We start from the raw sequence: 128,308 nt of genomic DNA, 5'->3' as shown, positions 1-128,308 counted from the left end.
AGACGGAAATGGCAACCCACTCCAGTGTTCTTGCCTTGAGAATCCCAGGGACAGGGAAGCCTGGTGGGCTGCCGTCTATGGGGTCGCACAGAGTCAGACACTACTGAAGTGACTTAGCAGCAGCAGCAGCATGGGATTCCCTGGTGATTCAGTTGGTAAAGAATCTGCCTGCAATACAGGAGACCTGGATTCAATCAATGGGTCAAGAAGATCCCCTGGAGTAGAAAATGGTAACCCATTCTGGTATTCTTGCCTGGAAAATTCCATGGACAGAGGAGTCTGGTGGACTAAAGTCCATGGGGTTACAAAGAGTTGGACATGACTGAGTGCACATGCACACTCAATAATATACTAGTGGGTGTCTGAATAAATGTAAAAATCATTGTCAACAGGTATAATCAAGTAAGTGCAGATTAATGGCTTAAACTGCATCGTTGTTTACCTGATACCAAATTAAAAGCACAATTGATGGAATGGAGAAAAGTCCAGAATATTTAATTGGCCAGTATGGGTCAACATACTTTGATTTACTGTATCTGTATCTTGCTGTTTTTCTTACCAAAGATTAGGGGCAGATCATACATGGTAAAGTAGTGCAATTTGATAGCCATTTATTTTAAAATAATGAGGTTGCAGCCACTTAAAAGTAAAGCAAGAAGAGATGAATTTATGAATTTCCAATGTACATGGTCTAATTATTTCAAAAATAGCTTGTAACATTCAACAGCTTGAGGCTCTTAGGATGCTCAGATGCTTCTGAGAATAATGCAATAGATCTCATACAAAGTGGATAACAAAGGTTAGGATCTATTTGAGCAAATACATAAACTACTGCACAAGTGAATGTGGGCTGTGAGAAAGTATGTGTGTGTTATTGTATAGAAGGGAGGATAGATGATTTACAGAAATGGTTAAAAAAAAAACTGAAAAAACTGACATTCCATTTAAGCTTACTAAAGAAACTCAAACTATTAGAGTAAATGGGTCATTAAAGAAAATATATGAAAAGAATGTATTATGTCATGGCAGTTAATATGTTGGTTGGAAAAGAATTTCCAGACACAGAGTATCACAGAAAGGAGTGGGTTTATTAAGAATAAAGGGCAGAGAGAATGTGGTCGCTGCAAGCACAGAGGGCTGACCTCCTGACAGGCTAGCAAGAGTTGATTCTTTTAGTGGGTTAGTAGCCAATTTTTATAGCCTCAAGATAAAGAAAATTCCTGCGGAAGGTTGGGTGATTGATTAGGGTGTTATAAGGTGAGTACCAGAGTGAGCATTTTTGCCTAATATGGGTCAGGAAGCTTCCTGGTGATGTTCAGCAGAGCTTTGGCAATGGTCCAAAGGGGCTCAGTCAGTTCTGGAAATGACTTTGGATATGGCTCCGCCTTTGTGGCCTCGGTGAAGGCCTTGTGGCTTTGGGGAAAGATTCCACAAGATGTGGGGATGGGAGTATGACATTCCATAGAAGTTTTTGTTCCAGAAAGACACAATTGAGATTTGGTAGCAGAGTTTTTCTTATTTAACACTGGCGTTCAGATTTTGCTGCATAGGATTGGGTTGTGGAAGTTGTGTTAGAGTCACTGTCATCTAGCCAGTATGATAGCACCTCTCCTAGCATTTTGAACAACCAGTTCTAGGTAAGCTCTTTCAGCCAAGACACACTTATGGGCAACTAACTGCAAAAGATATACTAGAATGGCTGCTATGCTTTTAGAAATAAAAACAGGAAGTATGGGGAGGATATATTTAGCTGTCCTTATCAGATGAACACACAAAGCTGAACAGTTTCTTCATGATTTTCTTGAATTTAAACAACAAAATATTTCTATTATTGAGACATTCTTAGCATATCTTGTGGTAAAGATAGCATTAATAATGATTGCAACTTTACATGATTTATACTTAAACATTTGTACCACACTGCCCAAACCACAAATCATTTACATTTTTTATTCCTTCTTAATAAAATGTGTCAGAGTTATATATGTCCCCAATAAATCTATTTCAGTATTATCTACATTGTTTACATCATTAATAAAATATGAAAAATATAATAATTTAATGAATATTAAACTTGCTGATTATTCCCAATAAGATAAAGTTATTAAAAACGTTTGGAATCAATTTGTTATTGCTTTATATAAAGTGTGAAAATGAAAGAGAAGAATGATTCTCCAACCTTATGGAATATAAAACAACTTGAAGAACTTTAAAAACTGCAGATTACCAGCTCCCAGCACTAAGAAATTCTAATTCGGGAAATCTAAGATATGACTCCACAATCTTCACTGTTAAAGGACACCTCAGGTAATTTTAATGTAGGTTTCCCAGTGGATAGGCTAATTTGTTTTATGTGGTTAATTTGACAGCTTTTCCCACTAACTGAAACTTTCTAGGCCCCAGAATAGATTATCTGGCCTGATTATACTTACACACACACACACACGCACACACACACACATACACTTCTTTAAAGAGCAGTTTTAGGGTCAAGGAAGTTGAGTGGAGAGTACAGAAAGTCCCTATATGTCCCCTGCCCTCAAACAGGCACAGCCTCTTACATCATCAACATCCTGGTCCAGAGCAGTGCATCTATTATAATCAATGAACCAACCCTGATACATCAACCAAATTCCATAGTTTACATTAGGGTTTCTTGGTGTTGTAACTCTTCGTGTCTGACAAATGTATAGTGAAGTATTAGTCAGTTCAGTTGCTCAGTCGTGTCTGACTTTTTGTGACTCCATGGACTGCAGCACCCCAGGCCTCCCTGTCCATCACCAACTCCCAGAGTTTATCCAAACTCATGTCCATTGAGTCAGTGATGCCATACAACCTTCTTATCCTCTGTCATCCACTTCTCCTGCCTTCAATCTTTCCAGGCATCAGGGTCTTTTCAAATAAGTTAGTTCTTTGCATCAGGTGGCCAAAACATTGGCATCAGCATCAGTCCTTCTAGTGAATATTCAGGACTGATTTCCTTTAGGATGGACTGGTTGGATCTCCTTGCAGTCCAAGGGACTCTCAAGAGTGTCCTCCAACACCACAGTTCAAAAGCATCAATTCTTTAGCGCTTAGCTTTCTTTTTGGTCCAATTCTCACATCCATACATGACTAGTGGAAAAGCTATAGCTTTCACTAGATGGACCTTTGTTGTCAAAGTAATGTCTCTGCTTTTTAATATGCTGTCTAGGTTGGCCATAACTTTTGTTCCAAGGAGCAAGAGTCTTTTAATTTCATGGCTGCAGTCACCATCTGCAGTGATTTTGGAGCCCCCCAAAATAAAATCTGTCACTGTTTCCATTGTTTTCCCATCTCTTTACCATGAAATAATGGGACCAGAGGCCATGATCTTAATTTTCTGAATGTTGAGTTTTAAGCCAACTTTTTCACTCTCCTCTTTCACTTTCATCAAGAGCCTCTTTAGTTCTTCGCTTTCTGCCATAAGGGTGGTGTCATCTGCATATCTGAGGTTATTGATATTCTCCCAGCAAGCTTGATTCCAGTTTGTGCTTCATCCAGCCCAGCGTTTCTGATGATGTACTCTGCATAAAGTTAAATAAGCAAGGTGACAATATACAGCCTTGATGTACTCCTTTCCTGATTTAGAACCGTCTGTTGTTTCAAGTTTAGTTCTAACTGTTGCTTCCTGACCTACATACAGATTTCTCAAACAGCAGGTAAGGTGACCAGGTATTCCCATCTCCTTAAGAGTTTTCCACAGTTTGTTGTGATGCACACAGTCCAAGGCTTTGGCATAGTCAATAAAGCAGAAGTAGATGTTTTACTGGAACTCTCTTGCTTTTTCAATGATCCAGCAGATGTTGGCAATTTGATCTCTGGTTCCTCTGCCTTTTCTAAATTCTGCTTGAACATCTGGAAGTTCACAGTTCATGTACTGTTGAAGCCTGGCTTGGAGAATTTTGAGCATTACTTTGCTAGAGTGTGAGATGAGTGCAATTGTGTGGTAGTTTGAGCCTTCTTTGGCATTGCCTTTCTTTGGGACCGGAATGAAAACGGACCTTTTCCAGTCCTGTGGCCACTGCTGAATTTATATATCTATATCTATATAGATAGATAAACATATATATATATATAGTGATGTATATCGTTTATTATAACAATCCACAGAATAGTTTCACTGCCCTAAAAATCTCTTGTGTTCTACTGCTTCATCCTTCCCTCTCCCCAAACTCCTGGCAACCATTGGCACTTCCCATAGTTTTGCCTTTTCCAAATTGTTGCTTAGTTGGAACCATATAGTGTGTAGCCATTTCAGGCTGGCTTCTTTCACTTAATAATATGCATTTAATGTTCTCCCAGGTTTTGTTTTGTGTGTGTGTGTGTGTGGCTTAATAGCTCAGTTCTTTTTAGCACTAAATGAGAGTCCCTTGGACTGCAAGGAGATCCAACCAGCCCATTCTGAAGGATATCAGCTCTGGGATTTCTTTGGAAGGTATGATGCTAAAGCTGAAACTCCAGTACTTTGGCCACCTCATGCGAAGAGTTGACTCATTGGGAAAGACCCTGATGCTGGGAGGGATTGGGGGCAGGAGGATAAGGGGATGACAGAGGATGAGATGGCTGGATGGCATCACTGACTCGATGGATGTGAGTCTGAGTGAACTCCGGGAGTTGGTGATGGACAGGGAGGCCTGGCGTGCTGTGATTCATGGGGTCGCAAAGAGTCAGACATGACTGAGTTACTGAACTGAACTGAACTGAATATTTCATTATCTGGAAGTACCAAAGTTTATTTATTTAATGACCTACTGTAGGACATCTTGGTTGTTCCCAAATGTTGGCAATTTTGAATAAGGTTGTTGTAAGCATCTGTATACAGGTTTTTGTGTAGAAATCAGTTTTCAATTCATTTAAGCCAATACTAAGGAAGTTGATTGCTACATCATGCAGTTTGTTTCAAGCTTCCCAGGTGGTGCTAGGGTAAAGAACCTGCATGTCAATACAGGAGATGTAAGAGATGCAAGTTTGATCCCTGGGTTGGGAGGATCCCCTGGAGGAGGGCATGGCAACCCAATCTTCTTGCCTGGAGAATCCCATGGACAGAGGAGCTTGGCTGGCTACAGTCTATTGGGTCACAGAGAGTCAGATACTACTGAAGCGACTTAGCACATGCATAGTATGTTTAGTTTTGTAAAAAACTTTCTTCTGCCTTCCAAAGTGGCTATGTCATTGTGCACACCCATCAGCAATGAATGAGAGTTCCTGTTGCTCCACATCCTCACCAGCATTTGGTGTTTTCAGTGTCTTGGATTTTGTCCATTTTAATAGATATGCAGTCACATCTTATTGTCTTAGGTTGCTTGGTTGCATCTGATGATGTGACGTTAATCACCTTTTCATATGCTTATTTGTCATCTGTGTATCTTCTAGGTAAGGTATCTGCTAAGGGCTATGGCCCATTTTCTTAACTGGGTTGTTTCTTTTCTTATTGTTGTATTTTAAGAGTTCTTCGTATAGTTTGGATAACAATTCTTTATCAAATATGGCATTTGCAAATATTTTCTCCTGGTCTGGTCTATGGCTTGTCTTCTCACTCTGTTAATGATCTTATCATTTATAGAACTTATATGTTACTATGCTTGCTGCCACATTGGGCTATAGGTTTCTTATGAGTGAGGATTATGCACATTCCACTTTCAATTCTTGGCTCAGTGTTTGACACATAGTGGAATGTTTAAGGAATAAATGGTTGTGTTTGTGTAGTGTCATCTATACTCTTGCTACTCAAAGTCTGACCAAGTCAATCAGTTGGATAGGTATCCTACCACACAAAGCTGTGAATCAAGAGAACCTTGAGCATCTTCACAGTTCATCATTTGTCTGGTTTGAGTGAATTATTTGGTGAAAGAGAAACATTTATTTCCTAAGTAATTTATTTTCTTTATATTATATCTTTTTTAAAACCTCCAAACCATTAAACCAACACAATCCACTCAAATTACACTCTTAGGATAATGAAAAAATTGAAATTATATACCAAAGAATTTTTTGACCACTTCTCTTGATTAATGGTGGGTGGTAACCTGTGATATGAGCTTTTTCCTGTGAATCACTTATTTGCAATGTCAGATGCATTGATGACTACTCATTCCTTGCTAATTTTTATCGCTGTGACTTTAACCTCAGAATTCTTAAAACACAATACCTCAAAGAGCTATGAGTCAGCTGTTGAGACGGCAAAGGGCAGAAATTTTTACTTTTCAGCTATTCAGGAGAAGATTTGATTGACATGTGAAATGCACTCAAGTAACTAAAAATTAAATGGTGACTTAATGAATAAATGCACAAGGCTCAGAATAAGAGAAATTACACTATGAAATATGAGAGAAAAAAAGAAGCACAATACTTGATAGATTTACAAAGGATTAGAACAATATGATAATTAATTTCATTTATCAATTTGTCTAGGCCATGATATTCAGATATTTTGTCAAACATTATTTTAGAAATTTCTGTGAAGGTCTTTCCTAGATGAAATAATGTTTAAGTCTGTAGACTTTGTGTTAAGCAAACTGCCCTGATAATTTGAGGATAGGTCTCATCCAGTTAGTTGAAGGCATTAATCAAAAAGACTGACCTCCCTAGAAGAAGGATTTCAATGGCCTTTGGACAAAATTGCAATGTCAATTCTGGGTCTGCAGGCTGCCAACTCACGCTGCAGATTTTGGACTTGTCAGCCTCCACAGTCATGTCAGCCTATTTCATCTCTCTCTCTCTCCATATATATATATGTGTGTGTGTTTATATATAGTACTGGACTGGGGTGTCATTGCCTTCTCCATATAGATATACATATATATGGATTTGTAAATATATATAGATATATGTATGGCTTCCCAGGTGGCTCAGTGGTAAAGAACACACCTGCCAATGCAGGAGATTCAAGTTTGATCCCCTGGGTCAGGAAAATCCCCTGGAGGAGGAAATGGCAATGCACTCCAGTATTCTTGCCTGGAAAATCCCATGGCCAGAGGAGCCTAGTAGGCTACAGTCCACAGAGTTGCAAAGTATCAGACACTACTGAGCGACTGAGCATGCACATGTAGATATATGTATATCTTCTATTGGTCTGTTTCTCTGGTGAACACTGAATAATACAGGCAAATTTCCAAGAAAAAATTACTTTTGATATTTTGATATTTGGCAAAACTAATACAATTATGTAAAGTTTAAAAATAAAATAAAATTTAAAAAATAATAATAATAATAATAAATTACGTTTGCATTTTAATAGAGCTTCTGCTTCACTGAAGGAAAAACTTATTAATATTTTATTGTTAAAAAGAACACTCAGTATTGTTACTTAATTTCTGTTGCTCAACAATTAAAATCCTTAATTTTTTAGGTCTACTCAACTATAATACAGTGCCAATAACCCTAAAAGCTTTTCCATCATAATTATATAAATTATAATTTTTCATTCTTTTTTATTTAAAGAAGAAGTAAATTACTGTTAATATTTCCAAAGTATTTATTTTTGCCTGGACTGAGTCTCATTGACTTATTTCTAGCTTTACCCTTTTCCCTTTGCATTTGAGAATCAAACCATCCTAAGAACTCAACTTTGCCCTAATAATTTTTTAAAATTATTTATTTGGCTGCACTGGGTTTTAGTTGCAACACTCGAGATCTTCAATTTTCATTGTGACATTTGGACTCTCAGTTGTGACACGTGGAATTTTAGTTTTCTGACCTGCTAAGTTCTCTTACTTAGTTCCCTGAGCAAACCTGGGCCCCTTGCATTGAGAGTTTTAGCCACTGGACTACCAGAGAAGTCCTGCCCTAATAATCTTGAGGAAGTGAAAATAGGATAAATCACAAAAACTGAAACTGCCTCCATGAAAAATGCTGCTGCTGCTGCTGCTGCTAAGTCACTTCAGTCGTGTCCGACTCTGTGTGACCCATAGATGGCAGCCCACCAGGCTCCCCCGTCCCTGGGATTCTCCAGGCAAGAATACTGGAGTGGGTTGCCATTTCCTTCTCCAATGCATGAAAGTGAAAGTGAAGTCGCTCAGTCGTGTCTGACTCTTAGAGACCCCATGGACTGCAGCCTACCAGGCTCCTCCGCCCATGGGATTTTCCAGGCAAGAGTCTGAGAAGCAATCACTCCCTGAGAAATTGTACCCTATTGATCCTGATTGTACCCTGGGATCCTACACACATCCCCATAGTAACGATGACTCTTTGCCGGTGGAACTAAGGATCCTTAGAACATTTCCTCAGTATTTTATTCATCTCTTCATTTATGCAACAAAAGTATACTGACTTTCACCTGGCAACTGGGAATAAAGTAGGAAGATGTGTAAGACATACCATCTACCTTTAAGGTGATTAAAGACCTAGAGAGAGGAGAGATATGCAGACAAATTAGTACAGAGCCTTAGAGGTATAGTGATGGAAGTATTTGTAATATATAATAAATGTGTATATTGGAGATCAATGAAATGCTGGCCCCAGATTTTTTTCCTGTGCCTAATGCCTGTGCCTTTATACATGTGCCTATAGATTTAACTCTGTTTAGGCACAGGTAATGATTATTCAAAAGGAATTGCTGCTAAAAAATTCAAATAATATGTTTCCTGTGACTTTTTTTGCCACTAGAACTTTAAAAATTCTGCTCTAACTGGTGTGCACTCGTACTTACCCTTACTAAATCTGTGTGACTCACTCATCTGAAAAGACTCAGACTGTAGTCTATTTCATTTTACAAAGTACACCATCAACTTTCCTCGTGTTATATACCCATCACCTCAATGACATTTATAGACTATTTTCAATTTTGTTTTTAATACATTTTTAAGATTCTCAAGCCAATTATATGTGAGAAATTATCAGAATAGAAATGGTGTTGCCACCCCTCCCAAATTGCCTCTCTGCCAGCAGTTTCATCCCAGGCTGTTTTAAGCATGACCTGTTAATGGCTCACAGCTGCCTACCCGCCCACTTCCTTGGACAGCTGCCCTTGGACAGGATGAATGCCTGTCACCTGTTGGAGTGACTACCAACTTCTCTCCACCACTGCCTACAGCCAATGACGGACTGACTAGTCAACACTGGGTATGATAGAACTACCGCTTATGTCAGCAGAGAACAGCTCTGTGGTGCATTTATGTTCCGGTGCACCCCCACCCCGGCAACCCCCTCCAGTACTCTTGTCTGGCAAATCCCATGCACGGGGGATCCTTGTGGGCTGCCGTCTATGGGGTTGCACAGAGTTGGACATGACTGAAGCGACTTAGCAGCAGTAGTAGCAGCAGCACCCCCACCCTGAGAGATCCAACCGCCTGAGGTCCTGTTCACCTCTTTCCACTTCCCTCTCCTGCTTCACACTCCTCTTAGAGATTCATCCTGAAGAGCACTCCCTCAATAAAACTTGAGCATAAGAATCCCTTTCTTAGGCCCAGTATTAGGAAATCTAACCTAACCTGGTTAATCTCATAACTGATGGCTATGTTTTATCTTATACAGTAGCAGCCTGTGGGAGTGGAGGGGCGGGGAGCGGAGAGCAGCTCATGATTTCAGTTTAGAAAGGAAATGATTAAGCAGTAGAGCTATAATCCATATTCTCTTTTTACTGGTGGACCCCTAAGAAAGATGGTAGGCACAACAAATCCTCTGATAGTCATAGGAGACAGAGAAGGTGCACTAAAGGTCCTGAAGATAAAACTGGGAGGGTGTAAAAGTGCCACAGATGGAGGGAACCAGGGCAGGGGGGAAGTTGCACAGTGACTGGAGAGATAATTTGGTGGTTATCACCCCAATATGAGTGCCTCAATGCATGGTACCACTGGAATTAGCTGTCCTTCCTAGTAAATATTAAGTAACACAGAATTGCAGGAAGCAAGAGATAACTGATAAAAAAAAATAATTGAGGAGGCAGTTTTGATTTCTACTAACTCCCTTAAGAGTCCTGTCTAGCTTCAGAACATAAGGCAGATGGTTCTTGAAGGTTGATAGTAGACTACGGAGAATTAAAAAACTGGTTTGTCTGATAGCTTTAGCAATGTCTGATGTGGTAAAGGTAATGTATAAAGGCTAAAGGAGATTGTAGAGCCATTTTAGGCCTTGTTAATGATTTCTTTTCAGTCAATTTCTGAGTCCAGCCAAACACAGTGGCAATCTCATGGGATGAAATCCAGGATGCATTTACTATTTTTGACACAAAAATATTTGAATTTGCTTACATTATCTATTTCTGCTTTATTGACTATGCCAAAGCCTTTGACTGTGTGGATCACAATAAACTGTGGAAAATTCTGAAAGAGATGGGAATACCAGACCACCTGATCTGCCTCTTGAGAAATTTGTGTGCAGGTCAGGAAGCAACAGTTAGAACTGGACATGGAACAACAGACTGGTTCCAAATAGGAAAAGGAGTACATTAAGGCTGTATATTGTCACCCTGCTTATTTAACTTATATGCAGAGTACATCATGAGAAACGCTGGACTGGAAGAAACACAAGCTGGAATCAAGATGGCCAGGAGAATTATCAATAACCTCAGATATGCAGATGACACCACCCTTATGGCAGAAAGTGAAGAGGAACTCAGAAGCCTCTTGATGAAGGTGAAAGTGGAGAGTGAAAAAGTTGGCTTAAAGCTCAACATTCAGAAAACAAAGATCATAGCATCCGGTCCCATCACTTAATGGGAAATAGATGGGGAAACAGTGGAAACAGTGTCAGACTATTTTGGGGGACTCCAAAATCACTGCCGATGGTGACTGCAGCCATGAAATTAAAAGACGCTTACTCCTTGGAAGGAAAGTTATGACCAACCTAGATAGCATATTCAAAAGCAGAGACATTACTTTGCCAACAAAGGTTCGTCTAGTCAAGGCTATGGTTTTTCCTGTGGTCGTGTATGGATGTGAGAGTTGGACTGTGAAGAAGGCTGAGCGCCGAAGAATTGATTCTTTTGAACTGTGGTGTTGGAGAAGACTCTTGAGAGTCCCTTGGACTGCAAGGAGATCCGACCAGTCCATTCTGAAGGAGATCAGCCCTGGGATTTCTTTGGAAGGAATGATGCTAAAGCTGAAACTCCAGTACTTTGGCTACCTCATGCGAAGAGTTGACTCGTTGGAAAAGACTCTGATGCTGGGAGGGATTGGGGGCAAGAGGAGGAGGGGACGACAGAGGATAAGATGGCTGGATGACATCACTGACTGGATGGACGTGAGTCTGAGTGAACTCTGGGAGTTGGTGATGGACAGGGAGGCCTGGCATGCTGTGATTCATGGGGTCGCAAAGAATCGGACATGACTGAGTGATTGATCTGATCTGATCTGATCTACATATCATCAGTCTAATAAGATGAGATTAGATTTGGTAACCATTAAGAGCAAGTTTTGAGAAGGCAATGGCAACCCACTGCAGTACTCTTGCCTCGAAAATCCCATGGATGGAAGAGTCTGGTAGGCTGTAGTCCATGGGGTTGTGAAGACTCAACACGACTGAGCGTCTTCACTTTCGCTTTTCACTTTCATGCATTGGAGAAGGAAATGGCAACCCACTCCAGTGTTCTTGCCTGGAGAATCCCAGGGACGAGGGAGCCTGGTGGGTTGCTATCTATGGGGTAGCACAGAGTCGGACACGACTGAAGCAACTTAGCAGCAGCAGCAGCAGCAAGAGCAAGTTAGACCACCATGGGGCTTACCAGGTGGTTCAATGGATGAAGAATTCACCTGTAGTGGAGGAGACCCAGGTGATGCAGGTTCAATCCCTGGATCAGGAAGATCCCCTGGGGAAGGTCATTTCCACCTACTCCAATATTCTTGCTTGGAGACTCCCATGGACAGAGGAGCCTGGTGGACTACAGTCCATAGGGTGGTTGAGAGTTGGACATGACTGAGCGACTAAGCACAGCACAGGCAGTTGTTTGAATACTTACTGTGTGGCTGCAGTTAGTAGCATCACTATGTGGTCAAGGCAGATGAAACATAGATGAACATAAGGAAAACCCCTGTATGAGTAACTTAGTTTTGAATTACCTGTAGAAACTTGGATGAAAAATTAAAGTGACTCACTATGCCCAACAAAAAACCCCTTGCTCACAAGGGGATTGGAAGACTGAGGTGATTGTCTTAATCATTTCACTAGCTAGAAGTTATTAATACCTTGAAATGAATAGGTGTGAATGAACTCAGGTCATGCGTTAATGGGCTTAAGGATTCCCTTTGTACCTGCTGACTAATGTGGTAAGAAATTATATCTTTGTCTACAAAAAAGAAATTCCTAGAAATAGCTCAAGTAAGATTAAGGTCAAGGACCTCTATACAGCTGGTGTGTGGATTGCACTCTACCATTACTGGTAGTTCTGGGAAGCTACAAGTGGGTTTTAAATGGGATTGAGACTATACTAAAATATGTTTGCTTATCTTGTAACAGAAGCAACTTTGGAGAATAAAATTAAAGTTCTGTAAGAGCAAATTATCCATCAATTTGGCTCATTTGGATATATTTCACATGTTTTTCTTCTACCAGTGTACAGAAACGAAGAAAGAAAAATAATATTTTATGGCTATACCACAGTCCTTTTCATTCTTAGATCAGTGGTTTCATTGAAAAATTGGGTTCAGTTAGCTCAGTTCAGTCACTCAGTCTTGTCCAACTCTTTGCAACCCCATGAACTGCAGCATGCCAGGCCTCCTCATCCATCTGGGAGTTGGTGATGGACAGGGAAGCCTGGTGTGCTGCGGTTCATGGGGTCACAAAGAGTCGGACGTTACTGACTGACTGAATTGAACTGAACTGAACATGTCCATTGAGTTGGTGATGCCATCCAACCATCAGATCCTCTGTCATCCTCTTCTCATCTCACCTTCAATCTTTTCTAGGATCAGGGTATTTTCCAATGAGTCAGTTCTTTGTATCAGGTGGCCAAAACATTGGAGTCAGCATCAGTCCTTCCAGTGAATACTCAGGACTGATTTCCTTTAGGATGGACTGGTTGGGTCTCCTTGCAGTCCAAGGGACTCTCAAGAGTCTCCCCAACACCACAGTTCAAAAGCATCAATTCTTCGGCACTAAGCTTTCTTTATAGTCCAACTCTCACATCCATATATGACTACTGGAAAAACCATAGCTTTGACTAGACAGACTTTTGTTGACAAAGTAATGTCTCTACTTTTTAATATGCTATCTAGGTTGGTCATAACTTTTCTTCCAAGGAGCAAGTGTCTTTTAATTTCATGGCTGCAGTCACCATCTGCAGTGATTTTGGAGCCCCAAAAGTAAAGTCTGCCACTGTTTCCACTGTTTCCCCATCTCTTTGCCATGAAGTGATGGGACCAGATGCCATGATCTTAGTTTTCTGAATGTTGAGTTTTAAGCCAACTTTTTCACTCTCCTCTTTCATTTTCATCAAGAGGCTCATTAGTTCTTCTTCGCTTTCTGCCATAAGGGTGGTGTCATCTGCATATCTGAGGTTATTGATATTTCTCCTGGCAAACTTGATACCAGTTTGTGCTTCATCCAGCCCAGCATTTCTCATGATGTACTCTGCATATAAGTTAAATAAGCAGGGCGACAATATACAGCCTTGACATACTCCTTTCCTGATTTGGAACCATCTATTGTTTCAAGTTTAGTTCTAATTGTTGCTTCCTGACCTGCATACAGGTTTCTCAAACAGCAGGTCAGGTGACCAGGTATTCCCATCTCCTTAAGAGTTTTCCATAGTTTGTTGTGATGCACACAGTCCAAGGCTTTGGCGTAGTCAATAAAGCAGAAGTAGATGCATTTCTGGAACTCTCTTGCTTTTTCAATGATCCAGCAGATGTTGGCAATTTGATCTCTGGTTCCTCCGCCTTTTCTAAAACCAGCTTGAACATCTGGAAGTTCACGGTTCATGTACTGTTGAAGCCTGGCTTGGAGAATTTTGAGCATTACTTTGCTAGCATGTGAGATGAGTGCAATTATGCAGTAGTTTGAGCCTTCTTTGGCATTGCCTTTCTTTGGGATTGAAATGAAAACTGAGCTTTTCCAGTCCTGTAGCCACTGCTAAGTTTTCCAAATTTGCTGGCATATTGAGTGCAGCACTTTCACAGCATCATCTTTTAGGATTTGAAATAGCTCAACTGGAATTCCATCATCTCCACTAGCTTTGTTCATAGTGATGCTACCTAAGGCCCACTTGACTTTGCATTCCAGGATGTCTGGCTCTAGGTGAGTGATCATACCATTGTGATTATCTTGGTCGTGAAGATCTTTTTTGTACAGTTCTTCTGTGTATTCTTGTTACCTCTTCTTAATATCTTCTGCTTCTGTTAGGTCCAGACCATTTCTTTCCTTTATTGTGCCCATCTTTGCATGAAATGTTCCCTTGGTATCTCTAATTTTCTTGAAGAGATCTCTAGTCTTTCCCATTCTATTGTTTTCCTCTATTTCTTTGCATTGATCACTGAGGAAGGCTTTCTCTCCTTGCAAAGGAGAAAAGGAAAGATATATACCCATTTGAACGCAGAGTACCACAGAATAGCAAGGAGAGATAACAAAGCCTTCCTCAGTGATCATTGCAAAGAAATAGATGAAAAATTGTGATGTAATCTGAAGTCCTTGTTTCTCAAAAACTGCTGAAAAAATATTTAAGGAGTGGATTTTTTCTTTTTTTTGATGTGGACCATTTTATCAAATTTACAATATTGTTTCTGTTTTATGTTTTGTTTTTTTGGCCCTGAGGAATGTGGAATCTTAGCAGCCTGATCAGAGATTGAACCTATACCCGCCTGCAGTGGAAGAAGGCAAAGTCTTAACCAACGGATCACCAGGTAAGTCCCAAGGGTTAGATTATTCAAATGATTGAATATGAGGGAAACTAAAGTGAGGACTCCAGTGGAACTCTCTATAATTTGGAGATGGGAATACTGGGTTGGGGAGAATGCAATTATAGTACTTTATAAATTTCCCATCTTAAATTTTTCCATTTAGTTTATCTGGTGGTACCAGGCTTGGGTTTAAATATACATGTGCCCAAGAAAGGTGATATAAATGAACAAGATACAATATCTATGCTATTAATTTTGAAAGTGTATATTCCCAAAGGTACTTTTGGGGAGCATACTTTACCCCGTGTAACAAAATTGGGGCTAACTGTAAATACGATTCATTTCTAATCAGCAGGGCATATTACCTTACCTCTTAAATACTATAAAGTAGTATTTAAGGTATTCCTGACTTCAGTCCCCCCTCACAGGAAGACCAACTAGCAGCTATCCACAGACAAGATATCAAGAGAAAACTCCAGCACATGGAGGTGAGACTGAAGCATCTCCCTGAATCATAGGAACCTAGAAGGCCCACATTAGAAGGGGAAGGGGAGTGGCTACATCTCTCCTTCCGGTGGCTGGCACTGAATCTCTGGCCCTCTCTGAGTCTACAGTCTCTGCAGTCTCCCAAGTTTGCCTTGCTCCTCCAATGTTGTAGGACATGTCCTGGGAGTCCTACAACTCCCTAAAGTCTCATCTCAGACACCACTGAGGGAATCTAAGGAACTTGGCCACTGGGAATCAGATAGACACAGCGAGGAGGACAAGGCTTATAGTAACCAGTGCTCAGATCTTAGGGGACAACATTCTTACCTGTGGTGGTGCCCAAGCAGAGATACCAGCCAGTGGCTCTGCCCATCTGCAGAGCTGAGCCAGTGATCCTTGTCTAGCCAGGGAGCTTGGTAGGCAGCTCTATCTAATTTAGGTCCCCAGCTTCTGAACTGTGGTGTTGGAGAAGACTCTTGAGAGTCCCTTGGACTGCAAGGGGATCAAACCAGTCCATCCTAAAGGAAATCAACCCTGAATATTCATTGGAAGGACTGATGCTAAAGCTGAAACTCCAATATTTTGGCCACCTGATGCAAAGAACTGACTCACTGGGAAAGACCCTGATGCTGGGAAAGATTGAAGGCAGGAGGAGAAGAGGATGACAGAGGATGAGATGGTTGGATGGCATCACTGACTCAGTGGGCATAAGTTTGAGAAAGCTCTAGGAGATGGTGAAGGACATGGAAGCCAGGCATGCTGCAGTCCATGGGGTCACAGAGTTGGACACAACAGAGCAACAACAACCAGCCAAAAAGCCACAAGGGCAGTGGAGCCTTTTATACGGTCCTGCCCAAGCAGATAAGAAAATTTTTAGCCCTACCACCTGCTGAGTTTAGCCTCTAGTCCCACTTAACCAGGAAGCCTGACTAGAGAATCTGGGCAGCTGCAGAGTCCATCCTACAGCTGTGCTCAGGCAGGAAGCCAGGCCAACAGTACTGCCCAACTATTAAGTACAGCCACTGGCTCTGCATAATGAGGGAACCTGAGCAGTGATCTCTATACCTAAAATCGATAAGAAACTCATACAACTTAATAGAAAAACAACCAAATAATCAGATTTTTTTAGTGGGCAAAGGACCTGAATAGACATTTTTTTCCAAAGACATACAAAGAGCCAAGTACACAAAAATGTGCTCAGTATCATTTGTCATCAGTTCAGTTCAGTTCAGTCACTCAGTCGTGTCCGACTCTTTGCGACCCCATGAATCACAGCACGCCAGGCCTCCCTGTCCATCACCATCTCCCGGAGTTCACTCAGACTCACAGGCATCGAGTCAGTGATGCCATCCAGCCATCTCATCCTCTGTCGTCCCCTTCTCCTCCTGCCCCCAATCCCTCCCAGCATCAGAGTCTTTTCTAATGAGTCAACTCTTCACATCAGGTGGCCAAAGTACTGGAGTTTCAGCTTTAGCATCATTCCTTCCAAAGAAATCCCAGGGCTGATCTCCTTCAGAATAGACTGGTCGGATCTCCTTGCAGTCCAAGGGACTCTCAAGAGTCTTCTCCAACACCACAGTTCAAAAGAATCAATTCTTCGGCACTCAGCCTACTTCACAGTCCAACTCTCACATCCATACACGACCACAGGAAAAACCATAGCCTTGACTAGATGAACCTTTGTTGGCAAAGTAATGTCTCTGCTTTTGAATATGCTATCTAGGTTGGTCATAACTTTCCTTCCAAGGAGTAAGCGTCTTTTAATTTCATGGCTGCAGTTACCATCTGTGGTGATTTTGGAGCCGAAAAAAATAAAGTCTGACACTGTTTCCACTGTTTCCCCATCTATTTCCCATGAAGTGATGGGACCGGATGCCATGATCTTCATTTTCTGAATGTTGAGCTTTAAGCCAACTTTTTCACTCTCCGCTTTCACTTTCATCAAGAGGCTTTTGAGTTCCTCTTCACTTTCTGCCATAAGGGTGGTGTCATCTGCATATCTGAGGTTATTGATATTTCTCCTGGCAATCTTGATTCCAGCTGTGTTTCTTCCAGCCCAGCGTTTCTCATGATGTACTCTGCATATAAGTTAAATGAGCAGGGTGACAATATACAGCCTTGACGAACTCCTTTTCCTATTTGGAACCAGTCTGTTGTTCCATGTCCAGTTCTAACTGTTGCTTCCTGACCTGCATATAGATTTCTCAAGAGGCAGATCAGGTGGTCTGGTATTCCCATCTCTTTCAGAATTTTCCACAGTTTATTGTGATCCACACAGTCAAAGGCTTTGGCTTAGTGAATAAAGCAGAAATAGATGTTTTTCTGGAACTCTCTTGCTTTTTCCATGATTCAGTGGGTGTTTGATCTCTGGTTCCTCTGCCTTAAATGCAAATCAAAACCACAATCAGATACTCCTCACACTTGTCAGAAAAAGACAATAGTAACAAGTGCTGACATTAGTGCAGAGAAAAGGGAACCCTTGTGAACTGTTGGTGGGAATGAAAATTGGTGCTTTCACTATGAAAAACAGTATGGAGTTTACTCAGAAAGTTTTTTAAAAATATAAATAACATATGACCCAACAATTTCACTTCTGGATATGTAATGAAAGGCAACCAAATCAGTATCTGAGATGCTGAGATGTCTGCAACCCCATGTTCATTGGAACATTATTCACAGTAGCCAAGATACCTAAGGAAACAGCCTAATTTTTCACCAATGGATGGATGGATAAAGAAAATGTAGTTTACATATACAGTAGAATGTGCCACAGCCATAAAAGAAGGAAATCTTGCCATTTATGGTGATATGTTTGAAACTTGAGAGCAAATGTGAAGTGAAATGTCAGACAAAGAAAGATAACGCTGTATGATCTTACTTATGTGTGGAACCTAACAAAAACAAACTCATAGAAATCGAGGGCAGATTGATGGCTGCCATGGGCAAGAGGGCAGGGTTGGGGAAATGAGTGAAGATAGTCAAGGTGGCTTGGTAGTAAAGAATCTGCCTGCCAAGCAGGAGATGTGAATTCGATCCCTGAGTTGGGAAGATTTCCTGGAGAAGGAAATCGCAACCTGTTCCAGTACTCTTGCCTGGGAAATCTCATGGACAGAGGAACCTGGTGGGCTACAGTCCATGGGGTTGCAAAATATCAGACATGGGTTAGCAAGTAAAAAAAAAAAAAAAAAAACGACAAAAATCAAAGTATACAATTACCAGGGGAGAGTGCAATCATGCCGTTTCTATTATGGCCTTTCAGAGCAATAAAATAATATTCTATCTCTCCAGTGCTAGCTCTGGCTGGTGCTGGGAGGATAAATTCCTGCGTAGATCTATTTTATTAAAAAAGGAAAAAAAATTCTGGAAGCCACTCAACACAATTTCTCATAGCTGGTGCCACAAATAAGCAACAGAGTTGAAGGAATTCAACTCTCTCTTTAGAGTGTTAAGGAAAAAGGGAGTTGAAAATGGCTGTGGGTTTGCCTCATTAACAGTGTGTTCCACCAGGAGTGATAGGGTGGTGACCAGATTTATATTTTTGAAATGTCATTGTACCTATAGAGTAGAATCTGGGCAAAAAGGGCAGGGCTCTGGAGCTAGAAAAACTAGGATATTGAGAGAATAGAGGGGATGAAGGCTGACACTAAACTTGTGATTTAGGCCCTGAGAAGGAGGCACTATATGAGAGATAAAATGGTATACATGTCGGCACTCATCACTGGATGGGAGAGATTAGGAAGCAAGATAAATGACTCCCAGGATCTGATCAGGGTGAGGACTGATGCTAAGGCAAGAGGTGAATGTCAAGGATAGAGAGGATTCATTTAGTTATTTGTGTCTACCTAGTTCCACTTATATTGGAGAAGGAAATGGCAACCCACTCCAGTATTCTTGCCTGGAGAATCCCAGGGACGGAGGAGCCTGGTGGGCTGCCGTCCATGGGGTCGCACAGAGTCGGACACGACTGAAGCGACTTAGCAGCAGCAGCAGCAGTTCCACTTATTGTTCATCATCTATTTTTATGTGTCTTTTTATTTTTTGGACCATACTGTCCAAAAGTGAAATGGCTCTGGAATGTTATGACAATTGTGATATTTACTGAATCCCAAATCTTTTAATAGTTGTGTCATGGATTCTGTGTTTGGATTTTAGAATTACAAGGCTTATAGTTACTTATGGAATTCTTGTTTCAAGTCCTCAACTTGCTGCTTTCCAGAACTCTACAAGGGCCAAATGAGATAACTATGGAAAAAATCCTTTTTTGTAAACTATAAAATGTCATGAACATGCACACTGTTGTAAGAAATCATTTTAGATATGTTGATTATCAATGGGAAGATAATCTCTGGTTCTTATATTTGTGAAAATGGAAATGAATTTTGACTCCATTCAACAGGCAGCCTTATATAAAACACTTGTAATTCTCTACCTCTCCTATGCACCTGGGGAATTTGTGAGAAGAAATTGAACTAGGTTTGTTCTCACTTTGGATCTGCCTGGCTGCAGGTAGGCTCATTCGAATCTGCTCTTCTACTCCTTGTGGAGGGTCAGGTCTGGGCACTGTGAGAGAAGCTGACTATTTTTATGACTGCATCGGCTTCTTTTAATCTTCATTAAGGGTATTCAGTTCAGTTCAGTCGCTCAGTTGTGTCCGACTCTTTGCAACACCATGGACTGCAGCACCCCAGGCCTCCCTGTCCATCACCAACTCCCAGAGCCTAATCAAACTCATGTCCATTAAGTCAGTGATGCCATCCAACCATGTCATCCTCTGTTGTCCCCTTCTCCTCCCGCCTTCAATCTTTCCCAGCATCAGGGTCTTTTAAAATGAGTCAGTTCTTCGCATCAGGTGGCCAAAGTATTGGAGTTTCAGCGTTAGCATCAGTCCTTCCAATGAATATTCAGGACTGATTTCCTTTAGGTTGGATGTCCTTGCAGTCCAAGGGACTCTCAAGAGTCTTCTCCAACACCACAGTTTAAAAGCATCAATTCTTTGGTGCTCAGCTTTCTTTATAGTCCAACTCTCACATCCATACCTGACTACTGAAAAAACCATAGCTTTGACTAGACAGACTGTTGTTGGCAAAGTAATGTCTCTGCTTTTTAATATAATTATATTAAAAAAAAACCTCATTTAGCTTACTCAACTCTGTTTCTCCATTTTAGTTTCTTCCATTCATTGAGTTTACTCTCTCTCTGTCTTAGGTTTTGGCTTCCTCAAATAGCTTATTATTCTGGACTGTTTACACTTCTTTGTAGTGGAGTTTTATTTTTGATTATCTGGTTGTAGGTGTTCATGCAGCCTGCCAGAACATTGTTTCACTGCAAGTGTGGGGAAAACATGGCATGCTGACAGTATGGGACCTCAGTGCCTATTCTTTCTGAGTGTGGGTGTTCATCATTTCCTCCCAGGTCCGCAGTCACATGCACATTGTTTACCATCCTTTTTCTCCTACCAAACCATCTCATCCTACAATAAGCAACTCCCATCACGTGAGGAGTCACAGGGCAGGGCTGTTCACCTCGCCTGCTCCTACTAGCCACCATGTTTATTGCCTCTGACACCCATCACTCTCCAGGTGTGCAGTTTTTTGATACCAAGTTCCATATTTTCAGTAGTTTAATTATGCATAGGTTTGGGATGGTGGCTTTTAATCAGTCCACCCTGCATAATTTTTGTCTTTTAGAGATTCCTCCCAATTCCTTAGAGAGGGTGCCTTAGAGAGGGTGCAGTGATGGTTTTAGTCACACATTTATACTGTATGTGCATTTTTTGCGTGTGTATTGATATGTTTCCCATTGCTGCTATAGCAAATAACCACAAACTTGGTGGCTTAAAACAATAGAAATTTATTCTCTTACAGTCTGGAAATCAATTTTAGTGGATCAATATCAAGATATTGGAAAAGATGTGATTCCTCTGGAAGCTCCAGGGGCAATTTGGTTCTTGCTTCTTCTAGATTCTGTTGGCTCCCAGCAATTCTCAGCTTGTGGCTATATCACTTCAGTTTCTGCTCCCATGGTTTAACTTGTCTCTTCCTCTTCTGTAGGTGTCAAATCTCCTCTTGCCTCCATCCTACAAGGATATATGGGATTGCATTTAGGGTCCACCTGGATAATCCAGAATACAACCACATTTCAAGATCCTTAACTTAATCATCTGCACAAAGATTATTTTTTCAAATAAAGTAATAAAGATAATTTTTCCAAATATAATATTTGTAGGTTCTAGGGATGAATATTTGATAACTTCAGGAACCATTTTTAGACTATCACTATACACATGTACCCCACCCCAATTTATTGCCAGAAAGATAAAATATATATATGTGTGTGTGTGTGCACTATACAGATTATATCATTTACATAGATATATGCATATATTTACCTGAACATTTAAAAAAAGTTTTCCAGAGTTTATAGCTTTTATCCCAAAGGTATCAAACTCAATTCATATTCAACAATAGAGCTTTGAAAATGCTGAAATCAACTGATACTACCTGAAGGATGTAATATGATTGATAAATCCAGACCATGTTTCTTTTCAGTTACCTTAGAAATAGCACATGTTGTGAAAGTTCAGAATTCCAAGAATCCCTAGTAGCAGTTTATGCTAATTAATACACAAAAACCAAGCATGGAGTGGAAAGAGTATCACATTCTTTGGCAAAGGCAAGAGAAAGAAGGGGAAAAACAACTTATCATGAAAAGGGCAGGGACCCAAAGCACACATGAAAGCGTGGACCTTTGGCAAAGCCCTGAAATAGTTCTTTTAACAGATGGTCTGTTTTGCATTTAGAAACAAAATAGTGATCAACAAGTCTGAATGTAGTCTATGCATATATGTGTACATAGGTGCTTGCATATGTACATATTTTCATCTTTTTTTAAGAAGCTTTGAAAATAAAGTTTATTAAACTTCCAGTTATAAGATGAATAAGTTCTAACAACCTAATATACACCATGGTGATTATAGTTAACAAAACTATATTTTATACTTGAAAATTCCTAATGTTCTCACCACAAAAAAGGAATTATAATTATATGATATGACAGAGGTGTTAACTAACCTTGCTATGGTAATCATTTCACACGCAAGATAAACATATGCCAAATCATCACACTGTACACCTTAAACTTACTCAGTATTATGTCAGTTGTATCTCAAAAACACTGGAAAAAAATAAAATTAATTGTAAACCTAATAATACATAAAGAAAATAATCCTTACAAAAATAAAACTTAAAAGACTTAAAATAGGTCACCAAGGCATAAGCCTTTGGTCTTTAATGATGGTGGTGTTTTCCCCTTTTCTTTCTTCAAATAACGTCTTTTTCAAGTTCATAAATACTGTTTCCCCTCACTTTCCTTAGGTTCCATATCGGTGGATTCAACAAACTGAGATTGTGTAGTACTGTATTTACAATCCATGCAATGTAATGTTAATTGCAGCACTATTTAGGATAGCCAAGACATGGAAGCAGCCTAAGTGTCCATCAACAGATGAATGGATAAAGAAGATGCAGTATCTATGTATGTATATATATATTCCATTTTGTATATAAAATATCGAATATTAGACATAAAAAGAATGGAATAATGTCATTTGCAGCAACATGGATGGATCTAGCGATTATTATGCTTTGGGAAGCAACCCAGAAAAAGCAAATAAATGATATTGCTTATATGTGGAATCCAAAAAAAAAAAGATACAAATGAACTTATTTACAAAACAGAAAGAGATTCACAGACTCAGAAAACAAACTCGTAATTACCAAAGGGGAAAGAGGGTGTTGGGGGAGATAAATTAGGAGACTGATATGAACATATTGACACTGCTGCTGCTGCTGCTGCTGCTGCTAAGTCACTTCAGTCGTGTCCGACTCTGTGCGACCGCATAGACGGCAGCCCACCAGGCTCCGCCGTCCCTGGGATTCTCCAGGCAAAAACACTGGAGTGGGTTGCCATTTTCTTCTCCAAACATATTGACACTACTATGTGTAAACAGGTAACCCAAAAGGACCTACTGTATAGCACAGGAAACTATACTCAATGTTTTTTAAGTTAAAAAAAAATTTAGTATGTATTGGAGTACAGTTGATTAAAGAAATGTTGTTGGTAACTATACTTAATATTATATAATAATCTACAAGGGAAAAACACACACCTGAAACGTATATGCTATTATAAATCAATTATACTTCAGTTACAAAATTAAAAAGGACAATTAAAGTCGAAAGACTCTTGCTCTTCTAAGAAAGTTAAATGAATTATTTGCTTTCCCATTTATTCAACACACTTTCTCCTGTGCTAGTCTCTGTGTAGGGCTTCTCTGATGGCTCAAATGGTAAAGAATCTGCCTGTAATGTGGGAGGATCTGGGTTCGATCCCTGGTTTGTGAAGATCCCCTGGAGAAGGGAATGGCAACCCAATACAGTATTCTTGCCTGGAAGAATCCATGGACAGAGAAGCCTGGTAGGCTATATAGTTCATGACATCTCAAAAAGTCAGACATGACTGAGCAGCCTCAGTCTCTGTGTATGTGCCAGGCAGTGAGTACAATAAGCATGCCCTTTGCCCTAGAATTTAAAGTCTAGTTTGTCAAGAAAGCTTCCCTTGTGGCTCAGGTGGTAAAGAATCCGCCTGCAATGTGGGAGACCAGGGTTCAATCCTTGGGTTGGGAAGATCCCCTGGAGAAGGGAAAGGCTACCAATTCCAGTATTCTGGCCTGGAGAATTCAGTCCATGGGGTTGCAAAGAATAGGATACGAATGAACGCCTTTCACTTTGTCAAGAAAAAGCTTTTTTAGTTCTACCATATTGTACTTCTAGGAGAAAGCAAAAAGCAGGAGATATTGATATAGAAAAGTCTAGTCTGAACTTTAGGTATTCATCCATTTGCCGGCCCATTTTTATTAAAAAGCAGATTTTCTTCCAAGTATGTTACCCTAAGTTGTTATAGCTTCAGTCAGCTTCTACCCAGACCAGTGAGTCAAAGATGTGTTCATTTTTTCCCTCAAGAATGAGGTACAATTCACAAGCCATAATATTCACCATTTAAAAATGGGCAGTTCCGTGGTTTCCAGTATTTTCACAAAGTTGTACAATCATCACCACTGTTATCACTATTTCCATCACCCCAGGAAGAAACTCTGTATCAATTTGCAGTCACTTCCTATTTCCCACTCAGTGCCTGGCAGCCACTAATGAGCTCTCTAGGGATATGCTTATTTTAAATAGTTTATATCAGTAGAATAGTTACAATGTGTCTGGCTTCTTTTGAACCCATGGGTGAAATCCATTTCACCTCCTTTTGCTAATGGAGGTTTTAAGACTCTCATGTCCTCCAAAGACCTGGTAGCCTGAACAACACGATTTTGCCTGAGTTGTTTTCCCAGAACTTGGAGTCGGCTGCATCTAGTTCAAGCAGAACGAAGTCAGCTGTGTCTAGTTGAAGTTGAGGTCATTAGAAAGGACCATTGACTCGATCTGGGCATGTGCAGGTAAGCACATTCGTGACCTTTAGATGTGCAGAAGCCGGTAGCTTTGTTATGTGCTGTGCTCAGTTGTGTCCAACTCTTTGTGACCCCCTGGACTAGGCTCCTCTGTCCATGGAATTTCTCAGGGAAGGTTACTGGAGCGGGTTGCCATTTCTTCCTCCAGGGATCTTCCCCACCCGTGAATCAACCCACACCTCCTGCACTGGCAGGAGGCCCACCTGTGCCACTTGGGAGGCCCATCACTTAGATGCCTGCGTAGAAAAATGAGCATCTTGCCTTCTTGGAGCAGATGGGACCTGTTTTCCTCGCTTCACTGCTCACATCAGTGACTGATCATTTTGGCCTGCTGTAGGCACATTGGGCAAAACAAACCTGGTGAATAATACCTTCACTTAGCTTAAAGTTTTCCAGGTTGATATATGTTGTGCTTGTTGTGCTTAGTTGCTCAGTCATGTCTGATTCTTTGCGACCCTGTGGACTGTATTGTAGCTTGCCAGGTTCCTCTGTTCATAGGATTTTTCATAGTCTCTGGCATTAGCAGGCGCATTCTTTACTACTGAGCCGCCTGACATATGTTGTATCAAAAGTACTTCATTCCTTTTTGTGGCTCAATAATCCATTATACGGATATACTATACTACATTTATTTATCCTTTTTTTTTTGGCTATTATGAATAATGTTGCCATAAAAACTTACATACAAGTGGTTATGTGGAGCCATATTTTGTTTGTTTGAACTGGTACCAAATAAAGCCCATAGAATGTGGTTAGATGAGAAATCTTTTAAGTCTCTATGGCTTTTCCTCTACAACTTTTTCAAATTTGTTGAAGAAATTGAGTCATTTGTCCTGTACAGTTTTACAAAATCTGAATTTTGCTGATTGCATTCTTTTGACATAATTTAACCTGTTTTTCTAACATCTATAGTTTCATCAATTGATAGCTGAATGTAGAGATTTGATTGGATTCAAACTTGATGGGAGAAGGTGAGCTGACAGATTATATTATACTCTTGTTATTCTACAAGGGAAATGCCTGGTTGTCTGTATTAGCAGCCATTGACACTCTTTGCCTAGATCCATTATGGAATGAGAAGTAGAGATAGTTTGGTTTTGTCACTTCTTCTTTATTCATTAGCTAGAATATAGTATATAGGGGAAAAAATGCCCTCAAATATTTTGTTTTAAAAGAGATTCTTTTTAACTTTCTCTTTTTGATATTTCATTGTTAACACTAACAATGCAATAGATTTCTATATGATAATCTTGTTTCCTGCTACCTCACTAATCTGTTTAACAGTTCTAGTAATTTTATATTAAATATATATTTAATTTTTAATTGGAGGATAATTGCTTTACTTTGTTATGTCGGTTTCTGCCATACAACAATGTGAATCAGCCACAAATATACATATGTTCCAGAGAAGGCAATGGCACCCCATTCCAGTACTCTTGCCTGGAAAATCCCATGGACGGAGGAGCCTGGTGGGCTGCAGTCCATGGGGTCGCTGAGGGTCAGACACGACTGAGCGACTTCACTTTCACTTTTCACTTTCATGCATTGGAGAAGGAAATGGCAACCCACTCCAGTGTTCTTGCCTGGAGAATCCCAGGGATGGGGGAGCCTGGTGGGCTGCCATCTATGGGGTTGCACAGAGTCGGACATGACTGAAGTGACTTAGCAGCAGTATACATATGTTCCCCCTTTCTTGAAACTTCCTCCCACCCCACTAGGTAGTTATGGAGCACCAGGTTAAGTTCCCTGTGTCACACAGCAACTTCCCACTAGTTATCTATTTTACATGTAGTAATATACGTGTCAGTGCTACTCTCTCAGGTCATCCCACCCTCTGCTTCCCCTGCTGTGTACACAAATCTGTTCTCTATGTCTGTGTCTCTATTCCTGCCCTGAAAATAGATTCATTAGTGGCATTTTCCCTAGATTCTATATATGTGTTATTATATGATATTTGTTTTTCTCTTTATGACTTACTTCACTCTGTTTTTAACAGGCTCCAGGTTCATCCACATCACTAGAACTGACTCAAATTCATTCCTTCTATGGCTGAGTAACATTCCATTGTATATTTGTACCATAACTTCTTTATCCATTCATCTATCAGTGGACACCTAGGTTGGTTCCATGTTCTAGCTATTGTAAATAGTGTTACAGTAAGTTTGGGGGTACATATGTCTTTTGAATTATGGTTTTCTCAGGGTATATGCCCAGTAGTGGGATTGCTGGATCATATGGTAGTTTTATTCCTAGTGTTATTTTTTTTTTTTTAAAGAAATCCCCAATAAGTTGCAACAAGATCCTCTATGATTCATTTCCTGGAGTAATGGAAATAAAAACAAAGATGTATTCATTTTAATATCTTCCTTTTATTGGGGAAAATTAATCAGTCACCTAGATTATGTTGGAACTTAATAAGAAAGAAGGGCACTAGGGTGATTTCTCTAGTGGTAAGCAATCCACCTCAGCAATCTCTACCAGCCACTTTGTTACTGGAATAATGAGATCTTTTTAAGATCAATGTAGATAATGACAAATTGTTGTCTCTTAGGGCCATCAACTTTCCTATCTAATTCTTATTCCATCCACCATTTTTTTTTTCAGAGACATTTGGAATAACATTTGAAAATTTGGAAAGGAGAATTTTTATATTTGCCTCCAAAACATTTTGAATCAGAAATAAGTAGCCTTTCAAAAAATTTTATTTGACTATAACCAATTTACAATGTTGTGGTAGAGAAATAGTCTTTTAAAATCGGTCTGAAAGTCCAATTGAGAGCAACTGAAGAGCAAGTAACTGGTGAAGTTCAGACCATCAGTGTTTATTCTTTATACTAGAGGAGGCTTAAAAAAGTGTTTTGTTTTGGTGTACACCACAAGAATGTCAGGTGGTCTGGTATTCCCATCTCTTTCAGAATTTTCCACAGTTTATTGTGACCCACACAGTCAAAGGCTTTCGCATAGTCAATAAAGCAGAAACAGATATTTTTGGAGCTCTCTTGTTTTTTCGATGACCCAGCAGATATTGGCAATTTGATCTCTGGTTCCCCTGCCTTTCCCAAAACCAGCTTGAACACCTGGAAGTTCATGGTTCATGTATAACTGAAGCCTCAGTTCAGTTCAGTCGGTCAGTCGTCTCCGACTCTTTGGGACCCCATGAATCGCAGCACGCCAGGCCTCCCTGTCCATCACCAACTCCCGGAGTTCACTCAGACTCACGTCCATTGAGTCAGTGATGCCATCCAGCCATCTCATTCTCTGTCGTCCCCTTCTCCTCCTGCCCCCAATCCCTCCAACCATCAGAGCCTTTTCCAATGAGTCAACTCTTCGCATGAGGTGGCCAAGGTATTGGAGTTTCAGCTTTAGCATCATTCCTTCCAAAGAAATCCCGGGGCTGATCTCCTTCAGAATGGACTGGTTGGATCTCCTTGCAGTCCAAGGGACTCTCAAGAGTCTTCTCCAACACCACAGTTCAAAAGCATCAATTCTTCGGTGCTCAGCTTTCTTCACAGACCAACTCTCACATCCATTCATGACCACTGGAAAAACCATAGCCTTGACTAGACAGACCTTTGTTGGCAAAGTAATGTCTCTGCTTTTGAATATGCTATCTAGGTTGGTCATAACTTTCCTTCCAAGGAGTAAGCGTCTTTTAATTTCATGGCTGCAGTCACCATCTGCAGTGATTTTGGAGCCCAAAAAAATAAAGTCTGACACTGTTTCCACTGTTTTCCCATCTATTTCCCATGAAGTGATGGGACCAGATGCCATGATCTTCATTTTCTGAATGTTGAGTTTTAAGCCAACTTTTTCACTCTCCTCTTTCACTGGTTTGGGGAATTTTGAGCATTACTTTACTAGCGTGTAAGATGAGTGTAATTGTGCAGTAGTTGGAGCATTCTTTGGCATTGCCTTTCTTTGGGATTGGAATAAAAACTGACCTTTTCCAGTCCCGTGGCCATACCAGACCACCTGACCTGCCTCTTGAGTAACCTATAGACAGGTCAGGAAGCAACAGTTAGAACTGGACATGGAACAACAGACTGGTTCCAAATAGGAAATGGAGTATGTCAAGTATGTCAAAAGGAGTATGTCAAAAAGGCTGTATATTGTCACCCTGTTTATTTAACTTATATGCAGAGTATATCATGAGAAACGCTAGGCTAGAAGAAGCACAAGCTGGAATCAAGATGGCCAGGAGAAATATCAATAACCTCAGATATGCAGATGACACCACCCTAATGGCAGAAAGTGAAGAGGAACTCAAAAGCCTCTTGAGGAAAGTGAAAGAGGAGAGTGAAAAAGTTGGCTTAAAGCTCAACATTCAGAAAACTAAGATCACGGCATCTGGTCCCATCACTTCATGGGAAATAGATGGGAAAACAGTGGAAACAGTGTCAGACTTTATTTTTTTGGGCTCCAAAATCACTGCAGATGGTGACTGCAGCCATGAAATTAAAAGACACTTACTCCTTGGAAGGGAAGTTATGACCAACTGAGATAGCATATTAAAAAGCAGAGACATTACTTATCCAACAAAGGTCTGTCTAGTCAAGGCTATGGTTTTTCCAGTGGTCATGTATAGATGTGAGAGTTGGACTGTGAATAGATAAAAAAGATGTGGTGCAAATATCCAATGGAGTGTTACTCAGCCATTAAAAGCATGAAATAATGCTACTTGCAACTATGCAGATAGATCTAGAGATTGTCATACTGAGTGAAGTCAGAGAGAGAAAGAGAGAAATATTGTGTGATATCACTTATATGTGTAATCTTAAAAAAAGATACAAATAAACTTATTTACAAAACAAAAACAAAGCTGAGTGCCAAAGAACTGATGCTTTGAACTGTGGTGCTGGAGAAGACTCTTGAGAGTCCCTTGGACTGCAAGGAGATCCAACCAGTCCATCCTAAAGGAGATCAGTCCTGGGTGTTCATTGGAAGGACTGATGCTGAGGCTGAAACTCCAGTACTTTGGCCACCTCATGCGAAGAGTTGACTCATTGGAAAAGACTCTGATCCTGGGAGGGATTGGGGGCAGGAGGAGAAGGGGACGACAGAGGATGAGATGGCTGAATGGCATCTCCGCCTCGATGCACATGAATTTGGGTGGACTCTGGGAGTTGGTGATGGACAGCGAGGCCTGGTGTCTGTGGTTCATGGGGTCACAAAGAGTTGGACACAACTGAGCGACTGAACTGAACTGAGCTGACCTGAACAAGATTGTCAAGGATGAAGAGTGCCTTATTCTTTATTGTTGTCACAGTACTTAGCACACATTTGGTCAACTCAACAAGATCAACAAACTTTTGTTGGAGAAATAAAGCAAATGATTACACAGAGCTCCAAGGAGATCCATGATGAGGGTCCTTTGGGCAGGAACCACTTCTCTTTTATCTCAGTATTTCTAGTTTCTACCACAGTAGATTCTTAAAAGGTGGTTGCAGATTTCTATTCAATGTAATTGAGTGGGTCCGTTATTATTCATTGTAGATAGCAGGCATTTATAAGACAAATGGTCTCAAGGAAGTTTGCAGATTCAGTTCAGTTTAGGAGAACTGAACTGAACAAAATGAACAAAATCAAGTATAATACATAAAGGCAATTTTAGATTTTTTTGTGTGTTTTTACATATATATCTGATTATATGTACTTCATGATCCCGTCTCTTCAAAATATTTCTTTGTTATTGAGTGAAAACTTTTTCTCTTATTCAAAATTTCCTGTGGAAAAAGTTTTGATTATTAGTATGTTATGTCCTTGACTACTGGTCTCAGGTGTCAAGGGAAAATATTACTAAATGGAATAAAAATTCTTCTCAGTTCAATCGAGTTTCCATGACTATCCGCTTATGTTAGTATTTTCACTCTTTTAGAAATAGTATACCAAGTATGTTGGAACCATTTCTAATCTTAACACATTTTTAAAAACTTCTCATTTTATATTGGAGCATACTTGATTAGGGGAAAGATTGAAGGCAAAATGAGAAGAAGACAGCAGAGGATAAGATGGTTAGATAGCGTCACCAACTCAGTGAACATGAACTCGTGCAAACTCCAGGAGATAATGGAGGACCAGGAAGCCTGGTGTACCACAGTTCATGGGTCACAAAGAGTCAGACACAACTTAGGGAGGGAACAGCAACAGCAACGTAGATTAACAATGTTGTGTTAGTTTCAGATATGCAGCCAAGTGATTCAGTTATGCATATACATATATATATATATTTTCAAATTATTTTCTCATTTAAGTTGTTACATAACATTGAGCAGAGTTCCCTGTGCTATACAGTAGGTCCTTGCTGCTTATCCACTTTAAATATAGCAGTGTGTGCATGTAAATCCCAAACTCCTTAACTATCTCTCCCCTGCTCCCACTGTTCCTCTCTGGTAACCATAAACTTGTTCTCTAAGTCAATGACTTTGTTTTTGTTTTGTAAATAAGTTTATTTGTATCTTTTTTTTAGATTCCACATATAAGTGATATCACACAATATTTCTCTCTCTCTCTGACTTACTTCACTCAGTGTGACAATCTCTAGATCTATCTGCATAGTTGCAAGTAGCATTATTTCATGCTTTTTAATGGCTGAGTAACATTCCACTGGATACACGTACCACATCTTTTTTATCTATTCATCCATCAGTGGACATTTAGGTTGCTTCCATGTCTTGGTTATTGTAAACAGTGTTGTGATGAACATTGAGGTGCATGTATCCTTGCAGACAGGTATATATTTTTTTCTTCAGATATGTGCCTTGGAGTAGGATTTCTGGATCATATGGTAGCTCCATTTTTAGTTTTTTAAGGAACCTCCATACTGTTCTCCACAGTGGCTATACCAATTTACATTCTCACCAACAGTGTTGGAGGGTTCCCTTTTTCCCACACCCTCTCCAGCATTTATTTTTTGTGGATTTTTTCCATGATAGCCACTCTGACTAATGTGAGGTGATGTCTTACTGTAGTTTTGATTTGTATTTTTCTAATAATAAGCAATGTTAACATTCATGTGCCTCTTGACAATCTGTATGTTTTTTGGAGAAACATCTATATGGGTCTTCTGCTCATTTTTTGCTTGGGTTGTTTGTTTTTATGATATTAAGCCACATGAATTTTACTATTTGTAAATTTTGGAGACTAATCTCTTGTTGGGCTTCCCTGGTGGTGCTAGTGGTAAAGAATCCACCTGCCAGTGCATGAGATGCAAGAGACGTGGGTTCAGTCCTTGGGTTGGGATGATCTCTTGGAGAGGGAAATGCAACCCACTCCAGCATTCTTGCCTAAGAAATCCTATGGACAGAGCATCCTGGCAGGCTACAGTCCATGAGATCATAAACAGTCAGACATGACTGAGCACACATACACTTAATTCCTTGTTGGTCACATCATTTGCAAATATATTCTATGGTTTATCTTTTTGTTTTGTTTATGGTTTCCTTTGCTGTGCAAAAGCTTTTAAGTTGAATTAGGCCCCATTTGTTAATTTTTGTTTTTATTTCCATTATTCTGGAAGACATAATAGAAAAAGATACTGCTATGATTTATGTCAGAGAGTGTTCTCTCTGTTTTCCTTTAAGAGTTTTATACTGTCTGTTCTTACATTTAGGTCTTTAACCCATTTAAAGTTTATCTTTGTGTGTGGTATTAAAGTTTGTTCTAATTTCATTTTTTTAACATGTAGCTGTCCAGTTTTTTCAGCACCATTATCGAAAAGATTGTCTTCTTTTCCATTGTGTAGTCTTGCCTCCTTTTTTGTAGTTTTATTGACCATAGGTGCATGGGTTTACTTCTGGGCTTTCTATCCTATCCCATTATCTATTCTTCCATTTTGTGCCAGTAACATACTGTTTTGATGCCTATAGCTTTGTAGCATATGGTAGTCTGAAGTCAGGGAGCCTGAGTCCTCCAGCTCCATTTTTCATTCTCAAGATTACTTTGGCTATTTGGAGTCATTTGTTTGTCTCCATACAAATTTTAAGATTTTTTTTTGTTCTAGTTCTGTGAAAAAATGCCATTGGTAATTTGGTAGGGATTGCATTGAATCTGTAGATTGCCTGGGGCAGTACAGTCATTTTGACCTCATTGATTCTTCCAATTCAAGAACATGGTATCTCTTTCCACCTTCTTTGTCATTTTCTGTTTCTTCCATCAGTATTTTATAGTTTTCAGAATACAGCAGGGGTCTTTTATTTCCTTAGGTAGGTTTATTTCTGGTATTTTATTGTTTTTGATATGAAGATAAATGGGATTCTTTAATTTCTCTTCTTGATCTTTCATTGTTAATATATAGAAATGCAATAGACTTATGTGTTACTAATTTTGTAACCTGCAACCTTACCAAATTCATTGATGAGCTCTAGTAGTTGGCTGATAGCCCTTTTAGGATTTTCTATGTATATTATCATGTCATCTGCCAACAGTGACTGTTTAACATCTTTTCCAATTTGGATTTCATTTCTTTCTTTTTCTTCTCTGATTGCCATAGCTAGGACTTCTAGAACTATGTTGAATAAAAGTGGTGACAGTGGACAACCTTGTCTTATTCTGTTCTTAGAGGAAATGCTTTCGATTTTTCATCATTAAGTATGTTACCAGTAGGTTTGTTGTATATGGTCTTTATTATGTTGAGGTATGTGCCCTTTTATGATAAACGGGTGTTGAATTACGTCAAAAGCACTGGGAAAACCTAGAGGGATGGGATGGGGAGGGAGGTGGGTGGGGAATTTGGGACGGGGGACACATGTTCACCCATGGTTGATTCATGTCAATGTATGGCAAAAACCACCACAATATTGTAATTAGTCTCCAATTAAAATAAATAAAATTAATTTTTTAAAAGTTTTTTCTCCATTTATTGAGATGATCATATGGTTTTTATTCTTCAATTTGTTGATGTGGTACATCACACTGATTTGCGGATATTGAAAAATCCTTGCATCTTTGGGACAAATCTCACTTGATCATGGTGCATACATGCTCAAATGCATCTGACTCTTTGCAACCCTATGGACTGTAGCCCACCAGGCTCCTCTGTCTATGGAATTCTCCAGGCAAGAATACTGGAGTAGGTTGCCATTTCCTCCTCTAGGGGATCTTCCAGACCCAGGGACTGAACCCGCCTCTCCTAGATTGGTAGGTGGATTCTTTACCACTGAGCCACTTAAGAAGCCCATGATCATGGTGCATAATAATCCTTTTAATGTATTGTTGGATTCAGATTGCTTGTATTTTGTTGGGTATTTTTGTGTCTATGTTTATCAGTGATATTAGCTGTAATTTTCTTTTTTTTGTGGTATCGTTGTCTGGTTTTGGTGTCAGGGTGATGGTAGCCTCATAGAATGAGTTTGGAGTGTTCCTTCTTCTGCAATTTTTTTTGGAGGGGGAGGAGAAGTTTCACAAGGATAGATGTTAACTCTTATCTAAATATTTGATAGAATTCACCTGTGAAGTGATCTAGTCCTGGACTTTTTGTTGGAGGTTTTCTAATCATTTTCAATTTAGGTAATTGTGACTGGTCTGTTCATATTTTCTATTTCTTCCTGTTTCATTCTTAGGAGATTGTACTTTTCTAAGAATTTGTCTGTATTTTCCAGGTTGTCCATTTTATTGGCATATAGTTATTTGTATAGTCACTTATGATTCTTTGTATTTCTGTGATGTCTGTTGTACCTTTTCCTTTTTCTTTTCAAATTTTATTGATTTGAGTCCTCTTTCGTTTTTTATTGATGAGTCTGGCTAAAGGTTTATCAATTTTGCTTAACTTTTCAAATAACCAGCTTTTAGTCTAGATTCTTTTAATTTCCATTTGAATGAATAGCTTTTCCCATCTCTTCACTTTCAGTCTGTAAGTGTCCTTAAATCTGAAGTGAATCTCTTGTAGACAGCATATAGTTGAGTCTTTTTTTTTTAATCCATGTAGCCACTCTATGCCTTTTGGTTAGTGTATTCAATTCACTTACACTTCGAGTAGTTACTGATATGTTAGGACTTGCTAATCTGTTCAGTCGCTCAGTTGTGTCCGACTCTTTGTGACCCTATGGACTACAGCATGCCAGGCCTCCCTGTCCATCACCAGCTCCTGGAATTCTCTCAAATTCATGTCCATCATGTCAGTGATGCCATGCTACCATCTCATCCTGTGTCGTCCCCTTCTCCTCCTGCCTTCAATCTTTCCCAGCATCAGGGTCTTTTTCAAATGAGTCAGCTCTTCACATCAGGTGGCCAAAGTACTGGAGTTTCAGCTTCAGCGTCAGTTCTTCCGATGAATATTCAGGACTGATTTCCTTTAGGATGGACTGGTTGGATCTCCCTGCAGTCCAAGGGACTCTCAAGAGTCTTCTTCAACACCACAGTTCACAGGGCTTGCTAATGCTGTCTTATTAATTGCTTTGTGACTCTTTTGTAGTTCCAATCTAGATTTGTGCTTTGTGATTACCATCAGGCTGACATAAAACATCTAATAGATAAAACAGTCCATTTTAACTTTGAAGGCATACAAAAGCTCTACTCTTGTACTTCCTTCCCCCTTTTATATTTTTAATGTAATGATTTACCTTTTTCCATATTATATTTTTATTAACCAATTAAATTAGCTGCAATTATTTTAAATACTCTTTTTCTTTAACCTTTAGACTACAGTTAGGTGGTTAACACACTGTTCTAATAATTAGAATTTTCTAAATCTGACTCTGTATTTAACTTTACCCATGTGTTGTATGTTTGTGTACATTTTCATGTCACTAATTATCACTTTTTAATTTTAGCTTGAAAAACTCCTTTTGGCATTTCTTGCAAGGCAGGTTTAGTGGTGATGAACCCCCTCAATTCTTCTGGGAAAGTCTTGATTTCTCCTTCATATTGTAATGATAACTTTGTTGGATAGAATATTCTTGTTGTGGCAGGCTTTTTCTTTCTTCACTTTGAATATGCATTCCACTCTTCTGGCCTAAAGGGTTTCTGCTGAGAAAACTGCTGATAGCTTGAAAGGAGTTCTTTTGTGGGTTACAATATTTTTTTCTCTGGCTGCTTTTAGAATTTGTCTTTGTCTTCGATTTTTAACAGTTTCATGATACTGTTTTTGAGAAGATCTTTAGCATTGAGATAAAAAAAAATGATCTATAAATTTCATGAACTTGAATGCCCAAGTCTCTCCTAAGGTTTGGAAAGTTCTCAGATATTTTCTTTAAATAAAATTTCCTCTCCTCTCCTCCATTTGGAGTCCAAATTATTCTAATACTTGCATGCTTGATGGAGTTCTATAAATCACATTCACTTTCTTTACTCTTTAAAATTTTTTCTTTTGTTCTCCTCTGGGTTATTTCAAAGTTGTTACCCTCTACGTCATTATTTCTATTCCATTTGGTCTACTCTGCTATAGATACTCTCTGGTACATTTTTTATTTTACTTGTTGAACTCTTCAGTTCTGAATTTCCTTTTAGTTCATTTTATGACTGTTATCTCTTTGTTAAATTTTTCATTTTGTTCTTATATTGTTTTCCTAATTTTGTTGGATTATCTTTTGGTATTTTCTTGTAGAGTGCTAAGTTTCCTCATTAAAAGCTATTTTGAACTCTTTATCAGCTAGTTTGCAAAATTCCATATCATTGAATTCAGTTATGAGAATTATTGTTATCTTTTGATGATGACATATTTTCTTAATTCTTCATGTTCCTTGGAGTTTTTCATTACTGATTTCACATTTAAAATAGCAACCACCTCCTCAAAGCTTTACTGATTGCCTTTGGATGGGATGTACAGTTGGTCCTGGTGTAGATGAAAGTTTCTCTGACCTGCATGAATACACCTACTTGACACTTCTTTCTCCCTCTCAAGGCAGAATTCTTAAGTGTTTATATCTCCTGTTCTTACATCTCAAAAGGCTGAAAAGTGAAAACTTCTCTTTTATTTTCCAGGAAGTAGTGCTACAATTCAAGTTTATGTTCTCCCTTATCACAGATCCTGATCTGATTTTCTGAGAGCACTATGTTTATCGGAGTTCACTTTCGTCCCCACACTCAGTAGCATGCAGAAGAGCTGGCCACAGAATAGGGGAAGTTCGGATTTGGCACTTGGGACATTTGGGGTGTCCACAGGCCTGGAGGTGAAATCCTAGAGTGAAATGCTCCCAGAAGCTCTTGGTAGATTTCCTGCTGAAGTTCTAAGCACAGTCAGAAGGAACCATATCCTTTATGCCCTCTGATATTCTTCTCTCTCTCTTTCCCAGTCTACCCCTTGCTATAGTCATGGATGTCCCACCTCAGTACTTTGGGTGCTGCTTGAGAGAAATGGGTTTCTTCTGCAGTGTCCCACAGCTGGGATAGCCAGACACTCCCTCACCCTCTTCCTTTCCCCCTCAGTGAAATCTCCACCAGCTAGTTTAGTCCTGTGCTGTGTAGCCTTGGGGAAGGGATGGCGCTTCGCAATGTTTCTTGTGCCCTAGCCAGTGCATTCTTTTGCTCCAATGGCATGCGGTAATTTTCCCTTGGGAGGCTGGAGTTCCACAGACTCTTTGTTGTCCATGGTGTCTGCCAGTCGGCACTCTCCAGGTTTTCCCTGTTCATGGCCAAGAGGGGTTGGTGTAGGTTTGCAGGCTCCTACTAATTCTGCAGACTCTACTGATGTTTATCTGCTTATTACCAAATGTACAGGTGGGAGAGACTCTTCCTCAGGCTCTTGGAACATGATATTGGATCCACACCTTCCACAGAGGTGCTTTTGTTTTGGGATGGATGCCTATTTTGTTGTTTAGAAGGTAGAAAAGAAAAGAGGATATCTATGCCATAATGTTGCTGACATCACTGACTTTTATAGTCTTTTAGGCAGACTTAACATGAGAAAAGAAGCCAGTCGAGAGACTGATACAAAACTCAGGAGAAGAAATAATGAGTGGTGTGAAGTCCTGGATAATGGAGACAAGGAGTGAGACACAAGAAAAGAAGGAGCATCCTTTTGAGTCATGAGGGAAAGAGGGGATGGAACGGGGACAAGGGAAAAACGGGAAACTGGATCTGGGCTTGAATATTTCTACTGTGGTCTCCTCCTGTGTCATAAACATAAACACTCTGTTCTTCATTCCCCTCTGTGACTGATAGTGTCAGAGAAAAATAAAACCATGCTGCAAGACATATAGATACCTCTATAGTTAGATCCTGAGCTGTGAAATCATTATATCCTTGGAAGTTCCAGTCAGAAATGTTTGGAATACGTACCTGTTTCTGCAGGCACCTCTTGCAGAAATGTAGCTAAGAGGAACTATGAATCGTAAACCTGAAGGGTACAGCAGTTGGTTTAATATCCCTCAAGTTTTGCAGTTTTGGGAGCAGCAAGAGATAGTACCCAAGGCAGGGGGCACTGTTCTCACATGGAGGATTGGCAAAAGTGGTCATGGGAAATGCCTCCCACATGAATCTTGGGCATTAGTCTCAAAGGACATGTGCTCCTGAGCACATCTGAGAAACTTCCTAGGGATGCTTCATAACTAGAAGATATTTTAACTGGTGAGACACAGAGGCAGGGCCTGACAAAGGTCCTGATTCAAGTGCCAGGAGATGAGTTGGCAGAATCTAGACTGTCAATGTTAATGTTACATTATTTGTACCCATAGGCTCATTAGATTAGAAGACATTTAGACAGCCTGAATTTCAGCAAGTCATTTTTATTTATTTCTGAAATATCTAAGAAGTTAATCAACAGAAACTTCAATCAATTAAAATTGGGAGACCAGAGGGGAGCTCTCACACCCTGAGATCTCCTTGTCTTTCCTGGCAATGATTCAACCAATGACAAGCCATGGACTCTTTGTTTATTATTGCCCTCCCAACTTCCTTTTCCACCCTATAAAAGAGTTCTCCTTCCCTTGCTGTGCAAGGACTTGCATGTGGTTTGCCATGTGCAAACCAATTAAAAAGTATTTTAATTGTAGGATAGTTAACTTTATAATATTGTGATAGCTTCTGCCAAACATCAACATGAATCAGCCATAGGCATACATATGAACCCCTCCCTCCTGAATCCCCCTCCCACATCCCTCCCTACCTCATCCCTCCAGGTTGTCACAGAGTAACAGCTTTGGGTTCCCTGCATTACACATCAAACTCCCACTGGCTGTTGTACATATGATATTATATACGTTTCAATGCTATTCTCTCAAATCATCCACTCTCTCCTTCTCCCACTGAGTCCAAAATCTGTTCTTTATGTCTGTGTCTCCTTTGCTGCCCTGCATGTAGGATCATCAGTACCATCTTTCTAAACTCCATACATATGCATTAATATGTGGTATTTGTCTTTCTCTTTCTGACTTACTTCACTCTGTGTAATAGGCTCTAGGTTCATCCACCTCATTAGAACTGACTCAAATGCATTCCTTTTTATCACTAAATAATATTCCATTGTGTATATGTACCACAACTTCCTTTATCCATTCATCTGCCAATGGACATCTGCTTGCTTCCTTGTCCTGGCTATTGTAAACAGTGCTCCAGTGAACACTGAGGTACGTGTGTCTTTTTAAAGTATGGTTTCCTCAGGGTATATGTCCAGCAGTGGCACATACCCAGATTGCTGGGTTGTATGATAGTTTTATCCCTAGTTTTTAAAGAGATCTCCATACATTTCTCCATGGTGGTTGTATCAGTTTACATTCCCACCAACAGTGTAAGAGGGTTTCCTTTTCTCCACACCCTCTCTGGTATTTATTGTTTTGTAGACTTTTTGATTATGGCCATTCGGACCAGCATGAGATGATATCTCATTGTACTTTTGATTTGCATTTCTCTAATAATGGGCAATGTTGAGCATCTTTCCATGTGTTTATTAGCCATCCGTATGTCTTTGGAGAAATGTCTGTTTAGGTCTTCTGCCCACTTTTTGATTGAGTTGTCTGCTTTTTTGATATTGAGCTGCATGAACCGCTTGTGTATTTTGGAGATTAATTCTTAATTGTTCCACTGGCTATTATTTTCTCCCATTCTGAGGGTTGTCTTTTCACCTCACTTATATTTCCTTCATTGTGAAAAGGCTTTTAAGTTTAATTAGATCCTGTTTGTTTATTTTTGCAAAACACTAGTTTGCCAGGAAAACAGCTAGCAATCTATTTGTTTTAGGTCAACAATAGAAATCACCCTCAGTAGTATCAGCATTTAGCTACAGGCGTTTAAATCCTAAATTAGAAGCTGGAGCACAGATAGCACAGCTCATGTGATAGCCACGTATAAGATATGAAGACATTTCATTTTCATGAAGAGATGCTATCACAGCTCATGGTCTGGGGACATGTGTACTCTGGACTAGGGAGAGATGAGTATCACTAAATGTGTAAGACAGTGCCATTGTTCAGATCATACACATATATGTATGTGTTTACTCCTGTCAAAATTATCAATATACTTTTGTCTTTTACTTCCTCCTAAATTACAGTGCTCAAGTACTCCTCCTGGTGTCATTATATTGTAAAAAAACCTCCCTGAATAGCAAATTGAAAGATAACATTCTTACTTCTTTTTAAAAAGCAGCCTAACATATCTTTTCATTTGTGTTGCTTCACATGAAATAACTTCAAGCATGAAATGTGTTCATTATTCCAGCATTCTAAGAATTCGATTTATAAGTTGTCCTTCTAAAGGCATACCCTTCATATGCCAATAATTCCCCAACTTATATCTCTAATCTTCATCTAAACTCCACATTCACACATCTAACTCTGTAACTGATAACTCCACTTAGATATCTGATATAAATGTCAAACTTGGCGTGTCTGACACAAAACTCTTAACTTCCTTCCTCTTCCAAGCCTGCCTCTGATGTCTTTTTATCTTAAGTAAATAACACCTTACCCTTTTAGCTATGCCAAAAACCTTAGAATCACCCATGACTTCTGTTTCATTCTTTCTGTTACATCAGCCCATCAGCTCCCTCAAAAATGTATCCTTATTATACCCATTCATCACCATACCCTTTGAAAAAAAGTGAAAGTGTTAGCTGCTCAATCGTGTCTGACTCTTTGCGACCCCACAAACTGTAGCCTGCTAGGTTCCTCTGTCCATGGAATTCTCCAGGCAAGCATAGTGGAGTGGGTAGCCATTCTCTTCTCCAGGGGATCTTCCTGATACTTTTTACCCTATTTAGTTATTTTTAACTTTTTGTTTTATATTGGAGTATAGCCAATTAACATGATGTGATAATTTCAGGTGGGAAGGATGGGGGGAAGGGATGGTTAGGAAGTTTGGGAGTATGTGGGAAGTACATGGGAAACATATGTACACAGTGCTATATTTAAAATGAATACACAACTAGGACCTACTGTATAGCAGAGGGAGCTCTACTCAATGTTATGTGGCAATCTGGATATGAGGGGAATTTGGGGGAGATGGGTACATGTATATGTGTGGCTGAGTCCCTTTGCTGTCGGCCTGAAACTATCACCCTATTTAAAACCATTGTAGTAAGCTCTCTCCAGACTCTCCCACCTCCCCTCTTGACTATCTAAGACATGTCTTCACTCAGCCACCAGAGTTACCTTTTAAAAACAACCTTCCTTACGTTGCTTCTCTATGTAAAATCCTCCTATCGGGATTTTAGGGAGATAAGAAACAACTCTTCCTTTTCAATCCCCAAGTCTGGATTCAATTAAGAGACAGACATATTTGGACAGATGAGATGGAAATACTAGTTTCATAATTGATAAATGCTTCCTTCCCATTTCCTTCTCTCTCTCTCTAGCTCTCGCTCGCTATTTCTCTTTGTCTTTTCCCTTTTAAATCATCTAAATATTTTGTATGTAGTAGATATTTTCTTAACAAACACATATACATGATGCTATAAACTGAATGATTGTCTCTCTCCCCTGCCCCAGTTCATATGTTAAAATCTAACTCACAGGGTGATGGTATTAGAAGTTGAGGCCTTTGGAAGGTGATTAGATCATGAAGGTGGAGCACTCATTAAATAGACTAAAGTGTTAGTTGCTCAGTGTTTAATTAGTTGCTCTAATTCTTTGCAACCCCGTGGATTGTAACCCTGTAGGTTTCTCTGCGCATGGGATTCTCCAGGCAAGAATACTGGAGTGGGTAGCCATTTCCTTCTCCAGAGGATCTTCCCGATCCAGGGACTAAACCTAGGTCTCCTGCATTGCACTTGGATTCTTTACCATCTGAGCCACCAGGGATGCCCATGAAATGGAATGAGTGCCCTTATAAAAGAGATCCCAGACAGATGGCCAACAGCCACATGAAAAGATGCTCAATATTGCTAATTATTAGAGAAATGAAAATTAAAACTATAACAAGGTATCACCTCACACCAGTAAGAATGGGCATCATTAAAAGGTCTACAAATAATAAATGCTGGAGAGGGTGTGGAGAAAAAGGAACCTCCATACAGTGTTGGTGGGAATGTAAATTGGTGCAGCTATGATGGAGACCAGTATGGAAGTTCCTTAAAGAACTAAAATAGTTGTCATATGATTCTGCAATCCCACTCCTGGCATATATCCAGAGAAAACTCTAACTCAAAGGGATATATGCACCCCTATATTCATAGCAGCACTATTTATAATAGTCAATACATGAAAGCAACCTAAGTGTTCATTTTGATAGATGAATAGATAATGACAATGTGGTATACATGTATGTAATAGAACATTACTTAGCCATGAAAAAGAATGAAATAATGCCATTTGCAGCAACATGAATGACCCTAGAGATAGGTCTTATTAAGTGAAGAAGTTGGGGAGAAAAAAACAAACATCACTTACATGTGGAATTTAAAAAATGATGCTAATGAACTTATTTACAAAACAGAAAAAGACTCACAAACATATAAAACAAACTTGCCAAAAGGAATAGTGGGGGTAGGAGAATATAAATTAGGATACTGGCATTAACAAATATACATTACTATACATAAAATAGATCAACAAGGGCCTACTATATATAACACAGAGAACTATATTAAAATCTTATAATAACTTACAATGGAAAAGAATCTGAAAGTTAACAGATTCACCTTGCTCTACACCTAAAACTAACACAACATTATAAATTAACTACAAGAAAAAGGGACCCCAAAGAGCTCCCTTACCCTTTCCACCACATGAAAGCATATGAAGACAAAACAAGAAGACAGCTATATATGAAACAGGAAGCCAGATACCGAATCTGCAGGTACCTTGAACTTAAACTTCCAGCCCTCAGAATTATGAGAAATGTTATTTAAGCAACCCAGTCTATGGTTGTTTGTAATAGCATCATGAAAGAACTAAGACACATGTATTGTTAGTATTATGGTTTATTATTAATAGTCTTTTTAAAAAATTCTTATTATTTTTATTTAATTGTAATTGATTTCACCATATTAATTAGTCTTAAAACACCAAACTAGATTTTAAGAGGGATTTAAGCTAAATAAAGGTATCCATAATTACTCTATTGTGTAGTAATATCAACTAACTATCTATTATATTCACCTGTTTGTCAGCTTTTTGGACAGTCTATATTTTGATATGTTTACCATCTTTTGAATCTTGCAAAACGTATTTTAAGTATAAACAAGTGACTGATAAAAGCACATCTTGTCTCAGTACCTGATCACTATTTATTTCTTCTAATCTATGTGACCAAAATGTACTTTCTGCCTCTCACCTATTCATGCTCATCAGTTTATATCTGAAAAGAGCTGGACAGGTTTTCACCAAGATTGAAAGTTGCATTTAATGTGGTGAATTGATTCATCAGCAAGTGAATTTATAAGCTCACATAATTGAAAAGCTGAAAATAGATCATCCTTAGAGAAGCTTGAGCAGAAGCTGATATTAAACCTACCAGAATCTGTATATTTTTATCTATCTCCTGGTTCTGCTCAGTCTGTTTTGGGTCAGGCTCTGACTGCAGCAGCTCCAGACTTCAGGTGCAGCAGAGGAGAAAGTCCTGACCTCAGGAACCTCATAGACTGATAGTCCAGACTTATTGTATCATTGTCTATATCTCATGGTCTCATGTCCCGATGCACATTTGTGAAGCAAGCTGTGACCAGAACAGACTGTGATGCACAATGTGTTGTCTGATTTAGGATTTGGCTATAAGAGGATCCCCAGAGCCAGGTATAAAGTCAACTTCACACTACACATATGGACAGAAGCTTGGCAGAAGGGTGACTTTGCAAAACCAAATCAGGGTTCTGTGCCCACAGGCTTAGGAGTCTTGACTTTGATAGCAAAACCAGCAAAGACCCATTATAGATGTTCTGCTACATGATACAGTCTCTATAGTACATACAAACATTTCTTTGAGGGCTTCACAGAATGAGGCAGTCACCTTTCAGTAAATAATACATTGATGTTTGGAAAGATACCTGTAAACTCTGATCTAGAAAGATCATTCCTATTAAAAGGCAATTAACAAATAAAGAAAACACTGTTTCCAGTAGGAGCCAAAAATAAAACAATCATAAAGCAGATGCTTCAGCTTTCCATTCATGGTGCTGCCTCTTAAGAGAGCTATTTCCTAACTAAGCAGCAACAGAATTTATTTAATTTCACAACTGTTAACATTCTGAAAAGCAACATCTGGGGGTCAGCTAGGGATCAGATCAAATTATGCATCTGGAACTTGTTCGCTTAAACTCTCTGCAAAAGTTTTCCGGTTCACATATGTTGGCTGTGTTCCACGTTACAGAGAGCCTGACAGGAAAGAAGGGAACCTCTTTAGTCATCAGTCTGAGGAGATTGACAGAATATGAATGACTTTCTGAAGCACTTCTCTGTCATGGTACAAGGGAGTGCTGTCCAAATGTAGGGGGAAACATGCTTTCTTTGTCACCATAATAAAGTACTTATTGAACACTTAACATGGTTTTAGTCCTGCTAGAGCAAACTTAGTAAGAGTGCCTGCATGCTTGCTCAGTCATGTCCAACTCTTTGAGACCCCATGGACTGTAGCCCGTCAGGCTCCTCTGTCCATGGAGTTTTTCCAGGCAAGGATACTGGAGTGGGTTGCCATTTCCTACTCCAGGGGATCTTCCCACCCCAGGGGTTGAACCTGCAACTCCTGCATCTCCTGCATTGGCAGGTGGATTTTTTGCCACTGAGCCACCTGGGAAACCCTAGTAAGAGAGTGACACCTGTTTAAATTCATCCTTCTTGTTTATGTCATTCATAGCTACTTTGAACTTTTAAATTCTTTCATTAATAAAATTTACATGCATACATAATATACATTTTTTTTAATTAGTATTCTGAAAGCCTGCTGTTGTACCAGTCATTGTTTTAGATGTACCAGTCATTGTTTTAGATGTCAGGAATCTGAGAAAGACATTTCCCCTGTCTTCATTGACCTTCCAGGATAGTAATGAAGATATTAAGAAAATAACCACACAATCATTAGTTATCTTTGTAACTGTTACAAACCAAAAAAAAAAAAAGTATCTGTGGTATGCAATGAGAGCTAATTATTATGATGAACTCACTTAGTCTGGAGGTTAGGGAGAAAATGAGATTAGGAATATGAGCTGCTATAGGAAAAGGGAGGGCATTGTCTGTGTCCCATCAGGAGATAGCCATTTAGACAGGGAAAGTGTAATAGAAAAAATTATCAAGCTGATTTAGGAGACTATGTACATGGAAAGAGAACTCTAAAAGGTACCTGAGGGTTGGGTGGCATACCTAAGGAGAACAAACTTGCAAGAAAAGTTCAGCTTTCATGGAAAGAGGTGGTTAAAGGAGATGCAATTGTAGCTTCCTGGAGGGTAGAGAAGATTGCCAGACTGCCTGGGCCAGAGTTGGTCCACAGTCTCTGTGCAGCGGATGAGCAGACTGGTAGGCAGCCATGAGGAAAGAGCAGGGTGCACAGTGGGAGTTGCAGGTGCCCCTGGAATGGAGAGGATCCCTCTATACAAACCTAGGACACTCCCACGCACAGCTCAGGCTAGGGCAGCTCAGAGCAGCGTGTGCACACATGGGGTTGAGAGTGAAGAAAACAGTGATCTCAACTGGGGACAGGCTCACACTATCTGAGCCACTGCTCAGTCAAGAATTGAAGAAAACATGTGGCCAAACGCTGGAGAAATCTATGCCAGGCAGGCACCTCTCACAGATGAACACTATGTGGGCTAAGCACTGAAGAAAAAAACATGCTCTCCAGAAACTTAGCAAATGAGGCACTGGAACAGGAAAGGAAACTCTTGTTCCCACAGTACCTGTCCAGTGCTCTCAACTGATTATGCTTTCCATCATGTCAGCTGCCAAAAGGGAAATATTTAAAGGACCCAGACCCATTTTCACAGATCAGGCAACGAGGCCAATTTGGAGCTGAGAGACAGTACATTGATCATGGTCCAGGGGTCCAGTACATTTATCATGGTCCCTGGTCCATTGATCTCAAAGCTGTCAGTTTTCCTAGAGGTTCTGACCTCTAGGAAATATTAAAAGATTGAAAAACAAAAAATAAATCTCACCCAGTTCTCTCTTGAAACAGTTGAATGCTGCTTTTCCCTAAGGCTCTACTAAACACTTCCTCCAGTCTCTTTTTCTCAAATAGGTATGTGTTTCCCGAACCAGACAAATGCTGCACTTACTGGCTGAAACCAATAAAGGCCTGCCCATAATAAGGACAACTTAGATTATGGGTGAGATCACCTTCCTCAAAAATACATAAACATTGGGGTTATGTTTCAGGGAAGGATAGGCAATTAAGTCTGACTGGTCAGCAGACTGACTAACAAAAATGTACACCTAATGTGAGGATTCTATTCTAACTGGAAAATCAGTAGCTCATGTATGGACAATTAATTGGGGTGGTGGGGGGGAGGGATGAAGGGAGACAAATCTTAAATCTCTGGAGGTCATCTAGGTGAGAGAGAACTTTGCCAGTGGAAAATGGAGAGGTGGAAGTGGATTCCAGAAATATCTAACAAGTAGAATTTTGGGGGCTTGGTACCAAGTTGGATTTGGTGAGTGAGTGAGAAGGAGGCATCAGAGATAATATCCAGGATTTGAATGCCTAGGAAGAAATGGAGGTTCCCTTCACTGCAGATTCCAAGGCAGGGGAAGTAGTTGGAGGTCAAGTCTCACTTCAGTTTTAGACATGTTGAGTAAGTGAACACAATACTATAGAAAAATTACAAGGACAGTATTCAGGGATTGTTTTCACTATTTCTAAATTCAGGAGCTTTATATAAAACCATAATCAGAACTCATAGAATTTAAAAAACACATGAAACTAAATATGCAATACATTTCAAATGCAAAAAAAAAGTGTTTGTTACAAAATATAAAATGTATTTGTATTACAAAAGATCAAATAAAAGTAAAAAGTGAACTATAAGTGAAGGTAAAAGTGAAGTATAAGTGAAAGTAAATTATCCTTGCTAGCTCTGCTCTTCTTTCAACATCAATTCCTTTGGCCCCAGAGCACCTTTTGAGCTTTGTCTCTGATGGAGCTGGTCCCTCTGAGCACCAGTATTAGTATCCTGTGCTTAACTTCCAGAGTTTTCCTCTGCCCTGGCCCTGGTCTGCAGGGCTTTTTACCTTTCTTTGTTTCAGCCTTGTCTTGGCCAGGTTCTAAAACCTTCCCTTCCTTAGGGGAGAGATCCTCCCACTTCAGATGGCATCTTCCCCAGACATTTCTAAGTCTTTTTTTTTTCCCCCCAAGTGGAGATGGGATAGGGAGAGCAAAAGGAAGATGAAGGATGGGGCGAGATGAAGAATGGGGCGAGATGAAGGATGGGGCGAGATGAAGGATGGGGACTGCAGGATCTGGCCAGGCTTGTGGTCAGGGTGTTAGGGATGAGAGCTAGGGGACTGATGTAGAGGATTTGTCTGAGGAGAATCCATCCTCTTCTCTTCTTCAGCACTCTGTTAGTCTTAACCATTTGAGACTTCTGGAATTCATTTTGTGCCTTGAATCACATTTTCTAAAATAAAGTTCTTTTTCCTGTTTCAATGGAAATGTGAATGCAGTGTTAACAGACTTCTTTCAGTAAATGAACAAAAAAAAAAGTGTTTTAAGAAATTTCCCTTAATAAGAATTCTGGGTCAGTATGAAAGATGAACTTTAACAGGAAGAAATTACCTTTTATTGCTATCAATAGCATCATTATTCACTGGATTTTCCATGAGTCTCTTGTAATATTTTCTCCAGAAAAGTAACTCAGTGAATTAAATTAAGGAAATACCCAACCATAATGAAGTTACAAAGATTGCATAATACTTCTTGGATACAAAAATAAACTTTTAATGCAGAATCCAAAGGAAGATTTTACAAAATACTGTTCAAACAAAGGGAAAATGCAGTTCAATGAGAAACATGAGAAATAGAGTAAGACAGAGAAAGAGAAAGGATGGGATTCTGCATGAATCACATGTGTTTTATAGACAAGCTACTTGGTATCAGGAGATGTCACTGTTGTTTAGTCACTAAGTCGTGTCCGACTCTGCGACCCCATGGACTGTAGTCCACCAGACTCCTCTGTCCATGGGATTTCCTAGGTAGGTAATATGGGTTGCCATTTCCTTCTTCAGGGTATTGTCCTGCCCCAGGGATCAAACCTGCACCTCCTGCATTTTTAGGTGGATTCTTTACCACCGAGCCAGCAGGGAAGTCCATCAGGAGATAGCCCCTGCTATCAGAATGGACTGTGTTCCAGTGTCCATATGTGGTCTTTGGTTTAGGTCTTAGAACAATGTTGAGAGAGTAATGCCCTAACACATCGGTAATAACTTATTTAACCTTCAATATGCCTAAAGTTCTGCAATAGCAGTGACTTACCAGCCCATAGGATTGTGATACCAAACAAAAATGTACTCAGATCCACAGTGTCAGATATGGGAACGTATCTCCACATTCAGGAAAGAGATCAAGTTCCCCATATTCTATATACCAGTAACAATGACTATCTCCTGGTGGTGACCTCATGGCCTAGGCAGTCTTTGGAGTGAGAATGGGAAAGGAACTGGAGAAAGGTGAGGCTACCATAAGAACAGAGAATGGCTAAGGAAGGGCTTCAGGAGACTGAAGTGGGAGGATGTGTGGGGCTTTGACCTGTTGCTGGATAACTCCACAAAGACGGTTTTAGTTTTGATTGCTTTTTAAAAATGTTTGTTGGACTATAGTTGATTAATAATGTGTGTTAATTTCAGGTGTATAGCAAAGTGATTCAGTTATACATTTACATGTACCTATACTTTTTCAAGTTCTTCTCCTCTTTAGGTTATTACAGAATATTGAGCAGAGTTCCTTATGCTATACAGTAGTTCCTTTCTTTGGTTCCTTTGTTATCCTTTGGATAACAAAGAATTATTCATTGCCAAATTTCATAGTACTGAGGTGGAGAAACTGTGGCATAGAACATCACCTTGGAATTTGTTAGAAATACAGATTATCAAGCCCCACCCAGACTTAAATGAAGTGGAATCCAAGGGCAGGACCCAGAATTTGTGGCTTAAGATGTCTTCCAGATGATTTTGATTCTCAATATAATCAGAGAGATTACTTTTATTGAACTATAATTTTTTTAAAATGTAAATCTTTTGCTACTTTCACTTCTTTAGGATATTCAATTTCACCATAAGATTGTTTTCTAAACACTTCACAACCTACTGAGACCATTTGGCCAATCCTATTATCAATCATATTTAGGTAAGATGTCAGTGATTTCTTAACATGGTTAATTTGAAATTCTGAATGATGATAAGTGTCATGATAACAAGAATGACTAATCAGAATATCTCACATCAATAGTCTGACAGGGTGTCCTAAGTATAACTGGTGATTCAGGAAGGATGAATGATCAATCCAGAATTTCACCTAAGGGACAAGGCAGATCTTTAGATTTGACATCTAGTATAAATAGTGAAATGGTAAGGTTTTAGCGAAGATAAAGGAAAACATGGGAATTCGCCTCCCTCAAACTAAACACAACATACACTACTCATAGTGTAACCTGTGGATCAGGAGTGTTGGCAGCGTGTGGGGACTGTTAGCTGTGCAGCATCTCAGGACCCACTATAGACTCGATCAATCAAATATATAAATGCTACATTTCCCTAAGTTCTCCAGGTAGTTCATATGCACATAAGAGTTTGAGAAGCACTAGAATAATTCAAGAACCATGTTGTCTGAGAAGTACTTCATTTCCTTACTGTTTTTGCTTTTGATATACGATGTCTTTATGGATTCCATTACTAATACACACTTGAACACATAAGGAAATTAAATTACAAAAACTTTGTTCTCTAATTTCCTTGGAAATGAAGCATCCTAATTTTGAAATAATATAAAATATCCTAATCAACTTTCTGCTGTTGCCAAAGTTGAGTAACATCCAGATCAGATCAGATCACATCAGTTGCTCAGTCGTGTCTGACTCTTTGCGACTCCGTGAATCACAGCACGCCAGGCCTCCCTGTCCATCACCAACTCCCGGAGTTCACTCAGACTCACGTCCATCAAGTCAGTGATGCCATCCAGCCATCTCATCCTCTGTTGTCCCCTTCTCCTCCTGCCCCCAATCCCTCCCAGCATCAGAGTCTTTTCCAACGAGTCAACTCTTCCCATGAAGTGGCCAAAGTTCTGGAGTTTCAGCTTTAGCATCATTCCTTCCAAAGAAATCCCAGGGCTGATCTCCTTCAGAATGGACTGGTTGGATCTCCTTGCAGTCCAAGGGACTCTCAAGAGTCTTCTCCAACACCACAGTTCAAAAGCATCAATTCTTCGGCGTTCAGCCTTCTTCACAGTCCAACTCTCACATCTAACTGTCAACTAAAAAATATAGTCACAGCCTGAAAGTAGAGAGTTATAGTATTTGGTGGGAGTATTTAGGACTCCAAGCCCAGGAGACAACATCTCAGTAGCTCTGAGAAAACTTTTCCAAGGAGTCAGGAGGGGAAGTCAGGCTATATACAGGTTTGCAACAAAGGGAGCAGGCAGTCTGAACGTCGAAGATCAACTATCAAGTTAAGGGATTTACATCTAGGTATGGGAAGATGCAAGCCTCTGGGCTCACTGAATTCATTCCTTTCATATGCACCTCACATACTTGGGGCCAAGCCCGTTTCTTACTTCACCTTAAGGAGTGGCAGATGGCTGCTTCTTGCATCCTCCCAGCTCTACAGCAGTCACTGTGGGGGTGGCAGCATCCCCTGGATCACAGTTTTGGGAGCCCTCATTCACCTTTGGAGGCCAGGGGTCACAGATGCCTGTGACATTTCTTGTTTATTGGTACGACAGGCAATATTTTCATTTCACAGAACTTGGATGCCACTATCCAGGCAGATAAATGAAGGAAGCTCATGTCTGTGATATACAATTCTTTCCTTTTTTCTTTCATTACTCCTTCTCAGCCTCCCATCACCACTGCTTGGTTTGTACTTTTATTCATTCGACAGATACCTTTTAAGCATCAAGTGTGTGCTAGGGTCTGTTCTAAGTGTTGGTGGTTTATGGAATGAAAAACATAGCTCGTGACTATCTTTAAATGAGATAAAGGACAGACTCTCAATTTTTTTCAAGTGTCAAATAAATTTGATACAAGTTTAAAACATTAAATGGATGAAGTAAGTGACAGATTTATAGTCTAATGTTTTTTGATTGGACTTCCCTGGTGGCTCAGACAGTAACGAATCTGCCTGCAATGCAGGAGACCCAAGTATTTGGCACGTGTTTTACAAATATTTTCCTTTATGAACCTTCTATTGTAGTAATTTCTTTCCATGTCTTAATCTTTGGAATGGATGACAACTGAAATGAGCAAGGATAAAGCAATAGAAAGAAGTCTAGGATGAGGGACATCTTTATTTTGGCCCCTAGATCAGTCCGTTTGCCTTGAATTAAAGTCACTTTCTGTTATATCAATTCAGCCAGTGAATCAGTATGTCTCCTCCCATACTAAAGTGGGGAAAAATGTACTTTAATTTTTTTCATATATTTGACAGTCTTTTGGGCAAAGTACACTGGAAAGGACGCTGTACTGGGTGTTGGAAGAAGGCAATTTGAGTTCTGGCTTTGTCCCTAACTAGTTATGAGACTGAGTCCATACTGTCACATTTCTGAACTTCAGTTTCCTAAAATGTAAAATGACAATAAAGATAGTAAAATTTATGAAAGTACTTTGATATAAGGATATCATGTAAGAAAGAATTACTGTGTTTGGTGTCTTGCATTATTTCAGGAATAATGCTTAGTCAGGGTTGTTATCATGAAATGAGGAAGTAAGCTGCAGTTGATGGAATTCGGAATAATTCCACGTGAAATATGTTTGAATTTGTTTACAATAGCCTCCTGAAGACCCAGAATTACTTTTGCCTATTCACTGCAGATGGTGACTGCAGCCATGAAATTAAAAGACGCTTACTCCTTGGAAGAAAAGTTATGACCAACATAGATAGCATATTTAAAAGCAGAGACATTACTTTGCCACCAAAGTCCATCTAGTCAAGGCTATGGTTTTTTCTGTGGTCATGTATGGATGTGAGAGTTGGAGTGTGAAGAAGGCTGAGTGCCGAAGAATTGATGCTTTTGAACTGTGGTGTTGGAGAAGACTCTTGAGAGTCCCTTGGACTGCAAGGGGATCCAACCAGTCCATTCTGAAGGAGATCAACCCTGGGATTTCTTTGGAAGGAATGATGCTAAAGCTGAAACTCCAGTACTTTGGCCACCTGATGCGAAGAGTTGACTCATTGGAAAAGACTCTGATGCTGGGAGGGATTGGGGGCAGGAGGAGAAGGGGACGACAGAGGATGAGATGGCTGGATGGCATCACTGACTTGATGGATGTGAGTCTGAGTGAACTCCGGGAGTTGATGATGGACAGGGAGGCCTGGCGTGCTACGATTCATGGAGTCGCAAAGAGTCGGACACGACTGAGTGACTGATCTGATCTGATCTAATCCTGTTTAGAATTTCCAACAACTGATCTCCTGAGTGTATTTACAGATCTAACTTTACCATCAGATGTCTCTAATGGAGGTCACTTGTAATTCCAGGTTGAGGCACTGTTAGAGAGAAGAGATTGTCAATATTCAGTCCCTGCTGCACTCTTTTGCAATGATTTTCTATTAACATACCAGGTAGGTATGAGTGAATGGTCAAAAAAGCAACATTTAAGGTGGCTATTCTCTTTTAGATGAGCAAAATAAGTCTTCTTTATCTACTAATAAATGAAAATTATTGATTATAATTGTTCCACTGTGCATATATAGTTAAGTAAAACCAATTATTATAATCTTTTAAATTTTATCATCTTGATAAAAGGGGGAAAGTATACATAAAATGAGATATTCTTCTATTTTTATCATTAAAACTCACATTTTTGTTTGTTTTTCTCCCTGTTTGTATCCTCTCAACCTTATGCTAGATTGAATTGATTGACCCTTTAGGAGAGATTGGTCTAGGAATTTGTTTCCAGTCTTTGCCCAATTTTACTCTTTTTTTTTTAATCAAAAAATATTATTATACATGACACTGCAGTTTCTGTATCCTCAGCTCCCTCTTTCTTCATGTATAGCCAGTCAGAACACTTTCCTGTTATTGTTGCTCATCTATGCAAAAAAGAAAGAAAACTAACATTATGTTTTTGTTGTGATTTCTCACTTAATCTTCAAAGCAATGCCAAGAATTATTCACAGATGAGAACATGTGAGCAGGAAAAGTGAGTTTGTGATTATGTAGTTAGTGTACTGCAGAGCTTGGATTTGCCCTGAGGTTTGACTCCTATTTGACTCCCATCACACTCCTATACTACTTATTTCTATCCTGCTGGTCTCTTTGAAAACTAACATGTTTTTGAACGTGAAAATCCAAATTTTCTTTCTAGTCTATCATTTAAATCACAATTACTTCATAGGAACACCACAAGTGTTAAAATGTTAAAAGTCATAATGCAAATTCCAATTAATCAGGTACCTTAGTATTTGATAGTTATACATTACCTCTTGTATTTCTCTCAACAGTAGTACAAGATGAATCTCTTTTTAAAATTTTTATTTGGAGGATAATTGATTTGCAATGTTGTGTTGGTTTCTGCCATACAACAACGTGAATCAGCCGTAAGTATACATATATCCCCGCCCTCTTCAGCCTCCCTCCTATCACCCCCCTGCATCCCACTTCTCAAGGTTCTCACAAATCACTGAGCTGCGCTTCCTGTGCTATGCAGCAGCTTCTCAATAGCTATCTATTTTACACATGGTACTCTATATATGTCAATACCATTCTCAGTTTGCCCCTCCCACTCCTTCCCCCCATGAATATCTTTTTTAAATGGGGAACCAAGGTTTAGAGGGGTAACTGACTTGTGGGAGATGGCACAGTGATGTTTTTGACAGTGTGAACCTTGGTTTTCTGGCTCCAAATCCACAACAGCTGAATGACTCTACTATGTTCAGAGTGTTTTGTTGAGGAAACATCTGTAGCTTTCTTTCCGGGGAAGAGACCATCAGAGGAAAGACAACAAAGATCTCAGTGGTCTTTAACAGTGGTTTCCTTCACTAACAATTTCAAGAGTGGTCCCTCCCCCATTTCCTTTCTATTTTCCAGTGAAGGTCTAGAGTGGTAGGTAGTCACTATGGCTGATATTTGAGGTGTTTTGTCTTGTTTTGTTTTTTTGTCTTGGATATATGCTTCTTCTCTCCCCTTATTTCCTTATGACAATTCATTGAGAGGTTCAAACACAGTTTGCAGTGTGGGTGCAAGAGTGTTAGTAAGTAAGTGTTAGATGCCCAGTCATGCCCGACTATTTGTGGCACCATGGACTGCAGCCCACCAGGCTCTTCTGTCCATGAGATTTTCCAGGCAAGGATACTGGAGTGCGTTGCCATTTCCTTCTCCAGTGGGTGCAAGAACTTGTTACTAACTGGAGAATGGCTGAGCCAAACTATTGCAAAAACCAGTCGCACTGGCTGCCATCATTGCCAAAGTGGGAAGGCTCTTTGTCCACTCATCCACCATTATGGGAATTCTTGCTTTTCTTGGGTAACCTTTTCTCTCAATTTCTTTAGTTTTCTTGCAACATCATCCATGTTTGAATTCCTTTCCTTAGTATGTGGAGACCTGAGGGCTGTCCTTGGCTGGGTTTCTGAAGCCTGACACTGAGTTTGATAAGAACATGAAGTTTCACAAAGGAAAAGATTTTTGGGTAAAGGGGAAATAAAACAGAATCTTTGATAAAGTGAAGTTGTGAGTCAAGTAAACCGAACAAAATATGCATTAAAAAGGGTGAGAATGTATGTCATGGGAGAAAATCAGATAAGAGGCCAGGATGATGGTAAGGTGCCGGGAGCTGGTGTGAGGAGCTCCACCTGTGGCAAAGGTCATGAGGAAGGAGGCTTGGCATACGCAAAGGTGGGATTGAGCCTCAGGAGTCCCTCTGGATATTCTTGAGCATCTACCCCCCAAAACCAGAGTCTGCCTACTTTACTGCTTTGTGCTCTCACCTCTGACTTTACTGGGGGCTGTCCCCCACCACCATCTCGCTCTCTCTGATAAAGAGTTAACTTACAGCTCCAGTTAATAAGTTCCAGGGCATTAGGAGTGTTTAAATTCAAACCCCTTAGATAGCTCTCTAACTCGCCTGACAAGTTTACCCGGACTCCTACAGCTATGCATACGATTGTTTACAGTCTCTCAGCCTCGAGAGTCACGGGAAGCTTAAGATATTCAAATAGCTTAGAGCCTCTCAGAGAGTTAGAAACTGTCAGAATAAAACTAGTAAAAGATTTCATTGATGAGCCAATGCTTGCTGCCAAGTTTCCACATCCCCTGTATTGTATCCTTGAATGTGTATTAATTAATATACTTGGTAGGTAGAAAAAATAAGTAGTGGCCTTGGTGCTAGCAACTTTAGACCCTTAAGGTAATAAATTCTTTCCTTTGTTGTAAACCCACTGCACCTCTGCCCTATAGGAATGCAACTTTATCTAACACCTTCGGAGGATGGCACCAAACCTTAAAATAATTACTCTTAGAGAAAATAAGTCTTACGGTTGACAAAACTTTGTCAAGAGTCATAAAATGTTAATAGGCCTTCTGGCCAGAAGATTATGTGAATCACCTAAACCATTTGTATACGATAAATTTGCAGGAAAGAAACCCTGGTTTTGATAAGGATCAAAGACTGCTGACTTTGCATGATTTCACATCCCCTATTATCCTCTATGTGCAACTTAGGGTATAAAAGTCCCTGTTGAAAATAAAGCCAAGGGCCTTGCTCACCAAAGCTTGGTCTCCCCATGTCATTCTTTCTTTTCGCATTCTGGCTGAGTCTCCATCTGGAGCGCAGAGGTCCTCTGTGACCATTTATTTGCCTGGGCTTCTAAGACCCACTCGAGAAGGTGCCTAAGGTGGGGCACCTTCTGCTATTCGAGAGGGCGCCTGCAGCCTCTGTGGTCAGAGCTAACCTGGTGTCACAGGTTATATTGATTTTCCACGTAAACCAGGCTACTCAGCCTCTTTTCTCCACTGAATTTTCCTGCTGAGCTATCCTCATTCTATTACTCTTTATATCTCTAATGAATATTTAAATAAAGCTATTGTACACAGTGAACTCGCCGAAGCCGTCTCCCCTTCAAATTCCCTGAATCAGCCAGGGCTGGACCTTGGCAGTGAGGAGAAAGGCAAGGGCTAGCTTAGAAGTGCCTATGAAGACAAAGTATAAGGAGTTTTATGGAAGTACCCAAGGTAGAGATAAAACCCTTTTAATGTAGGCCAGGGTCACAGCTTCTTTACCAACTGAGCTATCAAGGAAGCACTCAATATGTCAGCAAATTTGGAAAACTCAGCAGTGGCCACAGGACTGGAAAAGGTCAGTTTTCATTCCAATTCCTAAGAAAGGCAATGCCAAAGAAAGCTCAAACTACTACACAATTGCACTCATCTCACACGTTAGTAAAGTAATGCTCAAACTTCTCCAAGCCAGGCTTCAGCAATACATGAACTGTCAACTTCCAGATGTTCAAGCTGGTTTTAGAAAAGGCAGAGGAACCAGAGATCAAATTGTCAACATCCGCTAGATCATCGAAAAAGCAAGAGAGTTCCAGAAAAACATCTATTTCTTCTTTATTGACTATGCCAAAGCCTTTGACTGTGTGGATCACAATAAACTGTGGAAAATTCTGAAAAAGCTGGGAATACCAGACCACCTGACCTGCCTCTTAAGAAACCTGTATGCAGGTCAGGAAACAACAGTTAGAACTGGACATGGAACAACAGACTGGCTCCAAATAGGAAAAAGAATATGTCAAGGCTGTATATTGTCACCCTGCTTATTTAACTTATATGCAGAGTACATCATGAGAAATGCTGGGCTGGAAGAAGCACAAGCTGGAAACAAGATTGCTGGGAGAAATATCAGTAACTTCAGACATGCAGATGACACCACTTTATGGCAGAAAGTGAAGAAGAACTAAAGAGCCTCTTGATGAAAGTGAAAGAGGAGAGTGAAAAAGTTGGCTTAAAGCTCAACATTCAAAAAACTAAGCACATGGCTTCTGGTGCCATCACTTCATGGCAAATAGATGGGAAAACAGTGGAAACAGTGTCAGACTTTATTTTTGGGGGGCTCCAAAATCACTGCAGATGGTGATTGCAGCCATGAAATTAAAAGACTCTTACTCCTTGGAAGGAAAGTTATGACCAACTTAGACCATATAATAAAAAGCAGAGACCTTACTTTGTCAACAAAGGTCCATCTAGTCAAGGCTATGGTTTTTCCAGTAGTCATGTTTGGATGTGAGAGTTGGACTATAAAGAAAGCTGAGCACCGAAGAATTGATGCTTTTGAACTGTGGTGTTGGAGAAGACTCTTGAGAGTCCCTTGGACTGCAAGGAGACCCAACCAGTCCATCCTAAAGGAGATCAGTTCTGAGTGTTCATTGGAAGGACTGATGTTGAATCTGAAACTCCAATACTTTGACCACCTGATGCAAAGAGCTGACTCATTGGAAAAGACCCTGATGCTGGGAAAGATTGAGGGCAGGAGGAGAAGAAGACAACAGAGGGTGAGATGGTTGGATAGCATCACTGTCTCAATGGACATGAGTTTGTGTAAACTCTGGGAGTTGGTGATGGACAGGGAGGCCTGGCATGCTGCGGTTCATGGGATCACAAAGAGTCGGACACGACTGAGCAACTGAACTGACCTGAACTGGGTCACAACTTTCATTATAATTCCTTTGCTCTTCACTTGAGAATGTCAATTCCAAGTGAAATGGAGAGGATGGAGCCTCAAGTCAGGTCAGATGCTCCATTGAGAAACTAGAGAAAAATCACCCTTGGCTTAGTCAGAAGACATTTTGGGACATTTAAACAATGACACTAGGATTTACACCTAAGAATATTAATTTTCTGGGGCTTCCTTAGTGGCACGGTGGTAAAGAATTCTCCTACCAATGCAGGAGACATGGGTTTGACCACTGATCTAGGAAGATCCCACATGCTGTGAAGCAACTAAGTCCATACACCACAGCTGTTGAGCCTGTGCTCTGCAACAACAGAAGCCACCACAATGAGAAGTCTGGACCCTGCAGCTAAAGAGTAGCCCCCTGCTCGCCACAACTAGAGAAAGCCCACACAGCAACAAAGACCCAGCACAGCCAAAAATAAATAAATAAAAATTATTTTAAAAATTTGAACACAGAACTTGAAAATCCAGAGCAGACAGTTGTAAGTATAACAGGTATTCAGGTTTAGACAAAAATGAGAAGGATCTGTTTACCTCAGAGAAGGATGGAGTGGCATCAAGCTTCCCTCCAAGATGGGATTGAAAGAACCATAAGACTAACAATACGGCAGAAAGAAAAAGTTACAGAAATAATTTCACTTAAAAACACTATCATCAGATGCTAAGTAGAACACAAGCACTTGTCATATAGTAGAAGCTCAATAAACATCTATTGAGTGGATAAATAAATGAATCAAAGTCATTATCATGCACACAACAGGCGTTTGGCTTTAGTAGTGAATATAACATTTGATAGTATCAAGAAAATGGGCATCTTCTTCCCACATCAAATATTATTATTTCCAAAAGGTAAGCTGAAGCTCCAGTAATTTGGCCACCTGATGCAAAGAGCCAACTCATTGAAAAAGACTCTAATGCTGGAAAAGATTGAGCGCAGGAGGAGAACGGGATGGCAGAGAATGAGATGGTTGGATGGCATCACTGACTCAATAGACATGAATTTGATCAAACTCTGGGAGATAGTGGAGGACAGAGAAGCCTAGTGTGCAGCAGTCCATGGGTTCACAAAGAGTTGGACACGACTTAATGATTGAAAACAACAATCAAGAAAAAACAAAGCTCTAACAATCGAGCAAAAGAAATAAATGTTAATATTGCCCTAAGAGTTTAAACAACATTGGTAGTTGACAATGATTTATTTCTTAAATTTTGTGGGGTGGATTGCATTTTTAGTATATTACTCTTTATTCCTTATAAAGCCTTTCTTAATATCTTAGTTTTAAAATAAATAACAAATTTCATGAATTGAAGTAAAGCTCATTATTTTGTACCTTGACAAAATGTAGGTTCTGCAGGGTCAGGGAGGAATTGAAGCTGAAGCTGACAAGGAGTGAGCAGACAAACCCCCAGAAATCTTCCCATGGCGAGGATCTAGGATTATCATGGAGTCCATTCTGCTGGCATTTGGGAGGATTTTACTAACCAGCTCATTTCTCTATTTTTCTATCCATCATGAAGTTTTGTATTAAAAAAAGTCTTAATATACAGTTAAATATTTTTCTGAATGCCCCTTAGGATCCAAAACACTAATATGACTCTATGAAAGTTATTATGGAGCCCTTTAAACTGACTTTCTACTGCCATTGAACTCAGTACTGGGAAGTACAGTCTAGAGTAAGGAAACCATCCTTTCTCAACCTTTAAACCAGCTAGTTAGTGAACTAGATCTGAGTTCCATATCCAAATTTCCTATTGTTTGATCAGAGTTTGATTGAGTCAGCTATAGTCCATTAATCTGCTGGCACCTCATCTAGAAGCAATGATGAGGAAGCTCAGCATTGTCTTAAGGAATAAAAAACTACTCCAAACCTACATTGTTTCTAATCAATGACAAATTTATATGAATGTCAGGGATGCAGAAATTCTTGGCCTTTATTCCAAGATTGCTCAGAAGTCACCCTGGAAGAAAAATATCGTACCTTAATTGTTTACCCTTATTTAAAATTAGGCATGCAAACATACTTGAATGTTATTTTCTATTTAAATTTATAATCACCTACACATATTCTTAAAAATGGAATTCAGCTAACATGATAATGGTGAGAAACAACTTTTCTGAAAAGATCAGGAACAAAGCAAGAATGTCCCCTCTAACCACTCCTTTTAAAAATTTTACTGCAAGCCCTAGCTAATGCAGTAAGACAAAAAACAAACAAACAAAACAATATATATTGAGAAGAAAAAAATAAAACTGTCTTTTTTAGAAGATAGCATATGTGGGCAATCTGACAGAACTGGCAAAAATATTCCTGGGACTAAGAAGTGATCATTACTATGTTGCAGGATTCAAGATTCATTTGCAAAAGTTAATCACTTTCCTATATGCCAGTAATGAACAAGCAGAATTTGAAATTTTTTTAAAAATGCCATTTCCATTATTTCCTCCTAAAGTGAAATACTTACATATAAATATAACAAAATACATACAAGATCTATATGAGGAAAACTACAAAACTCTGATGACAGAGATAAAAGAACTAAATAAATGGAGAGATACTCCATGTACATGGATAGAGTCATTATTGTTAAGTTGATCTATAGATTCAGCATAATTCCAGTCAAAATTCCACTAAGTTATTTTGTAGATAGAAATGAATGGATTCTAAAGTTTATATATTCACTGGCAAAAGACCCAGAATGGTGAAGACAATATGGCAGAAGAACAAAGACCAACACTATCCAACTTCAAGACTTACTACAAAGCTACAGTAATCAATACACTGTGCAGTGGTAAAAGAATAGACAAATAGACCAATGGAGCAGAATAGAGATCCCCAAATTGGCCCCATAAATATATTCAAGTGGTCTTTGACTAAGGAGCATAGGCAACACAACAGAGCAAAGAATATAGACACAATCTTTCATCCTTCACAGAAATGAACTCAAAATGAATCTTGAACTTAAATATAAAATGGAAAGCTATAAAAACCCAAGAAGACAACATAGAAGAAAAATTCAGGTGATCATGAGTTTGGTGATGACTTTTCATATACAACACGAAAGGCATGGCCCTAAAGAAATAATTGATAAGCTGGTCTTCATTAAAATAAAAAATCTTCTGCTCTTCATAGAACACAGTCAAGAGAAAGAGAAAGCAAGCCACAGACTGAGAGAAAATATTTACCAAATGCCTTGCTAATAAAGGACTGTTACCCAAAATATAAGATGAGCTCTCAAAACTCAACAGTCAGACTATAAACAACCCAGTTCTTTAAAAATTCCAAAGATTTGGACTCTCAAAGACAACTCACCCAAGAGGATACACAGGTGGCAAATAAGCACCTTTATAAACAATGAGCTACCACTGTACACTTAATAGAATGGCCAGAAACCATACACAAACAACGCAAATGCTGGCAAAGACACAGAACAACAAGGGCTGTCATTCATTTCTGGTGGGAATGTAAAATGCTACAGCCTCTTTGATTTCCTAAAGGAAATCAGTCCTGAAAATTCATTGGAAGGACTGATGCTGAAGCTGAAGCTCCAATGCTTTGGCCACCTGGTGCAAAGAACTGACTCATTAGAAAAGATCCTCATGCTGGGAAAGATTGAAGGCAGGAGCAGAAGGGACAACAGAGGATGAGATGGTTGGGTAGCATCACCGACTCAGTGGGCATGAATTTGGGCAAACTCTGGGAGTTGGTAATGGACAGGGAAGCCTGGCTTGCTGCAGTCCATGGGGTCGCAGAGTCAGACACGAGTGAGCAACTGAACTGACTGACAGCCACTTTGAAAGACAGTTTGAAAGTTCCTTACAAAATTAAACATTCTGTTAACCATATGATCCAGCAGGGGCACTCATTCATGTTTACCCCAAGGAGCTGAAAACTTAAGTCCACACAGAAACTTGCACAAGGATGTTTATAGAAGCTCTATTTATAATTGACAAAACTTGGAAGCAACCGTGACGTCTTTGGTGAACGGAAAAACAAACAGGTCCTTCTAGATGATGGAATATCATGCAATGCTAGAAAGAAATGAGCTGCTGCTGCTGCTGCTGCTGAGTTGCTTCAGTCGTGTCTGACTCTGTGCAACCCCATAGACGGCAGCCCACCAGGCTCCCCCGTCCCTGGGATTCTCCAGGCAAGAACACTGGAGTGGGTTGCCATTTCCTTCTCCAGTGCATGAAAGTGAAAAGTGAAAGTGAAGTTGCTCAGTTGTGTCCGACTCTTAGCGACCCCATGGACTGTAGCCTACCAGGCTCCTCCATCCATGGGATTTTCCAGGCAAGAGTACTGGAGTGGGGTGCCAAAGAAATGAGCTATCAAGATACAAAAAGACACAGAAGACACTTAAATGTATGTTACTAAGTAAAAGAAGTCAATATGAAAAAGCAACACATTGTATGGTTTAAACTATATGACATTCTGGAAAAAGCAAATGTATGAAGAAACTAAAGGACCAGTGATTGCCAGGGGTTGAGGGGAAACAGGGATGAAATGGTTGAGTACATAGGATTTTTTGGGTGTGAAACTATTCTATATGATGTATACTATATATAGTGTATACAGGGCATTATACATCTATTGAAACCCATGGAAGGTACAGCACCAGTGAAGCCTAATGTGTAGTATGGACTTTGGGTGATAACGATGTTTCAGTGTAGATTCTTCAACTGTAACAGATGTACCACTCTAGTGCAGAATGTTGATAGTTAGGGAGGCTGTATCTGGGGAGCAGGCAAGAATGGGAAACCTCATACCTTCTGCTCAATTTTACTGTAAACCTAAAACCAAAGTCTGTTTTTTAAAAAACAACAACACTAAAATGTAAAATCTAGAGACATGGGTTTCTTCCCTGGGTCAGGAAGATCCCCTGGAGAAGGAAATGGCAACCTACTCCAGTATTCTTGCCTGGGAAATCCCATGGACAGAGGAGCCTGGCGGGCTATAGTCCATGGGGTCGCAAAGAATTGGACATGACTGAGCAACTAACACTTTTTCACGAGACACTAGTATGAAGGGAAAAAAAAAAAAGACTGTGTACACAGAGTCCATCTGTCCCTTTAAAAAGATTTGCTTTATGAGTTTTCCAGAAAGCTGCCTGTTCCTCTTTTGAGTCCCTAAGGATGATCATAGGGACTTTCTTGTGCAAAAGATGGAAAAAAATACCAAGGGTCTTCTCTGTCCCTTGGATGAACTAAAGCAGAAAATGCTGAAGAGGCCATTGAAAATCTTTCACATTGAAACGTGAAAGAGGGTTTCACATTTCCTGTTTTCCACTTAGGCATCCACTCATATTCTCTGAGTGACTCTTATATAAAGATACTGTTCTGGACACTGAAAATATAGGAGTGGACAAAACAGAAAGTTCACACTTGATGTAGAGAAAACAGCAAATACAGACAAAAACCCTAATCTGTTAACCAACAGATGCCTGCCAGCAGCCAAGCTCCATGTGGTTCAACCCTGGTGACTGAGAATTCATTGTAGAAGGGGTGGCAGGGGGAGGAGGTGGGGCTTCCAGGGTGGGCCAGCATCAGGATAGACCTCTGCCTGGTTTACATTTTATTCCATCTGAACATGTTTCTCCTGATCTGCTTCCTCCCATTCATGCTCTGACCCTGACCTCAGTGCAGATGGACATTCTCTGCCTATAAGGGGAAGAGGTCTGACTTGGTAGTGCCGCCTGCCAGGAAAGTCTACTAGGTTTAAAAGAGTGGGAAGGGGAAGGAGGGACAATTGAGCTCTATTTACTGAGTCACAGAACTGGCACCAGGCTCTGCTGAAAGAAGTACAAATCACATCCTTGTTTTCCAAAAAGGCGCTGCCCATCAAAACCCCATCAGGGAAAATAGTCTGGAAGAAGCCAGCCAGATTCATTTTTACCATAGCAAGTATGTGTATGTGCTTTGAAAGTGGGAAGCATATTGAAGAGGGTTTTTATTTTTTTCTTCTTAGCTGCCTCTTGCATAGTTTTTCCAATTAAGGGATTTTGGCATCTACCTTCCTCAGGATCCCTAATTCATTCTCTCTGCTCCATTGGGAGTGAAGTTCCATGGTCCTCTGTACACTGTTTCTCTCTCTAGCTCAACCTCTTTCTGTCCTGGCTTTCTCTCAGCCTCACTTTCATCAAAAAGATTTTTTTTTTTTAAGATCCATCTCAGACTGACAACAGTTGGCTTCTTTTTTTGATCGCATAGAGGCTTTTGTGGACAGGAAACAGTACAGTAGCCTGTGTTATCACTGATGTTCTATCTACTACAGTTATAAACTGAAAACCTTGTTCTTCTTAAACTATTAAACACAATTGCAAAAATCTAGTAAATTAAGAATTTTAGATTGGAGTTAAGCACAGTATGTACTTTATTGTTAGATTAGCTTATACATTTCATGAACAAACAGTGCATAATCTTTCAGACACAACATACAAATTTATTATTTTATTTAAACATATAATTCAACAAATGGGTGTATAAAGCCATTAATTTGAATGTTTTTATATATTTGAACACATTTTAGAGACCTGGTTACTTACATTCCTATAAATATTTCCATCTATATTCACATTTCATATAGTGGATTTCCTTGTGAGCAGCTAAGAAAGCAGATATGCAAACCCCATAAACAAAACCTTCCTAAACAGATACACAACTATAGTAAACCTAATTATAACAAAAACTTATGCAGATGATCCTTGAATAACACAGGCTTGCCCTTCATGAGTCTATTTATATGTGGATTTTTTTCAGTAAATACACACTGTAATACTACATGGCTGGTTGAACCAAGGATATAGAACTGAAGATAAAGCGAGGTGGGGGAGGGGGTCAGCTCCCCTAATCTCCTTTTTGTTCAGTGGCCAACTATATATTTACATATGATTCTCATAAGCATTTCAAAATCTTAAAGCCTAATTTAGTAAACTTCTAATTTAGTAAATCAGATTATCTCAGGTATTGAAAATTGACTATAAATATAAATGGGTAAAATACTTTAAGTGTCTCAGTAAAAATCATTTGTCTACTATGTTCAGTTCAGTTGCTCAGTCGTGTCCAGCTGTTTGAGACCCCATGGACTACAGCACGCTAGGCTTCCCTGTCCATCACCAACTCCCAGAGCTTGTTCAAACTCATGTCCATTAAGTTGGTGATGCCATCCAAACATCTCATCCTCTGTCATCTCCTTCTCCTCCCGCCTTCAATCTTTCCCAGCATCAGGGTCTTTTCTGATGAGTCAGTTCTTTGCACCAGGTGGCCAAAGTATTGGAGCTTCAGCTTCAGCATCAGTCCTTCCAATGAATGTTCAGGACTGATTTCCTTTACTATTGACTGGTTGGATCTCCTTGAAGTCCAAGGGACTCTCAAGAGTAGAGAGTCCCTTCTCTCTTCTTCAACACCACAGTTCAAACACATAGTCTACTATGTTAGTTTCCTATATACATCTTTAATATAAGTACATGCAAAACAGTAAAATGATTTTTTAAACTTGATATATTTGCATTAAAGTAAAAATTTGCAGAAACAATGTCATATTTAGTTTTTCAGCATCCATGTGTTTATTTCTTGGTACAGTCCTAGGTTTGCAAATCATTTATTTAAGTAGAACAGAATCATGATTCGAGGCCCATCATAGTAGCTGAAATTATTTACTCAGAGTCCTTGATCAGACATTTTATACCATGGCTCAATTGATAAAGAATCTGCCTGCAACACTGGAGACACAGGTTTGATTCCTGGGTTGGAAAGATTCCCTGGAGAAGGAAATGGCAGCCCACTCCAGTATTCTTACCTAAAAAATCCCCATGGACTGAGGAGCCTGGCAGGCTACAGTCCATGGGGTTGCAAGAGTCAGACATGACTTAGCAACTAAACCACCACCACTATAGGTTTGGGGTTATTGGTCATTGGTCAAGGAATTAAAACCTGGAAGGTATAAACCAATACAAGTTCAGTTCAGTTCAGTCACTCAGTCATACCAAAAAAGATTCAATTCAGGTATACCGGGTAAGACTCTTCTCATGGCTTCTGCTATGTCATTGGAGAATCCACTGCATCAATTTCATGTATTTTGTAAGTCCTGGTCCTCTTTTCAGTATCACCCTTACCCAGATTTTATCATGTTTACTTATAACATTTTATCACGTGATTTAAATAAATGAATACTGTAACACATATCCAAATTTCAATCTCTCTGCTTCCTGATGGGAATAAATACAGTTGTGCAATATTGTATATTTTATTGCTTTAGCAACCACTATTATTTAAGTTGGGCAAGGCAAGAAATGAGGACATAAATGGAGTAAAGGTCAATGAAACTATGCACATCGGCTCCCTATAACTACTGTAGCAAAGTGCCACAGAGTGAATTGCTTATTTTCTCAAATTCTGGAGGTTAGCAATCCAAATTTCAGTCAGCAAGGCCATACTTTCTCTGACATCTGTAAGGAATAATCTTTGATGCCTCTTCTCCTCTAGCTTCTGGTGGTTTGCTAGCAATCTTTGGCATTCCATGACTTGCAGATGGATCACTCTAATCCTTTGTCTTCACATGAGGTTCTCCCTGTGTCTCTGTCTCTTCTTGGTGTTCTTTTTATAAGGACACTAGTCATATTAAATTAGAGGTACGGAGAAGGCAATGGCAAGCTACTCCAGTACTCTTGCCTAGAAAATCTCATGGATGGAGGAGCCTGGTAGGCTGCAGTCCATGGGGTCTCTAAGAGTCAAACACGACTGAGTGACTTCCCTTTCACTTTCACACAATGGAGAAGGCAATGGCAACCCACTCCAGTGTTCTTGCCTGGAGAACCCCAGGGATGGCAGAGCCTGGTGGGCTGCTGTCTATGGGGTCGGACAGAGTCAGACACGACTGAAGCGACTTAGCAGCAGCAGCAGCAGCAGCAGCAGCACACCCTACTTCAGCATGACCCTGTATTAACTAGTTGTATCTTCAATGACCCTATGTCCAAAGAAATTCACTTTCTGAAGGACCAGGGGTTAGGACTTTAACATACAAATTTTTCTTTGGAGGACACAGTTCTTTATATAACACCATGGTAGAACCAGTGGCTTGTAGATACTGGTCATGTGAAGCAGAGTCTCTCAACCCTGGCACTGTTGACAGTTGAACTGGATAATCCTTTGCTGTGGAGGGCTGTCTTGTGCCTTATATGATGTTTAGCAGAAAACCTCTACCTGCTAGATGCTGGTAACACTCTCCTAGCTGTGAGAACCATAAAAGTTTCCAGACATTTCCAATGTCTCCTGGGGGTTGGAGGGTAGAGGTCAAGTTGCCTCCATTGAAAACCACAGATAAAGGATAATTAATGTTGGACTACTTGAGAGGAAAAAGAAAAAACAGGAACAATAGGAGGCTGTCTTATGGCAGTGGGAAGTGTGAAATGGGAAAAGGAAGTCATGAAGGGTAGCAGTTTTGTGATAACAGAGATTAGGATGTGATCATAGGAGTGTGTGCCTTAAGTAGGAATGAGAACTAGGTTAGTAGAGGGGAAGAGGCCAGGGAATGAAAGAATCATCTATATACATATTGATATCATCAATCATTATGACAGAAGTAGTTTTGGAGACCAATGACTGAAACTAAAATCTTTAAGGAATGAAGGCTAGTTACTTGATAAAGGTAGTGATTATATACAAAAGAGGAGAGGTTCGTAAATTATCTGATGATTTGAGACTTAATGAAGGGGTTTTTAATGGAGCCAAAAAGGAAAGCGACTTGGAAGTGGCAACAAGGAGCAAAAACGATACCTCCCCTCATCACAGCACAGTCCAGGGATACAAGGAAAGCAAAACCAAGGCACAGGGCTTCAAGGAAATGCTGTTCTCAAAAGGGCACCAGGTTCAATAAGTGCAGAAGATAAAAAGAAGCTTTTAGAAAAAAAGGTTGAGGATATAGGGGAGTTTGCTGGTTATTAGCCATATGTTCCAGGGAACAGAGTTGAAGGCTTTCAGGAGTTGGTGATTGGTAGGAGGCATGGCCAGGAATGGGAATTCACAGAACCAGAATTTAAAGGTTAGGTACAGGAGGATGTGCTGGAAAGTTAAAAGAAAATATCAAGAGCACATAGCATTATAGATGATAATAGAAGAGAAATTTTAAAGAAAAGAGAATCTAATATGAGATCCTGTAAGAAGAGGTGAAAGATATTCATTGAACTTGATGTATGAGGGTCACCAGAGTCCTTCCAGAAAGGAAAAATTTGCTGACAATTTTAGAGGATGGTGGAGTTATCTCACCATCTACCCATGAAGCCCAGGTTAAAACTTCTACTGTTGCAGAAACCAGTAATTGAGCTCAGAGTGTTGGAGAACTCAGGATTATTACACCAGCGGGCCCAGAGGAGTTAACAGTCTAAACTCTGAGCCCCGAACAAAGGAGTTACAGAATTTTTATACACAGACAGGCATGATTAAGTGGGTTTGCAGGTTTGCAGGGGCTGGGCGATTGCAAAGAGGCAGGACAAGGGTGAGTGAGATAAGCTCCAGTTCCCAGCATTGTGAGTCCCCACTTTCCGAGACTTACGTGATCCAGACTTTGCAAGGAGCAAGCTGAGTTACAGAGGCAGAAAGAGCAGGAGGTTATGTAAAATTTTAACTTTTCCTCTTCACTATGTGGCTTCCAAAAAGTCATCTAATCAGTAATCTATGTGGGCTCAAATTTTTAATGTTAATTCTTTACTATCTCAAAAATAAGGAAAATTTTTTAGTGACTTTAAGGCTAACTGCAGGGCTTCCCAGGGGGCTCAGTGGTAAAGAAACCACTTGCAAGAGGTATGGGTTTGATCCCTGGGTCAGGAAGTTCCCCTGGAGAAGGAAATGGCAACCCACTCTAGTATTCTTGCCCAGAGAATTCCATGGACAGAGGAGACTGGCAGGGCTATACCATCCATGAGGTTGCAAAAGGGTTGGACCTGACTTAGTGGCTAAACAACAAGGCTAATTGCAATTATATGAGTTTTGTGTCCTCAGGTAGGCTCATGGCCCAAAATAAGAGGTCATCAGAAAATAAAGAAGAAAGCTTGTAAGAAAGTCTGTTCCTCTACAAGTGTAGAAAGCATCAGATGAATCAGCTTTAGGGAGATGATTGCATAGTTACGACGTCTGCCAGATATTCCCAGTCTATTTTCCAAGCATGAGCAACATTGACTTCCTCTGGCCATAGAAACGAATCTTCCTGTTTGGAAACAGAGATAAAGGACAATGATCTGAATAAAAGCTGGATATTCCTGAGAAGTGATTCCAGAAAACTGTAGTGAGAAACATGTAAATCTGACTCCCAGTTCCATTCAGTGGACTCTCTTCCTCCCGACCCTTCACTTGCTGAACCATTAGTCGAATTGCCAGAGGCTAAGAATTTTATAACCCTGGCCTTGATACTTTTGAGCAATTCCAACACTTATGAAGTTCATTCTTTTACTTTCTCCAAGTTGGTTCTACCTCTCTTCTTGGGATTTTTGTATTCTTTTCCTGGAGCTGCTATCACAAATTACCATGAATTCTGTAGCTTAAAACAACATAAATTGATTCTCTTGCAGTTCTGGATGCTAAAAGTCCAAAAGCAAGTTTGCCCACAGGGCTACACTCCCTCCAAAGCATTTGTGGGCTATATGTTATTTATCTCTTCTAGCTTTTGGTGGTCCCAGGCATTCCTGGGCTTATCATCACATTACTCTGGTCTCTGCTTCCATGGTCACATGGCCTTCTCTTCCCTTCTATACATATGTCTTATGAAGATACTTTTCATTAGATTTAGGGCATGCTGAGATAATCCAGGATGATCTCATCTCAAGGTCCTTATCTGAAATAACACTGGCACAGACTTATTTTCCAAATAATATCACATTCTTAGGTTCTAGGGACATGATGTGAACCTCATTATCTTACAGAAGAGTGAAGTGGACTCTTTCAGAACACCAAAGGCTGGATTTAGGTAGTAATTCCTGGAGAATTTCTCCGAGTTTTGATCAAAGTGAAGTGAAGTGAAGTCGCTCAGTCATGTCCAACTCTTTGTGACCCCATGGACTGTAGCCTATCAGGCTTCTCCATCCATGGGATTTTCCAGGCAAGAGTACTGGAGTGGGGTGCCATTGCCTTCTCCATTACATCAAAAATTTATATCACATCATGCTTTTTTTTCCATGTAGTTATGTCTAGTTTTGCCAGTTTCTAATTGGAAAAATTACTTAGTCTTCCCAAACCTCCAGGATTTTTGTTGTAGTTGTTATTGTTGTTTTTGTGGTGGTTGTTGTCAAATAGAATAGTGATACCCTTTCATAAGGTCATTGTGAGTATTAAATGACATAATATATGAACATTAATCAGCACTATGCCTGGCAAAATATCACACAACTCAATGTTAAGTATTATTATTATTCTTTTATAGTACTTTGAAGTTTTTAATGTGCAACCAGTGATTCTCTGATTTAATACTATAATCCCACAGTTGGGTAAGTATTATGTCAGGAGACCTAGTCTTAGCAAGATACTACCACAACATTAGTTTAAATATTGATTTTTACTTGTCCCTTCTCTTCCCCAAAGTGACTTGAAGAAGTTTCAAAATATATATACTTAAAAAGTAAATTGGGAAAATCAACCAACTGAAAGGTAAGTATTCATATCAACCATGATGATAAATTCAAATTCCATCATTTGAGTGTCATAGTTGGCTCTTACAGGAATATTAGCAGTGGCTCTGGCTCTGATGGATGGCAAAATAATGGGTTAATTATTTTTTATGTCTCTCCTTCCCCTGTTTTTACTCTTCTGTACTTTATAATTTTCTATAATTAATATGTCTTTATTATTTTTATAAACAGAAAGAAGTTCTTAATTGAACTTCTTGATAGTCAAGGAAAGAGGGCACATATATAGTAAAATCAGAAGGGAGGGAGTGTGTAATTTCCTTTGGGAAAATCAGTTTTTCTAGTATTGTACTTTTAACTCAGCATCATTTCTCAGCAAATACATTGACAATGCCCACAGATGCTTCTTGCCGCATTGATCAAAAAAAACAGAAGGCGTACATGATTCTGTAATGGACTAAGATTATGCAGTCCCTAGACAATCACTCCTAAAGATCACTGTGAAGAGAGCCCAAGAGTAAGTGAGAAAAGTGGGTCTGGTTCATTGGTACTGAGTCTGAAAATGTGCCCAGGGGTGGCTATAACAGTTTGGAGTATCTGGGGATGATAAGTATGTGTTTAAAATTTTGCAATAATATTGTGTGTAGTATAATTCCAGAGATGATGAAGTACCTGGTCTAGATGGATGGCCTTTAGCCTGTAGCCACTTTAAAAGCTGGAACATTATAGTCATTGAGGGAAGCTCTAGTCATTAGAAGATTAAAAGCAGACCACTTGAGATTATATTTCCATTGATAAAGATCTAGAGTAATTCAGTGTTGTTGATTGAGGAAGATTTTATTTGGAAAATAGATGAGAATTCAGCAGAGATGAATAAACTGTGAAAATACAGGTGATGATATTATTCTTGTTCAGAGGAAAGTCTTCCCTTAAGTAGCCCATTACTAGCAAAGTTGGAATCCAATTCTTTTTAAAATTTGATTTATGAGTTTTGCAAACATATACAAAAGTAGAGAGAAGAGTATGAATAATCTCAATTTCAACAGTTTATCTACATATGGCCAATCTTATTCCCTATCATCCATATCCAAGATATGATTACATATGTAATGATGTGGAATCAAAATATAAAATTGAATTATAATAAGTACATTTATAAATTTTATTTCCAATTCATGACATCATGAATTTTCATAAGTTATTTTAAATACATGCAGGAAGGTTTATTTTGTCTATCTTTTTTTTTTAATTTTATTTTATTTTTAAACTTTACAATATTGTATTAGTTTTGCCAAATATCGAAATGAATCCGCCACAGGTATACATGTGTTCCCCATCCTGAACCCTCCTCCCTCCTCCCTCCACATACCATCCCTCTGGGTCGTCCCAGTGCACCAGCCCCAAGCATCCAGTATCGTGCATCGAACCTGGACTGGTGACTCGTTTCATACATGATAGTATACATGTTTCAATGCCATTCTCCCAAATCTCCCCACCCTCTCCCTCTCCCACAGAGTCCATAAGACTGATCTATACATCAGTGTCTCTTTTGCTGTCTCGTACACAGGGTTATTGTTACCATCTTTCTAAATTCCATATATATGCGTTAGTATACTGTATTGGTGTTTTTCTTTCTGGCTTACTTCACTCTGTATAATAGGTTCCAGTTTCATCCACCTCATTAGAACTGATTCAAATGTATTCTTTTTAATGGCTGAGTAATACTCCATTGTGTATATGTACCACAGCTTTCTTATCCATTCATCTGCTGATGGGCATCTAGGTTGCTTCCATGTCCTGGCTATTATAAACAGTGCTGCGATGAACACTGGGGTACACGTGTCTCTTTCCCTTCTGGTTTCCAGTTTTAAATTTCTCCAGGAAAAGAATTATTCCCATGCTTTCCTCGGCAACTATTTCTCAGGACCCAGGACAGCTGGATGGTTGAAACAGCTCTTAGTAAATGCTACCCACTGAAAGATACATGGTGCTGTTCTGATCACCATAAATATAACTAGCAGAATATGGATCAAATAGCAAAGATAAACGCAGCATTTCTAACAGCTCTATGGTTAGAAAACTATACATAGTTTGTGGGTACAAAAGCCAATTATCACAACTGCATCTAATGACATCATCCCCTTTATTCCATCTCTTTGTTCAAGAAAACAAGTCAAACACAAATCCCAAACTTGTGAAATCACTTGTTTTCTTTCTCTTCATCTTTTTACCATTTTTGTAATGTTCTCTCTCAATATGTTTTGCTTTTGAAAATTGATGCCTGGAAATTCATTCAAGTCTGACTTTATGTGTTAGTTTTACATGTGATTCTTGGGGCCTTTTTAATTTTTATTTTAAACCTGATATATCTCAAAAATTGCCCCTCCTTAACCAAGAATTTGCTTGCTTGCCCTCCCTGTCTCTTTGTCTGTCTCTCTCTCTTATCAACATTCACCTCCAAAATTACCTTAGCTGAAAATAATCAAAATTCCTCTAGTCAGGGGAAAAATTTTTCCAGAATTTAAGCATCAGGTCAAAACTACATATTATCTATCAAACCAGATGTTTACCTATTCACTGCCAAAGAAGCTGGAGGAACATCAAACACCAGTAATGGGAATAGCTTTGAATCTCATGCAGAGGGAGGCGATGCAGGAAAGTTTGGGTTTCCAGTAAGCTCTGTGAGCCAGCAAATATCTTTAAACTTAGGAAATGGTTGTTCTTGGCTAAGCAGATCGCCTCAGGCTGTGTAAGAACCTTTTGTCTGTAATTACAGAAGGAGTTCCAGCTCCGGGTTCTTTCAGGTGTCCCAGTAAAGGAGTGAAACTTAATGATTTTAGTGAATCAGGTGGAATTCTGAGGCCTGTTTCCTTATCTCTAAAAGCTCTTTTAATTCTGACTTTCCATGATTGTCACACAGTTTCTTTCAATGCCTTTTGGCATGCATCAGGAAATGTCAGCTTACCCAGGGCATGTCAGTCAGTTCTTGAGGTCTCAGGAATGGTTGCTGACCTTTGTCAGCAAGATGGTGGCTACTCATGACGCTCTGGGGATAGGAGCCTGTCCAATCAAATACAACTTGGTAGGCCTGGAGTTCCCTTGATGAATACATTCTTTCTTTCCAAGGGATTTGTAGATTAAAGTTAGCTCTAAGACAAAGTAGAGAAAAGCACCTCCTTCTCCCAAGTGGTTCCAGCCAAGCTTGGGCAGCTGCAAAACTAGCTGTGTCTCTTGGCAACTCACTGGGACAAGGGAAAAGGGAGATAAAATTCTAAGCCATCTTTGAGCTGTAGGCTGTATTTCATGAACACTGGCCTGGGCCAATGCTACCCACCCCTAACGATATCAATGGGTTTCCACCCAACTGGTCACTGTTTCTGAAATTTTAGTGCTTCCTGACGTTTCTTAACTAGAAACCACATGGTTTATTAATCAATATACTACTTAAAAGCACTTAATTAAAGCCATTGATATTTACAATATTACAATAAGAAGGGAAACCAAGGTGAATACAAGTTTAGGGGATTATTACATACAAAGCTAAATAGCAACAGCAGATCCAGAATCACATGGTATCTGAAGTGCATCATCAGGGCAGCTAGGCTTCACTGACTTTTGCCCTTGAATTACAAAGTGAAAGCTACTTTCAGGAAAACACAACTTGCTCTTTGAGTTCCAGGTCTTTGATTTGAGCACTCCCCTCTCTAGGCTCACATGATTTAGGTGAAAAGCATCTAAATATCTGTTGAATTCTCTGGAACCTTTCAAATCCTAGAAAGGTCTTTCCATTATGGCATAATATCAAATCTGGTAAAGTAACATAATTCTATGGAGAGCTTTCAGGCATATCAATTTTTGCATCCTTTTTAAGTGTCGGAGGGCTCTCTGCCATCTCTGATGGCAGATGGTGGCTGTTAATACTCTGGAACAAAGTGGCAAAACTGTATTCAGAAAGCTGATGCCCAGTAGAAAAGATTTTAACTTTTGTGGGGTTCTATTCTTTTGGGTTTTGTTTTGTTTTAATAGAGTGCCAACATGATCAAGGGCTGGGAGGGCTTTCTCCCTGGCTTACAGAAAACCACCTTCTTACTGACCAGATTCACTTTGCCTGAACCGCAACAAGTCAAAATGCTAAGACACTGACTTTTGTGTGTTCTGTTCTTTTGGTCATATCCTCAGCACAAAGAAAGGCCATGTCATCCTGGATTAGGATCCCTGCTTATTTTGAAACAAAGCCCAATAGGTTTTCTCTCTGTTCAGCCTGCTTCTACTGCCAGCACTCCTATTTCCACCTCACCCCCGCATCCACTTCCAGAGAAGGGTGGAGCTGACTGTGAGAAAGAACTAGGAGCAACTGAAGATATGAGACCTGTGGTGTTTCAGTGTGGATTTTGAGGTCACAGAGCAGACATGCTTCAGCAGTAAGCTTGCACATGTTGAGAGCTATACTCCTTCTCACTTGAGCCTTTACAGATACCCAGTAAGACAAACTTGGTGCACTCCCAATTTATAGTTGAGGACATGTAAATTCAGAGATATTAAGTCAAAGATCATACATTGCTGAATATCAGGGATGAAATCTAAACACCATTCTTTTGGTTCTAAATCCATTATACTTGTCTCTATGCTTCATGACCATCAATTTCTAAAAGTCCTCTTCTATTCTCTAGTTCAATCGTATTCTCTCATAGGGCAGGAGGGATGCTCCAGTGCAAAGTTGTTTAAACTACTCCTCCCTCCCTCCCCTAATGTATTGTCACAAAATTGATTTGCTCAAGAAATATTCCTTGGCTGCTTATACTAAGTGCTAGGGAAAAGCAAGCCAACAGATTAAAACCTCTGCCCTCATGAAGCTTATGATCTATTGGAAGGTGACAGATAATAAACAAAATAAATGAGTAAAGCAGATAGCATGCTAGATAGTGATGGATGCAAGGGAGAAAAATGAAGCAGAAGAGGGAGAGAGAAAGGGTTTGTTGGGGAAGAGGCTTATGTGGCCACCTTCAGGAAGAACATTCTAGGCAGAGAGAAGAGTTAAGTGCCAAGGTTTTCTAGTGGAAATCTGTCTAAATATTGGTGAAATAGCAAGAAAAGGGTGGTGTGGCTGGCAGAGTATAAACAGGAGAAAGAGCAGTAGAAGGTGATTTTAGAGTATCAGGGAGCCCAGTCATGAAGGACCATAAAGCCCATGTAAAGACTTTGGCTTCTTCTCTAAATAAGATGGGAAGCACTTGGAGATTTTGTGCAGAAGAATGACAAGATCTGTCTTGACCTATATTTTAAGACAGATATGAGAATAGTCTGAAAGGGGAAGAAAGCAGAAGCAGGGAGATTAGTAAAGCTATGTCAATATATATACTACCATGTGTAAAATAGCTAGCTAGTGGGAAGCTGTTGTATAGCACAGGGAACCAGCTCAGTGCTCTAGGATGACTGAGAGGGGTGGGATGTGGGGGGAGAGGGGTTGGGAAGGAGGCTTGAGAGAGAGGGGATATATGTATACTTATGGCTGAGTCACATTGTGGTACAACAGAAACCAATACAACAAAGCAGTTATCCTCCAATTAAAATAAAATTTTAATTTAAAAAAAATAAATTTTAAAAAAAGGGAAAAAAAAGCTATTAATATGTCAACAGTCTCTGAAAATGAGAATGACACTTTGGGCCAGGTGGTAAGATTAGACGCAAGCGTTAGATTCTAAGTAAAGAGCAAATAGGAATATACTGACAAATAGGATATCGGATGAACGAAAGTATAAGTGGAGGGAAGAGAGAGGGCACTGGGCAGGAAGTCTGGGATTCTGAGTTGGAGCTTTAGTCCCATCTTATGTCCATACGGTCACAAAGAATTGGACATGATTTAGTGACTGGACAGCAATAACATGTCTTCTGTGTTACCCAAAGAAAGTCACTGAAAAACTTAGGGCCTCATTTTTCACACTTATAAAAATGGGCTTGAAAACCTTCTCCACCTCACAAGGTTCAAATGTATATGATGTCTATGCAAGAGCTGGCTTGCTTACAACTGAATCACAGTGCTGTGTGACCTTATCCAAATTCATTAGCCTAAGTGACTGTGGTGAGGAGACTGAAGTCAAATCTGGAGCATTTTGAGAGCAAATGAAAAAAAAAAAAATTACAGGTGTCAGGAATTACTTTAGGAAGCTTTATTTTTAGAAAGTTAAATCTCTTTCTCGATGAGCTAAATAACCATAGAAGAAAGTTGGTCCAAGAAAACTCTTTTAACCAAAGCCTCATAGTCCCTGGCCATCATGTGGTTTTTGTATTTTTTTGTATTCTTTGAATGTGTATGTGTGAAATGTTACCTAGTTGGTAGTTAAAAAGTTCCAAGCCCTCCCCCCACATTCTCATCTTGAAGTTTAGTTCTATTTAAGCACAGAAAACTTCTTTTACTTTCCCTTATCTCTGAGCTTATTTACCATCACCCTGGAAAGTTCATAAATTTTTACTGCCAAGAAAAATTTTTGATTGAGTTATTCTAAGTGACTCAAATGTTTACAACTTTCCCAACCTTGATTAAATATACAAAGCCCAAACTGTCTTTTTCTAATTCACAAATTCAGAAAAAGCTCTCCTAATTGAAAGGGTCAGGATGAGTTAAGGGGGACCTGATGAGCCCCTCCCAAGAGCAAGAGGACAGCATTCACAGGTTCTCCACTCAATCTGCCTTCTCGGAATCAGGCACTCTGAGCTATGCCTTCCACCACCTCTCTTCACTCTCTATGACCCTCCCAAGTCTTTACCATCAAAGTCTATCAATTCTAAGTCCAAGTCTCTCAATATCCTCCAAAGTAACTGATTAGCCATTTAATACATCAATTTAATTATTAGGAAGAAGGGTTAGGCCAAGGCTTCTTTGCAGGGGAATTCCCAGAAAGGTAATGGCCTAAATAAAATTTTGGTGGAATGCTTAGGCACTGTGAAGATAGCTATTTCATAAAGGAGTGCCTTTGGGCACTCATGAAATCTCATAAGATGGTCTCCTTCTTTGCCTATCCTTTAAGTGAGCAGTCCTTAAAATTGCCCTTGAGACCATTTCAGGGGCTCCACAAAGTCAAAACTACGGTCATAATCACACCAATTCCTTATTTTCAATTCTCTTACAAATGTGTTGTGGAGCCTTCCAGAAATTACCTGATGTATAATGTTACTATCAGTCTGATGACCCAATGAAATGTATGTTTGTAGGTTTTTGTTTTTAAAATGTATTGGTTTTAATATCAAATATGGTAAATATCAACAGACATAATTTGCTATATAAGAAAGCTCTTTGGGGTCCTCAATGATGTTTTTACATGTGTTAAGGGGCCCTGAGACCTTTAAATGTTTGGAGCTACTGCTTTAAGTTACAAGATCTGATCTGGCAACTGAGATGCCAGAATATAGCAAAATCAGAAGCAGGATATTAAGTCCTACCAAATTCAAAGCTGTGTGAGCTAATTCATTTGAAAAGGTTAGTATCTAAAAGTAAAATCAAAACAGCATATATAAGGAAGTGCTCCAAAACTGACCGGGTCGTATCACCAACATGAAGGAGCTCTCACTGGTCAGAAAAGGACATCTGACTTGTGATGTTGTGAGAAATCAGAAATGTCAACAGCATCTTTTAGAAGACTAAGAGAGAGGGGGGAGGGCTTCACACACAGAGGGAAAATATAAGTATTATCATTAATGTCCACATTTTCCACATTCCCCAAGAGAATATCATGAACCAAATAGTTAGACACTTTTAATTATTTAGTATATTAATACAAATATATGAAATAATACATAATTAAATAACATACGAAAAGTTTACTAAATATATAAATATTCAATACAACAATAAAGACAACTTAAGTTTTAGTTCCTAAGTCACTGGATACAGACAAGAAAGCAAAAGATACTGAAAAAGTCACCAGCTTGGTCCAATGATGATTTAGAGTTCAAAACTGTTCCACTAGTTAAACAATATGTTTATGACAAAGGAATTTGTACAGCCATACATGCTTCCTCTGCTATTGTGATAAGTTACTTTATAAGAAAAAAAGTTGGGGGAGGCAAAGCATTTGAATTAACTGACTGCTATTCATAAAACTTTCTAAACACCTCTTTTCATAATATATTTCATTACACTAGGTTGAATTTAGAATGATTAAAATAGGGCTGGGTCATATTATGAGACAAATGGATGAGAAATGCATGCTTTTTAAAAAATGCAAGCTGCTGTCTAAGACTAACAATATTTTAGTCTGCTATAAAAACAGATAAGCCAAGTTAAGGTTGCCAATGTTACTTCACAATAAATTGAGTTCCACTTCCATTGTGGTAAATATCACAGAAGTACGTGAAGAAGAGCAGTGAAACTGAGACTTCTAGAAAGACCAGTTAATAGCAAAAACAATAAGCAGGCAGTAGACAAGATACCCAGTGATGAGGAAATAGACTTATGGACCAAAGAAAGGAAGAAGAGATGGCATGTCCACAGAAAGGCAAAAGGCAGTCTCAGAAAAGTTCTTTGGTCCCTACCTTCCTGTATTCTTCTTTCATTTCTTTTCTCTTTATCCTTTTTTTTTTTTTTTCCCTGGAATTGCATCTGTTTTTAGAGCAGAATGGAAAATTATTTGGTCCAACTTCTTAACTTTCTGGATGCGAATGTGAAAGTTCATTGAGATATGATTAACACAGGGTTACCACCAGTTGGAGTCAAAGTCAACCTCCGAGTGGTGGCTCCTGGCTCCAAGTCCAGTATCCTTTCAACGGCACAACACTGCATCGTTTTACAAAACCAAGTCCTACAACAGACCTGAGACGTAAAATGACTTCCTCTGGGAACTCACAGAAGCACTGGGTGGCCTACATGGCAGTGGAAAGTCTTGAAATTCTTAGGCCTTTGACTCCCTTTTTTTTTTTTTTTTTTTTTTGCTCTTTTAGGTTCCTTGGAGAATGATCCTCTTTCTTCTGCTTGCCTCCTGAGTCAGATTCAAGTAGACCAGGAAATAACTGTTAGGTTCTGTGTGACTCCTCTAGGGCTCTGGGTAAAAGAAAGATCAAGATATGAACTTTGAAAATCTATAATTTCTATTCTAATAGATTTTCAGAAGATAGATAATAGAAGGATCAATAAACACAGAATTCTCCAGTGAATGTTTCATCAGCAAAGAGGAGGAAGTAGATACCGCTGACTCAGTGTGCTGTGAGGCACTGTGACTCTCTTTAAAAGGATATGAGTAGTTCTAGGAAATAATAGCTTACCATTCTTAAGCAATGGAGAAGGAAATGGCAACCCACCCAGTATTCTTGCCTGGAGAATGCTTGGACAGAGGACCCTGGTGGCCTGCCATCTATGGGGTCGCACAGAGTCGGACACAACTGAAGCGACTTAGCATGCATTCTTAAGCAAGATTGTACTTGCTTAATAATACATGTAAGACTACAAGTAAAAGAGCAGGCTCAAGAATTCCAAATGATCCACATGTATTTTATTTATAAGACCTTGAGCTTTGTTTCCTGTGGATACTCACTTATTGGACATCAAGGTGGGAACGGTCACAAACTAGACAGATGGAGGCCCTTACAAGACTATTAGCTTTCTAGCCCTTAAACTGGGAGAATGTGGGCCTCCCTACAAGGCAGGCAAACAGTGAAGTGAAAGGTCTGGGATTTTATCTTGGCTCCTTTAATCTTACTTTCTCTGTAATCTTAAGTAATTCTTTACCAGAACCCGAAGTTTTGCATGTTTTAACTGTGTCATCATTTCTAATACCAGTGATCTGTTCCATGGTGAAAGACATAGAGCAGCTCAGGCAAGAATGCCCAGACTTTCAGGTCTGTTAACTACCTACTTTATGACTGGATTTTGTTATGACATTTTGATATGATGGGTGGCATTGGTATATTCACGCGTAAAATTTTATAGACAGATAGCCTTGTGATGCAAGATTTCTCCCAGCAGTTCTAACCTAGATTGTTCAATAATAACTACTTCACACTTTTCTCATTTAAAGCATCCCTTCTTCTGCTTGAAACTATAATTACACTGGGATGGGCTGAGAGTTACCACTCAGCCAGCCTTCATCTGGGAAGCTTAAGTACAATTATTAGTAAAGCAAAGATTTTTATTTTTTTTGGAAACATGTATCTTTTATATTATTCTTCCAATTAATCTCCAATTTCAGCATCACCAATTATTTACTGAGTACTGCTGTTATTTGATAGAGTTCTAAGCTTAAAACATGAGAAAATGACTTGATTTTACCCAGGATATAATGTTTCGCTAACATTGCCATTATCATCATTGCAGAGAACCCATTTATAAGATTAGGTTATTGTGAAGCAAAGTGGGAAAAATCAAAGTAAGTATATAGATATGAGTTTAAATAAATCACTTTTACCTGACATAGTTAGATATTTTGAAGAAAAATGAAGTTCGGAATATGCATTTCACATGATTGTCTAAGTCTTCTATTGGTTTCCAATTCAACCATGACCCAAACAATAGAAGACTGCTACTGACAATAAAAATTTCTAAAAATTAGGTGATTATCCATGATAATATGCCCCAAAGTGAAGTTGTTTCTGAGAAGCTTGTAATCATTGGTGGTTTGGCTAATGAGAAATAAAAGATTATTCTTAACCTCAAACTTAATGTTTTTGTAGTATATGTAAGGGGCAAATTTATGACATCAACTGGGTTTTAATAGAAAAAAATTATCAAGAAATTTCCCTAGGAAATTTTAATTTCTTTTCACTTTCTATTTAGTAATACAGTACTGATTCATAAAAGAAAAAAAAAACATTCTTTGAAAACCTATTAATCTATTATCATATTGTTGTAGTCTCATGAGAAATAACTGTGATGATCTCACTAGGAATGGTACAAACAGAAACTGCCTCTAACTCATCAAACCTTCCTCAGAGAACATTTTAACTGTTGGAAAAAACCTAACGTAACACTCTCTGGCATTGCACCAAATCACAGGAAAAGAGGCCTGACTATGAGAATAACATCTGTCATTAGAGATTACCCCTCTGTCTACAACCTGTAAATTTGCTTATGTTTTTGTGAGCAATAAATCAGTGATTTTAATCTACAATAAATACTTTTGGTCATTTATCTAACAAAGATTTGAACTTAATAGACTTTTCTTACCAGATTTGTCTTACTACTAGCAGCTCCATGCAGATGATTCTTTGTCTACTCATATTTAATAAGCTCAAAAACTAATTCACCTCTACTTTTTCTTTCCCCACAAACTGATCACACACACTCACTCACTCTCAGTTCCCCCTCTCCACTTCCATTTCTATTCACATGATCATTTTTTCAGGTCACTGAGGCCCAGAATCTTGGGGTCATTTTGACTGATCATGTTTCCCTGTCCATCCAAAAGTTTTATGTTTCAGAAGATAATAGAAAGAAAAAGAGAGGAGAAAAAAACACAAAGTAAGGGTAAAGAAAGATATTTTATAATAACCTAAATGGGAAAATAATTTGAAAAAGAATAGATATATGTATAACTGAATCACTTTATATGTACACCTGAAACTAACACATTGTAAATCAACTATAATCCAATATAAAATAAAAATTAAAGATGACAAGCAAATATAGTAGGACTATTCACTTTCATCACAATTTGACAATCAAAATTTTTTACTTAAAGAAATTTTAAAAAGTCACTATATTTGATGATTTTCTTCCTTTTCTTCCAAATTTTTGGATTACTTAAGTTTTGGTCTTCAGTTCAGTCGCTCAGTTGTGTCCGACTATTCGCGACCCCATGAATCACAGCACTCCAGGCCTCCCTGTCCACCACCAACTCCTGGAGTTCACTCAGACTCACGTCCATTGAGTCAGTGATGCCATCCAGCCATCTCATCCTCTGTCGTCCCCTTCTCCTCCGGCCCCCAATCCCTCCCAGCATCAGATTCTTTTCCAATGAGTCAACTCTTCGCATGAGATAGCCAAAGTACTGGAGTTTCAGCTTTAGCATCAGTCCCTCCAAAGAAATCCCAGGGCTGATCTCCTTCAGAACGGACTGGTTGGATCTCCTTGTAGTCCAAGGGACTCTCAAGAATCTTTTCCAACACCACAGTTCAAAAGCATCAATTCTTTGGTGCTCAGCCTTCTTCACAGTCCAACTCTCATCCATACATGACCACAGGAAAAACCATAGCCTTGACTAGACGGACTTTTGTTGGCAAAGTAATGTCTCTGCTTTTCAATATGCTATCTAGGTTGGTCATAACTTTCCTTCCAAGGAGTAAGCATCTTTTAATTTCATGGCTGCAGTCATCATCTGCAAACCAGTATTTTCTCAGCCTTGAGAGTTTGTCTCTAGCATAGCTGACACTTGATTTTACTAGCTATTTAAGTATATGGGACCAAATAACCTTAAGCTAACTCTCTTCACTTCAGCAACTGAATAAGGCATTGAACAATTATATTTCCTAGAAAATAAGAGACCTAATACACTAAGGACAATTATTTTGCAAATGTCCCTTTCTAGTGAAATTTACCTTGGGCTTGAATGGACTGTATTATAAGATTCTTGTTCAAGGGGACATTTTAAAGTGAATTTGAACATGTCATACTTTTCTGCTTATATATTTACAGAAGTATAGAGCAATATCAGCAAACACAGGTTGAAATACACACAATTAACAACTGTGCCTTTCAAGTCAGGAAACTATAACTGGAAGAATATTCCAGCAGAGGTCAGAAGACCAGGATTCTAATTTTAGGCCTGCTGTTAACTGTATTAGGGGAAGGAAGTCAACTGTTTTTAACCAGAAAAGCAAAATGTTTGGAAAAAGTAGAGTCAACTGGCTTTCCACCTTTGACATTTTGCACAGAGCTAAGGGCTTCCCAGGTGGCTCAGTGCTAAAGAATTCATCTGCCAATGCAGAAGCCTCAGGAGACTGGATTCGATCCCTGATTTCTGGGTTGGGAAGATCCCCAGGGGAAAGAAATGGTAATCTACTCCACTATTCTTGCCAGGATAATCCCCTAGACAGAGGAGCCTGGCAGGCTACAGTCCATGGGGTCACAAAGAGCCGGACAGAGCTGAGTGACTGAGCACAAGGAGGTCTAAGGGCTTAAATTTATGTGCAAGATTATCTGATTTGCAATCTCCTGTCCCCTACAGAACAAATTCTTTTATCCACACCTGCAAAAGGTCATTGATGCTGGTGATTTGTTGTTTTTCTTACAAAATCACATGAATTCATCTAGTGTTTATATAAGGCTTATGCAAAATTAAATGTTCAAAAAGCTTAGAACATGAAAGATATTACTCTATGAGACAGAAAGAGAGGAAAAAAGGTAGCACATAAGTGATATTTTTAATAGAAATATAAATAACACTCAAAGTGAACATTTTCCCTCCCCTTTCTGTCAGTCATGTGAGCAGGAGAAAACTCCCACAGCACCACTTCATCCTAGAAAATTCCCAGTACATACAACATAAACTGCACCTTTTCATTAGCTTTAATAAATTATGCAGTGTCTTCAGAAACCAAAGAAATTTAATTCTTCCCCTATGGCTGACTCCTCTTGTTTGACAGTGTCTCTTGTTTTCTATTCTTCCATAATGTTTAGATTCAGCATCTATGAGGTACTGAATTTGCAGTTTAAAAAGTGGAATAGAAAAAATCCCTTTGAAAATCTACCCTTCCATTCAGTCATTCATTCTTTTAGTAAACATTTAGTGAGTATACATAAGACACTGTGATAGATGTTATAGCAGATGGAAAGAAATTAACAATGTATAAGGGCAGGATGAGATGATAAACTTATTATCCCCTGTGTAAGTCCTAGAGTGTCTGAGCCATAGTGAGTATATAACATAGAAAGCACTACTCAGTTGGTGATCACATTGGACAAGTTCACAGTCCCTTCAGTGGGATAGCTGACCTGTTGTTCAGTTGCTCAGTCATGTCTGACTCTTTGTGACCCCTTGGACTGCAGCACACCAGGATTCCCTATCCTTCATTGTCTCCTGGAGTTTGCCCAAACTCATATCCATTAAGTCAGTGATGCCAACCAACCATCTCATTCTCTGTTGTCCCCGTCCCTTGCCCTCGATCTTTCCCAGCATCAGGTTCTTTTCCAATGAGCTGACTCTTCACATCAGATGGCCAAAATATTGGGTCTTCAGCTTCAGCATCAGTCCTTCCAATGAATATTCAGGGTTGATTTCCTTTAGGATTGCCTGGATTGATCTCCTTGCAATTCAAGGGACTCTCAAGTGTTTTCTCCAGCACCACAGTTTGAAAGCATCAATTCTTTGGTGCTCAGCCTTTTTTATGGTCCAAATCTCACATCCATACATGACTACTAGAAAAACCATAACTTTGACTACACAGACCTTTGTCAGCAAAGTGATGTCTCTGCTTTTTAATATGATGTCAAGGTTCATCATATTTTTTCTTCCAAGGAACAAGTGTCTTTTAATTTCATGGTTATCATGCCTTATTTAGGACTTCCCTGGTGGCTCAGATGGTAAAGAATCTGCTTGCAATGCAGGAGACCCAGGTTCAATCCCTGGGTTGGGAAGATGCCCTGGAGAAGGAAATGGCAACCCACTCTAGCATTCTTGCCTGGAGAATCCCACGGACAAAGGAGCCTGCTGCTGCTGCTGCTAAGTTGCTTCAGTCGTGTCTGACTCTGTGCAACTCCCATAGATGGCAGCCCACCAGGCTCCACCATCCTTGGGATTCTCCAGGCAAGAACACTGGAGTGGGTTGCCATTTCCTTCTCCAATGCATGAAAGTGAAAAGTGAAAGAAGTCGCTCAGTCATATCTGACTCTTCGCGACCCCAGGGACTGCAGCCCACCAGGCTCCTCCATCCATGGGATTCTCCAGGCAAGAGTACTGGCAGGCTACAATTCACGGGGTCACAAAGAGTCAGACATGACTAAGCACTCATCCCTTATTTATATCTTCATTTGAACCCCATATTGTCATTAAACAATAATTTTTCCTTCTTTTTACTTCCCATGGGACTCACCTCGATCTTGGTTCCGATGACGTTTCCAGTAGAGTAGAATTGAGATTAAGACCAGAAGAATTACCAAGGAGACGATGCTTAACAACAGTGGAACTGAAAACCAAAAGCCTGTGGATATTGATAGGAGAAAAGGAAAAACTAGTGATAAGTGGAAGCTGTAGAGGCAAAAAGTAATAAAGAGATAGTTGTAATGAGATTCTACTAGAGTTGTGCTTTTGATGAAAATTATTCTTACATATATAAAGGTCTACATTCATGACCTCATATTATTTTAATAGCCTTTAAATAATAATAATTAACATGCTTTATGTGGTTACTATGTAGTAAGAGCTTTGAATGTGTTGCCTCCTTTAATCCTCAAAATAGCTCGAGTTAGGTATTATTATTACTACCATCTAACAGATTAATAAAACAAACAATTGAGGCTCAGAGAAGTTGGGTAAGCCCCAAATCAGTGCAGTAATTGGTAGAACAAGGCTTGGTCAGAGATCTGTTTGCCTTCAAAGCACATAATCTTTGCCATACTGTCCATTAAAGTAATATGTTTATTGAGGAATTTTTGGAAAATATAGAAAAATATAAAGGAAAAATAATAAATCTCATGATTCCAACCTCCAGGAATAACTCAATTCCATGTTTTGTGTTCATTCTAATCAATGTCTTTGTTATTAAACTTCTATCTAGTAGTCAGTAAATGCAACTTAGCCTAAATATCAGTTCCTCAGTGTCACTGTGTAATACAAAGTCAGAAAAAGCACTGTCTGATTTGGGAGTCTCTGGCATTTTCTCCATACCTTTATAATGGGATTTTTCACGTCATAATTTAACTGATTGTCTTGGTTGTGAAGATCTTTTTTGTACAGTTCTTCTGTGTATTCTTGTCACCTCTTCTTAATATCTTCTGCTTCTGTTAGGTCCGTACCATTTCTGTCCTTTATCAAGCCCATCTTTGCATGAAATGTTCCCTTGGTATCTCTAATTTTTTTGAAGTGATCTCTAGTCTTTCCCATTCTGTTGTTTTCCTCTATTTCTTTGCATTGATGGCTGAGAAAGGCTTTCTTATCTCTTCTTGCTATTCTTTGGAACTCTGCATTCAGATGCTTATATCTTTCCTTTTCTCCTTTGCTTTTTGCTTCTCTTTTCACAGCTATTTGTAAGGCCTCCCCAGACAGCCATTTTACTTTTTTGCATTTCTTTTCCATGAGGATGGTCTTGATTCCTGTCTCCTCTATAATGTCATGAACTTCTGTCCATAGTTCATCAGATCTAGTCCCTTAAATCTATTTCTCACTTCCACTGTATAATCATAAGGGATTTGATTTAGGTCATACCTGAATGGTCTAGTGGTTTTCCCTACTTTCTTCAATTTAAGTCTGAATTTGGTAATAAGGAGCTCATGATCTGAGCCACAGTCATCTCCTGGTCTTGTTTTTGCTGACTGTATAGAGCTTCTCCATCTTTGGCTAAGAATATAATCAATCTGATTTTGATGTTGACCATCTGGTGATGTCCATGTGTAGAGTCTTCTCTTGTGTTGTTAGAAGAGGGTGTTTGCTATGACCAGTGCGTTCTCTTGGCAAAACTCTATTAGCCTTGTCCTGCTTCATTCTGTATTCCAAGGCCAAATTTGCCTGTTACTCCAGGTATTTCTTGACTTCCTACTTTTGCATTCCAGTCCCCTATAATGAAAAGGACATCTTTTTTGGGTGTTAGTTCTAAAAGGTCATGTAAGTCTTCATAGAACCATTCAACTTCAGCTTCTTCAGCATTACTGGTTGGGGCATAGACTTGGATTACTGTGATATTGAATGGTTTGCCTTGGAAATGAACAGAGATCATTCTGTTGTTTTTGAGATTGCATCCAAGTACTGCATTTCGGACTCTTTTGTTGACCATGATGGCTACTCCATTTCTTCTAAAGGATTCCTGCCCACAGTAGTAGATACAATGGCCATCTGAGTTAAATTCACCCGTCCTAGTCCATTTTAGTTCACTGATTCCTAGAATGACAACGTTCACTCTTGCCATCTCCTGTTTGACCATTTCCAATTTGCCTTGATTCATGGACCTGACATTCCAGGTTCCTATGCAGTATTGCTCTTTATAGCATTGGACCTTGCTTCTATCACCAGTCACATCCACAACTGGGTATTGTTTTTGCTTTGGCTCCATCCCTTCATTCTTTTTGGAGTTATTTCTCCACTGATCTCCAGCAGCATATTGGGCACCTACCTACCTGTGGATTTCCTCTTTCAGTATCCTATCATTTTGCCTTTTCATACTGTTCATGGGGTTCTCAAGGCAAGAATACTGAAGTGGTTTGCCATTCCCTTCTCCAGTGGACCACATTCTGTCAGAATCAGAAGATATTAGGAAGAGGTGGCAAGATAATACAAATAAAATACAAAAAAGATCTTCATGACCAAGATAATCACGATGGTGTGATCACTCACCTAGAGCCAGATATCCTGGAATGGGAAGTCAAGTGAGCCTTAGAAAGCATCACTACGAACAAAGCTAGTGGAGGTGATGGAATTCCAGCTGAGCTATTCTAAATCCTGAAAGATGATGTAAAAGTGCTGCACTCAATATGCCAGCAAATTTGGAAAACTCAGCAGTGGCCACAGGACTGGAAAAGGTCAGTTTTCATTCCAATCCCAAAGAAAGGCAATGCCAAAGGATGATCAAACTAATCCACAATTGCACTCATCTCACACGCTAGTAAAGTAATGCTCAAAATTCTCCAAGCCAGGCTTCAGCAATATGTGAACCATGAAATTCCAGATGTTCAAGCTGGTTTTAGAAAAGTCAGAGGAACCAGAGATCAAATTGCCAACATCTGCTGGATCAAAAAAGCAAGAAAGTTCCAGAAAAATATCTATTTCTGCTTTATTGACTATGTCAAAGCCTTTGACTGTGTGGATCACAATAAACTGTGGAAAATTCTGAAAAAGATGGGAATACCAGACCACCTGACCAGCCTCTTGAGAAACCTATATACAGGTCAGGAAGCAACAGTTAGAACTGGACATGGAACAACAGACTGGTTACAAGTAAGAAAAGGAATACATCAAAGCTGTATATTGTCACCCTGCTTATTTAACTTCTATGCAGAGTACATCATGAGAAATGCTGGGCTGGAAGAAGCACAAGCTGGAATCAAGATTGCTGGGAGAAATATCAATAACCTCAGATATGCAGATGACACCACCCTCATGGCAGAAAGTGAAGAGGAACTCAAAAGCCTCTTGATGAAGGTGAAAGAGGAGAGTGAAAAAGTTGGCTTAAAGCTCAACATTCAGAAAATGAAGATCATGGCATCTAGTCCCATCACTTCATGGCAAATAGATGGGAAAACAGTGGAAACAGTATCAGACTTTATTTTGGGGGGCTCCAAAATCACTGCAGATGGTGATGCAGCCATGAAATTAAAAGATGTTTACTCCTTTGAAGCAAAGTTATGACCAACCTGGATAGCATATTCAAAAGCAGAGACATACTTTGCCAACAAAGGTGCTTCTAGTCAAGGCTGTGGTTTTTCCTGTGGTCATGTATGGATGTGAGAGTTGGACTGTGAAGAAAGCTGAGCGCTGAAGAATTGATTCTTTTGAACTGTGGTGCTGGAGAAGACTCTTGAGAGTCCCTTGGACTGCAAGGAGATCCAACCAGTCCATTCTAAAGTTTACTTTTTGATTACTTTGCTTTTTCAAGGACCCCAGAAATGACTACAGGACATGTTCATTAGAGACTATCTGGGCTTCCCAGGTGGAGCAGTGGTAAAGAATCCTCCTGCCAATGCAAGAGACATGGGTTTGATCCCTGAGTTGGAAAGATCCCCTGTAGTAGGAAATGACAAGTATATGACAATATTCTTGCCTGGAAAATTCCATGGACAGAGAACCCTGGTGGGCTACAGTCCATAGGGTCACAGAGAGTTGGACATGACTGAGTAACTGAGCACATGACAATGAGGCATGAACTTTTGGGGTTCACAATGTACCCTGAAAAAAGCAGCAATATCTTTTTATAGGAGGCTTGTTAACTGAGTGCCTCATCCAGAGTCAGTGCTTCACAACTATGCAGAGAAAGGCAACTATGGCTGTTGTCACTGAAGCATCTTGTCCCTAAGACCACTGCTTTTCTTATTCTCTCTCCCATCATCTTTACCTCTTATATCAATGAGACTCAGAGATAGCAGTTTAGATGGAAATACAAGACAGCAAAAGAGGTCCTGAGCAGGAGGCAATTTATTTTAAAATGAGGTTGGGAAAACTCAGATTGGCCTCTTTCCTGAAAGATCTATTGCCCTTTTCCCATAGTGTAGATTACGCAAAGGTTTCATCCCAGATGTGACTGCTTCCAAGAAAACCTTGTAATCCCTCCAGACTGAGCTGATGCTCCTTCTCTGCATTCTCAATCTTCCCATGTTATACCACAGCGTTCTTTTTTTTTTTTTTCCTTTTATCAGAGAATGGTTTGTTGCAGGGTCAAGCAAGGAGAACGGGTTCAAACTCCTACCATAGCTTTCTTATTGAAGCATTTAACCTGCATTTTTACAACTGCCCAGCTCTTTCTGCATTCCTTCCTGGACTAGAAGCTCCCTGTGTTTGGGGACTGAGTCCTTGCTGTCACATTTCTGGCATAACAAATACTCAGGAGCACAGAAGAATAAATCAATAGAATGGTTCTCAGTAAAAGCATTCAGTGTGTGAGCAACATACCACAATCGCCAAAGCAATAAAATAGGCTATACTGGCTTCCTCAACTGTTTTTCTTTCCCTACTTATCCCATTCTCTGCCTTACCAGCTTCTTTGCTAAGAGGCCAAGAGGCTCTGCAGAGCATTCACCACCTTGCAGGTGTGTGTCCACAAACGTGACCACAGAAAAGCTCTCTTACCTTTGTTCACAGTTTCCCTGTAGTCGGTCACAGTCCCCAGGTGTAGCACCTGGCAGATCACATCCTTCCCCACCTGTGTCTTGGGGTCTTTGATCTGGAGGATGCTGGTGACAGATGTTGTTCCATTGGGGTGTGACACGATCTCGGTACTGTTCTCAATCCCTGACCCAAAGACCTTCCAGGAGATCATAGGGGCTGGGCGAGCATTGGCAGAGCAAGTGATATTTAGGTGATCTTCAGATAGTTTATAGTGAAGGAATACTGTGGGCTGTACTGGGACAAAAAAAAATCCAGTGTGAGTCCCACACTCTCCTCAGAGAGATGAGAGAAAGATCTTTACAGAAAGACAGTGGGAGCTAGAGAGCTAATGTGGCACATCCAATCCAAACTGGGGCCTTCTCTTCCTGTCTAATTCTCTGAACAGCAGGGTGGAGACTGGCCTATACAACCCTGTGACAAGAATGATCCTCTATGGAGTTTGTCTCTAAGAGAATTAGCTAGATGGACAGAGGGTACCTTTCCTCCCAAACAGTGCAGAGAATAATTATGCTTTTCTCTTTCGTGGACAATGCAGCACCTCTGCCTTCTTCTGCGTATCCCTCTCAAGTAGTTGAACAACAACTCTATCAATCAGCACCTCCACACAGGTGGTCTGCACTCCTCAGAAAAGCAGAGCAGTTTCAGAACAGAGAGCCTGTAGAAGGGCTGCCACTTAGAAAAAGCCTTTTTCTGTTTAGAACTGGGCCAGTGAATAAGAGGCATGGAGCAGACTTAGAAAGTCCCTGTATACAAAATGCAAATTATGTATTCACAGTCAGTAGTCAGAAAAATCACAGAATGACAGTTGTAAGGACCTTGGAGATCACCTTATGGAGTTAACAGAAAATAAAGAGCTTATGAAAAAAGGACATTTTTAGGTCAGCTGTACCCTGTTCCCTTTCAAAAGTCCCTTGACTAATTAGTTCATTTTCCTTGGAATATACAGTTTATCTCTGCTGAGCAAACGCAAACGTCTTTCTATGGTTGGCTTTGGAGCCCACAAGATAATTAAAGGGCAGTGGTAAATAAAAGCTTGTCTGTGTTTAGAAGTTCAAGAGGTGGGTGGGTGGGAGTAGGCTGGAGGAAATGAGCCTATAGGAGGACTGTGGCTCTGACCAGAGTGCCCAGATTGCTAACATCAGTGAGCCCTGATATTATAAAAGTAAAGGAGGGCCAGTATGGCTGAAATGGCCAGCCTGGCTAGCAGGGTTCTCTGGTGTATCAAAGAATTACTTGGATGAAAGCTATACCTTATGGCAGGAAAGTGTCATTGTGGAAAAGAACTACAGAATTACCAGCTAGAAGACACAGAGGAGTCTGTGTTTCAGGCATACAAATTATTCAAAGATTAATGAGTAAAGAAAGGGAGCAAGAGAGAAAGATGAACAAAAAAGAGAAAGGAAACAACAGAAATGAGAAAAATATGACACAAGAAGGAAAAGGAAGAAAATGGTGGAAAGAAGGAAATAAGGGAGGGTGAAAGGAAATGAGGGAGGGAGGTCTGGCGTGCGGTGATTCATGCAGTCGCAAGGAGTCGGACATGACTGAGCGACTGAGCTGAACTGAAAGGAAATGAGGCAGGGAGGGAGGGAAGGAAAAAGAGCAAAGGAGGAATAAAAAAGAAGAGGGAGGAAGGATTGGAGGAGGGAAGAGACCCCCCCCCAAAAAAAAAAAAAACCAGGGAGACAGAAGGAGACAAAGGAATGAAAGAAATAGAAATCAAGAAGAAAAGCCTGATGCAAGATTCTGCAGAGATGATTCATGGACAAAATAAGTGAAAGAAACATGTTATCTGGCGTCATCCTACCTCCCTTGCATTCTTATTTACTGAGCCTCTCCTTATCCCTTGTCCAATATTCTTGGTGTGTTCAAACTCTCATTTTAACATTCCCAATAACCCTAAGTTTGGCTTTCCCTTCTAAAACCACCACCAAGTGTGCATCCTCCAAAGCTACCCCTTATTCGTAATTCTCAGTTCTTGATCCCAGCTAAGCATCAGTTAACAGAAAAGGAATCTTGTCAAACTAAGCCTCTTAGATTTTAGAAGAATGCTTATTTACCAGTTAAATCGCTACCAGGCACTGGGTATGAAGAACCTCTGCTGCATGGCTGTTTATCAATTTTGCAAAAGCTCCGCTGAAGCAAAATGAGAGGGACTCCCCATAACTGGCTCCAGCTTAGCCCAATCTGGCTTTGTTCTTAGGTTAAAAAATACGAAAGCTCTTAGGAACCAGAGATGATCTATTTCACACTTTTGGTGCAGATAAATAAACTCTGGTACACCATGGACAGGACTCTTCTAGGGTCACATGACTCCTAATGGCAATGCCAGGTCTGAACCATAGCACTGCTTATGGAGAATTTATCCTCACTATGGTCCTTAGTTTACTCTTGTTGACAACAGTATTCTTCAAGGCAAAGATAACTTCAGGCAAAGATTCAACATAGTTCTATGAACTCTCCAAATAATCATTAGCACAGTTACACAGTAGACATGAAAGGCCAAGTGTCCTCCAATGAACCTTTCTGGGGCTAGGATCCTGAAAGACTAATTACTACTACCACTACATTTCAAACATTCTTCAAGATAACATTTCAAGCTAGAGACAATGTATTCTCAGAGACTCTCACCAAAGAGAGTGAGGCAGGCTATTCCTGAGATCTTTCCAGAACCAAAGGTATTAAAGAGGCACTTGTAACACGCCTCATCTTCCAAGGTGGTATTCCAGAAGGTAATGGTTGAGTTCATGAGTCCCAGCTGGGTGATGTTTATCTTGTCCTTGTAGGCAGGCTGGACTACAACCCCGTGGTTCTCGCTGTAGGTGATCATGTTTTCTGGGCTTACAGCCTTGATTTTTTGCCATGTCACAATCAAAACTTCCTGGGGATTTTTCAGAGAGCATCTTAAAGAAGCAGGTGTGTTCAGCAGCCCTCTTACATCCTGGGTCACCACTTTCATCATGGAATCATAAAAGAACATTTATATATTTTAGTACATACACAAATATACATTTTTGATTAAAAAATGCATGTTCAAAGTCAAATTTATAAAGAAAGAAAAATACAAAAAAGAAAACAACATTTACCTACCTTCCTGTTGTTGCCAGAGAACTATAAGTTCAAATATGTTTGTTCAGTCTTTAAGAGTAGCAGAGTAGAAAAATAAGAAAGCAAACTCCCAGTGACCAGAACTTACATGAAGAATCCCTGTAGGCTGGAAATTAGGTGAAATGAGGTTGAAGATGGAAAATGCCAGATAGGATAGATAGGATAGAAGTATCACCAAGTGGGTTTATGTCTGGAACAGTAATAGCTAGGAATAAGAAAGGGCCAATGGACAATATGCAGTGATTAGTTTAAGTGAAGAAGTTACAGCAGCCCTATACATTCCACACACACATCTGAAAAGGAAGGGGCAGCAGTAGTGACGTCTGCCATCAGGAAGCAGTGGTAAATATAGGAACATAGACAGAGAGATGTACAGGACAATGCTCCAGGAGGCTGATAGTACCAGAGAGCGTTGACAACCAAATTACAATCTACACAGTCCCCCATTTTTACTGAATATGGCATGAATATAAGGTATGCCAATAATTTCTTCCCCCTCCAATGCTGGCTACTCATATTGATATGACAGATGGCTCAATGGGAAATGTCAATACAGTAACAAATAGACAAACACTTGAGTCAACTAACACAATGATAGAGGAATAATAAACTCTACAAATGAATAAATAAACATTTTTACATGAACAAATGTGATATCTTAAGTGTGAAAAGGAACCAGCACTGTAAATAGTAGAAACTAGAGATGTATAAAATGAGAAATATAAACTCTTTTCACAATCTGGCTGCCTTAGCAGAATGAGTATCACTGAAGACTAAATGAGTAGGTGGGAAGACCAGATCATAAAATTCTTCCAGAATTGGAAGGGTTAAAAATACAGAAAAGATTAAATATTGAAAGACTGATATTTCAGTATTAGTCCAAGTAAGATTTTTAAAAGGAAAGAGAAGGGGAAATGGAAGACAAAAACACTAAGAAACAAAAATGTATTTTTAAAAATGATAAAAGGAGAAATCTGAAATAAGGTATATCCCTCATGAACCTTGATGTGCCTAACAACATAACTCTGAAATATATACAAAGCTAATAGAACTACAAAGGAAAATGCATAAATCCATAATCATAATGGGAGAATTTTTCATTGTTCTCTCAGAATTTTCATTTCCATCTATTAAAAAATAAGAAAATCAAATACAAGGACATAGAAGACTTTAAAAACAAATATTCATATGTGTACATGTAATATGTGCATATGAGCATGTATTTATAAACCTTTACCCAAAAGAAAACATACATGCTTTTCAAACCACATGTGAAACATAACCCCAAATTAAATTTGAAGTAGTATACAAAAAAATGACTTTGAACTCAATCCATAATGCAATAAAATTAGAAATTTACATACTTTTGTCTCCTTAATTACACCAGAAATCATAACAAAAATTATAAATCACTATGAATGACAATAAGAATATCATATATTAAAATCTGTAGAGGCTTATAAAGCAGTTCTCAGGTGGGAATATTTAATCCTAACTTAATTTATTGGGAAACAGGAAAGATTGAAAAATGAATACCTACATGCATTCAAACTTCCCACACACCAAAAGTTGATAAAAGGAGTGAATTAATAAAGTTAAAAGCACAAATTAATAAAATAGTACACAAAATACTGGCTTAATCAAAACACCAAAATCTGTTTTTTTTAAGACTAATAACAGATAAAATGACTAGAGTAATTAGAAAAAAAGAATATATGCTCTACAACATCAAGAATGAAAAGGCGGGCATAGCAACAAATACAAACTGGAACCGCCAAGTGCTGCAAAATTCCAATTTTAGTGAGGTACACTCTTGATAGTTGCAAAAAATTCTAGGGGAATAGCTGTTATTAGGATGGGGTTTCTTAAAGGTTTGCTGAGTGCAGAGCATAGATTTGAATAAATTGCTGCTTTTAGAATAGAGAGTAAAAAAGGGATCAAAACTAGAGTTTCAACTTCTAGGGTGAAAAAATCTATGACTATGCGAGATTATTTCTCTTTGACTATGCGACAAAATAATTTAATGAAAAGTTTACAATTATTTGCTGCTTTTATATGAAATTCCATTTAAGATCCCCCAGTTGGTAAATCCTGAGCTATACACGGTGTGAAGCATGCCTTTTGTATCCCTGTGAAGACTGCTGACTATAGTACACACCACATTGTTGTGAAAGTCACTCAGTCGTATCCAACTCTTTGCAACCCCACGGACTATACAGTTCATGGAATTCTCCAGGCCTGAATACTGGAGTGGGTAGCCTTTCCCTTCTCCAGAGGATCTTCCCAACCCAGGGATTGAACTCAGGTCTCCCGCATTGTGGGCGGATTCTTTACCAGCTGAGTCATGAGGGAAGTCCAAGAATACTGGAGTGGGTAGCCTATGCCTTCTGCAGCAGATCTTCCCAACCCAGGAGTTGAACTGGGGTCTCCTGCATTGCAAGCGGATTCTTTACCAACTGAGCTATCACAGAAGCCCATAGTACATACCACACAAAAGGTAATAAAAGGCCAGCAGTAAGTGAGGTGTGGTCTCCCATGGAGTCAAAGAGAAAGGTCTGGCAGAAGTAGGCAATTCAGCAGACAAGTGGACAGCTCAGGTGTGTTTTATATAATAGACTATGTGAACATATGTGAACTGTATATAGCTTTCATATTTCACTATTTTTCTGTAAGAGGGATACAACCAGTTTTAAGGCTTATTGCCAGATTACTTGCTCTAGAGGCCAAATTCATTCTTGCTCCAACACGCATTCCCATGTCTTCATACACATATGGAATTATTATTTTAAACATTATGCACTTTGATAGGTGAAAAAATGATGTCTTAATTCAGAAACAATTTTTTTTATGTCTGGTTTTATCTATGAAAAGTTTCTTAATATTAAAGTTTTTTTTAATTTAATTTTTTTTAAACTTTACATCATTGTATTAGTTTTGCCAAATATCTGTGGAAAGCAGAAAGAACCACTCCCAGTCTTCCAAACAAATTACACGGTTAATTAATTCATGCAGACAAATGAACACAGCACAGACAAGAGTGGTCAGATGTCCACTCCAGAAACTGTGTTTCCTGGATTCCACGCAGGGGAATTGAGTATCTTTACCTTGTGCCCTGCATAAGATCAGTGGTGCCAAGAACCAAATCAGTTGGAAGGTAGATAGATGACAGACGAGCCTTCTGAACACCTGAAGACAGAGAGCAAGTACAGAAATGGGCATTTGAATGTGGACAAAGCTAAGGGAGCTTCAATCTAATTGCTGTATCAGGAAAAATAGCAGCTAAAGTTTTAACCACTGGAAGCCTTTGGTTTTGTGGAAGCAGCACCAGGGACTATAAATGGAAGAAATAACAGAGGGTGCTTAGGTTTGGACGGGAAAAGCAGCCATGTGGTTCTTTCGTTATGGCCATTCCTAGCAATTTGAGGCTGTGCTCCCAAAGCCACCACTGTCAAGACTGCTGAGAAAACAAACTGCCAAAAATATACCCAGAAAACACAGACTGCAAATGTGGCAGAACATTTACTCCCCAAATGATCCAGATCTGTTAATATTAAAAATGTAACTCAGGTGTAACCACTTTGCAGAACATGTTTTGATATTTTCCTGCAAATTCTGCACAATTCATGTAAATTGTACCTTTTAAAACCAGTATTTGGCTTTTTTTTCTTCCCCCTTGCTTTATTTTCATGTGTCTGGGCACAAATCCTTGGCATTTTTTTTTTTTTAACAAATCATTGTAGTATTTAAGAGAGTATTACTCTGGGAATCATTTTGCTATAAAATGAAGAGTGGAATGGAGACAGATTACTCTGCATCAGTCCATAGTCTTGATCTACATTAGTATGTTCATTGTAAATTTTGCCTATATTTCTATATTTTTCTATAATTGAGGTGTTTAAGAAATGTAGATTTCTCGTATCTTTCTTTAAATGAACTTCAATTTTATTTCATGCTGCTATTCTACTAGAGGTAGAGACTAAATTTCAGTCAATGTTACATAATCTCTGTCTGATAGTTCAATTGACTGTCACTTCACAATTGTCCCAGTCTCTGGCACTGCATCCAGTCGTGGGAATGCCAAGCCATTGGACAGGACTATTAGCCCTTGGTTACAACCATCCATCCATCTTGGCATTGTGCTCCCCTCAAGTCATCCTCCTGATCATCAATTTGTGTAATTAAATCCTGTGCTTACAGGGTGTTCTCTCATGCTTCCCAATTCTCTGGATTCTGTGCTCCTGGATCCTTCCTATGCTGAACAAAGCAGAATTATACAAGGGTCTCTGCCTAGACTTCCATGTATCTATCAATCTCTGTTTTACTGTTCCCTTGCCATGGTGGGTAGGCTTGCCTCTTCCCACAGTTGCCCCTAGGAAAGCAAGGCACAGCTGTTTTCTGTTCTTTGATTTCAACACCTCCCTGTAAGTTCTACTCACCATCCTCCTAAACTCCCCACTCCTGGGGCCAGGCACAGAGCATCCTTCTCAGGACACAAACCAATGCTAATCAGTCTCGCTTTGCTCTCCCAGCCTAGGGTCAGAAAAGCTGCTTCCTCTATCACCTTGTATTCTTCCCATCAGCTTTTTCTGGGATGAATGCCTGTCCTTGGTCTTTCATCATTTAGGCTTTTAAAACTCAAATGCTTAGGCTTTTGTTATTTCAAAACTTAGGCTTCTGAAACCAGAAGTTTTCTTTGGCATTCTGATTACACACCATCACGCCATATGGAAATCCAGGTTCTAGTAAAGGCTGTGATGAGGAATGCAAATAGTCTAGTGCTCAGAGTAAAAATCTGTATTTTAGGATAAGAGAAAAAGCAGACACACACCAAAACACAAGATGTGGGGACTGGGAGACAGTAACATTTAAGAAACAGAAGCACAGTGATTGAGGTGAAAAGAATTAGAAAGAAAGCCTTGCTATTAATTAGGCACACATTTCTTCTGGCTAATTTGAATTCAGGCTAGCACAAATGCTAGGTGTGTAAGCTTAGACAGATCATTTTACCTCTTGGAGATACAGAAAAAAAAAATAGTACCAATCTTCTCTGTTAGGTTAAATGAGATGGTATATGTAAAGCGCCTATAAAGTGATTGATACAAATAAACACTAAATCAATGTAGCTATTATCTCATTAGGTTACTGTCTGTATCTCACTATTTGCTAAACCCAGGGTAGGCAAGACGTGAGTGGGGAAGCTGGAAGAAGATACAAAGACCATAGGAACTGCAGACATTCTTTATTCAGCGTGGCAAGGCAGACAGGCTTTACTCTCTAATGGCTGAAACAGCAGCAACAGTGACCATGCAACTCGCTTCAACTTGATTCTCCTCGAGCTTTTTAGGTGGTACCTATATAGGGCCACACCATGATGTCTGAGCACAGTGCCACAAATAATCCCAGCTGTAGGATTTGAGTGGAGTGAGGCGAGAGCCTGATCACTGCCACCTGGCCAATTGTTTACTCCCTACATTCCACCCCTTCAGGGTCTCTCGCCACACAATCTACGTGCCCATCTTCCACGATATTCCCTTGGCGAGTAACCTCCACAGGGGCAACTGTACCGCTGAGGATTCTCTCATTTAGGACCCACAGAACCCCCCACAGGTGCCGGGCCCACCCCTTCAAAGAGGGGATCTTTGGGGTGTTCACAGCCCACCAACATGATTGCACTTTTCTAAATCTGAGGACATAGCCTTTACAGTACACTGTTAGCATTATCATAGGACACAGCTTTTACAGTACACTGTTCTCTGTAGCTCAGGGTCATAAGCCATATCATCATCTCATGTAACCACCCATATCTCTTGCTGCTGCTGCTGCTGCTAAGTCGCTTCAGTCGTGTCCGACTCTGTGCGACCCCAGAGACGGCAGCCCACCAGGCTCCCCTGTCCCTGGGATTCTCCAGGCAAGAACACTGGAGTGGGTTGCCATTTCCTTCTCCAATACATGAAAGTGAAAATTGAAAGTGAAGTTGCTCAGTTGTGTCCAACTCTTAGCCACCCCATGGACTGCAGCCTACCAGGCTCCTCTGTCCATGGGATTTTCCAAGCAAGAGTACTGGAGTGAGGTGCCAAGACATGGTAAATGCCAGTATGTGTTACATAACTTAAAAAATTCATTAATCAGATCACACAATAATGGAAGTAGAGAAGTCCACTTATAACCCTTGCCAAGAGGGCCAGAGTCCAGAGACAACTGTCCATCTGGCAGCTACACTGCCCCTCCCCTGAAAATTTGTAAGTTCAAATCCTGAAGCTGCCACAGTCATATGTACTTGGAAAAATTCACCTGTCTGCCTGTTTCTTTATTTGTAAAACTGGGTAATAACTCCTTCTTTGAAGGACAGTGGTGAAGATTAAGAGTACCTGGCATTCAGTAAGCGCTAGCTGGGAGGCCACCATTCTTCTTTGTTAAGGAAGGCAATAACTGTCTGTGTAGTCTAGCCAACAAACCATATGCAAAAAAATTACCTTGAGGCATTACTTGTATTTGGATTTTTAAATTATTTTATATCGGTTACCAATGTAAATGAAAATCCTCTCCTTCCTTCATTTTGTCATATACCTAGATCCTGGATAACAAAATGCCTGTTTCTCACGGATACCCTGGGTTTTAACTCTGATTTATCCGATCCTTTTGGCTTCCCACGGCAAAGGCCCAGAGGATACAGAAAGAGGCTGGAGCATCACAGAGGAGCCAGCCTGATCCTGAAATTCTGCAACCCCACCCCAGATTTCAGGACCAAAAATGGAGCCAATACAGCACCCTCTATCCACGCAGCCAGCGTCTGCCTCCAGGCTCATTTCCTCTACAAGGATGTCAGTGATCGATCGGAGAAAGCGTCTCCGGAGCCTGCACCTGGCAGCCTCCTGTTTCCAGTTTACCGCGACAGATAATCGCAACCCTAGGAATGGAGGTATGGCCTATAAACCCCGCTTTGGAAGGCAAGATCTGCTTCTCTGCAAGGTTTAGAACTGAGAGGAAAGCGCAAGCGGGAATTCCAGCTCTGAATCAGAGAGGGGAAAGCCGCAGCCTAGCGTTCGCAGCCTGACATCGCCCCAAGGCCACCGGAGAGGAGTCGCCCACCCTGCGCCCTGTTTTCCACGCCTGGCCCAGCTCACCAGACACTGCATCCTCGCTCCTGGCCGCGCAGGTTATTTGGTTGCTGCTGAGAAGCCTGGAGGGATCTCACACCCGACCAGGCAGAGCCCCTCCAGTTCCGCGGAGCAAAGACGACTTCTTCCCCACGGATTCACAGCATAATTCCTCCTGCTCCGCCCCGGCTCCGGCCCCGCCCCCCTACTCCTCTACCAGCCTACCCCTACCCACCAACGCAGAGGTATAAGGGAGATTACATAGTGCTCATCTTTTCCCGTCTTCAACGCGTTTCGCCGTTTTCAGAGGTTTCAACTGGGAAGACTGAGCAAGTGTTTGGAAAAAAAGATACATTGTTTTCATTTTCATTATACAGACAAAGAAAGGGAAAGGAGGGGGTGGGAAGACATGAATTGCCTCACTGCGTGGTGCTTGGGGGAATGGCCGGCTGCATTGTGGTCCACGCAAGTATGAAATGATTTTTGAGAAATGTTACAGTTTCCCCAGTTACCATCCCGGAAAACCCAAATATTTTGAAGCTAAATTTAAGCAATAGAAAATTTGCAAAGCAAATGTGTATTTATTTTTATCCAGAATCAAATTATGTATTTAAACCATCAATGCTGTTAATGATCTCTCCCTTATTGATGGGACTGGGTTTGTGTTTATTTTTTTCTCTGCTGTGAGAAATTTTCTTCCACTTGCATTGATGATGAGGATATTTCTTATTTTAACAAGCTTCAGAGTTATTGGCCATTAAAACAAACAAAAGACAGATCAATGAAGTGTTCAATTCCTATAGCCTTTTCTGTTTTCCCGACCACCACCCCTGACCACCACACCTACGACAAGGTATTGGGACAGAGCTTCTATTATACTTAAGGCTGCAAATTCCAGGGCAGTAAATAAAATAATAACCGATTTTTTCCAGAAAAAACAAACACTGAAAGGACTAAAATATTCATGGAGTGGCAAACAAGATACATAAGAGAAAGGTAATTTATATAGCGAAATTAAAGGTCAAATTAAGGAAACTAAAAAAAAAAAAAAAAAACTCTTAAAGCTTCGAACATGACAAGTAGAGACACCAAGAAAAAGAATCAAAGTGACTTTAAATGTCACAAAGCAGCACCGGATACAAGAAGGCAATGAGTTAACTTTCAAAATATGGAAGAAAAAATAACTCTGAACTCTACTTTGTCTTTTATAACAACTACTACGAAGGTATTATTTTTTAAAATACTTTAAAATTTTTATCAAATGTGTTGTTCACAGGGTGAAATGCATGCATCATAAGCACCCAGTATTCATCATAGAGTGAATATACGTGCATAGCCAGAAGCACATAAAAGCTTACCGTGCCCTGTTCATCAGAGCCTGTCCTCTCTTTGACTACCCTTTTTGTCACTGCCACCTTTCCACCACTCTCTTACTTTCAACATCATAGGCTAGACTTACCTGTTTGTGAACTTCATATAAATAGCATCATAGATGATGTCCTCATTTGTATCTTCGTTCTTTTACTCAACAGTAGATTTGAAAATTTTATCCATGTCATTGCATGTAATTGTGGCTCACTCATTCTCACTGCTGTATATGACCCCATTCTTTAAATGCCACATTTATTTATCTATACTATTGTTACTAGACATTTGTTTTCCATTTTAGGGAGGGTTATTTTTAATAGTGTGCTATAAACATTCTTATACATGACTTTTCCTAAACATACGTACACCCTTATTAGATTATTCTTTGACGTTGCCAGTTTTATCTTTTTCTATCACTTTATTTTTAAACTTTCTTTATTCTTTTTTCCTCCCAAATACATAGATGATATTTTGTGGGTGATATTTTGCTGGAGCTCAATTCTTATAATCTACTGAAGAACTGTGACCTAAATTAGCAAAATATTATAAAATAACAGGATGAAAACAACATTTTGTTAAGCACAGAAATTTCAGAAATTATATTGAGATTCTCCTTTAAAATATTTTCAAAAGAAGTATTCTATAAAAAAGAAAAAATTAGTCCAGGCAGATGCTACATGGAAAGATAAACAGAAAGGATAACTCATCAAAACTTATAACTGCCTAAAAAAAGCAAATTCTTCAAAATTGTATGTTTATAATTAATTTAATAATTAACATCTTTATGGAAGGGATTAAGAGGATAGATAATGAGATTTTGAGAGATAGGTGAGAATTATGCCAAGATGTATATGTTTAGGAAATAGACATAAAAATGTAATACAAGATGGAAAAAATTCTGTAAAATGACAGATTGGTCATAAGAATTTTAAAATTGGCATTTTAACAATGTAAGGCCTTTCAATTCATATACATGGAATGTTGTTCCATTTGTTGTGTTTTCTCTAATTTCTTTCATTAAATTGTTTTATAGTTTTCACTTTAACTTTAAACTAATAAAGACCTACCATATAGCACACGGAGCTACACTCAATGTTCTGTAATGAACTATGCGTGTGTGCTAAGTCACTTCAGTTGTATCTGACTCTCTGTGACCTCATAGACTATAGCCCACCAGGCTCGTCTGTCCACAAGATTCTTCAGGCAAGAATACTGGAGTGGGTTGTCATGCCCTCCTCCAGTACTGACCTATATGAGAATCTAAAAATGAGTGGGTATGTGTATATGTATAACTTATCCACTTTGCTGTACAGCCGAAACTAATACAACAGTATAAATTAACTACACTCCAATACATTTTTTAAAAAATTGAAGTGTAGTTAATTTACAATGTTGTGTTAGTTCAGGTGTACAGCAAAGTGATTCATTTATATATGCTATGCTACGCTATTCTATGCTAAGTCACTTCAGTCGTGTCCGACTCTGTGCGACCCCATAGACGGCAGCCCACCAGGCTCCCCCGTCCCTGGGATTCTCCAGGCAAGAACACTGGAGTGGATTGCCATTTCCTTCTCCAATGCATGAAAGTGTACATACATACATACATTCATACATATGTGTGAGCTTTCATAGTGGCTCAGACGGTAAAGAATCTGCCTGCATTGCAGACCAGGGTTGGATCCCTGGGTTGGGAAGATCTCCTAGAGAAGGGAATGGCAACCCACTCCAGTATCTTGCCTGGAGAATTACAAGGACAGAGAATCCTGGAGGGCTATAGTCCATGGGGGTCACAAAAAATTGGACACAACTGAGTAACATTTTCAACTTTCATACATATATGTGTGTGTATATATATATATACATATATACTTTTTCAGATTCTTCTCCATTATAGCTTATTACAAGATGCTGAATACAGTTCCCTGAGTTACACAGTAGGTCCTTATTGTTGATCTATTTTAAATATAGTAGTGAATATATGTTAGTCCCAAACTTCTAGTTTATCTCTCTCCCTCTATCCCCGCCATCCCCTTTGGTAGCCATACGTTTGTTTTCCATGTCTGTGAGTCTAACTCTGTTTGTAAATAAATTAACTTATATTACTTTTTTTTTAATGTCCTCTGCATTGGCAGGCAGATTCTTTTTTTTTTTTTAATTTTATTTTAAACTTTACAATATTGTATTATATTACTTTTTTAGATTCCACATATAAGTGATCTTATATAATATCTGTTTTTCTCTGACTTAATTCACTTAATATGATAACCTACAATTCTTTAACCTCTTTAATTAGATATATTTCTAAGAATTTTATTCCTTTTGATGCTATTTGGAGAAGGAAATGGCAACCCACTCCAGTGTTCTTGCCTGGAGAATCCTGGGGAAGGGGGAGCCTGGTGGGCTGCCCTCTATGGGGTTGCACAGAGTCGGACACGTTGTAAATGAGATTGTTTTTCCTAATTTTCTTTTTGGAAAATAAAATAATTTGTTGTTTATATGTAGAAACACCAAATTTTTGTCTATTAATTTCATATCCTATAACTTGTGGTGGTTTCTATATGTAAGATCATGCCATTTCTGCAAAAGGAACAGTTTTACTTCTTCCTTATTGATTGTTATGCTTTTTATTTCTTGCCTAACTGCTCTGGCTAGGACTTCCAGTACTATAGAAGAGACATGCATGGGTATCCTTGCTTTGTTCCTTATCTTGGAGGTAAATATTTCATTTTTTCATTGTCGAGTGTGATGTTAGCTATGGGCTTTTCATATATGCCCTTAATTATGTTGAGATACTTTCCTTCTATTCCTAGTTAAGAGTTTTTATCATGAAAGGATGATGAATTTTGTCAAATGTTTTTTCTATAGTGTGTTGAGATGATCATGTGATTTTTATCCTTTATTCTGTTAATGTGAAATATCACATTAATTGGGCTTCTCAATGCAGGAGACTCAGGTTCAATCCCTGGGTCAGGAAGAAAATGGCAACCCACTCCAATATTCTTGCCTGGGAAATTCCATGGACAGAGGAGTCTGGTGGACTACATTCCATGGGGTTGCAAAGAGTCATATTTATCATGGTATGTGTTACATCCCTAGTATTTATCTTATAACTGAAAATTTGTACCTTTTGACCAGCTTCATCTAATTCCCTCTTCCCCCACCTTCTTGCTGGTGGCAACCACAAATCTGATCTCTTTCACTATGAGCTTGTTTGTTTTTGAAGTATAATAGACTACAACACTATGCTAGTTCCTAGTGTGCAACATACTGATTCAATATTTCTATACATTACAAAATGTTCACCACAATAAGTTTAGTTATCATCTAAACCATAAAAAGATTTTACATAATTATTGACTATATTCTCTACACTATACCTTTCATACCTGTGATTGATTCATTTATTGTGTAACTGGAAGTGTCTACATCCTTATCTCCCTAATCTATTTCTTTCATCCTCCTACTCTATCCCCTCTGGCAACCTTCTGTATCTATGACTATTTTTATTTTATGTTTGTTTTTTTGTTTTGCTTTTCAGATTCCACATATAAATGAAATCGTGGTATTAATAGTTCTCTGTCTGACATTTCATTTAGCATAATACCATCTAAGTTCACTCATGTTGTCACAGATGGAAATATCTAATTCTTTTTATGGTTGAGTAATAAGTGGCAACCCACTCCAGTATTCTTGCCTGGAGAATTCATCCAGGTTCCAGAGGAACCTGGCAGGCTAGGTCCATTGGGTTGCAAAGAGTCAGACATGACTGAAGTGACTTAACAAGAGTGCATCTGTACAAATAGTACAGATTTGTACATAGTACAAAATCTGTTTTATCCATTCATCTATTAATGAGACCTTAGGTTGCTTTCATATCTTGGCTATTGTAAATATGACGCAATTAATGATGCAATGAACATAGGGGCACATATCTTTTCAAATTTCTGTTTTCATTTTTTTTGATATATACCCATGAGCAGAATTTATGGATCATATGGTAGTTCTATTTTTAATATTTTGAGAGGAGCCTACACACTATTTTCCATAGTGGCTGTACATCTCCAAAAGTGTTCTCTATTGTCTACATCCTCACCAACATTTTTTTGTTGTTTTTTTCATAATAGCCATTCTATTGAGCCATTCTCAAGTGTGAGGTGATATTTTACTGTTGTCGTGAGTTGCATTTCCCTGATGATTAGCGATGCTGATCCTGATGTCATGTGCCTGCTGGCCATCTCTATGTCTTCTTTGGAAAAAAATGTCTATTCTGGTCCTATTCTCAGTTTTAATTGGGTTGTTTTTGATGGTGAGTTACATGAGTTCTTTGTGTATTTTGGATATTTACCTCTTATCCGATATATTGTTTGAAAAATCTTCTCCCAAACAGTAGATAGCCTTTTCATTTAGTTAGTTTCCTTCACTGTACAAAAGCTGTTTAGTTTGATGTAGTTCCATTTGTTCATTTTTGTTTTTGTTTCTCTTGCCTGAAGAGACAGAGTCAAAAAAACATTGCTAAGACTGATGTCATAGAGCTTACTGCCTATATTTTCTTCTAGGAGTTTTATGCTCTCCAGTTGTACATTTACATCTTTAATCCATTTTGAGCTTATTTTTGTACGTGGTGTGAGAAAGTAGTCCAGAACGATTCTTTTGAATATAGCTGTCCAGCTTTTACCAACATAATTTATTGAAGATGCTGTCTTTTTGCTATTGTATATTCTTGCCTCCTATGTTGTAGATTCACTGACCATATAAGTGTGAGCTCATTTCTGGGTTCTGATTCTGTTCCATTAATCTATGTATCTGTTTGTGTGCTAGTACCATATTGCATTCATGACTGTAGCTTCATAGTACTGTTTGAAATAAGGGAGTATGATACTTCCAGCTTTAAAAAAAGTTGTACTTTTTTAAGATATATGTGGCTATTTGTTTTTTTGTGTGTTTTCATACAAATTTTAGGAACATTTGTTCTAATTCTGTGAAAATGCCATTGGTATTTTGTTAGGGATTGTACTGAAGCTATAGCACACCTTGGGTAGTGTGATCATTTTAACAATTTAAATTCTTCCAATCCACGAACATGGTATATCTTTCCATTTGTTTGTGTGGTTACCAATTTCTTTATCATTATCTTGTCATTTTCCAAGTACAGGTATTTTGCCTCCTTCAGTTCAGTTCAGTGGCTCAGTTGTGTCCAACTCTTTGCGACCCCATGGACTGCAGCACACCAGGCCTCCCTGTCCATCACCAACTCCTGGAGTTCACCCAAACTCATGTCCATTGAGTTGGTGATGCCATCCAGCCATCTCATCCTCTGCCGTCCCCTTCTCCTCCTGCCCTCAATCTTTCCCAGCTTCAGGGTCTTTTCAAATGAGTCAACTCTCCGAATCAGGTGGCCAAAGTACTGGAGTTTCAGCTTCAACATCAGTCCTTCCAATGAACACTCAGGACTGATCTCCTTTAGGATGGACTGGTTGGATCTCCTTGCAGTCCAAGGGACTCTCAAGAGTCTTCTCCAACACCACAGTTCAAAAGCATCAATTCGTCGACGCTCAGCATTCTTTATACTCCAACTCTCACATCCACATAGGATTATTGGAAAAACCGTAGCTTTGACTAGACAGACCTTTGTTAGCAAAGTAATACCTCTACTTTTTAATATGCTGTCTAGTTGGTCATAATTTTCCTTCCAAGGAGTAAGCGTCTTTTAATTTCATGGCTACAGTCACCATCTGTAGTGATTTTGGAGCTCAAAAATATAAAATCAGCCACTGTTTCCACTGTTTCCCTATTTGCCATGAAGTGATGGGACCAGATGCCATGATCTTAGTTTTTTGAATGTTGAGCTTTAAGCCAACTTTTGCACTCTCCTCTTCACTTTCATCAAGAGACTCTTCAGTTCCTCTTCACTTTCTGCCATAAGGGTGATGTCATCTGCATATCTGAGATGATTGATATTTCTCCCGGCAGTCTTGATTCCAGCTTGTGCTTCCTCCAGCCCAGCATTTCTTATAATGTACTCTGCATAGAAGTTAAATAAACAGGGTGACAGTATATAGCCTTGACGTACTCCTTTTCCTATTTGGAACCAGTCTGTTGTTCCATGTCCAGTTCTGTTACTTCCTGACCTGCATACAGATTTCTCAAGAAGCAGGTCAGGTGGTCTGGTATTCCCAGCTCTTTCAGAATTTCCCACAGTTTATTGTGATCCACACAGTCAAAGACTTTGGCATAGTCAATAAAGCAGAAATAGATGCTTTTCTGGAACTCTCTTGCTTTTTCGATGATCCAGAGGATGTTGGCAATTTGGGCTCTGGTTCCTCTGCCTTTTCTAAAACCAGCTTGAACATCGGAAGTTCACAGTTCATGTACTGTTGAAGCCTGGCTTGGAGAATCTTGAGCATTACTTTACTAGCGTGTGAGATGACTGCAATTGTGTGGTAGTTTGAGCTTTCTTTGGCATTGTCTTTCTTTGGGATTGGAATGAAAACTGACCTTTTCCAGTCCTGTGGCCACTGCTGAGTTTTCCAAATTTGCTAGCACATTGAGTGCAGCACTTTCATAGCATCATCTTTTAGGATTTGAAATAGCAAACTGAAATTCTATCACCTCCACTAGCTTTGTTTGTAGTGATGCTTCCTAAGGTCCACTTGACTTCACATTCCAGGATGTCTAGCTCTAGATCTGGCCTCCTTAATTAGATTTATTTCTATGTATTGTATCCTTTCTGATGCAATTGTAAACAGGATTATGTCCTTAATTTTCTTTTCAATAATTCATTTTAATGTATAGAAAAGGAACAAATTTCTATATATTAAATTTGTATACTGAAACTGTACTGAATTCATTAATGAGTTCTAATAGTTTGTTGATGGCATCTTTAGCATTTTCTATGTAGTACCATGTCATCTGCAAACAGTGATAAGTTTCCTACTTCCTTTCCAATCCAGAACTCTTTTTATGTCTTTTCTTATTTGGTTGCTGTGCCTAGGACTTCCAATAATGTGTCGAATACCAGTGGCAAGAGTGGTCTTTCTTGTCTTGTTCCTCATCTTATAGAAAATGTTTTTAGCTTTTTATGATTAAGTATGATGTTAGCTGTGGGTTTTTCATACATGACCTTTATTATTTGAGGTATATTCTCTCTTTACTCACTTTGTTGAGAGTTTTTATCATAAAGGAATGTTGAATTTTGTAAAAGCTTTTCTGCATCTATGAAATGATCACCTGATCTTTATTCTTCAATCTGTTAATATGATGTATCACATTTGATTGATTTTCAGATATTGTACCATCCTTATCTCCCTGGGATAAACCCACTTGGTCATGTTATATGATCATTTTAATGTATTGTTGAATTAGTTTGCTAATATTTTGTTGGGGAAATTTGCATCTATGTTCATCAGTGATATTGACCTATAATTTCCTTTTTATGATGCTTTTGTATGCTTTAGATATCCAAATGATGATAGCTTCATAAGTGAATTTAGAAGCATTTATTCCTCTGAATTTTTTTTGAAATAATTTGCAAAAGATATATGTTAACTGTTCTCTGAATGTTAGAATTCACCTGTGATGCTATCTAGTTCTGGTCTTTTTTTGGCTGGAATTTTCCTTAATTACTGATTTAATTTCATGACTGGTAAATGGTCTGCTTATATTTTCGATTTCTTCTTGTTTCAGTCTTAGGAGATTGTACTGATGCAGTGTCAGTTGTAAATTCTCTTTCATTTCTGATTTTATTCATTTGAACCTATCCTGTTTTTCTTGATCAGTCTAATGGTTTAGCGATTTATCTTTTCAAAGAACCAGCTCTTAGTTTCATTGGTCTTTTCTGTTATTTTTTAAATCTCTATTTCATTTATTTCTGCTCTAATCTTTATGATTTCTTTCCTCCTATTAACTTTGGCGTTTATTTGTTCTTCTTTTTCTAGTTCCATTAAGTGTAAAGTTAGATTGTTACCTGAGATCTTTTTGCTTCCTGAGGTAGACTTTTATCATGTAAACTTCCCTTTTAGAACAGATTTTGCTATGTCACATATATTTTTGGATTGTGTTTTTTGTCTCCAGGTATTTTTTATTTCTTCTTTAATTTTTTTCTGTGATTCATTTGTTGTCTAGTGGCATATTGTTCAGCCTCCATATGTTTGTGGCTTTTGCAGCTTTTTCTTATAGTTGATTTCTAGTCTCATAGCCTTGTGGATGGAAAAGTTGCTTGATAAACTTTCAATCTTCTAAAATTTCCTGAGATTTATTTCGTAGCCTAGCATGTGATCTATCCTGGAGAATGCTCTATGTGTATGTGAAAAGACTATGTATTCTGCTGCTTTAAATGGAATATTCTATATAGATCTATTAAGTCCAATGTGTTGTTTAAGGCACTTGTTTCCTTGATGTTTTTGTCTGGATAATCTGTCCATTGATATAAATGAGGTGTTTAAGTCCCTTACTATTATTATGTCATTATTATTGTATAATTGTCAATTCCTCCCTTTATGTTTGTTAATATTTGTTTTATATATTTAGGTATTCCTATGTTGAATGTGTATGTTTATAATTGTTATACGTTCTTGCTGTTTGATCTCTTTATTATTTTGTAATGTCCTTCTTTGTCTCTTATTATATCTTGGTTTTAAAATCCATTTTGTCTGATATAAGTATTGCTTCCCCAGCTTTTTTTCTTTTGAATACCATTTGCATGGGATACTATTTCTATCCCCTTACTCTCAGGCTAGTGTAGATTTGGATTTGAAGTGAGTCTCTTATGGGGAGCATATATATGGGTCTTGTTTTCTTGTTTATTCAGTCACTCTTCACCTTTTGATTGGAGCATTTACTCCATTTACATTTAAAGTAATTATTGATAGGAGGGCATGGAAACCCACTCCACTACTCTTGCCTGGAGAACCTCATGGACAGAGAAGCCTGGCAGGCTACAGTCCATAGGGTCACAAAGAGTTGGACATGACTGAAGTGACTTAGCACAGACATAGACATGTGCTTACTGGGATTCCCAGGTTGTACTTGTGATAAAGAACCCACCTGCTAATGCAGGAAATGTGAGAGACACAGGTTTGATCCATGGGTCAGGAAGATCCCCTGGAGGAGGGCATGGCAACCCACTCCAGTATGTTTGTCTGGAGAATTCCCATGGACAGAGGAGCCTGGCAGGCTATACCCCATAGGGTCACAAAGAGCTAGACATGACTGAAGTGACTGAGCATGCACACATGCACATGTATTTATTATCATTTTGTTAGTTGTTTTCAGGTTCTTGGTCACACAGAGTCGGACACGACTGAAGTGACTTAGCAGCAGCAGCAGCAGCATGGTCCTTTTTTATTCCTTTGTTTTTAACTATCTTTAGTTTTAAATTTGGATTCCTTTCTCCATTCTGTGAGTATATCTATCATAAATTTTGGTTTTTGGTTACCATGAATTTTATATATATATATGAATCTATATATAGATTATTTATATATACACGATTATTTTAGGTTGCTGATCTCTTAAGTTCAAATGCATTTTAACGGCCTTGTATTTTTACTCCTCCAAGTTTACTGTTTTGACATTATATCATTTATCTTTGTCTTTTGTGTATCCCTTTACAATTTGTTGTGAATATAGTTGATTTTAGTACCTTTGCCTTTTAGCCTTTCTACTAAGTTTATAAGTAGTTGATCTAATACCTTTACTGTATATTTGCCTTTACGAATGAGATTTCTCCTTTTGTAATTTTTGAGCCTCTAGTTTTTGTTCCTTTTTTTTCTGCTTATAAAAATTCCTTTTACATTTCTTGTGAAGCTGCTTTGGTGGTGAACTCTTTTAGCTTTTGCGTATGTATAAAACTTTTGCTTTCTCCATCAAATCTGAATGAAAGCCTTGCCAGATAAAGTATTCTTGTTTGTAGGAGTTCCCTTTCATCACTTTAAATATATAGTACCACTCCCTCTGGCCTGAAGAGTTTTTGCTAAATAGTGAGCTGACAGTCTTTTGGGAGTTCACTTGTGTATAACTTGTTACTTTCTCCTTGATGCTTTTAATATTCTCTTTATTTTTGTCATTTTAATTACAATATTTGTGTTTTTATTTGGCACTCTGTTCCTCTTGGACCTAGATGTTTGTTTTCTTTCTCAACTTAGGGAAGTTTTCAGCCAATATGTCTTCAGATTTGTTCTCTGTCTTTTTCTGTCTTCTCCTTCTAGACCCTTATATTGACATCAGTGTACTTGATGTTGTCCCAGAAGTCTCTTAATCTATCCTTATTTATTAAAATGCTTTTTTTCTGTTTAGCTTGAGTGATTTCCACACTCCTTTAAATTACTGCTTCTTCCCCAGCTCTCTGTTGAGTGAAATTTTGTGTGTACCTTTAGCAATGACGTCTCTACCTCCTAAAGCTTTTAGGCTCTCCTGAAAGCACATCACACTGGCCTTCAAATCCAGATTTTCTAGGGCTCATCTTCCTGGTGCAGGACCCCCAGGGTGGACTGCTCGATATGGAACTTGTACCACTCACTCTTGGGGGGAACCTCTGCAATTGTGACTCTCCTCCTGTTTGTGGGTCATCTACCTGGGGTATGGTTCTTGACTATACTGAGTCTCCACTTCCCCATCCATCCAATGGAATGTGGCTCCATTTTTATATCTTTAGCTGTAGAAGATCTTCTCTGCTAGTCTTTGGGTTTTCGTCATTGATAGTTGCTCTGAAAATTATAATTTTGGTGTGCTTATCTGAGGAGGTGAGCTCAGGGCCTTTCTCCTCTACTATCTTGGCCAAGTTCAAGCCTGTGTGAGCCTTTTAATGTGCCATTGAATTCAATTTTCCGGTATTTTGTTAAGGCCTTTTCCATATATTTCTGCTGTTACTGCTCAGCTGTTCAGTCATGTCTGACTCTTTGTGACCTCAGGGACTGTAGCCCACCAGGCTCCTATGTCCATACGATTCTCCAGGCAAAATACTGGATTGAGTTGCCATTCCCTTCTCCAGGGGATCTTCCCGACCCAGGAATCGAACCCTGGTCTACCACATTGCAGGCAGATTCTTTACCATCTGAGCCACCAGGGAAGTCCTTCCATATATTTATGTTGGTATAAAAGTAATTGTGGTTTTGCATTATTGAATTTTGCTGTTTGATATTGGAATACATTCTTAAATAAATGTGGTTATGTTATATATCATTTTAATGCACATTTCTCACTTTATGCTTTTTTTTTTTTTTGCTAATGACATTACTTGCTGTGTATTGTATATTTATTTTAGACTAGGGATATGATGTTTTTTAGAAAAACAGCAAATTTAAGTGATTTTCATACTCAAGTTCAAAATGGGTTGTAAAGCAGCAGAGACAACTCACAGCATCAACAATGCATTTGTTCCAGAAACTGCTGGAGATAAGAACCTCGAAGATGATGAATGCAGTGGCTGGCCATTGGAAGTTGACAACAACAAATTGAGAGTGGTCATCGAAGCTGATCCTCTTACAACTACATGAGAAGTTGCTGCACAATTCAACATCAACCATTCTATGGTCATTTGGCATTTGAAGCAAATTGGAAAGTTCAATAAGTGGGTGCCTCATGAGCCCACTGAAAATTTTAAAAAAATTGTCGTTTTTGAAGTGTGATTATATGCAACAACAACAAAACATTTCTCAATTGGATTGTGATGTGCAATGTACAGTGGATTTTATATGACAACTGGTGATGGCCAGCTCGGTGGTTGGACTGAGAAGAAGCTCCAGAGCACTTTCCAACACCAAACTTGCACCAAAAAATGGTTATGGTCACTGGCAGTCTGCTGTCCGTCTGATCCACTACAGCTTTCTGAATTCCAGTGGAAACTTTACATCTGAGAAGTATGATCAGCAAATCAATGAGATGCACCAAAACTGCAATGTCTGCAGCTGGCATTGGTCAACAGAAAGAGTGCAGTTCTTCTGTATGACAACACTCAACCACATGTCTCACAACCAATGCTTCAAAAGTTGAACGGATTGGGCTATGAAGTTTAGCCTTATCTGCCATGTTCACCTCATCTCTCGCCAACTGACTATCATTTCTTCAAGCATCTTGACAACTTTTTGCAGGGAAAACACTTCCACCTACCAGCAGGAGGCAGAAAATAGTTTCCAAGAGTTCATTGAATCCTGAAGCATGGATTTTTACATTATGGGAATATTGGCTAAAATGTGTTGATTTCAATGGCTCCTACTTTGATTAATAAAGATGTGTTTGAGCCTAGTTATAATGATTTAAAATTCACAGTCCAAAACCATAATTAGATTGCACCAACCTAATATATTTGTTATATAATACATTTCTGTTCTTGTGTTGTCTTTACCTTTGGTATCAGGTAAATCTGGTCTAATAAAATGAGACTGGAACTGTTCCCTCCTTTTTAATTTCTTAAAAGAGTATAAGAAACATCGGCATTGATTCTTGTTTAAATGTCTGGTAGAACTTGGTGCCTGTTTGGTAGAATTTAAATGTTTGATAGACTGAAGTCATTTCAGTCGTGTTCAACTCTTTGCAACCCTATAGACCATGGCCCGCCAGGCTCCTATGTCCATGAGATTCTCCAGGCATGAATGCTGGAATGGGTTGCTATGCCCTCCTCCTGGGAATCTTCCCAACCCAGGGATCAAACTGACATCTCTTTCATCTCCTGCATTGGCAGGTGAGTTCTTTACCACTAGCACCTGGGAAGCCCCAGGGAATGTACTCGGGTGGGTAGCTGGTCTCTTCTCCAGGGGATCTTCCTGACCCAGGGACTAAACCTGGGTCTTTCTCATTGCAGGCAGATTCTTTACCATCTGAGTCACCAGGGAAGTAGTGAAGCCATCTTATCCTGAACTTTTCTTTATTAGAAAGTTTTTGGTTACTGATTCAATTTACATAATAGTTATAGATCTGTTCAGACTTTCTGTTTCTTCTTAGTTTTGATAAGGTTGTATGTTTTTAGGAATTTATTTAGTCTAGATTATCTAGTTTGTGGCATATAATATCTCACAGTAGTCTCTTATGATCCTTTTTATTTCTGTTCATCAATCATAATGTTTCTTGCTTCATTTCTGATTTTATTTATTTGTCTTCTTTCTGTTTTTCTTAGTCTAGTTAATGGCTTGTCAATATTTTTATCTCTTCAAAAACCAACTTATATAGTTTTGTTTTTTTTTCATTATTTAATAAAACACTTCTATTTCTTCAGTCTTTGTAACTTCCTTCCTTGTGCTAACTTTAGGCTCAGTTTTTTCTTCTTTTCTAGCTCCTTAAGGAGTAGAACTAGGTTTTTTATGTAATGACTATGAGAATTCCCATAGCATTTCTTACATAAACAGAAAAAAACAAATCTGTAGTTCATATGGAACACAAAAAGCCATAATAGCCAAATCAATCTTGAGAAAGAAGAATGAACCTGGAGGTATAATATTTCCTGATTTTAGAGTATAATACCAAAGTTACAGTAATTAAAACTGTGGGACTGTGGTAATGACAGACATATGAATAAATAAAATAGAGAACTCAGATATAAATCCATATATACACAGTTGATTGATTTTTGACAAGGGTGCCAAGAATGCACACTAGGGAAAGAATTGTCTCTTGAACAAATGATAATGTTAAAACTGGATCTTCACATACAAAAGACTGAAATTGAATCTTTACTTTATACCATATAGAAAAGTCAACTCAAAATCAACAAAAGACTTAAATGTAAGACTTGAAACTGTTAAAATCCCAGAAAAAATATAGGTGAAAGGCTTCATGACATTGGCCTTAGCAGTGATTTCAAGGATGTACACCAAAAGTACAGGCCACAAAGCAACAGCAGACACATGAAACTGCTGCTGCTAAGTTGCTTCAGTCGTGTCCAACTCTGTGCGACCCCATAGACGGCAGCCCACCAGGCTCCCCCGTCCCTGGGATTCTCCAGGCAAGAACACTAGAGTGGGTTGCCATTTCCTTCGCTTCTGCAAAACAATGGAAACAATGACAGTGTGAAAGTGCAACCTAAAGAGTGTGACAAATACTTCCAGTAGTCTTTAACAGTCATAAAACTGTTACAAGCATGCAAATGTTTTCTATGTCATTAACGACATTTAAAACCATAACATTTAAAACCAAAACCATGTATGTTCCAGGTGTGGAAGAGGAAACAGTTACTCATATACACAAGCAAGTAGCTCCAGGATCAGTTCAGTTCAGTTCAGTCGCTCAGTCGTGTCCGACTCTTTGTGACCCCATGAATCGCAGCATGCCAGGCCTCCCTGTCCATCACCATCTCCCGGAGTTCACTCAAACTCACGTCCATCGAGTCAGTGATGCCATCCAGACATCTCATCCTCTGTCGTCCCCTTCTCCTCTTGCCCCCAATCCCTCCCAGCATCAGAGTCTTTTCCAATGAGTCAACTCTTCGAATGAGGTGGCCAAAGTACTGGAGTTTCAGCTTCAGCATCAGTCACTGATCTCCTTTAGATGGACTAGTTGAATCTCCTTGCAGTCCAAGGGACTCTCAAGAGTCTTCTCCAATACCACAGTTCAAAAGCATCAATTCTTTGGCACTCAGCTTTCTTCACAGTCCAACTCTCACATCCATACATGACCACTGGAAAAACCATAGCCTTGACTAGACGGACCTTTGTTGGCAAAGTAATGTCTCTGCTTTTCAGTATGCTACCTAGGTTGGTCATAACTTTTCTTCCAAGGAGTAAGCGTCTTTTAATTTCATGGCTGCAATCACCATCTGCAGTGATTTTGGAGCCCCCAAAAAAGACTGACACTGTTTCCACTGTTTCCCCATCTATTTCCCACGAAGTGATGGGACTGGATGCCATGCTCTTCGTTTTCTGAATGTTGAGCTTTTAGCCAACTTCTCACTCTCCTCTTTCACCTTCATCAAGAGGCTTTTGAGTTCCTCTTCACTTTCTGCCATAAGGGTGGTGTCATCTGCATATCTGAGGTTATTGATATTTCTCCCGGCAATCTTGATTCCAGCTTGTGCTTCTTCCAGCCCAGCATTTCTCATGATGTACTCTGCATAGAAGTTAAATAACCAGGGTGACAATATACAGCCTTGATGTACTCCTTTTCCTATTTGTAACCAGTCTGTTGTTCCATGTCCAGTTCTAACTGTTGCTTCCTGACCTGCATACAGGTTTCTCAAGAGGAAGGTCAAGTGGTCTGGTATTCCCATCTCTTTCAGAATTTCCCACAGTTTATTGTGATCCACACAGTCAAAGACTTTGGCATAGTCAATAAAGCAGAAATAGATGTTTTTCTGGAACTCTCTTGCTTTTTTGATGATCCAGCAGATGTTGGCAATTTGATCTCTGGTTCCTCTGACTTTTCTAAAATCAGCTTGAACATCTAGAAGTTCATGGTTCCCATATTGCTGAAGCCTGGCTTGGAGAATTTTGAGCATTACTTTACTAGTGTGTGAGATGAGTGCAACTGTGCAGTAGTTTGAGCATCCTTTGGCATTGCCTTTCTTTGGGATTGGAATGAAAACTGACCTTTTCCAGTCCTGTGGCCACTTCTGAGTTTTCCAAACTTGCTGGCATATTGAGTGCAGCACTTTCACAGCATCATCTTTCAGGATTTGAAATAGCTCAACTGGAATAAGCATTGCTTATCAACAGGATAAGCATTGACATTTGGTCAGTGTCAGGGTTTGTCATCCATCTCAATCTTAAAGTTCTTGCCTCAGAGCCAAAGTGCTTGTATAGGAAACTATCCTGAGCTTCTGCACCTTATTTCTTCCATTTATTGTCATATCATCTAACCTATTGAGCTTCTAAAATTAGTTTTCACTTTATTTGGGATGTGTTTCCAAATGTGTTTTTAAATTAATCAGTGCTAGTAATAAAAGATAACCCTGGAAAAAATTTTGTGCAGACAATATATCCAACAAAGTTAATCTCCAAAGTGTTTAAAGAGCTCCTACAACACATAGAAACTCACAAACACCCACACAACAACAGTAACAAAAACCCCTAGTAACCCAATGGACAAATAGGCTGAGAATTTGAATAGATATTTCTCCAAAGAAGATACAAATGCCCAACAGGTATATGAAAAAATAGTCAGTGTCACAAATTATCAGGGAAATGCAAATAAGTACCACAATGAAATATCACCTGACATCTGTCAGGATGGCTATTTTCAAAAAACAAAAGACAACACGTGTTGGTAAAAAATATGATGAAGCTGCAGCCCTTACTTGCTATTAATAGGAATGCAAAATGATGCAACTGTTCTGGAAAACAGTAAAGAGGTTTCTCCAAAAATGTAAAATAGAACCATATATGATCCAATCTCACTTCTGGGTTTTTATCTAAAACAATGGAAACCAGGATCTCAAAGTGATATTAGCACTGAAATATCAATAACCTCAGATATGCAGATGACACGACCCTTATGGCAGAAAGTGAAGAGGAACTCAAAAGCCTCTTGATGAAGGTGAAAGAGGAGAGTCAGAAGTTGGCTTAAAGCTCAACATTCAGAAAACGAAGAGCATGGCACCCAGTCCCATCACTTCGTGGGAAATAGATGGGGAAACAGTGTCAGACTTTATTTTTGAGGGCTCCAAAATCACTGCAGATGGTGATTGCAGCCATGAAATTAAAAGACGCTTACTCCTTGGAAGAAAAGTTATGACCAACCTAGATAGCATACTGAAAAGCAGAGACATTACTTTGCCAACAAAGGTCCGTCTAGTCAAGGCTATGATTTTTCCAGTGGTCATGTATGGATGTGAGAGTTGGAAGAAAGAGTTGTGAAGAAAGCTGAGCGCCGAAGAATTGATGCTTTTGAACTGTGGTATTGGAGAAGACTCTTGAGAGTCCCTTGGACTGCAAGGAGATTCAACTAATCCATTCTAAAGGAGATCAGTCCTGGGTGTTCTTTGGAGGGACTGATGCTGAAGCTGAAACTCTAGTACTTTGGCCACCTCATGTGCAGAGTTGACTCATTGGAAAAGACTCTGATGCTGGGAGGAATTGGGGGCAGGAGGAGAAGGGGACGACAGAGGATGAGATGGCTGGATGGCATCACCGACTCGATGGATGTGAGTTTGAGTGAACTCCGGGAGATGGTGATGGACAGGGAGGCCTGGCGTGCTGCAATTCATGGGGTCGCAAAGAGTTGGACACAACTGAGCGACTGAACTGAACTGAACTGATATTAATTGTAGCATGATGCACATTAGCCAAGGTGCAGAAACAACCTAAATATTCATCTTCAGATCAATAGATAATGAAAATGTGTTATATATAGTGGAATACTATTCAGCCTTAAAAAGAAAAATTCTGCAATATATGACAATGTGGATGAACATCATGGGCATTATTCTAAGGGACATAAGCCAGTCACAAAAGATAAATCCACTTATGTAAGTGATCTAAAATAGTCAAATTCATAGAATCAGAGTGAAATGGTTGTTGCCAGGGGCTGGGGAGAGAGAAGTGGGAAACACTAGTTAATTGGACTAAGTTAAGCAACATGAATTAGTTCTAGAGATCTGCTCTACGACATTGTACTAATAATCACTAGTATTATATTGTATGCTTATAATTTTTGTTAAAAGGGTAGATAGATGTCATGTTAAATGTTCTTACCACAATGAAGTAAAATGTTTTAAAAATAGAAATGAATTTATATACATTATAAGAAATTTAAAAATTGAATAATCCAGTAACTTTGAAAGGAACTCAACTGAAATCAAATAATTCCCCTGCCAAAGATGATTCAGAAAAATAAAAGTATAGTCGTTACATCTAAAAAGCAGACAAAATTCCCCAAATGGTTTAGCATTTGAAAATCTGTCAATGGAATTTATTGTATTCATGAACTACTTTGGAAAGTTCATGTCACTATCTCAGCAAGTACAAAAAGAATTACTCAAGTTCAACAACTTATATATGATAAAATCATAGAAAATGGAAATAATGAAACTTCTCCTTAAGTTGATAGTATGCTTAAAGGCCAAACACTGCATCAGATAGTGTAGAGAAATTTTAGATGTTTTTAAATTCAGAAGTCTTTTAAAGCAAAAATGTCATTACAGGCAAGCAAGATGATGATCTATGTGAAAAATCATTAGATCAACAGAAAACTTTGAATAAATAAACAGTTTAGCAAGGTTTCCAGCTGCAGGTTAACTCACAAAATCAATAACTGTTCCTAAGCCACTAATAACAAGCTAGAAAATTTCATTTAAAATATGTTACTATTTATTATAGCAAACAAATGAAAAGTACCAAAGGATTAACTTAGAAAAGATCCACAAAACCTACTAAGGGAAAATTTTTAAACTTTCTTAAATAACATTCAGAAAGACTTAAATAAAGGGATAACATATTTGTAGGTTGAGCAAATTACACCATAAAGATACCAATACTTCCAAAAGTAATTAGTCTATAAATTCCATGTAGGACTAAAATTCAAGCTGTATTTTTTAAAGAATTTAAACTTATTTCATGATACATTTATATGTTTGTGTATCCTTCAATTGAAATATCAAGTTTGAAAAGAAAAAAGGGAAACCTCTACCTACCACAATTTAACACATAACAAAAGACCATAGCAATAAAAAGTAAGCATTCATGAAAAAAAACAGTGGAACAAAACTTCCACCTGAGAGAGCTGAAAATAAAGCTTATCTGTAAGGAAAGGATAGATCATGTAGTAGATGATGTCAGGAAATATGGATCATTATATGATGAAAATTAATACTGTATTATCAAGTCTACATTAGGTATAAAGGTTTAAAGACCTAAATAGAAAATAGAACAATAGAAAGCTAGAAAATACGATTATATTTTTGTGAGTTTAGGTAGATGAGGACTTCTTAAATAAGATTCCAAACTCAAGCTATTAGGTTAAAAAAGTTATGAATTTAACAGCATTAAAGCATTAAAGATTTCTTTTAATTTGAGTGATGCCAAATAGGGAGAAGTAATCAATATCTTGTATGTACAGAATCTAGGATATAAGGAATATATCTATAGATGTAGACAACCAACCCGATGTCATATGAAGATGTAGACAATAACTTCTCAGAAGGAGAAACCTATTTAAAGCATGTTCATACTTATTAATACTCAGGAAAAAAGAAAACCCCAAATCAGATAAGCCATTCAATTGGTGACAGTGGGAGGTGGGAACAGACTGTGAATCAGGGAATGAATTGAAACATTCAAAGACATGATTATTACTATAACCTCATTTGAAATGACTAATTCATGAAACTATATATGAACAATATTTTTCCATTTATTTTTAAAATAACAATTGCTGCAACCAAAGGCACGATTGGGCTTCCCTGGTGGCTCAGACGGTAAAGTGTCAGTCTGCAATGCAGGAGACCCGGGTTCAATCCCTGGGTTGGGAAGATCCCCTGGAGAAGGAAATGGCAGCCCACTCCAGTATTCTTGCCTGGAAAATCCCATGGACGGCGAAGCCTGGTAGGCTACTGTCCATGCGGTCACAGAGTCGGACACGCCTGAGCGAAGGGACGAATAAAGGCATAATTTAATATGGAAGGTTAAGTCTTAAATTTGAAGTATACACAATGACAGCAAAAGTCTCACATTCGCCAATTACCTGTGTTCCTTAAGGAGTGTGGTTCATTAGGGGTGTCTCATCTGGAGTGTGCCTGGAGAATGCCAGGGATGGAGGAGCCTGGTGGACTGCCATCTATGAGGTCGCACAGAGTCGGACACGACTGAGGCGACTTAGCACAGCAGCAGCAGCAGCAGCTGGAGTGTGGTTTCAAGCACATTCTCAGACCTACAGATACAGACTGTGATGATACATAAGATGAATACAACCCAAACCCTCCCCCTACTGGCGGTGTATTGTAAAGCATGCTACGAATAGAAAAGGGAGATTCAAACTCTTGACAGATCAAAATATCTTTTCAATAATGTTTTTGATTGATTCATTGATTTTTAATAATATATTGATATGATTTGTCTCCTTGGAGAACATGCCCTGTATACTACCAAATTTATACCTCTGGTCTTACATGCTCTGTAAATTCCAGATTCTTAAATCTAGATCCTTCTACTCTTTTAACTGCTTCAATGGATTGTTATTGCAGACACTTAAAAGCTCAAATGCCTTTCCGGGCCGTGGGTCTTATCTCTTTTGGCCCTCACTTATTTCTAAGTCATTGTTCTAGTCACACTGAGATTTTCATTATTCTTTGAACACTTCAAACTCATTCCTACCTGAGGACCTATACTAATTTTTCCTTTTTTGTCTGGAATATTCTTTGCTAGAACTTTACTCAACTTTTTTCTTACCCAGTTCTCAGGTTAAAAGTCACCTCCTCAAAGAGACCACTCAACATAAACTGGCCCCATGATTTCTCTCAATTTTATCATCCTGTTTATTTTCTAAATAGTACTTATCACTACCCAATATTTTCTTTTTTCCTTGTATCTTTCCTTGACTGCCTCTCCCCACTGGGACACAAGCTTCTGAAAGGCAAAGAACTTGTAGGTTTTAGCTGTGACTCTGTCTCCCACACTGAGAACAATGCATAGCAATATATAGGCACTGAGGAAGTATTTGTTGAATAACTGAATCAATATTTTATTATATTAATCTTGTAAAGTAACACCACTCTCACCTTACTGTGGCTTTGTCAGGTAGACTTATCTCAAGTTTCCCGTCCTCACCGTTTTACCACCCAGCGGTCATCCTTCCACCAGATGTCTGAAGTCCATATGATTCTCTCCCATCAAAATCTGTCCTCAAGAATCTTAAACTCCATTTACCGTGCGTGCCAAGTCACTTCAGTTGGGTCTGACTCTTTGCAACTCCATGGACTATAGCCCACCAGGCTCCTCTGTCCATGGGATGCTCCAGACAAGAATACTGGAGTGGGTTGCCATGCCTTCCTCCAGGGGATCTTCCCAACCCAGGGACTGAACTCCCATCTCTTGTGTCTCCTGCATTGGCAGATGGGTTCTTTACCATTAGTGCCACCTGGGAAAACTTCTATTTACTGTAAGCATGAAAGATTACTAACAGCCTGCCTCTGTAACAATCCCAAGTAGCATGTCATTTTAATAAGGATAAATCCTTTGACTGCAAAAAATTACCAAGAATATACAAAAGTTTTCCATGATGATTCTTTCCATGATTAATTTTCCCAGAGCCATTGGAATTTTTTTTTCCTATTTAAAACTAGCCTTATTTAATCCACCTTTTCTATGAAAACAGGTAGTAATAATACAACTTACTTTTTATTTCTCCAAACAATACAGAAGATGAAAAATAAAATACATGAAACAGTAAAGAATGTACCAAATGTACATAGCCAATTATAAGAAAAACCAGCAGTACCTAGAAAACATAAACCAAAAACATGTTCTTTGGGACTATACTTCTTTTTATATACTATACTGACATTTTGGTACCTTTAATCTGTAATGCTCTATTGGTTTACCATTGGTTTGTTGACATTCAAATTGATACTATAAGATTGTCGCATTTCATTTTGTAAAATAATATACTAATAGTATTCAAATTGAAGACAGACAATATTTACTATCATTCTATCACTCTCAAGAATTAAAAAAATATATAGCCACCTAAATATCCACTTAGATATAACCACTTTAAAAATTATTAAGCAAAATATAATATAGTCACTTAATGAAATATTATCCTGTTACTAAAATTGAATTTCCAAAGATTCTGTAATAACCTTAGAAAATAAATTTACAAGGATAATTAGTATTTAAATTAATGTTCTTAGAGATGCAATAGACACTTTGTAAGGATTATGTAAGGTAGTAGTATTTGCCACCCTGAAATACATCTCGTTTACATAAGGATTATTTCAGGCTGATTTTTTAAGAAGCTGAAAACACAGGATATACAACTGAAAACCAAGTAGAAGTTACTCTTTGGTAAGAAAGATGTTCATAAGAAAAATAAATCTATAAGACAATCTGTAAGAGAAATCTTCATTTGTACCAGGAAGAAGAGAATGATGCTAAATGTGTAGATTCTTATCAATTGAGAAAACAACAGCTTAAATCTGCATAACAACCTTACCCATGTTTACAGTGCCTTTTCTGGTAACCTCCTGTAACTGACTCCCCACCCCTAACATCTCTTTTCTTAAAAAAGCTGAAGATAGTGCTTAAGATGATGGTGTCAGTCCTTTCAAAGGCTCTGTTTTCTCGGTTCTCTCCCATGTATACATACACTGAAATTTGTTTGTTTTTCTCCTGTTAATTTGTAATATCATTTTTTTTAATTAGACTAGCCAAAGAACCTAAAAGGGAAGAAGGGAAAACTTTTTCATTCATATAATTATTTACATCAACTAGATGAGCACAATTATTTGGTACAAAATGGAAAACAGAGGGCCCTAAGATGTAATAAAATTGCCCAAAACTACATAGTGATTAGGTGGCAAAACTGAGAAGCAAGTGCAGTTCTCTATCTGACTCCAGGGCCTGCATACTTAAGAAAAACACAATGAGTATCAGCGCTTTCTACAATAGCTGTTTTGACTACAATGTACTTAAGTGGTATTAATAAACTTTCCTTCTTTCTATATAGCCTTCTGAATATAATTTATATTTTATATAACAACTTCAGTTTAACAAAAGACCATCATTATGATTATCAATAATAGTTCTTAGGTGTAGCATAAAAATGAACCTGTGCCTCACGGTGGATGGATCTTAAGGAAATTTTCACTTATGTTAAGTGGCATGAACTACTGTGTATTTTGCATCTTTTTGTCCTCTTTCTATTTGTCAGATTGATGTCATTTGTCTGCTTATTGTGACCTCTCATTCCTTTTTAATTTGCTGCTTTAGTTTTTTATTATCATTGAAAAAAAAGATAAATTCTTGTTAGCAATTACTTCTTCCCTGAGATACTATTAGAAAATCATAGATTTTAGTTGAAAAGCTTTGTGCCATTTGTTTTTGACTGGTCAAATATCACTCTGCCTCAGTTTCTATTTTTAACTCGTTTTTTTTTTTTTTTCCAGTGAGATACTGCATAGCTCATTCAAATGGGTGGAGGAAGCTGAATGGAAAGAATCTGGCACAAAAATTTGAACACAGACCTGAAGTCAATGGCAACAAAAATGGGGCGGGGGGAGGAAACTCTAAGATTTCAGCAAAATCAAGGATTTATATCCCAAATACATTTTATAAAGCTAGTGCTACATCGCTTCAGTGTCCAACTCTTTGTGACCCCATGGACTGTAGCTCACCAGGCTCCTCTGTCCATGGGATTCTCCAAGAAAAAATACTAGAGTGGGTTGTCATGCCCTCCTCCAGGGGATCTTCCTGACCCAGGGATCGAATCTGAGTCTCTTACGTCTCCAGCATTGGCAGGTGGGTTCTTTTCCACTAGCCTCACCTTAAAGATAAACATGGAAAAATCCTCTTCTGAACTGATGTTACATCTTTGCAGACATTTGTATCTCAGTGAGAAATAAAATTTAAAAAAAAAAAGAATTGAAATTAACTGTCACGTGAGTGTATGTTCCTTGGTTCTTTGTCTCATCACAACAAAGATTTGGAGAGACGGACATTAAAGCCCTTGGCACGTCACAGCTCTTGGGTCTTGGACAAACCGTGCTACAGCTCTTAGGCAAATCAGTGTTACAGCTCTATTTTATTTAGAAGATAGCAGGAGAGAGAAAGAGAGAGAGAGAGCGTGTACACGCATGCACGCGGGAGATACAGTCCATGAGAAAGCGCTTTGGCTCCTCCTTTTATATGTTTTTTTCCTCCACCTGGGCCTGCTCTGTGCAAATTGGGCTTAGCCAGGAGTGCTGTTTGTTCTGCCTGAAGTCTTCACTCTGGTCCTCGGACCTTCCTTGCCTTTTAGCCACCGCCATTTTAGACTCCTTTTCCCTATTCTATCTACCTAACATAACCATAGTAATCTACTCAATAGATTGATGGGACATACATATGCCATTTAGTTGCCATAACTCAATCTCATGATTTGGGGAAAACTACCAGGAGAAAAAGGCTGATTGACTTCTGTTTGAAAGGACACATGTAACAGAAATACTTATCTCTACTCTTTCCTGAGACTTCATTAAAATAATAGTAACAAAACTAAAATGATTACATGAAAAATAACAAGTAGACAGAAGAGAGACCTCCATTAACAAGAAGTTTAAACAAGCATATGAAAGATATAAAAAGCACAGAATGGCCTATGAAGGTGCAGGATGAAAGAAGCTGCAGGCTCATGTTTGTACAAAGCAGACTATTCCTGCACAGACAGCCCTGCAGGGCTTGCGGGGAGGGGCTCAGGATTCAGTTGACAGAGGAAGGAATAGTGAATCACAAAATAAAGGTTAGAGTCAAAAGCATCACTTCCATATCCCAAAGCACAACTCTGGATAGCCAAGTGCTTACCCCTCAGGCAAAAAACATGGAGGTTCAAATAATCATTAAACATGCAGAAGTAGCCAAGGTAGAGGGGATAAGAGCACCAGAGTAAAGGCTCTACATTCTGGCTTTCAGAGTCTTCTGGTTAATTGCTGCCTGCTCTGTACAAATAAAAATTTAGCTCTTCACAAGGTGCAAAAAACCAAATGAAGATACTTTAAACTCCCAGTCAGGAATCTGTAAACTTTGAAGAAAGCCTGTAATCAAAGTGGAAATTACTAAGTAAAAATAACATAAAATCATGGTAGTGGAGGTGAGGCAGGGACTGGTAGAGATAATTAAAGACAATTAAAGCACCCCTAAATTATTATTTAAATTATTATTCTTAGATAGATTTGAGAAGATATTATTTCCTTAAAGTAGGAGGATAATTTGTAAAATTAATTTTAAATTAGAAAAGCAATTCAGAATTATAAACTTGATTATCAAAAGAAGGAAACAGTTAATAAAGAGTTTGAAGACAAATTTTAGAAACTTTCTCAGTAGTCTGAAGAAAAGGAAAAGAGACATTAATGTTAAAGAAAAAATAAAATCCAAACTAAATATTTTAATGGCCGCTTAATAAAGTTTATCAAAAGAGAATGTTATATGAATGGGGGGAAAGTCTCAAAGATATGAGAAGGTTGTCAGAGTTGAAGGATTTGAGTTTCTGGATTGAATGAACCTACCAAATAAATGCCCATCACATTAAAGTATTTTTAAAAAGACAACTATTAATAAAAATAGCACTAGAAAGTTTCAAAAGTCTAATAGTAGAAGAGCCTATGTTACCAATGAGAAGTAATATTTACTATCACAATTATCAGGTTGACATTTGGCTTCTTATCAATAACAACTGATAATCTGCCTGCGATGCAAAAGACACCAGTTCAATTCCTGGGTCAGGAAGATCCCCTGGAGAAGGGATAGGCTACCCACTCCAGTATTCTTGGGCTTCCCTTGTGGTTCAGCTGGTAAAGAATCTGCCTGAAATGCGGGAGACCTGGGTTCAATCCCTGTTTAACAGAGAAGGCAATGGGACCCCTCTCCAGTACTCTTGCCTGGAAAATCCCATAGATGGAGGAGCCTGGTAGGCTGTAGTCCATGGGATCGCTAAGAGTCGGACACGACTGAGTGACTTCCCTTTCACTTTTCACTTTCATGCATTGGAGAAGGAAATGGCAACCCACTCCAGTGTTCTTGACTGGATAATCCCAGGGATGGGGGAGCCTGGTGGGCTGCCATCTGTGGGGTCGCACAGAGTTGGACATGACTGAAGCGACTTAGCAGCAGCAGCAGCAATAACAATAGATGGTCAAGGTAACAGAGAAATACTCTGTTCTGAGGCCAAAACGATGCTTAAAGTTGTATAACAAGCAAGATATCATCACATGTAAAAGCATTCTAAGACCATGGGATAGATCCTGTGGTCTGTTAGCATGACCAACAGAGTCACTAGGAAAACTGCTGCTTGTTCTAATCTACAGCATTGAGTTTTGAACTCAATTCTAGACTAGTATTCTAGTCTAGAATACTAGACTGGGCTGCCATTTCCTTCTCTAGGGGATATTCCTGATCCAGGGATTGGATCCACATCTCCTGAATTGGCAGGTGGATTATTTACTGCTGAGCTACCTGGGAAGCCCTGAGTTTTTTTTTAATTCAGAGCTTGATGAGATTTCCTAGGCCTAAATGAGGTTATATTTAGCTCATCTGGACTGCTTACTGGACTACTCATTTCAATACTTTAACAGTTGGCTATACACAAAACTGTTAGATTTCCAAAAGATA

The 128,308-nt window shown here is 39.0% G+C and overlaps 1 protein-coding gene across 6 annotated transcripts; it reads right to left on the bottom strand.

Moving 5' to 3' along the window:
- Positions 1-21,105: 21,105 nt before the first annotated feature.
- CD200 (CD200 molecule) lies at positions 21,106-101,589 on the bottom strand. 6 transcript variants are annotated; one of them, XM_027517851.1, is made up of 6 exons: positions 100,749-101,584; positions 96,729-96,810; positions 93,148-93,468; positions 90,478-90,750; positions 85,580-85,687; positions 68,848-69,153 (listed from the first exon to the last, which is right to left on the bottom strand). In XM_027517851.1, the coding sequence occupies exons 1-6, from the start codon at positions 100,758-100,760 to the stop codon at positions 68,978-68,980; spliced, it is 972 nt and encodes a 323-aa protein (XP_027373652.1). In that variant the 5' UTR covers positions 100,761-101,584; the 3' UTR covers positions 68,848-68,977. The 6 variants fall into 6 exon arrangements, with proteins under 6 accessions (XP_027373917.1, XP_027373832.1, XP_027373652.1 ...); XM_027517941.1 differs by lacking the exon at positions 68,848-69,153 and adding an exon at positions 78,302-79,598 and having other exon boundaries at positions 100,749-101,562; XM_027518116.1 differs by lacking the exons at positions 68,848-69,153; positions 85,580-85,687 and adding an exon at positions 21,106-21,351 and having other exon boundaries at positions 100,749-101,562.
- Between the last annotated feature and the right edge of the window lie 26,719 nt (positions 101,590-128,308).

The sequence above is a fragment of the Bos indicus x Bos taurus genome, chromosome 1 (assembly GCF_003369695.1).
Source record: "Bos indicus x Bos taurus breed Angus x Brahman F1 hybrid chromosome 1, Bos_hybrid_MaternalHap_v2.0, whole genome shotgun sequence".
NCBI classification, from domain to species: domain Eukaryota; kingdom Metazoa; phylum Chordata; class Mammalia; order Artiodactyla; family Bovidae; genus Bos; species Bos indicus x Bos taurus.
Note: the sequence above shows the minus strand (reverse complement) of the source record. Positions and strands in the feature narration are given on the sequence as shown.

Excerpts from the sequence above, each read along its gene's own strand:
- CD200 (XM_027517851.1), bottom strand. Across the intron at positions 85,688-90,477 it reads CAGGGAAACTGTGAACAAAG|GCTTTTGGTTTTCAGTTCCA; the intron begins GTAAGAGAGCTT and ends CAATATCCACAG. Across the intron at positions 69,154-85,579 it reads TCATCGGAACCAAGATCGAG|GAAGATTCGTTTCTATGGCC; the intron begins GTGAGTCCCATG and ends GTTTCCAAACAG.